A 112,160-nucleotide genomic window follows, 5' to 3' on the forward strand; every position below is an offset into this window, starting at 1 on the left:
GTTCAGTTCATTTACATTTAGGGTGCTTATTGAAATATGAGGTCCTCTTACAGCCATTTTGTCTTTTGCTTTCTGGTAGCTCGGTGTTTCCATTGCTTCCTTGTCCATGTGTTTCTGTTTCCTTTATTTTGGTTGGCTCTTGAGGGTTGTGCCTCTGGTTCTTCTTTTTTTATGTTATATACTTCAGTTCTGAATCTTTGGTGTGTGGTTAGACTTATGAATATGAAAAGGATAGTTATATGTATATACAGTCATCCATCTTTTTCTGCACGTGCCTTATCTCCATTCCCCTTTGTGAATGTGGATCTTTGAATACTCCCCTTTTCAGTCATCATTATCTCCGTTTGTCCCTATGTATGCTGAACATTCATTACTATCTTGCTATAGCAATTCTCTTCTTATTATTTAAGCTTATAATGCCCTGTTTTTAGTAATGGTTGCACTCCTCTGCTTCTATTTGCCTGATAGTCACTTTACTCCTAATTATGTTTTGTTGTTGTTGTTGTTGTTTTGGTCATTTTATTTTAGGTGAGCTGACCCCTGTCAGTATTTTCTATAGTGCAGGCCTCGTAGTGGAGAATTCCCTCCATTTTTGTATGTCTGGAAAGGTCTTAATTTCTTCTTCTTCATATCTAAAGGAGAGCTTAACTGGATACATTATTCTAGGCTGGTAGTTCCTTTCACTTACTAGTTTAAATATTTAATTCCATTCCTTTCTGGCTTGTAATGTGTGCACTGAGAAGTCCAAGGATAACCTAATGGGTTTACCTTTATGAGTTACCATTTTCTTCTCCCTGGCTACCCTGAGAATTCTGTCTTTGTCGTTGATTTTGATAACTTTAATGCAAAGTGTCTTGGTGAAGACCTTTTTGGGTTGAGATAATTGGATGTTCTGTTGACTTCTTGAATTTCAAGCTCTCGCTCATTCCTCAGATCTGAAAAATTCTCATCCACTATTTGTTTGAAAATGCTTTCTAGTCCCTGCTCCTTTTCCTCGCCTTTGGTAATGCCCATTATTCTAATGTTTCCTCTCCTGGTGGTATCAGCTAGATTTGTATTTTTCTTTCATCATTTTTCATTCTTCAGTTTCTTTCTTCTTCCTTCTGATTTATTTCTGGATATCTGTCTTCAATACCACTGATCCTTCCCTCCATTTGGTCGACCATATTTCCCAAGCTTGCTATTTCATTCTTCTTCTCTTTTAGTGTGTTCTTCATCTCCAGAAGTTCTATTTGGTTCCTTTTGAGGGTTTCAATCTCCTTGCTCTGCTCAACTAGGTGTTTTTTCAGTTCCTGAAATTGTTGATTTGAGTTGTTTTGGATCTCATTGAGTTTTTTCAGAAGTACCATCCTGAATTCTCTGTCATTTAAGTCGTATATTTCTATGTCTGTAACTTATTTTCTGGAGATTTTTCTCTTTCTTTCTGAGATGCCTTGTCACCTTAGTTGTTCATGGTGTTTAATGAACCATTTCTTTGCCTGGGCATTAGTGGACGTATATTCTGCTGTTTTTCCAGAAAGATTTATGATATAAAGGTCTCTCTTTAGCTGGCTGCAAAGAAGGCACTTTTCTTCTGGTTTGCAGTGGGTGGCGTCTAAGCCTCTTGGATCCTTGCTTTATGAAAAGATTTAATAATGCCTTTTTAATTTTCTTGAAGATATTTAATAACATTTGCTACTCTCAGTTAGTTTCACTCCCTCTCTCTGTTAGCAGCAGTTTCAGTAGCGTTTGCTCAGATTCCCCTTGGGCTCTGTGGTGATCGGTCTAGAGGTTTAGGTGTAGGGACCCTCTGGTTTGGGAGTTGGGAGCTGAGGCTTGGCCTGGTTTTGTGACTGTGGCCGGTAAAAATCAACTTTTGTTTTTCTGCTGTCCTGCTTATCTGATTTCTGCTCTGAATACTGAGTCCTGCCGCCGGCTACTAGAACTCACAACTCTCCCAGGCAGGGCTATTCAGGGAACTTGCTGCACTTCCTCCCTTCCCACTCCTCCTACAAGTAGCTCCCGCAACTGTGAGAGGCAGCTTCTTTACTTCTCCTAGTCCACTGCCGGACACCCAGGGTTCTGACCTGTGGTAGCTCTTATGTGCAGATCCCACGATCAGACGTGCTGGTGTACAGTTTGGGTGTTTTTTGTTGAATTTAGATGTTCAGCTTATTGTTGTTTCAAGGGGAGAGATCTGGAGTCATCTCTCACTCTGTCATGTTTCTCCACTGATCCCTCACTTAAGTTTTTAAGGCAACAGAAATCATTTATTCCCACTAGTAATGTTATGGGTCAGAGAGGCAATCTTTGAAAACCCTGAGCACTCTTGCAAGGGAAGAAAACAAAATTCTACTCCTAAAATATTATTCTTTTTTTAATTATAAAAGAGCTTATTTGCTCAGTCAACAAATATTGAGCACCTACTATGTGCCTGGCATAGTGTAAGTGCTAAGGATTCATCAGTAAGCAAAATAGACAAAAATCTCTTGCCTCATGGAGCTTAATTCATACATTAAATTATAACACACAAACACCCATGCATCTACCACACAACTTAAGGGTAAGCACAGTTATTTACCAGCGATTATGAATACTTTATAAAAAGCCCTAGTGAATTGATTTCTTCCTAATTAGCTTTGGTTTCCATCATCCTTTTTGTTACATTTTTACCTGGTAGTATGTCTTCAAATATCATAATATTGGCTTAGAAACCTGTATTGTAAACTAGGCTGCCATATTTCTGACCAACTGGCTACAAGCTTCTGGGGGTTCTTGCAACTCCTTAAGAATCCATAATTCACTGGAATGACTCACAGAACTCAGGAAAGCACTATACTATATTACAGTTTTATTATAAAGGATACAAATCAGGAACGGCCAAATGAAGAGACACATAGAATAAGATCTGGGAGGAAATCTGAAGCTCCTATGTCCTCAGGACACATCACTATCCCAACATATCAATGTACGATTACCAATGTAGGAAGCTCACTTAAGCTTCAGGTGTCTAGAGTTTTACTGGGGCTTCATTATATAGGTAGGATTGATTGAATGCAAGGACTTAGAGGCTCTCTCCAAAGACAAAGACCAGTCAGATTTTATTACATAAAAAAAATCCTGCAATCGGAAGCTGCCCTACAAAATGGTTCCCCAAGCTGCACAAACACAAGCGAAGGATGCCATGCCTTCATGTCACCTCTTAAATACTTCTTACAATTTAGCTGATCAACATTTCCACCATGAAAATATCATATAATAATTCACTACATTGCTCTACCCCTCAAAATATGCCATTTCACAACTCTTACAGTTTCCAGACCATTATTAACACCAAATCCCCAAAATACTAATAATTAGTAACACCTTACTCATTGGCACCCAGAAAGCCACAAATTACAAATGGAGAGGTATAAAATATCTTCAGATGTACCAATGACAATTGAGTTGAGGCAGCACTAGAGATGAAACATTTATGGTAATAAAAGCTAACATTTATATCACTTACTATGGACCAGAAACTATTCTAATGCATTTCATGCTTTATTGAATCCTCCTTATAGTTCTTCAACATAGTTTTTTTATTATTCCAGTTTTATAGATTAGGGAACCAAAACTCAAAAGGGTAAAGAATACACAACTAGTAAGTGGCAAAGCTATATGCAAGGCAGGAAGAGAGGTTTCACCAGAAACTAATCCTACCAGCACCTTGATCTTAGTCTTCCAGCCTCTAGAACTGTGAGAAAATAAATGTCTGCTATTTGAGTCACTCAGTCTATGGTATCTTTTTATGATATCCCCATCAGACTAATACAATCTCCTTTAAATTTTTTACTCAAAAGTCACCTGTTTTGGTCACCCTATATACAATTTTAATGACCATATCCCCATTTCTAGCTTTAGCACTATATATCATGAATTATATTTTTGCACTTACCTTTTTCAGTCTGTTTCTTCATCTAAATGTTAACTCCATTGAGGCAGAGATTTTTTTTGGTCAGTTTTATTCACTGTTATATCCCCTAGAATCTGATGCAGTGTCTGAAATACAGTAAATGCTCAATAAATAAATGACATAATGGAAGAAAGTCCAGGAACTGACTGGGTCCTCCTCACAGCTCATCAAACTCCATAGGACAGGAAGGAGGCAAGGCTGGGCCAACAAGTGAAACCTGGTTTGTACTTAGAATGGGGTCATCATAATGACAAATATCAACGTCAACAATAGCCAGAGTCAAAAAGGCAAACTAAGTTTAAATCAAGGAGGCATCTGAAGTCACTAAAAACTTAAAGAGTATGCAGGCAGCCAATAACTAACTGTGCTTGAAAAGCTTTGTGGCTTTTACTCCTACTTGCTTCACCTGCTCAGATGCCTACCTCCAGAAAGCTCTAAAGGTTCCTCACTCCGATTTTGGCACTATTGTCCTTAGCCCAAGAAGGATTGGTGGAGATCTGAGAAATGATATGCAAGTCCACTCTGTGCCTTCTAAAGTTTCCTTTCCTCCTGGAGCTTGAGTCCCAGAAAAGAAAATGGTTGGAAAATTTGTAGCACTGAAAGTCTCTCCAGGCTCCTCTGGGAATCTCTTACTTTGGTCTAGCTTCTGCTGTCTATCTCCTTGCCTGCCACTTGAATATCACCTCTCTCCCTGGTCCCTTTTAATGGTATTATAGTTGTGCTTTCATTCCTGGGTGCTGTTCCTTGAATTACCTTAAGGACTTTACTCAGAAGTCTCTGAGCAACTGAACCTGGAATCTAGGGCTCCTATTTTTATAGGAGTGGTTTAGAGCAAAAGAATAGAGAGAAACTGTAACGCACTTCTCATAGCCACCTACCGCCACTCACAGCTTCTTCTCAACACTAGGGGGTGCTACTCACACAGTCATTTTACCCTATTTGGCGCCACACAAACCCAAATGTTGTGCTCTTCACCCCTAAACTTCTACCAGACACATTCCTTAATGAAATGTTTATTATTAAAGCCTAAATCTATGATTCCCTGTGAAATATGAGTGAACCTTACACCCATTAGTAGAAAAAGACTTACAATTAACTAGGATTTTGACCTTAACCTATATGCAATATTGAGAAGGGAGTCAGAAGGATTTCTGTTATTGTTGTCGTTAACTCCACAGAGTATTTGACAAAGTCCATGCATTTGCTTCGGGACCAGACAAGTAGAGGGAACTCCTTGTTCTGATCCAAAATTAGAAGAGAGAAATTCTTTTCAGAAGAGATTGTTTGTGGCAGTGGAGGCAGGAGGAGGAGGATCAATTATTGGGGTAAGTGGAGGAAAAGAAAGGAAATGTGCCAGAAGCTACTGTGAAGCAGAGCAAGAAAGAATTCGCAGCTTCTCACAACTCATAATTCCGGAGGCCCCAAACTCGGAAATCCTCTAGCTCCACACCTTGTTACCCTCCTCCCAATCATCTTACAGGGATTTTCTCTGACCTAATTGACAGACGCTTAGAAGTAGGGGATGGTGGAGGAGGGAAGAGTCCCCTGTTCTTGGCATCCTTAGTTGGATCCCTGAACACATATTCCAGTAAAAATATTGTTCATCAAATGGCCAAGTCCTGTAGTTCTGTTGCAACTCTACTTCAGAGCATTATGGGTTAAACATAGCTAACTATACGCAAAATATGGTTTTCTATGGAGAATGCATTCTGATTTCCACATAACTCATCTCCACAAATGAACCACTGGAATTCCGTCATTCTGATATAGGGACTACCTGTGCAATTCTCAAATGAGAGGAAGATATATTAATCACCGAACTGTTAGGTTCATAGGACAAGAAAAGATTGTGTGTCCTTTTTGCTTGAGAGCTTTCTTGTATTGCCTTTTGATCATTCTAGAGATGAAGAAATATGGTTTTTGGCTAGGTCTGAAAGAATTCTGAGGCCACTGACCAAAACATCCCTTGATTCCTGTTGAGTCAAAGCAAAGTGTTGTGTCTCACTTGCTTAGAAATGTAAAAGAACAAGTAAAAGTCAGCAGGAAGTTTAATTTTAGCTTCTTTGGGACATTTTGATCTTGAAAACTACTAAAGCATATCTGATAAAAGTGCATTTCTTTACCAGAGCTCAGAGAATTACATTTATCTAAATTCACATCATTAAACAGTATTTTGGCCACTTTAGTAAAATTGTATATGTGGAAGGGGAATGACTTATGCAGTCTTCTCAGTGAAAGTCTAGTTAACTCTGAAAAGATGCCATTACTAAGTGAGCTATAGCTCATTGTTTGTATACAAACTAGACACCAAATCACATTTATCCTTTTTGGGGACCTTTAACAAACAATTCGATCTACTTTTAGTGCATGACAGTATTTCTACACTACAAGTTTTTCCATGAGGGAAAAAAAGTGATTTGAAAATTAGAGATGAAATAGGCTTTTTCATATGATGCTTTGGTAATTAACATTTTTACATACAAGAAATGTCCTGTGAATATTTAAAGAGCATTCATCAGTGATAAAGACCAGTAAACCTTGATATCACGCATTTGGACACATGCTATGTGCTATAAGACTTTACAGCTATTATCTTATGTCATCTTTACTAAAGCCTTTTAGGGAAGCAATTGACTCTTCAGTTTCACAAATGAGGAAATTAAGGCAGAGAGATTATACAATTTTCCCATGTCTTCGCAGCCTGCAAATGGCAGAGTGGACATTTAAATCCAAATGCATCTAACTCAGAGCAAGGCTTTCACCTACCTATTCTGCTGTCTCCCAAATGGCAGAAGTCCTGCCACTGCTATTAAACATTAGTTACTATTGCCAAGGATTGCCCAGGGGCATCTTTATAATGCAAGCATCAAGTGCAAAACACTCCCAAAGTTTTTCTCTTTAGGAAAGAAGTCAATCGCAAGAGGAAGGTGATCTGGAATATTATCAACAGTAACAAAACCTTAAAATTAATCTATACTTTTTGTGCAATAGATGGTCTTTAAGCAAGCACCTTTTAGAAATAGAATATGAATAATGCAATCTGCATTTTTAAAAAAGCATAATGTCTTATAGGGCTATAGGTACCCTGCTTGGGGGAGCGGGCACACAGAGGGTGACAGGCATGCACATGTGCACACAAGTAAACACACACATGCATGCACCCTGGGGATTGGCCCTGCTACCACCTGAGAGAGAGGGAGGCAAAGAGTGTGCTTGTCCCATCTCTAGCCTTGTACAGAGGCTCATTAAATTGGGAGGCCCAAGCCTGATGACCTGAGTTAGCTCACTGCATAATCCTCTCTTGAGGATATAACTAAATTGTGGTGGAAGTCTGGATCACTTCCCTTCATTTCCCCCCCCCCCAAACAGCCCATAAAGCTGGCAGATGAGCAATGCCTATCAGTTCTTGTTGGGGGATCTTCATTGCTCTCCCTCTGGAAATAGCTGTTGGATTTCAGGAGCAGAGCTATCACTCTCCATATTTTCTAAAATGCAGAATGTTAAAAATGCCATCAGTTTGTACTCACCAGCACCCCTCAATTCCCAACCAAAGCTCTGGATATTCATGAATCACTTGACTGACTAGTTTCAGAGAATTCTGCTGAACTGCCTCTAAATTTGTCTAAATGGGTTAATAGGGATGGACTTAGCTGTCTGCAGCCCCAATATCTGTGAAAGTGGGGTCTGTAGCTGCATTCCCACCTTGACTGACTAGGTGGAACCAGCTACCTTTCCTCAGAGCTCTGAATTTTCTTTCTGTGGTGCCATATTCCCCAGGCCCAGGGGCTAAAGAAAAACAGAGCCATTGCCTTGTTGCCAGGGCAATGAAGCAGGTGCCCTGAATCCAGTGGTTCTTAACAAAATGCTCAATTTCTCCTTGCTAGGAGGCAGAGGTTGTTCTAGCTAGGGTAGAAGTTAGATTCTAAGTGGTCAGAACTGGATCAGTGTTTGCCATGTGGCATCAGGATGTTGGACAGGCCAGCTAAATCAGTTTACACTGGAAAGCTGGCAAGACGAAGAGTTAATATGTAACCCAAAGGCTTGAGATTACAGAACCAGGACTTGAGAATCAGGCAAACTGGGGTTCAGTTTATAAGCAGGTAAGGAGCAAAGAAAGGTGTCCATGGACTCTCCTGTAAAGAACCTCAGAACATTTGTAAATGAAACCAAGACACCATGAAATGCAAAAGAGTACACAGGCAGATTTGTTAGCTTCATAGCAAAGTATGCAGCCTTCTACCTCCTGCCCAGTTTTGGGGTGAGTTAGAACGGGTCCTGTCTTCAGTGCTAGGCCCATGGGTATGCCTCAGGGCTGTGATATCACTTTGGTTCAATCTAAATATTTTGATCTACTTTGACCTCTGCTTGATCACACACTAGCTGAAATCTCAAACCCTTTCTTTCAAATGGACTCCTGTACCAAAGCTTTCAGATAAGCCTCAGACAAGGACCCAGTCAGCTTCCAGACCTAAGGTTCTGCAGACCTAAATGCAGTCTGACTGGCAAACAAGCATACCAACAAAACAAAAATCCACACCTTGTCATGGTCCTTAAGGCTCATCTCATCAATTTCATCTTATGACCACAGACATCCATGCTTACCTCCTTCCCGCTTCACCAGTCCTTTTGGTCCTTGACAATGCCAACTCCCATGCCACACCTAGACCCAGGCTCTGCCCTGAGTCTTGCACTTTATGTCCCATCTATCCTTCATCCATACCCATCCCTATACAGTAAGGTCCGCAAGCCAAGGGACATACGTACCAAGACCCAGTACTTCCCACCTTTCTAGTTCATACCTGGGACCATAAAAGACTGTCCAAACAGCCTCAAACCTGATCCTAGAGCCTACAAGGACTTCCTCCCAGGTCTGTCCTCCTGAGGAGACCATTCCACTGATTAGGTACATCTCTACACTGTATTACAGGGCATATCATAGAATACAGTGACTTGGAAAATAATTATTAAACAAAGATATAAGATTATTCAACATCTTTGGTTAAGAATACTGTGAGAAAAAAAAGGGATGGGGCGGGGCAGGGATTGAATTAAAAGCAATGCCTTTAGATGTGCCCTGAGGGTCAACTCGTTAAGGCTTTGTTAAACCAGAAAGCCAGGGAATCTCAGAGCTCAAGTTTCCCCTCAAGACATGATTAGTTCTTGCTTTTTTTGATAAAAATTCAGGAACCTATTCCTTCCTAGTCTTCCAATATACTCAGTGCCTTCGAGGTTAGAGGATTAAGCCCAGCATTTCATAAGTTCATTTCTGAACTAACGCTACAATATGACCTTGACCACTGATGGTCAAGACTGTCTCCTTAAAATATTTTCCGAATCGAAATGTCAATTATATTTGGATTCTGGTGCAGAGATAAGAATATTTAGTATCTGTAAACTGTAAAAGTTGCTCATGGACATTGGCTTACTGGTCCAAACTAAATGATAAATGTACATAAAACTGACCAGATGATATATGGCTATTCAGAAGGTCTATAGCTGCAAGCAATATTAATTTTATTAAGTAATAGTAAGTTAATTTATAGTCTAAGATAGCTAGCCAGTTATTACAGAGATAAAGAGAACTTAGATTTCTGTTGTGCAAGTATTTTTAAATGTAATCTGTGTTTAACTTTTAAAAACAATATTTGACTTTTGCTTCATCTTCTCCATTAATGTTCATAGAAATAGTAGAGAGTAGCCGTCTTTCAAAACTTAATCTGCTTACCTACATATTTATGTTTCCCTTTCTAAATTTGACCACCTAGTGTTGGGTATAGAGAGTGTGGAAGGCCATTTTCTTAACTTAGATTTCTTAGAAAACAACATGAAGCAAAACTTCGAGCTAATTCTTCACTGGAGAATCAGTCCCAGGGAGGCAAGAGTGAGGGAAAAAGGCAAATGAGGCAAGGGAAGAAAAAAAGGCAATATAATTTTGCATATTTACTGAGCTGGCCACACCTCTAGAAAAGGTTTAATGAGTTATTTGATAATGTGGGAAATCTCCAGAAAGGCATTTTGGAATTACTGCATCTTAGAATCTTTGAAGGGCAAGCAAGTTCTTTCAGCTTTTTCCATCTCTCTTTTTCTGTTGGGAAAAGTTTGCCCCATAGGGCATTAAATCTGTACTGTTCCTGCCACGTAAAGGCAAATTTAGATATCCCCTACTGATGGGTAATGGAAGAAAAGCATGCATTAAACTGATACTTGCATGGCAAATGCCAAATATGTGCTTCTTTAAAGATCACCATATCTACCCACCAGCTATGACTGGGACTGGTACCAGACTGGAAGTATAATGGCCCACCATCATCCATCTGGTTTTGAGAAAACAGAGAAGTAATTAAAGGGGAGTATGATGGAGACCTCCTCACACATCCTTCAAGTTCCATAGTGGCGCTAATTGCTGCAATCCCTTCTGGGGCGAGCACACTGTTTCTAATTTACATTTTTGATAGTAGGAGGCGGTGTGGTGTCGGTTTCTGGTATTTCCATTTGGCCTTTCTTAAAATAATGGCTCTTAATCCACACAGTGCAGGGAGCCCATGTTATAGTTCTGGTATATATTCCAGTTGATACCTAATCTATTTATATATTCAAGGAACAAGGAAATAACTACAGGGCAGGCCTGCTGACTTGTTGGTCCTAGTATGACTTGGACTTGAGCTAATACCCATTTATCATCTGTCTACTGTAACTCCCATCCTAACTAGAAGACCAGGATGGTATTTTGGGTCCCTTAATATCAGTGCCAGTGCCAGCTCAGGCCTCATATCTAACAGATTTGAAAAGCCAGGGATAGCCCTTTTCCCTAACACTGTTACTCTGGTAGATGACCAGGAGAGGATAAGAAAACATATTTATTATATATATCATGGTGGCATTTCCAGGTTTTTCCTCAAAGGGACCTGGTCTCCCCTTTGGTCAATGAACTCTGGGTCTATATACCAATTTAGTTCTAGACAATGGATGATTTATTCATTGTAGCACTGATATCAGCTTTCCAATTCTCAATTTTCTATTATACAAATCAAACAATACCCTGGTCAATTCTTCATCTATCTCGCCCCTAAAATCATCATAGATGCATTTAGGCCAAGGCACTCCAATTGCTACCCTGATTTTGATGTTCATTGTATCTGTCATCCTGGAATCCCATCATCCACATTGATATTATTAATCAACCTAACTTGCATTCTGCATCTTTAGGCATGACCTGTAGAGAGCAGGTCACCAAACTTCCTAAAGAAACCAGAATACCTAGCACTAGTATATTTTTTATTGCCTCAAAGATAGAAGTGAGCCCTGGGTCCTTCCAGGGAACATAATCAGTGATTGGTTCTCAGGTTGTATGTAGTAAATTCATTCTAACATTCCAGCTTCCCTAATCCCGATGTCTTCTTTGTTCAACATAATGCCACAATGATTGCTAACTTCACTTCACATATTCCAGGCCATTGTTGTGAACAACTTCCAAGGAGCCTACCTGACAGTGTGTTTAGACCAGCTCTAGGTCCTAGAACATTGAATCCTGAGTCATAGGAGAATATACCCATACCAGCGAATTTTTCCCCAGCCAGCCTTCTATTCCTCTGCTCTGATATCCTCAAAATCCACTCCTACACATATTCTCTTGTTACCTGCTGGTATATAATAGCCAGATTCTATAATTTGTGTAAAGGTAGTCTATTTCTTCCCTAAGCAAGGATTGTTCCTTTCATCTCAGGCTAGGCTGAAATATTATCTTGGTCACTGGCTTGGAGACAATGAGGTATGATGGAGGTAGCTTTTGAGGAGAACAAGTATCATCTTGTTAGACATCTGCTTCAATGAAGCCATCACACAATTTCTAGGAAAAGGGCAGCTGATTTCCTTTGGCAGAGGAAGCAAATGGATTCCACTGGCCCAGAAACATTCCAGGGAATTTTTCAGTTCAACATTCTTAGGTTTATCCACTCAAATATCCTTATTGCAGGTCTTTGTGCCCTCTTTCTCATCTGGGTCCTAATTTTAACTCAGTATATTCCTGAAAGCTACAAATTTAATTCCCTTTACATCCTTACTGTCCTTATAATTAAAATCTAGATTTAATTTTTAAGCCATTCTATCCTCAGACCAGACTGCCATTGATGCCTCTGGTTTTCACAGGATCCCTTAAGTTAGCAATTAGCTGCCCTGGGTCTTTTTTTTTTTTTTTTTCTTTAAACAAGACTTCCACTACCACCAAAAGCAACAAGTCTTACAGTTACCATTTTATGCATAATGATCTCACGATGTCTTGCCTTCTGCCTTACCCTTCCACCTAACCACAGGCAAGACTTCATTAACTGTGATTCCACTGTCAGGGGTTATTAGCATTCCACTTACCACTAGCAATGGGGTCTCTATTGCCTATAGTCAAATAGGCAAGCCAACTCCCAAATTCCATTCTGAGAGTTTGAGTCCTAGGGCTAATTCTGGAATCCACTTTCATAATCTCAGTTCCCTAAAAAAAAAGAAGAAGAAGAAGCCTGAGGCAAAGCTTTTGTGCTCATGTTTTATTGGAGGGTACAATTCCAGGGAAGCAAGAGTGAGGAAAAAAAGAGAAATCTGTCAAGGAAGGAGACAAGGCAAATGAATACTAAGCTGACCATAGCTTCATAAGGCACACAATGAGTTAATTGTTCAGTGTCATGGGACCTCTCTAGAATGGCTATATAGAGATAATATGTCTTGAAACCACTTCTTAGAAGAAGGGTGGACAATTTACCTGCTGATTCCTTTTTGTTTCCTGTCTCTTTAGTCAAGTTTGCCCCACATGGCATTAATGCCCCTACACTTCCACATTCCCTCTGGACATTTCATTGGTTCCAGATGAAGCAGATCATGCCCTAATGAGACCATGACAAATAGCTGAGAACCCTGGGACCTGTGGGGTTGAATGAATCTGAGAAAGCACATAAGCTAGGTCTGATATAGTCATAGCACAAACAGAGTGAGGGGTAGAGGGGAATTTTGCAATTAGAGTCATTCAAACTTAATATAAAAATTCTTAAAGAAAACTTTAACACTAGTTAAAGTTTTAGCCAGATACTAGTTAAAGGCAGTAAAGACAGATTTACCAAGTAATTACAGCAGCAGTGACGAGTCCAGTGGAAACCAAGCTCAACTTTGATCCATGTAGAGGTGACTGGATATCTTAAAAGGAGAATGAGAGATAAAAAGAAAGAATAAGTAGGAGCTCGACAGAGTTTGAGAAATGAAAAATTATAAAAATCAGATAGGGAGATTGGTCAATGTGATTAGGTCATCTGAGTTTGCTAACTGGTATTTATCAAAGGTAGGCTCCTGCCCTCCCAGAGACTTGGAGACAGATGTTGACTGAAACAGACAGTAAATTCTTTTGGCAGACTTGAGACTTCCAAGGGAGGAACTTAGGGGTACTTAATCATCCCAGGTATATAGCCTTGAGCTGTTAGAAACCAAGCTAGAGTTTGTTCAAGCCTCTTAGTGTGTGTGTGTGTGTGTGTGTGTGTGTGTGTGTGTGTGTGTGGTAGGGCAGGAGGTTGGTTAATGAAATTGTTTGTGCTGAGAGTCTACTGTCTTTACAGGCCAAGGTTGAGGCCTAGTCAAAAAGAGGGCTCGGAGGGGTCTGAGTTTGGTTAAGAAAAGAATCAGCGTGAATACATCCATAAACAGATGACTATAACGTCTGATACATATTATACTATCTGATATCAGCCAATTCTCTAGTCTAGAACATCCCATACTGTTGATATAAAAATGATGCCTTTTACTGTAATCTTTTTGTCTTTTATTTCAACCATTTTTTCATTTTTGAGGGGATGATGATAATGTTAAATGAGAAGATGTATATAAGAAAGCATTCAATAAATATTAGTTTCCTTATCTGTTAAATTTCACTAAGAGATCCTCTGAAACTAACTCTTTGTTCTCAAGGGTGACTCCCTCACCAAATATGCCCTTCAGTGGAGCCCTGGACTTCCATACTGGTGCTCATGTATATTTAGTCCCACATTTATCTGAGGAGGCTGACTCACAGATAGAAGCCTCAGGCTCCTTAAAATAAGACCCCTGGTTCAGCCTCCTGGAGCCACAGATAGTCTCTTCAGATTTCAACTTTGCCCTGACCTCTCGGCATTCTCTTCTTGGCATCCATTGGCTCTCCAGGCTAACTCGGCGTCCTAGCAGCCTAGGTTGGCAAGAAAAGTTCAGAAACATTTGCCCCAGTAAAAAAAAAAAAAAAAAATCATCTTCCTTTGCAGCTGGATACCATCTCCTTAACACTGACAAAACAGCAAGAAAACCCAGTAAATAGCCCCTCACCCCCAACTCTTCTCTACAAGACACTGAGTAGCTAAACTGAGATTTAGCCAAGATTAATTAAGCCCCTAAACTTCTTAAGACATTGCTAAATTAACTCTGGTTTTCTATCGTACAGAAGAAATGGTTATTTTGCTGCTGCCGCTGCCACTACCACTGCCGTTCTTTTAAGGGATAATGAACATCACCTCCTACTTATTATAAATTCAGGTGTTAGTATCACTGCCTTATTAGAAACATAATTTTTGGAGAACAAATTCTTTCATTTACCTGACTAGTTTATTTAAATTCAGCTTAATGGCAAAGTGACTTATGCAAAAACAAAAACAAAAAAACTAAGCAGAAAGTTGCCCCTTTGAAATTGTTTAATATATAGTGAAGAATCTGAGTTACCTCCAAATCCTAATTCAACTCCGAAAAACCTACCTGGAGTGCTTTAAAGTATTTACTCCCTGCTGCTAAGATGTGTTTGGACTTTAAAAACATCTAGCTTCAAGTTTTTAAAAAGAAATATAAGTATTAGATTATCAAAATTTCTAACATAGAAAAGCTAGACCAACAGAATTCTTCTCCTAACAGTCATTTCTCTAGAAATAATAGTTTGGCTCAAACTATTATTAGAAGGGTTATGTGTTATCTTAACCAAATTTTTTTAGAAGACTGTGGACAAATGAGAATCATAGAATCTCATCTTCGAATTAAATATTTTGACTGATCCCTGCCTAAGAAATGCTTGGCTGATGTTTTATAGATTCTTGGGACATGCCCCAAATCAGAATCTATTAGAATGATGTGCTAAGAATCTGCATTTTTAACAAGCTCTGCAAGTTATCCTTATGGCCACTGAAGTTTGAGAACTAGGGTGAAAGGAAATGATACATTGCTGCTCATACACTGCTGCTAAGATGGCAAGTCAACAGTACTTTATTGGAAGGGAGTTTAACAGAAACTTTCTCAACCAAGCCTGGATTAAGTAAGTTATTAGGTAGACTGACACTATTCCTTCTATAAAACACACTGCTGGCCAGGATCCATTGACTCCTTGACCCCAGTAGGCTAGTCTTTGACCGTTCTTGCCATTTTGAATTATCTGCTTACCCAGAGTCTGTGTATTAAAAAAAAAAAAAAAAAAATTATGTCAATTGTATTTATTTTGTAATTATGTTATTTAATCAATATTATGTAAAAGAAAAGAAGAAGAGTTGTTTCAGGGAAAACTGATTTGAATGCTTTGAATAGATTCTAAAAGCACATCACACACATACAAATATTGTCAAATTATATGCAAAAGATTGAAAGAGGAGTATAAGTTTTTTCATTTTTTGCTCGACCTTAAAAAAAGAGAAACTAAAAATCCTAAACAATTCATTATAGATGTCATTTATACAAGAAAGAGTATATAGAACTTTAATCAAAAGTTCCATTGTCAATAACAACAAATTCCTTTGTGTCCTAAAAAATGTTTTTAATTTCACCTAAATTAGTGAATGAATATGCATTTATATTTTTAAGTTAAAATGTTTAAGATATATATCTTTGTATATGTTTTACACGTACATACATATATTTTATGATTTCCCTCTTTAACCAGTTATTTAATTGATAAGCCACTTACCAGCTTTTATTTATTTAGTTAAAAGACAAAAGGATTCCTGTGTATCAAAATATGCATATTTTTAAATCCAGGTATTGTACATCCAGGAACTTATTCTAAGAAAATAATCATTTACATGCATAAAGATAGATAGGTATATAAATAGGTAGATATATAGATATACATGTGTGTGTGTGTTTATGTTGGCATTGATTATTGCTTCTAGCAGAACTAGAAGCTTCTCAAATGTCCATCAATGAGAGTTTGTTAACTATGTTGTCCATTCAATTGAATATTATGCTGAACCATCAAAAATATCAAAAATAGACCTGTATATAGTGTCAAGGGAATATTGTTCAGGTTATTCTGTTCAGTGTTAAGTAAAAGTTATATATATAGAATAATGTCTAGAAGTATTTACATTTAAAAATTCACAGTAGTTTCTCTAGAAGATGGTAGAAATTCAAGTTATTTTTTCCTATCCTGGTTATCTCTATTTTCTACAATAAATATATACTGCGTAGGTATTAAAAATAATAAAATAAAATAAGTTTTAGGCTCATAAAGACAATAATTTTTGTTCTTTTAAAATTGACCAATCCTGATTTTTGACTAAAAACACGTTTACCTATGTAGAACTCAGTGTGAATTACCACATTATTCTCTACATTTTCTCCTACAAAGCAAGGTATCAGAATCTTTTGAGGCAATGTCTTGATGCAATGGGGTTTCTGTGGATAATGCAATAGATTTTTATCATTGCTTTGTAGGTTTTTATTTTTCCCCTCTTTATTTATTTCTGCCCTCTGCTTCCATCCTTGACCAACAAATGTTGCCCTCTCCCCTTAAGAATTGGATCTCTGAAGGTGGGGCATCTCCTCCCATGGGCTACTGGTGCACTCTTTCTGCGTGCAAAGCAGACGTGCTAACCACTACACTATGGAGCCACCTACTTTGTAGGTTTTTGAAGTGCATTTATTTACCACTGTCAGAGGTAGGAAAAAGGGGAAGGAAGACTTTCTCTTTTGATTTTCATAAGCCATTCTAGAAACTATTAAAGTGAGACATACAAGTATCTAAACATTTCTCTCAGAAAACATCATTGAGCAGCAACAATGAAAATATCTTACCTAAATTTTCAAGGAAAATTAACATATTAACAGTGGATAAAAACTGCGCTTATAGTTGCTAGAGAAAAGGAACAGGTTGTAAATTTTTCTGACTTTAATTGTGAAAAGTCAATTAAAAAAGTCTTTTATATCTATAACTTTATGTGATTCTAAGTCCTAATGAAGGTTTGGGACTTTTAATATAGGGAGAATTTCTCTGAGAATAAGCACATTGAAACTTGCCAGCACTCAAGAGACACTCCAGACTTGCAGACAAACCAACTAAGCAACCACTGTCTTCTCTTGCATCCACACACCATGTTTATTTAAAAAGTAGGAGAGCCAAATTAGAACAACAATCATCTTCCAAAATGATTTATCTCAGTACACTCTTCCCTCTCTTACTAAAATGAAGAGCTATTCTTAAGACAAAACATATATATAGCTTCTCTTTCTTTGAGTTATATATACAAAGCTCTTTCTTTTCTCACTTCATATTTTTTGAATTTGTTAATTTAAATTATTGGTTTGTGGTTTTTTTTGGTAAGGAAAACATTTCATCTTAACCATCTAGCTTGAGAAAGCAAAATTCTTTACTTTGGTTATTTTAGGATTAATATGATCTATTAAAAGGAAAAAGCTCTGACTATTTTTTTACTTTACAAATTTTTAAATTTTAATTTGCAAAGTAAAAAAGATAAGATCACTGTTTTCTTTCTCACAGTGTCATTTTTCTGTGCAGTTCTTTTTGTTGTTATTTACTTGCCAGTGATCTTACTAACATTTTAGATAATTGATATTTTTATGATTAATACTCAATATGTAGTTATAATTTAGCTCTTAGCAATCTAAGATTCTACATGGCTGAAGTAAATTTTAAATTTCTAAATTATTTCTGGGTGATTTTCTAATACTAATTTATCCTTTACTTGAGAGATTTTGTTGTTCATAATTAGTAATAAGTTGTAATCTTAAAAGGAAAGTGGATACTGAGACAACTTCAAGTGCATGAAATGTAGCAATATCCCATTGCCTGAATTGTATTCCCCTCTTCCAAAAATTCATATGTTGAAGGCTGTGAAAATTAATAAAAGAAACCTCAACCAACACTGGAGTTAGGATGGCCAGCAGGTGGAGTTCTCAGGCCCTACCACTCATCATGAGTTGTCCCCCCAAAATAAAGAGGTGCCTTGCCTCTCCAACAGGAAGTATTTTCTACTCTACTACCCCAAATAATAGAAAAGAAGGTTTTCTCCTCCCCTGGAAAAATAACCCAGTAAGTGAAATGCCACTACACTTCAAATTTCCAGTTTCCTCCAATGGACGCTTTGTTTAACACAGCTCCTCCCAACTTCCCCTTTCCTCTATAAAATAATGTTCCTTTCATTTGTTCTCCAGACTTGCCTATGATTTTGCCATAGCTTGCATGTCCCAAGTTAAAGTTTTCTGCTATTCTAAAATAAGCTCATTTTTGCTGGAAAAATAATTTCAATTTTTAAGGTCAAAAAGTCCTAACCTCCTCCAATATGACTGTATTTAAAGGCAAGGCCTTTAAAGAGGTAATTAAGGTTAAATAGTCATAAGGGTGATACCCTAATCCAATATGACTGATATCCTTATAAGAAGAGGGAAAGGAACCAGAGATGCACACACAGAGAAAAGAATCATATGAGGACGCAGCAAGATGGCAGACATCTGCAAGTCAAAAAGAGAAGCTTCAGGAGAAACCAAACCTCCCAATGTTTTGGTCTTGGACTTCCAGGCTCCAAATCGTGAGAAAATAAATTTCTTTTTTTAAGCCACACCTTTTGTGGTATTTTCTTATAGCAATCCTAGAAAACTAAAGCAACATATAAAGCATTTAAATCACCAAGTATTTTTAAGCCATAGAAACAGGTCTGCTAAGAGAAAAGGATAAAAAAAAATCACTTCAGGAATCTTGCCAATAATTTACTAGAAAATTATAAACTGGTTCTACATACAGTAGCAAATAGAATGACCATGTGGGTCTAGATGCTTTAATGACTAAACCATGGTTGAATTGACTACTCCAAAACTGGGCCACATTCAGAGTTACCATCTTAATCACTATATATGAATTGGGACGGAGGCCAGAAAAGATATATGAAAATCATACTTCCTCTATCCACTGCACTACCTCTTGTATTGGCTTGATCGGACTTTCTGCTTCAAAAAAGACATCTAGGGGCACTATTCTATTTCTACTTATATTCCCAGACTATGAGACATACAAAAATCTTCTAGCAACATTTTCAGAGTTGCTTCGCTGAAGTTATTAAATACAAAATCTGACAAGGGCATGCCCCTGCCTCAATTACATTCACTTTCTTTGAGTTTCTTTTGACCTTTTTGACAATTACAATTCATTTAGCATATTTGCTGACTTTAGCATAGTTGCTGAAGATATGCACCAATTTTAACCACATTCATTTCTAATCCATGATTTTTGCCTACTGATCCATGAATAATTCAGAATAATTGAAATGCTTAAGGAATATATTTGAGTATAATCACACTTTTTAAAATTTGTACCTTGCTTCAACTTGTCCCCATAATCTCATGATATCAGGAAGCTAAATTAAAATGCGTTTTGGCTCTTTATTTTGGCTTTTTAAAATTATACACATGGGGTATTTCAACAAATGAAAAACATCTAATAGGTTTCATTTTTTCCTATCTTCTCATTCACATGTCATTCTAATTTCTTTATTAAAGATCCTAAACCACACCGTGAACCAAATGTCTGCTCACTCTCCTCCACCTTTCCCACCCCTGCTTCACTTCAGGAGTTTGGTGTCCGATCCCTCCTGCATTTGTCCGTACTATAGCAGCTTTTCTGTTGTCACATAGCTCCTAACTACCACTACCACAGTGGAGTTCGATTTGCTTCACTTCTGATGGCCTTGCGAACTCTAAGATCACCATCCTTCCTCTCTACATCCTGTGATTCCAGTTATATTAGCCTCAGGGAAAGGTAAGGTGGTAATGCTGGGCTTCCATTTACTACCTTGTCTCTTAATTCCCTACCCATTGCACCCACAAAACAAATAACATGATAAGGCTACAGAATAGGTACTATGTTTTTCTGAAGAACTGGAGGAAATATAGAGTGAATACAATGTAGGAAAAAATGTAGAACTAGATGCTAAAGGTTCAAAGGAACAGAAATAAGGGCCCCCTTGAGTGAGCACCACAGTTTCTTGACTTGCTTCTACCACTCTCCTTCAAAGTTCACTTTGCCCCAGAGAGTCCCTCCTCTTCCCTTCACAGAAAGATTCCAAACCTACTCTAGAAATATCCTACTTCCAAACACAGTCTGAGGCCCTGTGCCCCACCTAGAGCAATTCACCTGAAGCTAAACATTTCCCCAAATCTACATTTATATGTACAATAATAGCATTTGAGATCTTCAGCAAAATTTTGTGACTCAAAACAATATACCCTTTCATGAATCCTTTGCTTTTTAGAGGAGAGATAGGCCTCCTTGCTCTTCCTATCAGAATCTAAAGTAAACAAACAAAAAAAGGATCTAATATAAAACACAAATATGCACATATACACTTATGTGCACAATACATGTAGAGATCATATGCACACACATGCATATATTCACACATATGTGCGTGCATGTACACACACTAGCATGCCTTTTCAAAAAAACAAACCTCTCATCAATATCCTTAATGGCAGAACCTACAGAAGCCTTTAAACTTAGCTTTTCTTTACATGGACCAGATCAAATTCTTATACTGGGCTTTGTCTCTAATTAACTTCTGAAAGACTAGGAGGAAGAGCAGAAAGCTTATTAATTTCTCTATATGGGTCAACCCTGAGGCCAGGGGTAGAATTCATGTTTTCATTTAACCACCAATAGATTCAAAAAGTCTACTTTTTCTAAGAAGGACATATGTATAATTATGTGAGTGTAAATATATATAAACACTTAATATACACACAGTAAAGTGAACACATTATAGACATATAGTTCACTAATTTTTTACATATATAAACCTTTGTGTGGCCACTATCTAGATCATAATATAGAATATTACTATCAGCCAAAAGCTCTTTTTTCTGCTCTCCCCGCCATTTTCTGCAGTCACCAACATCAGTTTCTCTGTTTCCCAAAGTTATGACTTCTAACAACATAGATTAAAATTGCATCTTCTTGAACTTTATATAAATGGAATCATACAGTATGTGCTTTTTGTGTCTGGCTTCATTTACTTAACATAATTATTTTGGATTCATTCATATTGTGGCATATATTCAATCATTCTTTTTTTATCACTGTGTAGTATTCTACTGTATGAATATACTACAATTTGTTCATCCATTCTTCTATTTATAGACATTTAGGTGGCTTCCAATTTGGAGCTATTATAACTATAGTCTTGTATATACTTTGTTGTACATATGCACTAATTTCTATTGCATATATACCTATAGGTGGAATTGCTCCTAGGGTAGTAGGTATGTAGAAACCGGCCAGGTTTCCAATTTGAATCAATTTGCACTCCCACCAGCAGTGTATAAAAGTCCCAGTTGCTCTATTTCTTGTGAACATTCAATACTTTCAAGTCTTTTTTATCCATTCTACTAGGACTTGTGACAAGTTTTAAGAAACTAGATATTCTTAAAAGTGATTTTTATTAATATGGATTTAAAACAAACAAAACAATAATTTCTAATGTCTTTCAGATGGCATCATGATATATATTCTGAAGGGTCACTCAAGAAACTATATAATTTTGCCTTAGCTATGATTAGATAAAGTGATACTGGGTCACATGTTTGCAGCAGATAAAAGTTTACCAGCATCAACTGGTAATGTGACAAAAAGATTCAGCCTGAACTAGCAAATAGATGAATCACAGTTACAGAAATAATATGTAGTAGACTGGGAGATTAAAAGATTATGCAAATTACAGTAATAAGATGACTAATGCCATGAAAGGTTACCAATGTGTAATCTATTACAACTAGGGTTAGTAGGAAGTGGTGTTGTAGATTAATTACAAAAAATGCCCATAATTATTTCTCTCTCTACCCTTTGCAATGGGTCTTTGCGGCTACTCCTGTTAGGAAATGAAGTCAATTTTACCTCTCCTTGATTTTGGGCTGGGCTTGTGACTTGCTTTAGTCAATAAAATCTGGTTAATCGACACTGTGCTGATTCCAAGCTTAGGCCTCAAAATGCCTTGTCAACTCCACTAGCTCTCCTATAACCCTGCATATCCACCATGGGAGCAAGGCCAGACTAGACCCATATGGTGCAATGACAGATCATTTCAGGTGAGACCATTGTAGACTATTCAGTCATCATCTGAGAGCTAAAGAAACTACTCAGCTGAGAATAGCTCAGATTGTTAACATAAAGAATAAGTTAAATAAATGGCTATTGTCTTAAGCCTCTAAGATTTTAGGTGGCTTGTTATGCAACAAAAACTAATAATGCAAGAAGTTTATCACAATTGATGGAGAAGGAATTCTTAATTATCATTATGAAAAACACACATAAATTGCTTATGAGTCCTGCCAATAGTTGTGACCGATAATGGTGGTCTGCATTCACCAATGAGTATATTAAGTAATTATATGTAATATCTCACTGATTCTTACCACAAATCTATTAGGTATCTAATAGATTACAACTGAGAAAATGGAGGCTCGCCTTACACAATTGACCCCAAAGTGGCTCTAAAACTGAAGCTCTCAACCACTGCACCACTAGCTAAGATCTAGTGATTTACTCTAATCCAATACAAACAGAACTCGTTTTATTGCACTTTGCGTTAATTGCACTTCACAGATGTTCTGTTTTTTGCAAATTAAAGACCCTCTACCAGCAAAAAGATTATGACTCGCTTTATTGCGGTGGTCTGGAACTGAACTCATAATATCTCTGAGGTATACACCTGTATACCTCATTCCTGCTCATCTCAATTTACAGATAAGAATTTGATCGCCAAGAAAAGCTGCAGTTTGCTCAAAGTGATTTCTTCTAATTCCCATTCTAATGTAGTATTTGGCTAAAATTCTTTATAGTCTATAAATTACATTAATGCTCTTGATAAAAAAAAAATCTTTGTGGTAGTTTGTAAAAGAAAATATGTAGGTTAAATATCCTAGAAAAATTCCCTTTCAACAACCTAGAGGGAAAACAAAATTTCCTCACTGTATTGAAATCTTATAAAATGCAATTTTAATAGTACAGTTTTGGAGGAAGTATATTAGATATATTTGGTTTATTTGCATTGCATAAATATCATTTCAGGTACCAGAGAGAAAAATGAGACTATTATGTCGTTTTAAATATTTTTTGTGATTGTACTGTGATTTTTTTTTTTTTTTTGGTTTTACCAAGTTATGTTTTAGGTTTTCAATTTTGGGTCTTGGAGTAGGCAGAGAGAAAGCAAACAGTAAATCTTTTTGAGATTTTAAGATTTCATAAGAGGATAGAAAGATGTTTAAAGTGCCTTAAACACATCATGATTTTCTTGATGAACTAATAAAATGCCAAAATAATTTAAATATGTAAATTAGCCAAGCTGAAGTTAGCACTTTATAATTTATCTCTATCTTGCGCTGACTGAACCCTATAGGAAAGAAATCCCTCAAAAACTCATAAACCTAAAACTATAAGATGCTTTGTAAAATGACAAATTATTTATTGTCTCAAATCACCAACAGAATCATTTGAAAACCAGAATAAATTCTATTGACTGAATACACTCTGTAACAAAAACAGAGGAAAGTAGCCGTTATTAAGTGCTTATACAATGAGACTTTCTCTCATTTGGTTCTTGTGGTACTATGAGAGGTATTATACCCATTTCAGATACAGAAATCAAGGCTCAGAGAAATTAAATAAGTTACCCAATGCCATAATGCTGATAATAAGCAGATCCTAGATTTAAATTTAGGTCTAGCTGACTCAGGAGCACACGTTCTTTCATCATGCTACACACTTTCATTAAATCTAAACTAAACAAACTAATTACCAAATGAATATAAATTATACAGGATTTGTTGCTCATGCAAATCAGCAAAATAATGTTAATATGTGTTTTTAACTGGAAAACTGGGGGAAAATATTTTTTTATAGAAAGTATTTCAATGTCAATAAACTTTCACCTTCATAGGCAATAATCTTAATAGCAAACTAAATATTATATTAATGAGATTGGAAGATTAAATAATAAAAACCTCATTTAAATTGGAGTTGGGAGCACCTGTAAGGGGAGCTCTCATGCCCTACTATTCACTGTCAATTACTCCAAATAGGAAGAGACGTATTTTTCACCTCCAACAGGAAAGTGTTTTTCTACTACTCCAGCACAGAATGAAATTCTTGCCCAGCAACTTCTTTCAACCAATGAAAGACTGTTACAATTCAGTCAATGAAAAGCCACTATATATTAAGCTCCCACTTTCCTCCAATGAGCAATTTGTTTATAACAGCCACTCTAAACACCCCCTCTCCTCTATAAAAGGATGTTCCTCTCCTTCATTCTTTGGACTTGTGTGTGGTTTGCCATTTGACTACATTCCCCAAATTGAAATCCTTTGTTGTTCCAGAATAAACTCATTTTGTTGGAAAATATCGAGCTATTTGTTGAAAGTCAACAGATTGAAACTCTATTTTTTCCCTCTAAGCTAGTCTAGAAAAAAGATCTGTCTTTAATTATCACAATTTTCTTATCCTTCTTTTACAAACAGTAATAGTTTTGAGTGTGTTCAACCTCTTAGAACCTGGGAATTTAGATTATTTTAAAAATGTATTGCAAAGTCTTTTATGCAAAAATTATAGTTATCTGTATAAAAGAAAAGGTGATTTATCTGCCTCCCTGAAAGAGGAGGTAGAAGAGCATGAAGACATGTTCTAAGGTAAGGTGAGATAAAATAATTAACGGAGGACTATCTCCACTTTTAGAGAACTACAGGTTATACAAATTTGTTTCTTGTTCCAAGTAGATACCTGAATATATTGATTCCTCCTGCCCCCCTTCCATTTTTCAATAACAACTTATTAAGTACATCTAGGCACCAAGCTCCGAGTTTTGTGTTGAAAACAAAGATAAATAGAATGAGTCCTTGTCTATTTAGGCAATCAAAAATGTAATGGGGATTTTAAAAATGTAATGGAGAAGACAGTCATGAAACAAATAATTACAGCTCTAAGTTAAATATTAGAGTAGAGTTATGGACTAAGTATGGGAATACAGGGAATATATTTTCTTTACCTGAGAGGTATCAGGAAAAGCCCACACCAAGACACATCATAATTAAACTGAGTGGGCTTTTGCGAATGTTTTGATGAAAAGAATAAGGTAGAAGTGATACTTTGTGACTTTCGACTAGGCCATAGAAAGTGATACAGCTTACACTTGTTCACTGGAATTCTCACCTTTGAAGTTTCCAACTACCCTGTATGCATCCTAACTGCTCTCAGTTAGCCATGTTGTGAGAAAGCCCAAACTAGCCCATAGAGAGAAACCATGTAGAGAAGTCCTGAGATACCTTGGGAAGAGATGCCTATCTAGTTTCCAATTGCCTAATCCCCATTCTTCCAGTTTCAACTACATCTACTGCAATGGAATGACACATTCTGAGCTAGACTCAGGCTTTCCAACTGAGTCATTTTAAAATTCCTGTCCCACAGAAACTGCGGGAGATAGAAAAATGATGGCTGTTATTTTAAACCTCTAAAAATTGTTTTGCAGAGCAAGTTGTAACTGGAAGTTAAAGCCTAAGTTGACCCCATCATCAAGAAGTTAAATTCTAACTGCCTTCGTGAGGAAACATGAACTGAATTGATCCAAAGACCCTCAGAAAGGTTGAGCAATAGAAAAGACCAATCTCAGAAGGCAAGAGAAGGCATAGAACTGAGAACAGGGATAAACTGCAAGTCTTTAGTGATAATCCCAGGTTCCCAGTCTTACAAGCCATCAGATATTCCAAAGAACCTGGGGCACTCACTGCAGGAACGACAAGGATTATTCTCTGGACCAAGAGAATGGGGAAGCCTCCATAAAAACAAAAGAGGGACAGCCGAAAAGTAAAGAACACTGGCTAGAGAGGAAAAGACTCCTGGGATTTAAGCTCTTACACTGTTACTCATTGATTACATGTCCTTGTCCAATCATTTCCTCATTTAAAGAGGTTAGACCAGAATGAGCTCTATAGTACATTTTCACAGCAAAATCTGTGATTCAATTAAAAAGAAAGCACACCCTTCAACATGTGGCTAGTTGAAGTAGTGAGCCACGATTTAATTGCTTTTGGTCCATGAAAATTCTAGTTTGCTTCTTAAAGCATGTTATTTTATTCATTTTAATTTTTTTAATTTTTATTTTTATTTATTATTTTTAAATTAAGTTTATTGAGGGTAACATTGGTTAATACAATTCTATAATTTTCAGGTATATAGTATAAATTTGACATCTATATATTCTACTGTGTGATTACCGCCCAAAGTCCAATTTCCTTCAGCTACCATATATTTGATCCCCTTTACCCACTTCACCCTCCCCCTATTCCCCATATTTGACCCCTTTTATCCTGTCTACCTCTCCCCTCCTCCCCCACCCCCTACCCTCTGGCAACCACTAGTCCATTGTCCATGTCCTTGAGTCTCTGTTTGTCCTGTTCATTTGTTGCTTTTAGGTTTATACCCCACATATAAGTGATATCATGTGATTTTCTACTTTTTCAGTCTGGCTTATTTCTCTTAGCACGATTATCTCAAGGTTCATCTAGGTTGTCGCAAATGGCAGTATTTCAGCTCTCCTATGGCTGAGTAATTTTCCATTGTATATACGTACCACAGCTGCTTTAGCCAATCATCTATCGTAGGACACTTCAGTTGCTTCCATGTCCTGGCCACTGAGAATTATAGTTATTTTAAAAATAGCATTAGACAACATTGGGTCAAGATAGTGGGCTAGGTGAAAGCAGGGTTCACCTCCTTCCATTACTGCATTAAAATTGCAACCAAATTATAAAACAAACAATTTAGAGAACCACCTGAAATCTAGCTGATCATAACACATACATCTAAGGATATAGAGAAAATGCCGCATCAAGACTGGCAGGAGAGCAGAAGAAGCAAAGCTGTCTGGTATTGCACCCTAGCACGGCAGTTGAGCACAGAGAAAGAGCATAGCTGCAGAGGCCTTCCTCAAGGAACAAGGGGCCCTAGCCCCACACAGGGGCTCCCCAATTCAGGGTTCTAGGCCCTGCGAGAGAAGTTCTCACAAAATCTGCCTGTAAAAATCAGTGAGGATTCTGGCCATCTGGGTAAGATGAAAGGAATCTGAAAACCCAGACACCCCCCTTAAAGGGCTCACACACAGACTCACTTGCTTGCAAACACTCACCCTGGCTCTAGCAGAAGGCAAGAATTTCGGGACATGCAAGAGACATATGGAGAAAGACTAAGTTGTGTGGCACTGAAGAAAAAGCTGGAGGAACAGCCACCATTGCTCCTGTGTCAGGCCTCCCTCCAGGGCAGTCTACAGATGTGCGCCATCTTGCCCATATTGAACCCTCCCTCTGCATGGACGACTCTGAAGTTGCATTGGCCCACTCCACCCCACATCTCCTTGGGATCCCAACTCACCCAACCTACAAATTGCCTGATGCCAGCCCTTTGATAGGCAGCCACCTGGTCCATTCTTTGCATCTTCTTGGGTCATGCATTTGTGGGTCCATTACCAAGCAGCTACCTGGCAACCACCTAGCAACTGCCCTGCACCTTCCCTGGGTTGCATATTTGTAGACAGGCAGCAGCCTACAGCTCGTGCCACCCAGGCACAGCCCACACATTAAGGGGGATACTTTTAGTGGTAGGCCACTGGTGCCAGACCAAACTGCAACATCTCTTTGGCAGATCTCTAGGGTCTGCTGGCCCAAGTCGGATAGTGGCTGGCCTCGCTGTGATCAGTGACTTTTGCAGGAGTCTGCAGGCTCAGCATTGGTAGCAATCTGCATTTTCCTGATGGAATTGGCTTGCTTCGCCCTGTGTTTCCCTGAGACCCTGCACCACCCAACCCACAAATTGCCTATTGCCAGGCAGCTAGCCTCACCCTGTGCTTTCTCTGGGCTGTGAATTTGACAGCAAACAACAGCGCTCAGCTCGCATGGCCCACATGCAGCCTATGCATCACAGGAGAGACTTTTGGTGGTGAGCCACAAGCCACGCCCTAACCTACAGTATTTCATGAACATATCTCCAGTGTCTGCAGGCCTAAGGCAAGCAGTGGCTGGCTTCACTGCGATCTGATGCTTTCTAAGGAAGCTGCAGATTCAGCACTGGAACAAAACCTGATTCTGCATTGGCCAGGTGAAATCTGTATGCTTTATCCCAGTGACTCCCTGGGTCCCTACCCCACCCAACTCACATACCAACAAAAGCCTCTTTAAGCTGTGGAGACTCATGAGAAGTTGATAGACAGTCTTAGCCCTTGAAGCACACTAGTCCTTTTGCTGAGCCACCACAGGCCCAGTGCTGGGGGTGACTGACCATGGCCCTCAGTGTGGTCTCTCTCACTTGCCTCTGGATGAAGCATAGGTAGCAAGCATTCACAGATTGCTTTGTATCTCCTACCAGGTAGCCATGAACAATCAAAGGCTGTGGCTGACTTTGACCTACACAGGAGCCCCTTCTAAGGGGCCCCAGAACACCTAGAGGCTGGCATCAAATCACAATAGAGTGCCACCTGAATAACTTCATATGCGGCACACCCAAAGGGCAGTCTCAACAGGTACACAAGCCTGCTGGGGAGAATCCCAATTCATGAGGTCACCCCCTACACAGCAGCTCAGATCCTGTGGGTGTGGCCAATCCCCACAGCCAGTCAACCCTACAGTCAATCTCATCCACTGATGTCCTAACAGCAATCGAGGCTTAGCTACAACAGAACACACAAAACCTACACAAGGAACACACCCAGAGTCCCCAGTATAGGTGACCAGGGAGACTGTGCCAGTGGGCCACACAGGACACATACTACATAAGGCTAGGCTGGGAGATGTAAAAAACCTTCCTAATACATGGAAACAAATACAGAGAGTCAATTAAAAGGAGAAAACAAAGAAATATGCCACAAATGAAACAACAGGAGAAAACTCCAGGAAAAAAAAAAAAAAAAACTAAACAAAATGTAGGCAAGCAACCTACCAGAGATAGAGTTCAAACACTGGTTACAAGGATGCTCAATGAACTTAGGGGGAAATTAGATGGTCTCAGTGAGAACTTCAACAGGGAGACAATAAGCATAAAAAAGGAACATCAAACCATAAATAAAGAACCAGACAGAAATGTAGAATACAATAACTGAAATGAATAATACACTAGAAGGAATAAACAGTAGAAAAGATGAAACAGAGGATTGAATCGGAAGTTTGAAAACACCCAATTGGAACAGCAAAAAGGAAAAACAATTAAAAAAATGAAGAAAGTTTAAAAGACCTCTGGGATAACATCTAACATACCAACATCTGCATCATAGGGATACCAGAAGGAGAAGAGAGAGAGCAAGGAACTGAAAACCAATTTGAAGAAATAATGATAGAACAATTCCCTAAGCTGGCAAAGGAAATAGTTATATAAATCTTTGCACTTTCCAGAAAGCACAAAGAGCCTCAGACAAGAAAAAACCCAAACAGACCAACACCACAGCACATCACAATTAAACGCCAAAGGTTAAAGACAGAGAGAATCTTAAAAGCAGCAAAAGAAAAGCAGCTAGTTACTTATCAGGGTACTCTCATAAGAACATCAGTTGATTTTTCAACAGGAAATTTACATGCCACAAGGGATTGGCACGAAATATTAAAAGTGATGAAAAACAAGAACCTCAACCAAGACTACTCTACCCAGCAAGACTATCAATGGAAAGTGAGATAAAGAACTTCCCAGACCAGAAAAAAGCTTAAGGAATTCCCAACTGACGAGCTAGTATTATAAGAAATATTAAAGAAAATTCTGTAAAACGAAGGGGTGAAAATGTAAAAATGAATAATAAAATGGCAATAATTATGTCCCTATCAATAATCACTTTAAATGTAAATGGATTAAATGCTGTAATCAAAAGATATAGAATCGCTGAATGAATAAGAAAATAAGACCCATGCATATGCTGTCTACAACGACCCACTTCAGATAAAAAGACACTCTCAGACTGATAGAAAAAGATATTTTACACAAATGGAAGTGGGGAAAAAAAAAATAGCCAAGGTAGCAATACTTATATCAGACGAACTAGACTATAAAACAAAGGCTATAATAAGAGACAAATTACACAATGATAAAGAAATCAGTACAACAAGAGGACATAACCCTAGAAAGCATATACACACCTTACACAGGAGTACCTACATATATAAAGCAATTATTGAATAACAAAAAGGAGAGATCAACAGTAATACACTCATAGTAGGAGACTTTAACACTCCAATAACACTAATGGACAGATCTTCTAGACAGAATATCAACAAAGAAATAGCAGCCTTAAATGATACAGTGGATCAGATGGATTTAACAGATATTTTCAGAGTGTTTCACTCCAAAGCGGCAGAATATACATTCTTCTCAAGTACGCATAGAACATTTTCCAGGATAGACCACATGTTAGGCCACAAAACAAGTCTCAATAAATTTAGAAAGATTAAAATCATATCAAGTGTCTCCTCTACCCACAATGGTATGACACTAGAAATCAACTACAAGAAAAAAAAATGGAAAATACACAAACACATGGCATCTAAACAACATGCTGCTAAACAATGAAAGGGTTAACAATGACATCAATAAATAAATCAAAAGATACCTAGGGACAAATGAAAATGAAAACACGATTTAAAAAATCTATAGAACACAGCCAAAGCAGTCCTAAGAAGGAAATTCATAGTGATACAGGCCTATATCAAGAAACAAGAAAAATCTCAAATAAATATTTTAACCCTACACTTAAAAGAACTACAAAAAGAAGAGCAAACAAAACCCAAAGTGAGTAGAAGGAAGTAAATAATAAAAATTAAAGTAGGAATAAACAAAATAGAGTCTAGAAAAACAATACAAAAGATTAATGAAACCAAGAGCTGCTTCTTTGAAAAGATAAATAAAATTGATAAACCTTTAACCAGATTCATCCAAAAAAAAAGAGAACCCAAATAAATAAAATCAGAAATGAAAGAGACGTGACTACAAACTGCACAGAAATACAAAGGATTCTAAGAAAATACTATGAGCAATTATATGCCGACAAATTGGACAGTCTGGAAGAAATGCATACATTCCTAGAAACATACAATCTCCTAAGACTAAGTCAAGAAGAAACAAAATCTGAACCAACTGATGACCACCAATGAAATAGAATCAGTAATCAAAAAACTTACAAAAAACAAAAGTTCTGAACCAGATGGCTTCAAAGAATTAACATTTATTCTTCTCAAACTATTACAAAAAATTCAAGAGGAGAGAATCTTCCTTAATTCTTTTTATGAGGCCATCATTACCCTGATTCCCAAACCAAAGACATTACAAAAAAGAAAAGAAAAGAAAACTATAGGTTGATATCTATATGAACACTGATGCAAAAATCCTCAACAAAACATTAGCAAACCAAATTTAGCAATACATTAAAAATATCATATATCGCAATCAAGTTTGGATTTATTCCTATGGTGTGTAAGGTTGGTTTAGTTTCTGCAAATCAACTAATGTGATACACCACATTAACAAATTGAAAGATAAAAATTATATGATCATATCAATAGATGCAGAAAAGGTGTTCAACAAAATCCAAGATCCATTTGTGATAAAAATTCTTAGCAAAGTGGTCATAAATGACAGACCTATAGCTAATAGCATACTCAATGAGGAAAGGCTAAAAGCATTTTCCTTAAGATAAGAATAAGACAAGAATGCCCACTTTCACCACTGCTATTCAACACAGTATTGGAAATCCTAGCTATAGCAATCAGTCAAGAAAGAAATAAAGACATCCAAAATGAAAAGAAAGAAAGAAAACTCTCGTTATTTGCCAATGACATACTATATTTAAAGAACCCTAAACATTCCACCCAAAAACTATTAGAACTGAACAATGAATTCAGTAAAGCAGCAGTATACAAAATTAAAATTCAGAAGTCAGTGGCATTTTTATACACCAATGATGAGCTATCAGAAAGAGAAATTAAGAAAACAATACCATTTATGATTGCATCAAAAACAATAAAATACCTGGGAATCAAATTAACCAAGGAGGTAAAAGACCTATTCTCAGATAATTATAAGTCATTGAAAAAAGAAATTGAAGAAGATACGAATAAATGGAAGTATATACTGTGCTTGTGGATAGGAAGAATCACCATTGTGAAAATGGCCATTCTATCCAAAACAATCTATAGATACAGTACAATCCCTATCAAATATCAATGGAATTTTTCAGAGAACTAGAACAAATAATCCAAAAATTATATGGAGCCATAAAAGATTCCAAATAGCCATGGCAATCTTGAGAAAGAAGAACAAAGTTGAAGGTATCACACTACCTGATATCAAACTATAGTGCAAGACTATAGTAATCAAAACAACACGGTACTGGCATAAAAACAGACACACAGATCAATAGAACAGAATAGAGAGCCCAGAAATAAATCCACACCTATATGATCATTTAATATATGACAAAGGTAGCAAGAATATAGAATGGGGTAAAGACAGTCTGTCAAATGGTATTCGGAAAACTGGACATAGATACGTGCAAAAAAATTGAAACTGAGCCACCTTCTTATACAATATACAAGAATAAACTCAAAATGGATTAAAGACTTAAATGTAAGACTCAAAATCATAAAGCTTTTAGACGAAAACATAGGCAGTAAAATCTCTGATATTGCTATTAGTAATTTTTTTCTGATATATCTCTTTGGACAAGGAAAACAAAAGAAAAATTAAACAAATAGGACTACATCAAATTAAAAAGTTTTTGCACAGCAAAGGAAACCATCAACGAAATGAAAAGACAACCTACTGAATGGGAGAAGATATTTGCCTATGAAACATCTAACAAGGAGTTACTATCCAAAATTTATAAAGAACTCATACAGCTCAACAAAAATACAAACAATACAATTTAAAAATCACCAGAACACCTGAATCAGTATTTCTCCAAAAAAGGAAATACTGATGACCAGTAGACAAATAAAAAGATGCTCAAGGTCACTAATCATCAGAAAAATGCAAATTAAAACCACAATAAGATACTATCTCTCAGACTGGCTATCATCAATAAATCAAAAAACAAGTGTTGGTGAGGATGTGGAGAAAAGGGAACCCTCGTACACTGTTGGTGGGATTACGAATTGGTGCAGCCACTATGGAAAACAGTTTGGAGGCTCCTTAAAAAATTAAGAATGGAACGTCCTTTTGACCTAGCAATTACACTTCTGGGCATTTATCCAAAAAAACCCAAAATACTAGTTCATAAAGAGCTATGCACCCCTATGTTCTGGCAGCACTATCCACAATAGCTAAAATATGGAAGCAACCTAAGTGCTCATCAATAGATGACTGGATAAATTATGTTACATATATACAATGTAATATTATTCAGTCATAAAAAATGAAATCTTACCATTTGCAATGACATGAATGGACCTACAGGGTATTATGCTGAGTGGAATAAGTCAGAGAAGAATAAATACCATATGATTTCATTTATATGCAGAATCTAAGGAACAAAAGAAACAAAAAAACTAAACCGAAACAGATTCACAGATACAGAAAACAAACTGGTGATTGACAGAGGGGAGAGAGTTTGGAGGACTGGGTGAATAAGGTGAAGGGATGAAGTACAAATTAGTAGTTACAAAGCAGTCAGTGGGGTCGTAGAGTACAGTATAGAGAATATAGTCAATATTATTTTAATGGCTGTATGTAGTGCCAGATGGGAGCTAGAGTGACTGGGGGGATCAGTTCATAAATTATATAAATGTCTAACCATTGTACTATATACTGAAAGTAATATAAAATAACAACATAAAATAAAATAAAAAATTTTTAAATAGCATTAAAGATTACAACAGAAAACCTCCAGTTAAGGTACTTTTAACATTCCTCCTCCCCCCACAGGGGACCAATTAAAAGGGTGTGGGCCAAGGTACAGGGAACTGAAGGAATATGCATGAATCTAGGACTATAACGCTATTAGAATCCCTAGACTCAAAGCAAGAGGAGGCAAAAGGTTTCCAGAACAAAGAAGAATGAGTCATTTAGAGCTGGCCACTTGAAGAGGAGTAGTGACTTCCCAGGAAGGCAACAAACAGCCCAAGGTAACTTTTCAGGGAGAACAAATATACTGGGGTGTAAATATACTGACCTCATTCTCTTCCCTTCTTGTCTGTGCTTCCTCCTCACAGGCCAGCCTCAGTTGGAAGCCTAAGAGCACTGATCCCAGCGATGTACTACTCCCTGCCCTTGGGCTCCAGCACAGAGAGCAAGGAAAGGGTGGCTCTGGAGGAGCAAAAGGAAGACAATCAATGCAGGTGTATGGATGGAAGGTGGTAATCACAGCTTCAGAGAGCAGATTGAAATTCACGTTTTAAAATATATATAAAAGTTCTTGACTTTGGGACATTAGTTAAGAAAATGAGATATTCTTGGTGTGATAAGATTTTGGAATAATTAGCTCTACAATCAATCTTGTTCTGGTTTGCCTCTTGACTTAAATAAATATTGAATCATGGCTGATGGCATAAACTTTAGTATTTACTCTTCATTCATGTAAATAATTTATTTTTTCTTTCTCTGTTCACATTCAAGTTGTTTCAGCTGCACATCTGGTAATAAGGCATGGTATATGTCAAAACTGTCTTGATATTGTGGTTTTTGTCAAAGAACTTCTATCTTGCTTTTATAACTGCGAAGTTTCCTAAGCAGACAATAGCACTGCAGAGAAAGAGAGAAACCTTAGTTATAATATGTGTTGTGTGGAGAAACATAGTAGGGTGTATTTTGTTACATATAGAATCACTATTTGCAATTACTTATATCCTAAACAACTTACTACACATATGAGCTTATGTTTCCAGATGTAATTAATTTGATCTACACAGACAAATAGGTCTTTTCTTCTGAGTCTCATATCTCTAAACTCCAGCCCGCCAATCCTTTGGGATCTATATTGACTAGATTAACACAGATCCTATACTGTCCCAGTGGATAACTAATTTTGTCAGTAGTCTACCCCATCAAGGGTTCTTCATGAAAAACCACCACACTGAGAAGGATAAATAGCTTCATGACAGTGCGTACAGATCTTGACTAGTTCCTCTTTGAGAACTTTTCTACTTCCCATTTATTTATTTTTATATTTCTAGCTGTCAGATATCTCCATCTAGGTACATTTTGGATGCATTTCAAATGCAATATAGGTCAAATGGAAATCACTGCATTTTCCTCTTTTAGTTTAGTTAAGAGCATCACCATCTACCCAAGCCATTCATTTAAGTATCCCAAACGAGAAATTTGGGAATTATTCTCAGTATTCCATTTTCCTCATCTCTCATATCTACACATTCTACAAGTCTGATAGGCTTGATTTTATATAATACTCTGGAATCTACCATGTTTTCCACTTACCTCCTGCCACAAATTTCACCCAAACTGATACAATTGTCTCTTCACTAAGCTTCCAGACATCTCCTCTGGTTTTCCTTGTCCCTTAGTTTTCCCCTAAGGCAGCGGCCCCCAATCTTTTTGGCACCAGGGACCAGTGCTGCTATGAGAATCCAATGCCTGATAATGAGATGGAGCAAAGGCCGTGATGCTAGCGCTGGGAGGCAGCTGCAAACACAGCTGAAGCTTTACTTGCTAGCCCGCCCCTCACCTCATGCTGTGTGGCCCAGTTCCTAACAGGCCACAGACCAGTACAAGTCTGAAGCCTGGGGGTTGGGGACTTCTTCCCTAAAGCATCTTTTCATACTCCTTCTGCTATATATTTAAGCACATCTGTGGACTCAAAAACCTGGGGCCCAAAAAATCTACTGCTCTGAATGCTAATCTTCACACTCTGCCCTTCTCTATTTAGTCAACCTTTCACTGATATGCAATCTCTTCTGACCTGTATAAACTGCATGCCTTCTATCTTTGCTTAAGCACTCTCTCCTCTTTGGGCATTCTCTGCTTATCTAAATCCTCTCCATAGTAATAGTACAAAAATAATTTGTGTACTACCAAGGGATAGGCTATTCATTATGTTTTAAGCATCATTTTACATTGAGGAAATTGAAGCAAATAATTTGTTCAAGATGACAGTTTAATAGCAAAACTGGGATTACAGTTCAGATCTATCTGAATCCATGAACTGAACGTTTAAATGCTGCTCCCATTACAATATATCCGGGAACTCAGATCATTCTAGTCCCCCTTCTCTCATCTCTAACTTCTGTTTTAACAACAGCTGACTGTGTAGTACTAAATTATTCTTTAATATTTTTATTTTTCTACATCTTATCTGAATTTGATTGTTCAGATGAACTAGCAGGCTCATTTCCTTAATTTCCTTTCTCAGAAATTCATTGTGAATAGAGGATTAAAAGAAATTCTTAATATGCCTTCACAAGGACATAGCATATTCTTAGAATAGCAAATAGCTATTCCTTATTGGGACCAGTTATAAGTGTGCTTTCCATATCACTGTCATTGCATTTACACATGTAATGAATACTTAATATTTGCTTTACTTAAATCAGGAACAGACAAGGCGAACTATATATTTAGCGGATACAAGTGAATGTAAAATTTTCGGCAAGGGCAAAGGCCTGAAATATGTATACGTATTCCATTTTTCCTGTCCCTTCTGTGTTGGGCCATCTTTCATTACAGACTTCTCTGTACTTGTAATTACTTTAATTGGTTGCTCTACCTTTATGGTGATAATTAGCACCAGTCTCAACATTTGAGTCATGGATTCTGACAAATAAAAAGTCCAAGTTTTATGTATATATATGTACATAAATGCTTTCTTATGAAGACATATTTTCTTCTTAAAGAAGCTCACTGTTAGGTAATAGTCTTATGTCTAAGAATTTATTCCTAGTAGGATATTTGGAGTTCTTTTTCGGAGGCGTATAGTTTTGCATCTTTTAAAAATGTTTTCCGTGACTCCGCAATCCCGTAGGCCAAAGGTACACTAAGTTGGAAGGTCCACAAAAGCAAACGTCCGGTTCTGACCAGCGGCCTCCGGGTGGCGGCACCCACACCACTATGGCCAGATGTCCGAGTGTGAGCGTGGCGGAACGGAGAGGGCGATCCCAGCAGGACCCGCGGCCTGTGGGGCCGAGGCCGCCAGCCCAGCCCAGCCCAGCCCAGCGGCGGGAAACCCCAGGAAGTGGGTTTCCGCGCGAAGGTAGCGGTCAGACTCGGCGGGAAACGAGTTCGCGAAGCACGAGGGTCCCCGGAGCCTATCCAGAGCGGACACCCCCACCAAGGCCGCGTGATGGACAGTGTCCCGGTGAGCGCGGTAGAGCGGGCTCATTTCCTTATGTGCTTTCTCAGAAACTTAGGCCGTGCTCGCCCTCTCTTCCCACTTCATGATCATACAAGTGAACGTCAGTTTCTTATTTTTGGTGTTTATGAGACCACAGAACCGTATCCGCTAGGCCTGAGGAGTCGTTCCCCCGCAAGGTCCCGAAACCAGAACCAAAACGGCAACCTGTGGGCAGCCTCATAACCGCTCAAAACCCGAAGGCTAGAGGGACTTATCCAGAACCCAGGTGCAGGCAGAGGAGCAAGTAACGGCTCTGGACAGCACCGCCCCTCCGTCCCGCCCTCCCCGCACCCGCCCATTTTAGTTCCCTCTAGTTCTATAGCCACTTCCCGGGCCGCTTCCTCTTTAAGGCGGGGCCCGGCGTGGATCTCGCGAGATCCGGGTTCGCGCCGTGACCTCCATGTGGGAGCTAGAGCTCTATAAGTAAACACTCCGCGCGGCGCAGACAAGGCTTCTTCCTATTTGTGAGGCGGGGGTTGCGGCAGCGGCGGCGCCTCCGACTAGTTCCGGTTTCCTTTCCTGCACAGCTCTGCTGGGCGGGTGCGCGGTCTAGGAGTCGCGGCCGCCTGTCGGGCCTGGCGTCTGGTCAGTCTTCCTCGCTTGTGCGCGCGCTCCCCCGCCGGCAGCGGAGAGTCGGAGCCGCTGAGGAAGCGGCGCTGGCCGGGTGGGGTGCGGCCCCCTAAACGCAGGGGGAGACAAAGCAGAGCCGGACCCCTCTCCCGGCGCCAAGATGTGGATCCAGGTTCGCACTATCGACGGCTCCCAGACGCGCACCATTGAGGACGTGTCTCGCAAAGCCACAATTGAGGAGCTGCGTGAGCGGGTGTGGGCGCTGTTCGACGTGCGGCCCGAGTGCCAGCGCCTCTTCTATCGGGGCAAGCAGGTGAGACGCGCCCACTGCACCCCTCGGGAACCCCGGGCGAAGGCAGCGGGGCGCCTCTTCGGACGCGTGGGCTGGGCAGGCTGGAGGGCTTAGTGCGCGGCGCGCGCAGATTGCCCCTGGTTCCACTTCGGGTGGGCACCCCCTGAGCCTCAGGAGTGCCAGCTTGGACCGGACGAGGGGGCGCAGAGGGGTTCCCGTCAGTCCCGAGTACAGGTGCGCCCGGCGGGGTCAGAGGTGGGGGCGCCTAGAGCACAGCGACTTCGCCGCCCTTGCTCAGCGGGGCAGCAGCCCCTGGAACGGCCCGCCGGAGCGCTCGGGTTCTCTCGATTCCCGCGCTCGACCGGGTCAGGAGCTCCTGGAGGGCGGGGAGGGCAGCGGGCTGTGGCGGCCATGCCACAGTGCGGGTGGGGAGGGCTCGTGGCTCTGGCTCCCGGCAGAGCGTACCCGGATAACGGCTCTCATCGGTTCCGTGGCTCTTCCGCGCTCCCAGCTCCCAGATAGAGGGGAAAACTTATGTATTGCTCGCTCTGGGCGCAAGAACCCTAGTTCTGCTTCCTCATGTGGAAGAGATTTATAAACACTGAAGATTCTCAGGGTTTCCAGAACTTATGACTCCTCTCTTCTCCTCCCCTGGAATTGGGATCTGTCTTGGAGATTAGAGACCTGGGCTAAAGGAGTTATTGATGTAACCCGGGACCAGTTTTAAAACTGCCCAGTATTGGCTAGAGAGGGTTATTATAGGCTACAGGGGAAAGGAATGTAAAAGACTGCTTTGCTTTTCTTCTCACCTTCTAAATGTCCCCTCACCCAAGTTTTTACACAGTAACTGGAGTATAGCCAGGGGTACATATTTGAGAGTGAAAGTGATTTTGGCGGTGTCTTTGAGCGTCTGTGGTAGTTGTATGGTATGGCCCTCGTCTGGCCCATTAAAGATTTGACCCAGACTCATCCTATTTTTCTTTTTGTCTTTTTACAAAAGTTAATCCACCAAAAAGTTGGCCTTTTCCAGTTGATGGACCACAGTTTGGCTCCCATCATGTTGTTTGAAATAAATGTAGCTTTCTTTGATTTGGTAGTGATCGTTTTCCTACAGCCACAAAGGATTTGAAAGGAATATTTTTCGGTCCTTAATACACTTACCCTTCTAAAACTTCCCAGAAAGTTCAAAGTAACAAGATTAAACTCAGAGAGTGAGCCAGGGGGATATTTTGTCTTTAAATAAATGTAATAGCATCTTTGACATGTGCTTGCAGCCAGTTTATATTGATTCTTTAGTGTTTGACTTGTAATAAAAACAGGTGTTCAATTTTGTTGTAGACTTTGCTTTTGAAATAATTGTGTGTATTAAACACTATGTAGATTTATATTGCTGTGCCATTAGTGGCTGATACCTTTTTATAAATTTGTCAAAGGTAAGAAGCATGTGTCTTCTGAATTTTATTTTCTAGCTAGGAACAATAGTACATGAATTCCTGGGACACTTTGGTGACTTCAGCACCAGTGATAGAAATAACACCCTTAAAGCCTAATTATCAATTATACCAAAAGAAAATATGCACCTGGATGTCTTGAGGAAAAGGTAGAGATGGGTTAAATTCAGGGCAACAAAGTAGACTTCCAGTAAACCAGGCAGCTGGTTCCAGGTTCAGGGCAAAACATTTGAGGATAACAACTTTTTGTACTTCTTCCCTCAGCACAGTTGATTACTTACTACTAAGATTTCTTCAGCTCAGTGATAAACCAATAAGGATGAGGAATGGACCTTTGGTGCTCCATTGAGTTGGAGATGGAAGGAAGATACTGCTTCCGCTCGGTTTACTTATTTATGAGCTTACAAGTAGCCATGGCAGTGATTATCTCCATTCTCTTTTCCTCTTTGGAGTCTACAGCCCGTGGACAGGGTAGTGTTTCTACAGCAGACAACTACTGGATTGGTGTCACAGGGTTGCCCCTACACTGTAAAATGCCTTTATTGTTATTAGAAAAAGGCACCCCTTTCTCAAAATGATTTACCGCTACATAGTAAAAAATATAAAAACAAATTTACAGTGTCTTATAATGTAAATGGTTCAATGGTTCCCTCTCACCATTCCTTTTTATTAGATGTGCTACTTTTAATTTTCCATGTATATATTAGAATCACTTGTTGATATTTATTACAGATGCTCAGCTCACCCCAGAATTGCAAGTAGTTAACAAGACCCCATGGGAGATTCTGATGAACACCAGAGTTTGAAAATAAAAGTTGAAGAGTAGTCATTCTCCTACTAGTTTCTTGCTATTCAAAGTATGGTCCATGGATCAGTAAGACCAGCTTCATTAGCATCACCTGGGAGCCTCACACCAGACCTACTGAAGTAGAATCTATTTTAACAAGGTCCCCAGGTGATCTGTATGCAAATTAAATTTGAGAAGTAGTGTAATTGACTCCACTTTTGAGGGTCAAAATAGGGAGCAGTATTTCAGGACTGTAAATTCTAGTTAGAGTAGAGTAACCTCATTTGGATATTCTTCCCGGGGTTTGAGTGTGACACACCCTGGGGATTGAGTTTTTCATATCTTTTGAGAATCCAGAGCTTTTCCTATTTTGAAAGGAGTCTCTACCCTGCTTTCTTTCTTTCCCTTGTACCACTTAGGGATAGACTTAGAATAGATGGTAGATGTGGGGCATGAAACAGCTGAAGAAAAACCAAGTAGTTGCCTTTTCCCCCCGGGGGCCCTCGTTTTCACACAAAGTAAAAGTGTTTGCCTATTTGGAGAGAGAAACACTAAGCTATCAAGGCATTCTTACATTATATACACGATGTGAAAGATAAATGAATGCTACTAACTTAATGCCCTCCACTTGCATGCTAATCACTAGCCTCTTGGGAATAACTTCCCCATTGCCTTTTCAGCCACTGCCTCTTGGTGTTTCCTTTTTAGTTTTCCTTTTCATCACTATTACCATTCTTCCTGTTAACTGGAATTTCTTCCTTCAGTGCAATACAAATTCAAGAATGCAGTCTGGCAAAACAAAATTGTAGGACCGTCTGCCTCTCTAATTTTATAAATCCTGCAGCCCCCATCTTTTAGAATGGCAGTTCTCAAACTTCTGCTATGAGACATTGATGGCTATAGTTACATGTCTGAAACTTTATTTAATTTCTAAGTGACCCAACCCCTTTCTCCCCACTCAGCATAATTTAAGTAACAAGCGACTTTCAGTCTGCACTTTTATTAAATTTGGGTAAACTTCAGTGCTTTTCAAGTACAGATCATTCCAACATTCTTCACTTAACTGTGTAGAACTTGCTGTGCAATGGATGATAACTGTTTTAGGAAAACTGGATACCTGTGAATTAGGGAAGGGATTGGATAATCTGTTAAAGTGGCTCTCATATGAAGCATGAATAATTGGAGGCAAGGTAGTTACATGTTAAGGTGCGCCTAACTTCTATTGTAGGTATTCATGCCTTAATACGCTTAGTATTTCACTGACTTTCAGACATTGCTTTTCCTTTCAAACCAAGTACCCCTTGAAGCAGCTTGTGTTTACTCTTACTGATCGCTTGGTAGAAGCTAGACAAAGGGGTTGAGTATAAGAATGCCCCCAAGGTCCCTCTGACTCTTGCACCACAAATTTCAATGGAAAGTGTTTATGTAAACACTTTGGATTTCCAATTATTTCACTACCTTAACTGTCTTCATTTTGGGAAATGCCTACCAGTTAATTGGCATGGTCTGTGTTGTAAAGTATTTTCTATATTAAATAGTTCTATTTTTTATAATTACCATAATATGCAGCAGTTGTATGTTTAATCAAGTTGTGTTTTTTCAGCTGTTCCACAATTAGTGTGTTCTTTCTTGGTGCACGTGGGGTACTCTTGGACAGTGTCAAAATGAAGGTGTGAATGTAGTTTTTTGTTCCTTTTTTTTCTCCAGGAGTTAAGGATTAGAGGGAGTTCTTGGGTTTTTTTTTTTTTTTTTTTTTTTTTTTTTTTTTTTTAATAAGGTAAGCAGTGTTAACATTGCCATCCCTATAAGGGCTTATCTTTTTACTGACTTTTGGGAGACTCCTTTGGCTTATTTGGAATAAGCATATTAACCAACATGTGAAATAGTGTCTCATTTAATTCCCCCGCTGAAAAATTTGTGAATTTCTTGATCCCTTGTTCTGTTTAACAATTGTGAACACCTGTAGTGTGCAGGATTGTGCTAGATGTGTTCTTGGGCCACTTAAATTAAAATTACTTACTTCGTTCAATAGTATATCATTCAGGGACAGACTTTCCTTCCTTTTGGTTGACTTCTCAAACATGGTTGTATTGTGATAGAGTTGTAGATGGTGACAGGTATTACATACAAAGAGGAGGAAATGAGCAGTGATTAAATTGGTAAAGCTTCTGAGGAAATGATAGTTATGATCTTGAAGGAGTTTAGTTATTGTATCATTGTGAAATGGCCAACTGAATTTCATAAAGAAACAAAATGGAGACTTAGTTTCCTAGGGCTTCTGTAACAAAGTACCAAAACCTAGGTGGCTTAAAACAAATTTATTGCCTTAGGGTTCTGGAGGTTATAGATCTGAAATCAAGGTATCAGCAGAGGGCTATGTTCTGTCTGACAGCTCTAGGCAAGAATCCTTTCTTGCTTCCTTTCACTTCCAGTGTTTGCTAGCGGTCTTTGGTATCCATTGGCTTATAAATGCATCCCTCCAGTCCTGTGTCTGTCTCCTCCCTGTATACATTTACATCTTCCCTCTGCATGTCTGTGTCTGTTCAAATTTCAAATTTTTATGAGATATCAGTCACAGTGGGTTAGGGCCCACCCATATAACCTAGTTTTAACTTGATTACCTTTGTGAAGATCCTGTTTCCAAATGTCACATTCTGAGATACCTATATTAGGATATGAGGGTAGGGAATAGGGGAATGGACACAAACTAATGCATTATAGCGACCTTGCCAAAATATGGGTGTGTTACAAGATAATTTATTTATTCACTATTCATCCCGGAAGACTTCATGATACAATTTGATAACCTTTACAAATAGACAGAGTTAGAGAACAGGCAAGTGGAATAACATGAGCTAGAATTGTAATTATTCCTACATGAATTGTTTTTTCTTGCTTGATTATTTTTTAATTGCTGACAGAAAGAGAATGGTTAACTTAATGTCTTTATGAACACAAGGTCATAAAACAATTCATTTTCAGAATTCACCTTTCTTGCAGTTGATTCAGGCACTGTTCATTCAGGCACTGTTCATTGAAATAAAACTTGGTAAGAAATCTGGAGTCACACAGCAATGATTTTTTTTTTTTTTCCCATTTCAGTGGCTATCAGTGTACCTTGTAGTTGATATGGAATGATTCTTAATTTATTGAGATCCTGAGATGATGTTAACATCAGAAGCCATAAAGTAGTAGGAATGGTTTCAAGATCACTAAATTGAAATGCTGCAAATTTTATTTTAGTAATTTTGGTGGGGCCTTTGGGTAGCTAAAGATGTAAAAAGATCATTTTGAGAGAAACATTTTAATCTTTTCTATTTTTTTCTAGTTGGAAAATGGATATACTTTATTTGACTATGATGTTGGACTGAATGATATAATTCAGCTACTAGTTCGCCCAGACCCTGATCTTCCTAGCACATCTAAACAGACTGATGTACAGGCCAAACCCTGTTCTAATAATCCACCTAAAGTGAAGAAAACCCCAAGGGTGGGATCTTCTAGTCAGCCATCTACATCTACTCGTGATTTTCTTATTGATCCTGGCATCGGACTATATAAGGTATGTTGTCTTTAGAATTCTTGTTGTGAGTATACAGATAGATGTCTGTTGTTCTCAGGTTGTTGTGGATAAGTATATTGATTGCCATTTGAAAGTAAAAATTGAGCTTTATTCTTTAAACTGTACATACACATTTTACATATACAGTCTAAATAATAAAACAAATGCCTGTGTAATTCCATCGAGGTTAAGAAGTAGAATGATGCTAAATCCTTTTTAAAGCCTCCTATGTGCCTCTATCAGAACATGTCTCCCTCTTTCCCTAGGAGGTAAAACTACTTGTTCTGACTTTTATGATCATTTCCTTGTTTTTCTTTTAGGGTTACTAATGGATGTATCTCTAAACAATATGTTTTGTTTTGCCTGTATTTGGATTTATGTAATGGAATTCTGCTTTTTCTCACCTTTGAGAGATTCTCGTGCATAGAACTGTATTTTTCATTTTCATTATTCCATTTTATTAACATGCCACTATATATATAGATGTATATATATATATATCTGATCTATGGTTATTAGATATTTAGGCTTTTCCCATTTTCAGCTCTTTTAAACAGTTCTGCTTTGAACCTTCTATGTGTAACTTGGTGCATGCATTCAAGAATTTTTCTAGGAATTTTTACCTAGAAATAGAAGTGCTGGTTGTTCACTCACAGGATACTGCCAAACTGTTTTGTTTTATTGATCTGTTCATCTATCCCTGTGCTCATACTGTTCCAAGTACTATAGCACTGTTTTGATATCTCCTTTTCCTCCATCTCCTCTGTTTAATTTCTCTGGAAAGATGCAAACATCCATAAATATGGAAAGAATCAAGAACTGACAAAGAGCTAATTTCAAAAGTCCCTGCCTAGGTGGCTACACCGATGAATTGCTTTAAATTTGTAAAGAATAGGTAAATATGGTGTTACCTAAATTGACTCACAACATAAAAAAAAGGAAAGCCTTTCATTGCTTTGTAAATTTAGCGTAACACTGATACCAAAACATGACAGAAAGCACACTAGTATCGATATATATATATTCATGTAAAACCTAAGTTATATTTAGCAAATAAAATTATAACTTTAAAAAGAACATAATACTCTAATCAAGTATGGTTCATCAGGAAGCAGGATAGTTTATTAGGAAGTGTTTTAATATAATTCCCATTAACAATGGGAGCCAGTTAATGCAGCTGTTAATTTAACAGCTTTCTAGAAGTGCTAGCTAATACAAATAGGCAGGAAAACAAAATGTAAACATTGGAGAAGGCAAAGTTATGGATACCTGGAAAAGCTGAGAAAATAAACATTAGAGCTTTATGAGCAATCAGTAAGGTGGCTATTTAAATTCCAGTAGCTTTCCTTGCTACAGTCATTTAGTACAAGAAAAAAAATTGCAGTGACAACAAAGTTTGGAATAAACTTACATGATATGGGCAAGTTTTATATAAATTAAAACAGCACTTTATGTAGTTCTCACAATTCAGGTGGAATTGTTAATATTGAAAACCCACTTGCCGTTTGTCTACATCACCCATTGATTTCATCCCTCTTTCAGTTATTAACACTTTCTGAGTTGCTATTTTCTTGCAGTTTCCTTTTTAAAGAAACATGTTGTTTTCAAACAGTTTTAGATTTATAGCATAATTGGGAAGATACTACAGTTTTTGAGTATTTTACACCCAATTTGTCCTGTTATTAATCTTATATCGGTATGGTACATTTGTTATAATTATAAACCATATCTCCTTAGTTTTTACCTAAAGTCCTTTTTCTGTTCCAGAATTCTATTTAGGATACTACATTACATTTACATTAGTGTTGTACTAAATAGTTGTCACATCTCCTTGGCTCCTCTTGGCTGTGACAGTTTCTCACACTTTTTTGATGACTTTGACACTTTTGAGGCATACTGGTCAGGTATTTTGTAAAATGTCCTATTAGGATTCATCTGTTTTCCTCATTATTAGACTTATATATTTTGGGGGAGAGACTACAGAGATAAAGTTGTTTTTGTCATATATAGGGACATGTGCTGTCAACATTCTGTTTACCAATTATAACTTAGATTTAACTTAGTGATAAGAAGTAATTTATCACTGTTGATGTGAACCTTATTCACCTGGCTGAGGTGTTTATCAGGTTTCTTCATTGTGAAGTTACTCCCCAGCCCCTGCACCCTTTTCCATACTGTATTCAAGATGAAGTCACTATTTGCACCCCACACTTAAGGAGTAGGGAGTTAATTACTTCTTCCTTGAAGGCAGATTATTTACAAAAATTATTAAGAATTGTTCTACATGAGAGACTTGGCTCTTTTCCTTCACTTATTTATCGAGTCATTTATTTACATCAATATGGATGTTTTTTCCCTTGCGTCCCTTTAACATACCCCTATTTTGTTGTTTTGTTGTTGTTGATTTTGTTAAAGCACTATCTGGCACTAGGAGCTCCAGGCTCATATCGTATATTTCCTGCTCCAGTCCTGAAATCAATCGTTTCTCTAATTGGAGAATGGTATTTGCAACCAAGCCTAACTCTAGATATTCTCCTTGCTACTAGGGTATCATTACTTTTAGGGCTCTCAGTTGACAGCTCAAGGAAACGTATAAATCCTCCTGTATGTTCATATGTTCTTAAATATGTAACCACCTATAATTTAAATTAATCTTAAATTATTTTTAACTTTTTGGTTAAGGGCAAATAGTTTAGAAGCTGCTACTTTTGACTTGATTTGTTTTGAGCAGTGAAGGTATTAATTTGTTTTCACAGGAGGGCCAGCTGTCTGAGATTAATCACGGTTAATCAGTTCTAGTCAATTTAAATTCTGTTTAGTGTAGGTCTCAATACCTTGCCATCGTTCCTCCCCCCATCTGATTCAGAAGAGCATCACAAGAAACTACTTCCGCTCTGCATCTTTGCTTTTTATTTTCGGTCTTAGTGCTTTGGCTATCTTCTTCTAGTTCATTACTTTTGTTGTTTTAACATCTCTTATATTTCATATTAATGAGTAGCACTAGATGTTAAGGACTTTAGCTTTGTCATCAGATTTAGTTTCAAATTCCAATTTAGCCAATTCTGAGCTATACAAATTTGGCAAGTAAATTTTACATCGTCTCTCTTCATTTAGAAACACTTGAAACTTGGTACTTAAATTCTCAAGTCTACTGTTCTTTGTAAAGTAATATGTTTAGTCAAACTAGCCTTTCTTGTTAGTTGAAGAGTCTAACACAGATTTATTTCCTTTTTTTTTTTTTTTTGATGAAGCTCAGAAATTGTCATAGGCATTTGAAATGTTGACTAGTGACCTTTTTTACATATAGAACTGCTTATTTCTGGATGATTTAGTTGTTCAATGAATATTTGAATATCTAGCAGATATTTCTTTTAGGTTTAGAAATAGAGATAAGCAAGTCATATTTCGTCCCCTGTTTTCGTGGAATTTTATTAGGCATTGACTTTTTGGCTGACTTGAAAACTCTTAGAAGCTGCTACATTTTAATTTATTTTGAATTTGCTTTCTATTTTGCCTGGTTTCTTTAGAGGAAGTCTCTAAATTAAATAGCATATCATAATTTGATTAAGTTCCTGGAAAACTTAAAAATTGGGAGGCCTTTTTTTTTTTTTTTGCCTTTATCTTGAATTCTTGCATGTCACCTTTGCTTTGTAAAGATATTCCTTTTATAGGCATAGAGCTTTCTATAATCAAAAATTTCTTTATGGATAAGCAAACAAATTTGGGGGCCTTTCCTTTTGCATAAAATTTTCTTTGGACTTCATGATAAACAGGTACAAAAAGTGAACTTTCAAATTAGCTTACTCAAAACTGATGTAGGCAAACATTTAAACTTAATACATTAAAATGAAATTTTAATCTGAAGTTATCCAATATCATTCTTCTTTTGCCCTATATGATAACTTTAAGCAACATTTGCTTAATTGCAGAGGAACTTTTCCTTTACCATAAGGAATTAAATATCACTATCACATTTGGAGAGCCTGTGGAAGATTGTGCAGACTCTGGGTCCATCTATTCCTATCGTACAACACAAATTGAATTACACTGACTCTAGGAAGTGATTTATTTTCTGTAACAAGGTGGACTTTTGAGACCTAAATTTATTTAATTCTGGTTTGGGGGTATGGAGCTTTATATGGCTCACATTAGATCCTACTTTGAAAAGACTATCATCTTGGCCTAAATAGTATCTTTTAGAATGATAATAGTAAGCTTTTAGGGTCTAGCTCTGTGTGTGACACTGTTAAACTTCTTACATGTTTTTTATGCTCAGTGTAGGAAATGAAAGAGGAAGCTTAATAATTACTAAGTAGAAAATCATGAATATCTTAATATTTCCTGTCTTGTCTACAATGCAACTCTGCTTCTTGATGTTTAAGCTTTTTGATTATGGAACTTAATAGACAATACAAAAAAGTAGAGCTTATTGAAATATGAAGTCAGTGTCTGTAAACACTATCTAAGTTAAATAGAATAGCACTACCTCCAGGAACTTCCCTCCAGGTGCACTCTTAATTGTAATTCCCTTCTCGCTAGTTGTGACTACTGTTGAAGCTTCTATGGCAATCGTTTCTTTGCTTTTTGTTAATTTTATCCATTTAACAACCTCTTAAGAACTTTTAACCTGTGTGTGCATCTGAATTTTCCTCTTTCTGAACTTCATGTAAATGGAACCATATTGCATTTTGATTTGTGACTCTGAAGAAACATGGTATAATGAGAGAATCATGTTCCAAGTTGGAAAAACCTTTATCAGCTTAGCTCCCACTTTTAGCTGTGTTATCTCCTGGGGCCAAGTGTATTTCACTTCTGAACCTCATTATAAAATAAGAATGACTTTGTATTGTAATTATTAAAGGAGCTAATGTATTTAACAGTAAACTGTTAATATGTCTACTATGCAGAATATGGTAATGAGGCTATACTCTTGAGTTTTAATGGGTCTTAGCATTAAACATGTCAATACTTAGTTGAAGGAGACCGTTTTGTACTGTGACATGCTTGCTGGGTTGGCACATCAGATGGATTTTATAACCTAATCTCTAATACACTGCAGGGTATGTATTTCATAAAGAAGCTGTGGCTGGGACAAGTTAAGTAATTTGTTCAAGGTTATACCTAGTAGGTGATAGACAAGGACAAACCTGTTTATCTGCAGAGCTGGTGCGTTTTCCACAGAACATAAAAAGTATACCCAGTGTATGATACATCCTCAAATATTTGTGCTGGGCATTTTATTTTTTAATGATTTCTTGTGTTCCATACTTTAGGATTATGTATGTACGTATGTATGTGTGTGTATGTCTGTATGTCTGTATGTCAAATAATTGGACTTGAAAAACTCATCTTTAAATGTGGCTATTTTTTTTAACAGGACTTTTCAGCTCAAATAGCCTCCCCCATTAATTGTATTTTTCTCTTTTATGATATTTTGACATTTGGGGGTGGAGGAGGATTTGCTGTCTGAGGATAGTCTCCCTCTTTCAGGGATAGCTAGGAAGAGACCATAAATAACTTGTCAGTGAGCTCGCCTTTCATATACAAACCAACCAATCTGGAGACTGCAACCCTAGCCATCTAACTCAACACACCAATCAATATTCTGTGCTCTAACCACCCAGGCTAGGTACCAGACAACTAGAAACCACACCTATATCCCCAGAGCCTGCCAGTGTTATTCGGATTAGCCAGTAGTAAACTGTTTCTCCACATTGCCTTGGCATTTACATGGAAAGTGCATTAGTCCCTAGGCTTTGCTTTCCCCTCGTTCCTTCTGACTTTTGACCAAACTTTGTGCTTCTCCTCGTGGCCCTGCATGGAGTGCCCCCTTCTCTTGGGAAATGTAATTATTCTAGTGGCCTTAGCCTCTCCATGTTGAGTCACCTCCATAAATTAAAGCCTGAATGCAATTGAGACATTCCACCACCCCCACACAAATACACATATTCTATTGTCCTCTTTTGTTTTCCTGCTTTTTTATTGCTCATTTATGTCTAATTACACTTCAGTTCCTTTTTTTTTTTTTATAAGCTTTACTTTTTAGAACAGTTCTATGTTCACAGCAAAATTGAGGGGAAGGTACGGAGATTTTCCATATATCCTCTACCTACATACATGCATAGCCTTTCTCATTATCAACATCCCTACCAGAGTGGTACATCTGTTGTACCTACGTTGACACAACATCATCCAAAATCTGTAGTTTACTTTAGGGTTCATTCTTGGTGTACATTCTGTGGCTTTGGACATACTTTTCAGTTAATTTCAACTGGGTTACTATGGCAGTATCCTATTTTCATGTTAATCATACAAGTTTATTCTTCTGAACCATCTTCTGAACCTAGGCTTTACAAATGAGCTGTATGTAACCTCTTGCATGCAGTTTGACCCATTTAAATTTGGCCTAACTTAGTATGTCTGTGTAATGTGCAGGAACTTTACTTTTGAATTTAAAAGCGTTTTTTCACACAGTTTATATGCTTTATTATGAGTGCTTAATTATACTTAATAGAATTTATACTTCTTGTTTCCAGTTATAAGGGTTACTCAAATAATGCCTTTACGAGCTAATAAGTTCTCTTATGTTTGTTTAAGCAATGGCAATATTTTTAGATTGACTTAGGTTTCTGTTAACTCTAATTGTATTGCCAAATAGTTATGCAGACACTAGATCTACATGCTAGTTTCTTATATCTGATATGAAAATTATTTCATTTGTATCTCTTACCATTCCATAGTAAGGTTTATATTACTGAATGTAGTTTTGGTGATACCATTTTAGTATCAACTTTATGTTCCATTCTCTTCTAGAATAATTATGTAGTGCTATATGAAACCTTTTAATGTTTTGATTTACTGTGAAGGAATAGTAGCCTCAGTTTATTCTGCAACTATGATACGCTTAACATTTTTATTTTTTGTTTTAACTAGTGCTGCCTATAAGAAAATCAAAGGCTTTAAACTTGTCATTGACTATTATTAGAAGAAAAAAGTCCACTTAATGCATGAGTTTATTTATGCAACATATACCATGTTCTCTCTCTGATTATTTATGTCTAGCCTGGTTCACCCTCGGGTCTTTTCCATTTCACCTTAACTCTTCATTCTTATGTTACACTGAACCTTGTCTTTCAAGATATTTCATTGCTACCACATTCCTTATATACAGCTCCTTTAGTAGACTATTATACTTTTTCTGGTAGTGATAATTTTTGGTTTTGTGTGTATTACTTTTCTATATTATTAGCTTGGTGGTTTGAAACCTTATATGTTTAATACTTTTTTTTCTAAGTTTGTCTCTTAACCTTTGAAGTTTCTAGTTACCTATCTTGTCACTAAGCTTCATGATATAATGGCAAGAACATAAGCTTCAAGGTCAAGATATCTTCAAACCCTAGCTTTACATTTCATTAGCTTTCACTTGGAGCAGGTTAACTTGTCAGCCTTTGTTTCCTTATCTTGTAAAATAGGAATTATTATTGAGGTTGTTACAGTTAGACAAGCCTAAGTAAAGGAACCTTGCATAGTATTGGCATATGGGTATTTAACTTCTATTATATTCTGCCTCCTAACCCCTGCTCTATCTGTCAGAATTCTTTTGGATACCTTAAGTGATTTCTTACACCTTCAGGAAGAGCTGACTTGATTAGGTGATGATCTAGTATTAGTGATGGTGTTTTTTTTTTTTCTTTTAGGGACTTTAAAAAAAAAAAAGTTGAAAAGACATCTTTTGGTTATTGCTCCTGAAAGGGCCTTGACCTTTAGACTGATTTCCTCAGAATATTTTAGGGGAGGATTTTTTTTTTTTTTTTTTTTTTGGTAATCCTGCTTCCATATTGTAACTCTTGTGTTGTACTCTGTTTTCCTTTTGTCACATTGCACAATTTAATTCTGGATCATCCTCTAGACTTGACTACATCTGTTTTTCATCTTATAGTTCTGTTCTTTTTGTTTTACCTTTGTTCTTTGAAGTACTAAATAATGCATTTGTTAGTGAGTTACTGACTGGTGGTAGAACTTAGCCCATTTTGTATAGATACATTCACTTCCCCTTATACATGTGCATAATTCCTTCATTTTGGTTTTGTTTTCTGTTTAATACTTAACAATAATCTTTAGGAATCCGAAGAAATTAATGGAACAAATTAATAATACAGTCATAACATTTTAAAGTCTAGCTTTTTGTTACTGACATTCTTACTGAATTTCTTGCCAGAACATTTTTGGGTACATAAGAATTGTACTTTTGAAAGCTTAATGTAGACATGGGAGGAGTAAAAGAAAAACACCTTTTCACTGAAGGAAATTTGGAGGAAAGTTAATTTTCTTAATAGTAAATAACAGATTTGAGCCAAAACAGAATGGTTTTAATCTAATCTTTGAAATAACTTTAAGCATAAGTAGCTGTAAATGTTGTTAACCATGATAACTATAATAATTTGAGTTATGTTAAGGTTTTTGAAGCCATAGATGAAATTAAGCTTCATTAACTCATTTTAAACTTTTTTTAGGTAAATGAATTGGTGGATGCCAGAGATGTCGGCCTTGGTGCTTGGTTTGAAGCACGTGTACATAGTGTTACTAGAGCTTCTGATGGACATTCACGTGGCAAAACTCCACTGAAGAATGGCAGTTCTTGTAAAAGGACTAATGGGAATGTAAATCATAATTCCAAAGAGAACACAAATAAATTGGACAATGTACCCTCTACGTCTAATTCAGACTCTGTTGCTGCTGATGAAGACGTTATTTATCATATCGAGTATGATGAGTAAGTGCTCATGCTATTGAGGACTTCATTCATGTTTTTGTTTATAGAAGCAAAGCCTTCCATTTCAAGATTATTTTCAAATAATAGTCTTTCTGAAGAAACCATTTAGGGGTCTGTTCAGTCTGTTGCCATTTATTTGTTTGTTTTGTTTGTTTAATGGTTTTAATATAATAAGGGCTTTTTAACACTTAGTCATATCTGGCTTATAAGTGGTTTATTGTTTTCAGTATCTTAATACCTGGCTTAATTTAATATGTAAGGATTTCTCTCTCTTCCTCTATTCAGTTTTTTGATATTTATTTTAATTTTTTAGAAAATATGTAATAACATTTAGATTAATAGCTGTTAGCATGAGGTTGAAATATTTTTTAAACAGCTTGAGTTAATTCATATTCAGTGTATCCATTTAAAGGGTACAGTTCACTGTTTTTAGTGCATTCACAGGATTGTGCGTTATCACAACTACCATTAGAACATTTTTATCTCCCTCACCCTACAAAACCCATACCAAGCAGTAACTCCCCAGTCTCCCTCCCCCAATGAAATGTTTTTAAATGTTTATATGAAAACAGTATTAAGAACTTGCCTTGATTCTAGTACTGGCTTATTTTCTTTACCCATTTTCAAAATCCTATTTAAAAGTTAAAATCGGGACAGATTTAGTATTTATTCAACACACTAAGTGAACTTAAGTCATCCTGTCAAATGATGCCTTAATATGAATGGAAAATATACTACCAAGTGCTTAATGAGTATGAATTTGAGATCCTAAAATGGTTGTGATTTTTTTCCTACTACAAAATGGTATAAAAGACTTTATCAACTCAGATTTTTCAGGATACCTGGAAAAGGAGTCAAAAGTAGATGCCCTTTAATTTTTACTTTTCTAATACTTCTTAAATGGTTGTGACTAACTTGCCAACATAGCTTATTTCAAATGAGCCATCATCATTCTGCTTTTTACCATAGTAGATGGTAATGGAACCAACAACTAGAATGAATATTAAGATCTGGGACTGGCCAAGACTGGCAATATTGGTAAATAGAGGCTGAGATAATTGGTGGTATTGTTAGCAGTCAGTCTCTGGATTTCTTAACATCATGGCAAAGAGGCAAGATACTGTAGTAGTGGGGGACTTCAACGGTCTGTGTATCTACTGTCAACAAGTAGAGTTCTTGATTTGCTTTGAGTTTTATTTCTTGGAGAACCAAATAGTTAGGAAAATGACCTGTGACCTGATTCTTTACTGGGCAGTAAAGGAGTTATCGTTTGGTAAAAAATATTGGATGGAATGGCATAGCATGGAGATGGGGTAAAACACTTTAAACAAACACTAAATGGAGGTTTATTAAATTTTTGCAGTTTTTAGGGGCTCTTAGTTTTGGAATAAGACCTGCCGAAGGATAAGCCCGAGTTTGGTATAATTAAAACACACAAATCACAGTACCTTAGTGTTTATTTGGCTACTTTTTTGATGAAAGAGAAATTTATCTTGATTAGAATGAATGTTGGTAAAACCAACATGAATGAGAGGACTAAAATGATCTGTCTTAAATAATTTTACATGATGAAATTAAATATTTCACTAATGGCTACTTAAAGATGATAACTGAACTTTCTTTGAGAAATGAAAAAAAAACAGAAGCTTGGTGGTGGGTAATTGTCATTCATACCTTTAAAAAGAGAAAAGGACTATGTAAAATTAACTATAAGATAAATAAGATAAGCTTCTCAATAAGAGTCCCAAATAATGAGAGTGGTATAAGCACTTAGAATTATGGCGACCCAATATGGGTGTGATAACAAATCCTGTTAAAATTTTATTTTTTGTGGTTATTGGAAAAGTAAGTTAAAAAAAAACAAACTTTTAAAGTACATGTTGTATTCTGTAAGTTGTTAGACAGAGTCTTACTTCCTTGGATGGAAGGTGCATTGAGGAGAGCATAAGGAGTTCATGGCTTATGCAGTAGGAATGGATTTTTATTGAGTAGTAAGCTCCAAGGGAGTCAGTGAAATTGGCTATCAAATAGTTACATTGTAAGGATGTTTTATTAGAAGATATCTAGAACAAGTCCAGTGATGCTGCTGTTGTACTAGGCTGGTTATTCCCTATGTGGAATATTGTTTTTCATCTCCTGTGTTTAAGAACAACACCAACCTGATCTGGTGCATCTTCAGAATAGAACCCAGAATGTAAAAATGTAAAACCCTCATGAAGAGTAGCTGAAGGAACTAAATACTTAGCTTGAAAAGACTTAGATTGTGATAACTTCCATATTTTAAAAGCTCCGTCTAAAAGAAAGTTCTATACAACATAGAAGGTAAGATTCTGGTTAACCTAAATTCCTACCAGTCATATCACTTAAGATAGAGAATAATCTGCCCTGAGAAGTAGGCAGGAAACAAGCATTGACCATCTTCCAGCACAGATTGGGAGAATTAGTAGAAATGTTACATTGTAAAGAGAATTTATAAGGTTAGAATGATGGGATTATGCCTTCCGATTTCAGTATAACTTTTACTTCCAAGACAGTATTTCTCAGATAACTTTTTGCACTTTAAATTACTGAATGGACTTTAAGTACTTAAAGGCTATCATCCCAATCCATTCATAATACTGATTAAGTATTATTATTACTCTCAATGAACTAATTTAATTTTCTCCTACCTAGAGTAAGTTGAAAGTAATCTCTGAAAATAAATTGAATATTAATCTGCCTCATTAATAATCATATCTCCAAACCTCTGAGTGCCACAGTGCAATTTGAGCAAGCTGTCATTTGGCCAAGGCAGGGAGGTATTGTACATGGAACCAGGGAACTTGCCTCAGGAATTCTTTTGGGCTATGTAGTGTTCGTCAATTTTAAATGGCACTGTTTAAAGTTATTTTTAAAGTGACTGACAGATCTAACATGTTACCAGACCAGATGAATTCTCAGTCTTTGAAATGAACCTCATTAAAACAATTGCCTAGAACAAGATAAATAGGTACATATACTCTTGCATCCTCAATCCCCAGTCTAACCAGAGCAGAGTTAAAAACAATTTTAACTCAGAGAAATGATAGGTGTTACACATATATATTACTTACTAGATAGAGGGGTTTCAAAAACAACCCTCAAAAGGCCAAATAAAATCTGGTAGTGGGCATTGTTCTGAAATATAAAGGAAATCATTTATTTCTTAATCTTTCTCCATTTTTCCTCAGAATTATAGATATAAACATTGTAAGTTCATAAAACACTTTATATTAAGAGATTGGTTCAAAATGTTTTTTGAGTTTTATTATAACTGTCCCATTTCTGTAGATTCTGTGATGAACACAGACTAAATTGTTAAGGTCTTGTGAAGATTTTGTCAATCATAAGGCCTAGATTAGGCTTGTCAGCTTTGATTCACATCTTACTGTAAATAGTGTAAATCAAATGTGGAATTAACATCAAAGTGCATCGTATGGAGTAGATATTTGTGGGTTTTATTCCTGATTGTTATCCTGTACCACTGATCTGTTGTCACCTTTGTCTTAGCAAGGGCCTTATATTTTTAGAACGTAGTTAATCTAGTAAGTACTTGGGGAGAAAGAATTGGCAGTAGAAATATTTAGACTTTAGAAATTTAGATTCCAAATGATTCTTAAGCCCTCCTTAAGGTTTTTAAAAGCACCTTTATAGTGGACATACACAGCTTGGCTGTGAGGAGATCTACCTTTTTTCCTGCCATTATTATAGGAGAGACCATACTTGATTGAAACCTCTATTTTTAGTAGTATTTTGGACATAAAAGGGAAAGTATTTAGAAATGAGCAAATGTCAAGGTAATACAGACAATTATAAATCATGCAGTGGTTGAGTGGTCAATTAAAGGGAGAGAACATCGAATTTTATAGTAAGCTTGTACTGTATACTTCCATAGCTTTCTAAAATTGTATTGGTTCCCATCAGTTATTCTCTCTATAGTTATTTAGTTTAAAACTTTTGAGAGTCCTAACATCTGAATTCACAAAACTATGACTCTAGTCTTGTAAGAGTAGAGACCCTGAAGCCATTGTGATGAGAAATGATGTTGACTAAAAGGAAGAAGTAGACTTAGGAAAGGACAATTATTTCCTTAGCATTTCTAATAGTTTAATATGTCTATGGCATAGCTTACAGCAATTTAGATTACGTTAAATCTTGTGTGCCAGACTCTGAGCTAACTTTTTATGTGCATGTTCATGGAATCTTTAGCATCAATATAATGTTAGTTACATTAGCTCCCATATGAAGAGACCAAAGCTTAATTATCTAAGTTGCAAAAGTTCACATCTATTAAATGATATTATTCCAGAGCTCCACAGTTAACCAATATGCAGTATTGCCACTCAGCCTAAACATGGTACATGTAATTGGTAGTAGCCTACACTTCTGTTACGGTCAAATGTTGGCCATTCTGTATGACCTCTAAAGACTTGCTCTAGACGTTTTTTTGGGATTTAAAGCAGTCAGCACACTTACAGCTTCTTCTGTTTGGTTAAACCCTAGTTATGTAAGCAACTTACTCATACTTATCACCTGGCTGCTTTATTAGCAGATAAAGGCTTTTGTACTAAGAAACATCTGTTCTTAGTGGACTTGGTTTAGATTCCTTTTAATTAGCTAGCCTAGTGGTTCTCAACCCTGGCTACACATTAGTTGTCTAGGAAGCTTTAGAAAAATAATATTGCCAAGGACCTACTCTTAGAACTTATAGTGTAGTTGATCTGAGGGACCTCCAGGCATTGGTGTTTTCAAAAGTTCCCCTGTGTTTCTAATGCGCAGCTATGATTGAGAACCACTGTCTTAGACCATTGGTTCTCAAGTATAATCCTTGGTCAGCAGCATCAGCACCACTTGCTAGAAATGCAGGTTCTTGGGCTCACTTTCTAATCAATCTCTGAGGGTGGCCCAGGAATCTATTTTAATAAGTCCTCTGGGTGATTGTGATGCCCATTGATGTCTGAGAACCACTCATTGATAGATTGCCTTTGGTCTAGTCTTATCAGTTGTTATCAGGCACCAGCTACTAAAGAGCAATATTGGGGAGAGGGGTTGATAAATATATTTTATTAAAGGCTAAAGTTATGTAATACCTGATGAGTCTGAGTATTTATCCTTATTGCAGTACATCTCTAGGTGGTTTATGGGTTGTTGATTTTTCCATTTTGTATCCATATAGACAAAATTATTAGAATTAGGTCTCTTTCTAAAAGAAATTATATTTTATTCAAGCTAAATGATCTGTATGTGACATTAAATAAGGGACCATTTTCCACTATGCAGTTTTTATCTGTACTCACTTTGCATACAAAGCAATGTCCATAATGTGTTTATGGTGAATTTATTATGATGTGTTGGTAAATGCTTGAGTGGGGGAAAGTACTCTGTAATGGTTGAATATTTGTTCTGAGATCTAGTCCTGGCTTTTCTGATACGTTAGGCTCTTAAATAAACCAGTCTTTCTAATCTGAGCTTTCTGAATTGGGTATAGTGTTAAACAAGATCTCAAAATTTCCCCTGATACCTTCTTGGTTCTAAAGATTCAACATGTACCTTTAATCTTACAGGCCAGTTGAAAAGGTGAATTTGGGAATATCGTTCTTGTTAGTGATTTGTGTTCTTTAATTGCTTTATTAAATTTAGTGGCCTAATTTAGAGATCTTGATTTATAAAATTTAGCTGATTTCTGTAAGAGAAAATTAAGCTTTAAAACACCTAGTCTGACCAAGGACGTATATATTTAAAGAAGGAAAATACATAAGAAAGTTATTTTATTTCTCTGTCGTATCTTAGTAATGAATGTTGCTAAGCAAAGTAGAAATTTTTAAATATTAGGAAATTATTGCTAAGAGTTTTCATAATGACACGAAAATTACTATATGATCTTCCATGCTCTATAGTGTTCACATTAAAATAGAATTGTCAGTCTATCTCAGCAACAAAGATTTTTTTTGTTGTGACTTTTTAGTAAATAATTCCAAAGTACCCTATTAAAAATATAGTAGGTTAATCCAGTAATTCTCTTGTTAAAATAACACTGTATGCCAGGTACTGTATAAATATCTTACCTGAATAATCTCGTGTAATCCTCATTTAAAAACTTAATGAAGTAGATACTTTTTATGTGTAAAGTTTGAATAACAAATTTATAGACGTTAAGTAACTTGCCCAGTGTTGGACAGCTAATGAGTAAATGGTAGACATGGATTGAAAAAAGGCATACTTGCAGCCACTCTACCAGACTCTCTCATTTTGAGAGAAGCATATTTATAAAATATTATAAAATGTTTATATAGACTATATAGGTTGCTTACATAATTTAGAAATTTTCTGTCATTATCTAGTTATGATACTTTCACAGAACACATAACTTAAACCAAAGGTTCTGTACCTGCCCATAAATGCCTGAATGTTTTTTATTTCTGTGGCAAGAATCCATAGCTCATTAGTGTTGAAAAAATTTCAAACCAAATAGATTAAACTTGCTTTTAGCACAGTGTCAAGGCTTTAGCATGATACTGAAATCAAATGCAGATGTCATAACAGCACTTAGGATTTGGAGGGTAACTCATGCGAGGCTATAACTAAAAGCTCATCTAGCAAATGTCTTAAGATAATGTTATTGCTTCTAGCATTCTTTAAGATTTTTCGAGATATTCTCAGCCCGCGATACATGCTTTTGAGTAGTTTTAATTATGGCTACTGCCAATAGAAATCAGGGAGCCAAATCAAGTAGTACATTCAGATAAAAATAGTTTTTCTATCAAGTAAAAAAAACTGATTTTCTTGAATGTATTGATATAGTGATCTATTTTTAAAAGAGCCCCCAAAAATGTTTTGAGCAATGTCAAAATGTAATAATTTCTAGGTTTTAATGAGAGAAAAGGAGTAGATTTTTCTTTAATGAAGCTAAAGTGTCATGCTGATCTTGCATAAAGGGACGCACAATAAGATGTTTAATTCCAGAACATTGATGCAATGACCAGTTTTCCCCATTGCTTCTTGATTGTTACTAACATACTTATTTTAAACCAAAACTTAGAATATTTCCTCTAACTTTCTATAACTTGCAGCGTTCTGAATGGATGATAATTAAAAGGACCAAGAAAGTTAGGTCTGTGACCTTACCATTGCCCTTCTATTGTATAATAAGTGCTTAGAAAAATGACTTTAACAGATAACAGTTGATTTCACCTTTTCAGAATCATACATTATTTCTTTACATTAGCCTTTCTCAAAAAGGTGGTCAGCAACACTGCAGATTCTCCCAGGTAAGGTGTTTAAAATGCAAATTCCTGAGGAACACCAAACCCCACCCCCACTCTCTGCATGAGAGGACCTGAGATGGGGCCCAGGAATCTGCTTTTCAAATAGGTACCCCAGCAGTGGCTTGTTAAGTATATAGAGTACTGGTTCTCTTACAGGCTGTATAGTTCTAGCATTAGAATCAGAATTTGGTTTGAATTCAAATCTTTGGCTTATTGGTAAGATTTTTGTTTAGTTTGAACTCTTTCAGCTTTAATTTTGTCATCTGTAAATATTTACCTGACTTACATTCGTTTTTCTTAGTAACCTTGAAAAATACCCAGTAGTAATAGAATCAACTTACAGGTTTTCATTTATTTCATTAATAAAGCCAGGTTGTTTTGGTAAGTACTCTAAAATAATATAGATTTATCTTTGGCATAGATATTTTTTAACCTAATTATGTTTTCACTATTTTCAAAATAGTTATCCACCATCGTTAATGTGTTCCAGAAGAGAGATTTATTTCCATGTAATATGTAAAGTGCTACTGTAAGCAGTTTTAAGTAAGTTATTTTTGTCTGTGAGTGAGTTTACATTTAAGGTGTGAAACTTAGTAATGTTATCCATTAGAATAAGAAATGCTTTTTTTTTTTTTCTTTTTTGCATGTGGTATGACATTAAAGATTTGCTAAACCTAGAACATGCCTCCAGAGAATGGTGTCCTTATTTAAGTATAGTAGCAGCAGGAAGCCATGTTTTGAAGGAAGATTTCAGTTATACTACTTTGTTTAATACAGTTTGAGTCTTCTAAAATTCTTAGTTAGCTTATAAGCCACCCAATGAAATGTAGTTTTACTATTTTAAACTTATTTTTTAAATAGTGCTTAATCAATTTTCCTGAAATTTAATTCCCTAGACTTTACCCAGTGATCATTTTGTTTTGTCAATTGAAAACAAAATTGGTTTTTGCCAAGATGTCACACAGTTAAGGGTAATCAAAAGCATGTCCTCTGAAGGACAGCTCTAAAAGATATCCATAGAGTATTTGCAGCAATCAAAGTGTTACTGGGGAAATTTAAGATTAGGGATATTTAACGCTTATCTGATAATATAGACTTTATAACACCAAAGTAGTTCTAAATTCTCGGGGATTCAAAGTAGCTAACTAGAATAATTTATCTTATACCTGTATTAGAATAATACCTTAACTTCAGGTTCAGAGAACAAGAGGTCACATAATACAAGAGAAAAAATGACCCTATTCTTATCCTTCCATAGGTATAAAATTGGCCCTCAGCATAGTGTATGTAAAATTGGTCTTGATACATTCCTACCTCTCTGTGCTTCAGGTCTTTGGGGATATCTTGAGCCCTTATTTTAGAAGTTGCTGAAGCTTCCAGCACCTCCCAAAATGTTTCATAGAGTCTCCTGCACAGTTTTCCTCAGTGCAAATGCTTGAAGAAGTCAGCTGCTTAGACCAGTTTGCACTGGTTCTCCTCAGCCATACATTAAACCTCATGAGACGGAGAATAGTGTGTTGGGAATTGCCTATATTTAAAAAGACTTGAGTACTGTTATAATTAGCAGTTGAGCTTGCTACAGGTTTTTCATTTTTAAGAACACCAAAAACAATCTTTAAAAAGCCTTTTTTAATTATCTCTGCATAGAATTCTATGTTCCCATAGATCTAGAACTATCTAGATCTAGGCTTCTCAAGGAAGGAGAAGAGACAGCAAAATGAGTGGAATCTTTTTGCAATATAGTGGTCATAGTTTATTATATTTTGTTAAGAGCTTTAGTTATATAAGAGCAGACTTTTCTATTGAGTTGCTTTGCTTGTTTCCAAACATTGGTAGGCCCGGTGTATTCCAGACATACTAAAGTTTTAAACACACTTGTTTTTCAATGAAAATTTGCTGTTTTACAGTGTAAGTACTATGATAGAAATATGCACACCTAGCTTTTAGAGTACCCAGAGCTGAGTACAAGATAGAAGAGATACTTCTGTATTCCTGAAGGAGAACAGGATGCCAAAGATAAAGTAGGAAATAAGAGGTTTTGTTACCTGAGGGTAGATTAGTACGGCTGGAGTATAGGATGTGTATGGTGAGTAGTAAGAAATAAAACTAAAGGTGAATAAAGATTTCCAGTTAAACATGGCAGATTAAGATGCGTATTTGTTTCCACTCCTTCTTAAACCCTCCTAGAAGACAGTAAAAGAATAAATGCGTAAACCCCCAAGGACAAAAAAATGGGATAAAAATAAAAGACACAGAAGAGAAAACAACAAAATTTTGGAAGGTAAGAAACTAATGGGTAAATGACATCTAAGCAGGCCAGAGAAAGCTGAAACCTAAGGATGTGAAGCCAACAACAAGCAAGTGAATTGGCATTGAAGAATCTTTGGGAGGTTCAGGCCTTGGACTCACCAGGTACCGTGGAGGTAGGCATATGGAATAAAACAGAATAAGAGGATTGGTTAATTTATATGAAAGCGTTTTAATCACTCCCACTCCACTCAAGGTTTAAACCAAGAAAGGAAGACATGATATTCAGGAAGTAGGATTCAACATAAGAAGTAATGAAAGGAGATCCTAACATGACAGCCATGGGACAGGAGTAGACCTACAGAGCAAGCTGTCCAGGTTAGGATAGGACAGAAGCCTCTAAAGGGGACATTTGATGTCCAGAAGATCAGTAGAGTACCTGAAATGTCTGAATGTAGAGTAGTTTTACAACTGGCAGAATGGAGATAAATTAATAATAGGTACATAGAAAACTAGGAACTAAAAAGAACAGTTAAGCACTCAGTGAAAAATAAAGCTGCAGAAAGGACATGTAATTAAAGCACACTTTATTATTTAGCTGTGAACACTAGTCAACATGTAAAAAAAATTATAAAATGATTTTTTATAAATAACTTAGTTTGTATAATATGCTTTAGATTAAGAAAGCTTGTTAATCATTGTAAGAGTTTGGATCTAGAGCCAGATGATCATAGTTTGAATCATGTCTTTGCTTACTCCTCTCTAAACAAATTATTTCACTTCTCTGCCTCATCTGTAAAATGGGAATAGAATACCACCTGCCTGTCCTAAGAGGAGTAGTTAACATATGTGAACACTTGGAGCAGTGCCTTATATTAGCAATTACGAGGAAGAGGTAAATAGAGATAAATGAACTGTATATGAGGGGTAGAACAGTTTAAAAAGCAAAGTATAAGTGTGTTACTTAAAAATATGGAGGTAAATAAAAGAAATAGCTAAGAATTGAAAATGATTGCATCTGGGGAACAAGAGTCAGGAGTGTAGTATGGGCTAGGGCAGAGGCTATTTGTCCTCATTGTAAGCCATGAGTATTAACTTTAAATTTTATACATGTGGGAAAAACTTCAAAAAGTAGAGCCTTTTGTTTAGATTTTAACAAATCACAAAGCATTTTATTTTTATTGTAGAAATCTTTCAACTTGCAAAGTCTGAGAGAACAGTGTGATAAACCCATCACCTAGTTTCAAACATTGTGAACTCCTGGCTAATCTTGTTTATTGCAGCATCTCCAAGTACCACTGGACTATTTTGAAGCAAGTCCCAAACCTGATAGCATTTCAACCAGAAATGGCTTTATATCTGGCCTTAGGAGCTATAGTGAGTGCACTGCTCAGAATTCTCTTCAAGCTGACCGGCTACAAAGAATGAATGCAGTTAGCTGAGCCAGAGCACTTTTGAGATCTCCATATTGTTCAAGCCAAGGCCACATGTTTTTCCTGGTATCCTACAGCCAGTGACTAAGTGTGGCAGCAGTTCTAGGGCCTGGCAATTTCTGCCCAATGTGAGACCCTGTGGTCACTCTCTGCATCAAAACTCACCATTGGATTGGCCGAGTCTTTGTCAGACTTGTACGACACTCATGTTTTCTCTGCCCAACCCTTCCTTTCCTCTCCTTTTGAAGTGACAGACCAGCATAATGATCTAAGGGCTTTTGCTACCTAGTTCTGTTTTTTTTCCCTATCTTTCTTTCTTTCATAGGCTCATTTTCATCTTGACATCTACTCAGAGCATTCAACTGATGAAATAGCTAAAAAGATTCTTTTTAAAGTGTATAGAAAAGAGCTAACATATTAGACCTGACACTGCTATTTTTTTAAAGGCCATTTTGTGTGGTTGACCATTGGCTGGTGTTTGGGAACTTGGCTTTCAAGAGGATGTTCATCATTCCCTGATAAAAATGGTTCACTGTGCCTAAACTGTTTGTGTAAACAATATGGTTTATGCTGAACACCTGCTTCTGGGAGTCTGGAATTCTGTTATGCGCTGAGCAGTGAGTGCTTATGTGACCAGCCCCCAATAAAAAATCTTGGGTATTATTTCACACGTTATTATAATTTGTTGCTGGAGAAATTAAGTATGTTTTATGTGACTCCTCTGGGAGGATTCTTTGAATTTTTACCTGATTTTCTCTGGACTTCATCCCATGTACCTTTTTTCATTGCTGATTTTGCTTTATATCCTGTCACCATAGTAAGTCGTAGCTATTGGAACAACTATATGCTGTCCTGTGAGAATGAGCCCTATGAGTTCTCCCAACAAATCACTGAACCTGGAGATGGGCTGGGGACCTTAGCACATTAAAAAGAAACTCACATGAAATTTATCAATGATTCTTTATATCAAATAACCAGTCAATGTTCAGACTTCCTCAATTCTCTTTTTAATACTTAGTTTGTTCAAATAAGAATCAAAAACAAGATCTACCCGTTATATTTAATTATTAGGTTAAGTCTCAACCGACAAATTCCCCCTACTTTTTTTTTTTTTTTTTTTTTTTGCTTGCTGTTTGAGGTTTGATTGGATTCAGAGTATACTATTTGACAAGACGAGTTGAGAAATGGTTTACCTATTGTATGGCATTGGGAGGTGCATAATAACATGCTTCTCTTTTGTGGTAAGATTTTGGGTATTGTTAGCCTGATTCATCCGTTGTGAAATTTGCTACCAGCTTTTAATGGTTTTAGCAGCTATTAATCTTTACCTAGATCCCTTGTTTCATTGAGTGTTGCAAAAATGGTGATATCTCCCTCAATCTTTCCTTTGAACTTTTTCAGTGTTTGGAATGAGTAAATTCCCTAGCATCCTCCAGAAGTTAGCTAGTGAGATTTTTGCTTTTAAGTATAATGAACTAATGGATTGTAACACTTGTTTTAATCTACCTCAGTTCCATTTAGTGCCCAAATTGTCCCAACTCTGGCCCGTGAAAGCACCTTCAGGTTGAACCTGACAGCATAGTTTTTTAGGGCTTCTTTGTATTCAGGTACAACAGGATGTCCTAAGCTGTTTTTCTAGTTCCTGCCCAGGCCTGGATTCAGCCATTTCTTCAAGGAACCCTAGTTCTTTTTAGAGATGTGTGTAGAGCATATAGTCTGGGCTGCTCATTGATACTTGTTTGATCACGTCGCTAGGTCTTCTCATTGGACAGAGCTAGGAAATACTTAAATATATCACAGGTTTATATTGACATTTTCATTTTGGAGTTAAAGGGTTATAATCTAATCTCTTTAACCTTTTTTTTTTTTTACCTTGAAAATCATGGTTCTTATTAACAACACCATTGATTTTCTTTATCCTCCTCATAGTAGTTTCAGATGAGCAGTACTAACATTGCAAACAATAAGATTACTGAAAAGTTTTTTTGTTTTTATTTTTGCTTTGTCCTTAGGAAATAACTCCATCAAGGATGTACAGTTAATTTAGTGTATTTTCAGGTCACTTGTAATAGTTCTCTATGTAGTCAAGCCACCAATTGTGTACTTTTGTTTCATTTTGCTTTTGATTTTTAGGGATTTCTTACATTTTGTTAGTTATAATCACATTTTGTTTTGTAATCATTAAACATTACATGGTTCTATTGGTCAATCTCCAAAACAAGGTATATTCAGAAAAATAGTGTGTCCATCCAGGTTCCTCCTACCCTGTTTCTTAATACTAACTTTATTTTGGATTATCCTTCTGTTTCAAAACATAAGTGTGTATTATATATAATCACATATATCTATATATGTACATATGCAAGTGTGTGAATATATTTGTACTTCCACACATACTCATTAGGTAAAAAGTAGTATGCTGAAACACTTGCGTCTTGCTTTTTTTGAGTTAATACATCTCTCCATATATATCACTCCATAGCAGATATCATATTCCTTTTTATAGGAGCATAATACTTCATTGTATAATTGTACCATATGTTTTAAGTGGTTTTCTACTATGGACGTTTGATTATTTCTAGTCCTATTACAGAAAGTGTAGCTATTAATAGCCTTGTATATGTGTCTTTCCATGGGGAATTTTATTTGTTTGGGATGGGATACCTAGCAGTGAAATTCCTGAATTAAAAGATAAATATATAGGCAATGTTGCTGACTATTCCCAAATTCCTCTCTATAAGGGGAGGCAGTACCACTTTATAGTCCCATCAATATTATATGAGAATACCTGTTTTCCCATAGTCTATGAACATATTGTTATCAAACTTCACAAAATATTTTAAGTAGATCTGTGCTTTAGAATCTTCGGCAAAAGTATACTGTGGACTGTAAGGTGTAATCCCTAAAGAACAACAGATGTGTTGGGCCTTAACAGTAGAATTGGAGAAATTTAGGTCTTCAGTAAGGAGGTGTAGTTACATTAAAGAAGTGTTAAAGTATAGCATAAGGAGGACTTAGTAACTGGATAAAGAAATTATGAGGAGTTGGGGATAACACCTAAACTTTTTGGAGTATGAAAAGTTTCCTCTAGAGAATACTGAGCATCAGTAGATTATGGGTTGGGGGAATTCCATCATGAACACCTTGAATTTCAGGTGCTTTTGTGATATCTGTGTTAGAAATATAGTTGGATATATGAATCTGAAGAGAAAATTTTGGGTTAAAGTGGAGCTTTTAAGTCATCACTCTGTGGTTTTAAGATATGTGTAGATGAGTCTACGGCCATGCCACCCTGAGCATGCCCAATCTCGTCTGATCTCAGACAATAAGCAGGGTCAGGCCTGGTTAGTACTTGGATGGGAGACCACCTTGGAATACCAGGTGCTGTAGGTGTAAAAAATATATATTTAAATTAAAAAAATAAATTCAAAAAATATTAAGATATGTGTAGATGAAGATACCCAGGAAAAGAATGATAGTAATATTTGAGTACTTGGCATGTTCTTGACCTTGCTTAGGAGTTTGTTCTCCTTCCATGTTTTTTTTACATAGCAATTGATTTAACATCTCTTTGGCTAGAATTAGAAAAACATGCTTCATTTTCATGACTTATCTTTTACAGACTTACTATTTATATAGAGAGTGTATTTACATATACTTTACAATATGATTCTGTCCTGAAATCATACAAATTTAGTTCCAGAGCAAACATAGCTTAAATTCCTGTGCTCTTACGTATGGAAAGATTTATTTTGCCTTATCTTCAATAAACAGGACTTTATATATAATTTTAATACTTAGTTTAAGTTCTCTACTTTGTTCACAATATTTCCATTCTTGGTATCTAATTTTGACAAATTTAGGTAAATAAATGGAGTTTTTTGCTATTGAAATATGCATTTTTACTGTATTAAATATACAGAAATGCATGATAATGTCAAAATATAATTTTCACATTACAGCTGAGGAAAGAATCTCATGTAAAAGAATAGTTTTCTATCCTGCATGACCTTAAGAATATGAATCAGGACACATTTACAACTTTAGAATTAGGAGAGCCCTAAAATATCTATATTAACTTCTTCATTTGATAGATCAGGAAAATATTAGTTGTTTTTCTGACCAAACCAGTGTAAAACAATTTGAGTGTAAAAACACCAAGTGTTGGGCTAGAGACCTCAAAATTTAGGTTTGACCATTAAAAATGAAATTGAAATATGAGAAGAGTAGAACCATAGATGTGACTTGGTACTTGTTGATTTCTTTAGTGTTATTTCTCTGATAATGACAAAATACTAACAACTGACATTATCTTACCCCATTATATACTGTTTTAAGCACTTTATGAGTCTTCTCATTTTTATCTCAAAACAAACATATAGGATACAGTTAGTTAGCATTAGTTACATTTTACACATGAGAGATAGTCACAGAGAGATTTAGTAACTTTCCCAAGGATACACAGCGGCAAGAAGCTAAAATGAGAATTTAAACCCAGGCAGGCTGAAAATAGAATATATTTTGAGTGAAGACACTAGGATGATGATAGATTTAAAACCTTGTATATAAGTTGAAGTTCATTTAAAATGTTTTTGTTCAGGAGAGAAAATTCAGAGTGGCAGGGACATTTAGACTGTCAAGTATTAAGTCTTTTGTTGGAGAGAGTGTGTCTTGATAATCTCCATGAAACCTAGACATAGAATGAGTTCCAAAGCTTATCTTTGATTCAATATTAAGTATCTTCTCTTTTCTATGTAAAAGCTATGTGAAGACAGAATGACTTTTTTTTTTTTTTTTTTGGTATTAAAACTGCCCCCTCACTTCTTTTTGTCAGAGCAAATGTTCCGTGGTTATTGGAAGGCTTGTGGTACAAGGGAATGAAGGCACTGAGAGGGTAAAATGGGCCCCTTGCTGCTTCTGATATTTTTTTTCCAAGCTAACTAAAATTGAAGTGACTTGATTAAATTGGGTAATTAAAGATCCCACCTAGGGTTAATATCCTTTCTAAATGAATTAAATATACTGTGAGAGTCCTAGGCTTGCATAATACTTGTTTGATTCAGAAGAACCAAGGCTAGCTGCTAGAGCTGCTTCCAACTTCAGGCTTATTTACATTTTGAGCAGACCACTCAGTTGGTTAAGGATTAATGATCTCTTCCTTTAGTTTCTACCTTATTAATGCTGTCACACTAGGGTATGATATTTAATTATTGTGTTTCGATAGCACAGTTGGTTATCAAACTTGAGCGTGCTTTAGAATTTCTGAGTGGATTTGTGAAAATAGATTCCTGGACCTCATTCCCAGGTTTTCTGACTCAGTAGATCCAAAGTTGAGTCTAAGAGTTTGTATTTCTAACATGTTCCCAGATGATTCGGATGCTACTGGTCTAAGAACCACTGCTATAGTTTGTTAGCCTGCCCCAATAGATTGAGCTTTCCAAAAGCACAAACCAAATATTCATTTATTTGTCCTTCTATTACCAAGCAATACATTAAGATCACAGGTCTTAATTTTATAGAAACCATTGTGGACTGTTATATATTTCTGTCTGTGGTCTGTTGATACCAGAAATTACACCTAAATTTGAGTAATTTTCTAAAGCTTTAAGTTCAGGTCCGGTTTAAGTTTACATTAAACTTACCTTTAGAAACAAAAAATTAAGATTCTGCTAGAATTCTTTCACTGGTTCTATTTTCTGATGCATATATTCTGGATGTTTTTTTGCCATTACTAGGGAGCTGGCTACATATAAGAACTAGGATTTTGACTTCTTCCTTGAAAAATGGAAGCTATTAAAATGTACTGGATTCATGTTTTTATTGTGCATAAGGCAAATGGCAGAACTTGAACTGGTTCCAAATTCAGGAAGAGCTTAGAATCTATTCCTATTAAAGTGATTCTTAATATCGTAATAACTGGATGGTGCTGTGTGGATACCAGACTTATTGAAGGATCACTTCATAAATTATATAGATGTCTAACCACTATGCTGTATACCTGAAACTAATATAAAATGCTATTGAATTTCAACTAATTGAAAAATAAAAATAATTTTTAAAAAGTAATTCTTAAACTTGGGTTAAGAAAATGAGGTAGAAGAACTGTGTATTTCTTTTTTTTTTTTTTTTAACCCATCTCTACTCCTCCCACCCAAGCTAGAAAGAATGTCTAAGATTTTAGCAAGAATTATTTATTCTGGCAGTTAAAATCATGAATAAATGAGTGCCATTAAGAATAATATGATTAAGTTTTTTCATATGTCACATATAATTTTAGTCTTTGGCTATGATCATAAGCAGTGTTCTGTGATTCTTCTCTCTCTCCTCAGATATCCAGAAAGTGGTACTGTAGAAATAAATGTGAAGGATCTTCGACCACGAGCTAGAACCACTCTGAAATGGAATGAACTAAATATCGGTGATGTGGTAATGGTTAATTACAATGTAGAAAGTCCTAGTAATAGAGGATTTTGGTTTGATGCAGAAATTACTGCATTGAAGACAATCTCAAGGACCAAAAAAGAACTTCGCGTGAATATTTTCTTGGGGTAAGATTCTCTTCATGGATGCCATTTAATTACTGAATTAATCAAGGAATATAATTTTTAGGTATTATGCACATGTTCCTTAGTTTTTAAAAAAAGGACTCTGAAAGATAGATATTTACATACCGAAGGATACTTTTTAAAATAAATTCTGGGGAATTTTTTATTAAGAATGGCCCTTAAATCTCCGTAGCTACTTTAATGTTAGAGATATTTATTTGAAAGCATCTTGGAAATAACTGAGTGTTTCGTCAGAGAAATCCTTGCTCACCTTACAGGATTCTTATAGATTAAACTAATATACAAGAACATTTCAGTAGCCGTGGTTGCTATCAGTCTCTATGTTGATATCATAGCTGTGAGTGTCTACCTAACCAGTTATGTGCTGGACTCGCAAGACTATCTGAAATTTTCCTTCACAGTAATTGTCTTTAACTGGTTTTATAAAATAATTTGGAATATTTTTCTATCTTATGGTAGAATTTGTGTCCTTTTCTTGAATGTTTGGTAGCACTTCTCAGTAAAGTCCTCAGGGGCTGAGTTTTCTTGTAGGGAGGCTTTTTAAGATTTATTAAATTGCTGTAATAATCATAGAACTATTGAGATTTTTATTTCTTCTTGAAATAGTATTTAATTTTCTAGGAACTTGTTTATTTAAAATTTAATTTATTGTCATAGTTATTGTCATAGTTTCGTAGCCTCATCTTTTAATGTGTAGTCTTTGTTGTGATGAAAAGATGGAGAATTTCAGCTGAGAATTGGAATATATAGAACATGGAGATTCTCAGACTGAAAAATACAGTATCTGAAACTAAGACCTCATTAGATTGGCATAATAGCAGGCAGGTAAGGTATAGCAGTAGATGGGATTAGTGAACTAAAAGGCAAGTCAATAAAAAATATTCAAACTGAAACATGGAAAAAGTAGTGGAAACCAACACAGAATAGTCATAGACATATAGAACTAGGTAAAAAGGTATGTATTACATTTATTTATAGTTCTCCAAAAAGGAGAGAATAGGATGAAAACTATTTGAAAATATAGTAGCTAGAATTTTCTGAAATTGATAAAAGATACCTGCCCAGATTGAAGAAATTTAGTTAACCCTAAGCAGGCTAAATGTAAAGGAAAGACATAGTGGCCTATCACATTAAGACTGTTGAAAACTAAAGATAAAAACAAAGGGAAGATGACTGAAGAATGAGTTTTCATCAGAAATAATGTAAACTAGAAGACAATGGAATGGCATCTGAAAACACTGATAAAAACTTTGTTAACTTAGAAATACATTTCTAATGACAGACAATATCTTATAAAAATGAAGCCAAAATAAAGATTATTAAACCAAACTTGAGAGAATTCAATACCAACAGATGTGTACTAAAAGAAATACTTAAAGGGAGCTCTTTAAGCATAGGGAAGGAGATCTCAGATGGTAACATGGGAATAGAGGAAGGGTAACTTTATGAATAAGTACAAATAACCTATTCAAAACAGTAATAGGTTTAAAATATTTGTAGAATAAAATGAATGACAACCATACAGGGATCAGATTAGAAAATGAAGTTTTGAGATTCTGGCATAATCAGTGAAGTAGTAAAAGTAAAACTTAAAATAGTTTAATTTGTCAGGTTTGCATGATGCAATCTCTAAGAACCATTAAAAATATTAACAAATGAATACGGTATTATAGAATAATAAATATTAGAATAATCCAAAAGAAGGCAATTAAGAAAACTCAAAGAAACAAAAGTAGATAAAATAGAAAACATAGTAAAATGGTAGAAACTCAACTATAACAGCCATTTTATTAACTATATGTGAACTAAATATTAGAATGAAAGAAGATTAACAGAGTAGATTAAAACAAAAACAAAACCCATATGCTGCTTACAAGAAAGACTCCTTAAATATGAAATCACAGAAGTTGGAAATACAAGAATGGATGGATTCTAGGTAGATGATAACAATATAGGTTTTTAATCAACTTAGATGTCCATATAAAAACATCTAGAGCAAATATCTGATCTAAAAACTTATGGGCAACATCTATAACTGTTTACAGTGTTGTGGTATTCCCTGCAAACACCAAAATAGCTGGTGGGATAAACAACTACAAGACCTGTGTGTCATCAGTGGCTGTGCAAGAGGAAGGAGACGGTAACTACAGAATGCATGATGGACTAAATAACTCCAAAATAATAAATTGGCTCAGCAAGCCATTCTGAGAATAGCAGCTATAGTGGCCACCTTTCAAAATGACTCCCAGTAATTCTTGATTCCTGGCACTCACACCTTACATAGTTCCCTCTCATATTTTATATTAGGTTGCTCTGTGTGGTCAATAGAATATGGCAGAAGTGATTATATACCACTTTGAGAAAAACATTAAAGCTTCCATTTTGGGCTCTCTCAGTTCACTTCCTCTGGGGGAAGCCAGCTGCTGTGTTGTAAGAATTCAGACAGCCTCCCCAATTGACCCTTTAGATGAGACTGCAACCCTGGTCAATAGCTTGGCTGAAACCTCATGAAAGATCTTGAGCCAGGACTACCCAGCTAAGCTGCTTCCAAATTCCTGATCCACAGAAACTGTAAGGTAATTTTTGTGTTATGCTGGTACTTTTAGGGTGATTATTGTGCAACAATAAGTAAAGCAGCTGAAGCTAGAAATGGTAGGCACCCCAGTTTGGATGAGTATACACAGTTTTCAGTGTGGTCTATAGGGATTAGAGCCCTGTGGACTCTCAAAATTAGTCAGCTAAAGCTTCATTCCAGGACAAGCCCCATATTGTGAATGTGATCAAAATTGAGTAGGATAGAGATAATAAAAAGAGAAAAAGGGTCCTGTTAAAAATAGGGGAGGGAAATAGAGCCAGGAAATTTCAGAAAGTAAGCTTCCATAGAGTCTTTTTTTGTTTTAATAATTTTTGAGGCATAATTTACACATGTGTTATATAAGTATTATGTATTAAGTGAATATTGAGAAGTGAATCTACATGTGTCACCACTGTAATCCAGATATAGAACATTTTCATCACCCCCCAAAATTCCTATGGGCTCCATTAAAGTTACCACCATCACTCTCAGCCTTGGCCCCTAGATAACTACTGATTTGATTTTTTGTCCATCTAGATTAGTAGCCATAGTGTTGAATGCTCCAAAAATCAACAAAAATAGTGAGTTCTGTGAAACTCTATGTCTGTGAACTAGAAAGCTAAGTGAAATTATAGCCCCTAAAGTTTAAAGAAAATGAGTTTTATAAAAACAAGAAAAGCACTCATGTCAAATTCCATATAAAATTAGAAGAAAAAGAAAAAAATCAGGAACTAAGATAACACCCTTACAAGGAAAGCATCCCGGAAAAACACGCATGAGTCAAGAAAAGTTGAGCCAAGGATTTTAAGTCTAGCCAAACTGGCCTTCAGTGCAAAGGCTGGAGACAATTCTCATTAATTTGTCAAAACTAGGGGAGGCAATGGTCTGAACTCTCCCCGGGGAATCTTCTAGAGAACTAGCTTCAGACCATCAACATGACTGAAGAGAATTTGACAAAGAGTGATTATAAACATTAAAAATATTGCTACCTTTAGAACTAGGACTAAAGGAGATATATAAAGGAAAAAGAATAACATGTAATGGATATGCAATCAGAAATAAATATGACTAAGATGTGGGGAAATAGAGAAATTTTAAAGCATTTTTAGTAATTATGACAACTGATGAGAATGTATATAATATGGGATAAAGCAAAGTGTAGCATTCTAATTTAGGTATTACTGGTGTCTGAGAACTAGGATTTTCTTTTTCTTTTTTTTTTATTAAGTTTATTGGGGTAACATTGGTTAATACAATTCTATAATTTTCAGGTGTACATTATCATTTGACATCTATATATTCTATTGTGTGATTACCACCTAAAGTCCAGTTTCTTTCAGCTACCATATATTTGATCCCCTTTACCACTTCACCATCCCCCTAATGCCCTATATTTGACCCCCTTTATCCCATCTACCTCTCCCTTTCTCCCCCACCTCCTACCCTCTGGTAACCACTAGTTCATTGTCCATGTCCCTGAGTCTCTGTTTGTTGCTTTTAGGTTTATACCCCACATATAAGTGATATCATGTGATTTTCAACTTTTTCTCTCTGGCTTATTTCATTTAGCATGATTATCTTGAGGTCCATCCAGGTTGTCACAAATGGCACTGTTTCATCTCTTCTTATGGCTGAGTAATATTCCATTGTGTATATATGTACCACAGCTTCTTTAGCCAATCTATCCTAGGACACTTCAGTTGCTTCCAGGTCCTGGCCACTGTGAATAATGCTGCTATGAACATCAGTGTGCATATATCTTCTTGGATATGGGTTTTCAAGTCTTTGGGGTAAATACCCAATAGAGGGATTGCTGGATCATATGGTAGATCAATTCTTAGTTTGTTCAGGAACCTCCATACTGTTTTCCATAGTGGCTGTACCAATTTGCAGTCCCACCAGCAGTGTATGAGGGTTCCTTTTTCTCTGCATTCTCTCCATCATTTGTTATTAACTCGTTCTGTTGATTATAGCTATTTTAACAGGTGTGACATGGTATCTTATTGTGGTTTTGATTTGCATTTCCTTAATAGCTAGCGATGTTGAGCATCTTTTCACATTTTTGTAGGCCATGTGTATGTCTTTTAGGAAGAAGAGTCTGTTCAGGTCCTCTTTCCATTTTTTTATTGGATCATTTGTTTTATTGTTATTGAGTTGTATGAGTTCTTTGTATATTTTGGATATTAGGCCCTTATCAGAAGCATTGCTTGCAAATATGTTTTCCCATTGAGATGGTTGTCTCTTTACCTTGATGATTTCTTTTTCTGAGCAGAAGCTTTTTAGTTTGATATAGTCTCATTTATTTATTTTAGCTTTCACTTCCCTTGCTTTTGAGGTCAGATTCATAAAATCCTCTTTAAGTCCAAGGTCCTTTAATTTCATTCCTATGTTTTCTTCTATGCATTTAATGTTTCAGATCTTATATTCAGGTCCTTAATCCATTTTGAGTTAATTTTGGCTTATGGTGATAGACAGCAGTCTAATTTCATTCTTTTGCAGATGGCTTTCCAACGTTCCCAACACCATTTATTAAAGAGACTTTCCTTTCTCCACCGTATGTTTTTGGCTTTTTTGTCGAAAATTATTTGCCCATTTAAATGTGGGTTTACTTCTGGACTCTCGATTCTGTTTCACTGGTCGGTATGTCTGTTTTCCTGCCAATACCATGCTGTTTGGTTACTGTCACTTTGTAGTGTAAGTTGAAATCAGGCAGAGTGATGCCTCCAGCCTCGTTCTTTTTTCTCAGGATGGCTGTGGCAATTCGGGGTCTTTTGTGCTTCCATACAAATCTGATGATTTTTTGTTCCATTTCTTTAAAAAAAAATGCCGATGAGATTTTGATGGGGATTACATTAAATCTGTATAATGCTTCCAGTAATATGATCATTTTAATTATGTTGATTCTTCCAATCCAAGAACACGGAATATCTTTTCATTTCTTTGTATCTTATTTGATTTCTTTTAATAGGGTCTTGTAGATTTCATTATATAGGTCCTTCACATGTTTCATTAAATGTATTCCTAGGTATTTTTTTGTTGTTGCAATTACAAAAGGAATTACTTTTTCCACTTCTTTTTCTGACACTTCATTATTAGAGTAAAGGAATGCTATGGGTTCTTGAATGTCGATTCTGTATCCAGAGACTACTGTGTTTGCTTATTGTTTCTAGTAATGTTCTTGTGGAGTCTTTAGAGTTTTCTATATAGAGAATCATGTCTTTAGTCCTGAATGTTTCAATTTTGTAGCTCTGTCCACTGAAAAAGCCTAGAACTAGTGATCAATTCAGGTGCAGTTTTTCTAGTGCCTGAATTGTGGTCTTGAAATGCCATGTACACCTAAAAGAAACAGTCTGGGGGCAGAAAATGTATAAGATGAATTTGAACATCTTATACATAACAAAGAAGCCCACAAAGACTGCTAAATTCTTGTCAGAAAAATTAGGGAGTCAACTGGAAGATTCCATTGGCTTACAATGCGACAGTTTGAACATGGATAAGGAAAATAACTACAGCAGATTGAAACACCTCAAAGATAGGAATTTTTAGTAATATAGAAACTGATTGGTCACCTATGTAGGATGTTAGAGGAACTGTTTCTTTGAAAAACTGCTAAAGAAAGGATATACATTTGTTGTATGAGCTATACTACTGAGTCAACAAATAATCCACGAGGTCAAGGTTCTCTTTATGGAATTATCCCAGCAAATAAATCAGAAGGGAATGATAGAACTGGAATATCAACATTTTCTAATCCTCAATGAATTAGTCTAGTCATTGTGCAACTGTGAATGCTGTCGTCATAGAAAAAGACAACTAAGTAACTAGATGCTTCCTGATGGAAATATACCTATAAATAGTTTTACCAAAAAGTGAACCTGAATTTGATTAAGCATTTGTAGCAAGGTTTGACAAAAAAATTTCTTTTTGTAGAGGGCCAGATAGTAAATAGCTTAACCTTTGGTGGCCAGATGGTCTCTGTCAAAATTACTCAATTCTGCCATTGTAGCAGGAAACCAGATATAGAGAATATATAAATGAGTAGGGATAGTTATATTCCAGTAAAACTTTATTTACAAAAACAGGTAGCGGACCAAGGTTTTTTTGTTTTTTTATACCTCTACTCCATATCCAACTGTCAATTTACTGGATATACAAACAACAGAAAAAATATTTTAAATACACGTTGGGAATGCAAATATCAAAATCAAGACTGTGGGAAACTTGTAGGACAAATGATGGGGATTCTTCAACAAATTGCAAGAAAGAAAGATTGCATGGGAATTGTAGAGTTTGTAAAAACAGGCAAAAATATATGCTTAGGGAAGCAGACAAATGTTAAGACAAGAAAATTAAGATAAATGTAACTCTTTAGAGGGAGCATGTCAAGGACTAAAGTAGTTGACAGTTCTGTCTTGTGACATGGATGGTGATCGCAAGGATGTGCACCTTATGTTTGGTTAAACTATATATTTGTGAAGTTTTCTGCATTTGTGTATATTTGACAACAGTTTTAAAAGAAAAGTTGAAAGAATAGAAAAAGTCATCAAGCAAATGCTAACCCCTCCCCCCCAAAATTATTGATACAGAATGCATTAGTAGAAACACAGAGACATTTTATAAGATGAAAGAATCCTAAATCTGTATGTATCCAATAACATAGCTTCAAAATATAAAGCAAAAGTTGACACATCAAAAGGAGAAATGTACATATCCAGTCATAGCAGAAGACTTTGAGGAAACATGTGCAAACAGGTATAAATTGTATCTATGAAAAATATGGCTTTGTATTGGAAAGACTTCTTTTTAATTAGGTCATCTTTTTACTTGGAAACTTCATTTATTGGAAATATGTTTATACCTTTTATTTTAATTGAGAGTGTTATTTCTAGTTTTTAAATTTACAAGTGGCTGTCTTCTTACCAGATAACCTAAGTGATGTCTCTAATTTTTTCCCCTAATATTGCACTTAAGTTATACTTAATTTTGAATGATAACTAATTACTATTGGACTGTTTTTTCTATTGGAAACAATAACACAGAGCAATTGGAATAACTATAACCCCAACTTGTAAACAAAGCTCAGTGAGTTTCCAAATTGACTTTTAATTATTTTATTTAATTATTTTAATTTGCATATGGTTTAGATTTTACTGACAGAAATTAACCTTTCTTCATTTCTTAAACAGGGGTTCTGAAGGAAAATTAAATGACTGCCAGATAACATTTGTAAATGAAATCTTCAAGATCGAGAAACCTGGAGCCCATCCTCTTTCATTGGCAGATGGAAAGTTTTTAAGTATGAATCTTTTTTTATGGGCTAGATTGCATATGTTATATATGATTGTCATTTTAATTGGCCAGGGAATAACTTTTACGAAAGTATAAAACTGTAGATCATACAAATTTATTTTTAAGATGGCAGTTTTGATCTAAGATGTATTTTGGTCTAATGGATTTTCCTCAAATGATAAAATTTTTTCAAAGGAATATTTTCTCATTTTGGCATTTCATTGCCATTTTCTCACTCTTTTCTCTATTATAGGTTCTGTCCAAATAAGAATCCCATTTCAGTAATTTTGTAGCCGTCCAAGATTAATTTTTAATAATGAGATTTATTTTTATACCAGTAAAACCTGAGAATAAGTGCTGATTTATCCTTGAATTTCTAGGGGATAATAAATAAGGTTTATGTAATCATTAGAATGCAGCCCTACCTTTTCATTGTATATATTTTAGGTGCTTAATATCATATAAATAATTGGTAACAGAGGTAGGACTTGGTTCTAGGTTTTTTTAAATTCATGATTCAATAGCTGTCTTTCCAACTAGATTACAGTGTCTCATACTCTCTTAATTCTGATTGTTTTTTTGTGGTGAGCAATTTATTGCCTTAATGCCACATGTCAATGTCTAGGATACTATGGAAATGAAATGTACAAGACAAAAGTGGTCCTGCCTAACTTCTTTTTACCACAGTTGTGCAAGATTATAAGACAAGAACTTTAACAGGTCAATAAATAGACTTCCATGTTACTATTCTCATTTTTTGAGGCTGCAATGCTAATATATCTAGATTTGAATAAGACTCTTAAGACAAACTCTGTATGACTATTTGTATAGTTATATCTTAGGAATGAAGGTAACTTGATGAGTAAACCTATTTAGTATGACTTAGTTGTTCTCAGTAAAACATGATAGAAAACCAAGATTGACTAGGTTTTTCTTGCGTCTCTTTTTTCTCCCACTCGGTATAACTGCATTTATTTTTGTTCTCTGTCTAATGATAATCAGATTATAACTACAACTTTGAACTTGTATATAAAGAAACCATTTCAGAGCCACAGCCAGACTTCCATTGATTGGATGACTCTCCAAACCAGAAATCTAAACATGCCTTTGGCATTTTAGGTCTGCTATATTTTCATTGCTTATATGTCGTCACAGCTACCTAGTGAAAGTGAAATAAAATCGTATTCTTCATTAGCAAGAAGAGGCAGTGATCTGTCAGAAAGTACTAAAATCAATAGCCTTTTCCTTCCTTCTTCTCTCATTTACGAGGTACTTTTTTCCATTTCCCTTATTACTAGATCAGCTTTGATATGATAAATTTCCTCACAAACGTATTGTGTACATTTGTTAGAAATTCAGAACTATATAAATTTAAATAATATAGAACTCCCAGGAGGTAATCACTTTTAACAGTGTATGTCATTCTAGACTTCTTCCTCTAGCTCTATAATTTATCTTCGTATATTTAAACAATTCTGTCTTAAAAAGTTATTCTGTAATTTTCTTTTTGAATATAATATACCTGTCTACCTGTGTGTTTTTCATAAAATCTATCCAACTCTTGTTCTTTTGATTGACATTTAAGTTTAACTTTTGGTATTATGAATATTACTGTATGACTTTTTCGTGTACGTAAGTATATTTTAAAATTTCAAGAGAATGCTTTCTCAAAAGGTGTTTGGATTTAGATGAGGAGGGGCAATAAATGGTACCTCTTACTTGCCAGAGTTCTGAAGCAATTGACAAATCGGATAAAAATCAACTTAGTCATAAATGCCACTTCTGTTACTAATAAAGAGAATATTGGGGGCATAGCCCATAACTAAAATGGGCTTGCTAACTTCGAGCAGCCCTCTCCTGCCTATTCAGCCCATCCAAGGAAATTTTTGGATCTGCAGAACAGATGGTACTTAACAGTTTTATTTATTAAGTAGTTAGGTCCAAACAACTTTGTTCAATAGAGTATGATTTTTCCCTTGAACTATTGAGATATCTTCTGGTGCCCCAGTGAGTTCAGTGCGTTGTCCCTGGGCATCTTGGTGCACATTTGGGGAACTGTGAGTCTAATCAGTACAGATTTTTAAGGCAAAAGTACATGATCCTCATGGTTGAGTGTAATTAGATTTATTGCTGGTACATATCTGGGCCTCATCCCTGAAAATTTGATTCATAAGCCTAGAATGAGGTTCTGACATTTATTCTGTAAGTCCTATACTTGATTATTCCTTACAGTTCCCTTCTCTGAATTAAAAAGGGTATATGCTATTTTCCTGTTTGTTTTTTTTTATAAGATTCGTAGATATAAAAATGATTTTAAGATTGGGCTTACTATAATTTTGTCCTTAATAGGGAAAAATGACCCTGAATGTGACTTTTGTGGCGGAGACCCAGATAAAAAATGCCATTCTTGCTCCTGTCATATATGTGGTGGAAAACAGGACCCCAACATGCAGCTTCTGTGTGATGAATGTAACATGGCCTATCATATTTACTGCCTGAATCCACCTTTGGATAAGGTCCCTGAAGAGGAATACTGGTATGATTACGAGGGTTTGTTGTTGTTGTTGTTACTATGTTAAGAACTGAATGTGAAATAGGCATTTGAAACACCAAGAATAAATTTCTAAAGACACATAATATATATTAAAGTACTTAACATTTATAGTCAATAGTTACTTGGTATTGATACCTTTATTCGATTATTACAACAGCTTCTGTCTAGTCTCTAGCTCCATATTTAATTTTTCTCATCTCCTCTCTAATACAGAGACTATGTTCTTTTAAAAATCCAAGTCTGATTGTGTTGTTCTTTGCTTAAGATGATTTATGTTGTTACAGAGCCTCTTACCTTTTTCTTCTTCCATTTCACCAAATATTCTGTGCTTTAGCTAGATTATGTTAAATATATTTCAGCTTTTTAAATCATGTTCTTTCTCTTCTCTGGGCTTTTACATTTGACACACTTTCTTCTTAGAAACATTTTTCTTTATGCTCAATTTCAGAATGATATGCATTCTTCAGGTTTTCACTTAAATATGGCCTCATCTCGGAAGCCTTTGTGGATGGTTCCCTCTAACCACCAATTATTTTAGATATACCTATTATGTTCTATAATAGCAATTAAGAGTTTTTAAGTGCTTAATATATGCTAGACATTAACACAGTGCTTTATATGGATTATTGTGTGTAATCTTATGAGGTCAATAAATAGAACCAGGCACCAAGGTCACATATACTTGACAGAATCTATATTTCTTCTATTGAGTAGTGTTACCTACAAAAAGAAATGATTAGAAAGGAGACTAGGAATAATGTGCCCCAAGTTATAATGAACTTTTTAATGCCATGCTAAGTTTTTTCTTTTTAAACTATGGGCCACTTTGCTAGCATGGAGGGTTTTTAAGTTGGAAGGATGGCATACTCAGAAATACTAACATCAAAATGGGGTAGCTGTTATTATTGTAAAGAATAGATTGTTCTCCATCTCCTCCCCCACGCCTTCCACCCCTCAGCCTTTGGGAAAATTTTTATTTTATTACAACAGAGGCTGTATGGTTAGTGGAAGAAAGGAAGGGATATATTTTCTTTCACTCCCTACCACTACCTCACATGGTCACACTCTGAATTTTACCATCACTATTAACTATATTTCCTCTGAAGTCTCATTTTTCTTTTGTTTCTATGGGCAATATATTCCTGCTTCTCTAAAATGTTTTACCTGCTCTCACAGTTCTGTATCCTGTCGCCTTTTTAGAAACTTCAAACCTGGAGTGAATTTCTTTCCTGAATTGCTATTACTGGGTCATTCTCTTTAGTATCCTAGAATCTCTTAAGTTTTCAACACACACTCCTTGATCCCATTTTCCCCAGCAGCTGCCTATCCTATTTCTGTGCTCCCGTCATTGCAAAGCTTCTCAAGAACTATTTCCGCAGGTAATTTCCACTTCTCTCCCCCCATTCATACCTCAGCACTCAGCACTCCAGTCTTTCCTTTCCACTACTCCACTGTATCTACTTATGTCACATTCACAGATACATTCCATATTGCCAAACCCATGGTGACTTCTCAGTCCTCTCCTTCTTATACTGCTCAGCTGCTAGCTCTTTTTATAGACTGTATACCATGTGATCTAATTTCCTCCTATTTCACTGGCCTTTCCTTCTTAGTAGCTTGTTGGTTTTTTCTCACCTACCAGATTTCAGTCTTTCCCAAAGCACTACTCATTTGTTTTCTGTCTTCATGCTTGCTCCCTAGATGACCCCATCCAATCATGAGACTTAAAATACCAAGCTAATGGTTCTGAATTTATACCTTCAGATTTAATCTATCCTGAGCTTTCTAATCCTATATCCAACTGCTTACTTGCCTGGAATCACAAAATTAATGAATCCAAATGGTGATCTTGATTCTACCAACACACTGCCTAAAATCCTGCTCCTCCAATCTTCAATCTATAATACCTTCATCTTTGAGTCTCTATCACCCCTCTTATATACTATACATCCAATATTATATGAGCATATCTTGTCATTCTTCATAATCTTTCTCTCATCTCACCCCCCAGTCCAAACCACCATCTCTTCCCCAAACTGCTATAATAAATGCCTAACTAGTCTGGTTTTCACATTGCCCACCAGCTTCCTTTTTCCCATAGCAACAAAATGCTCTTACCAAGTTCTGAATCAGCTTACTCGTCGAAAACCCCCTAATATCTTCCTATTGCACTTATAATAAAATCTAAGCCCTTGCCATCTATGAGCTGGCCTCTGTCTACTCTTTAACCTCATCACTTATCACTATCAATTTTATTTACTAAATTTCAACTTTACCCATGTTCTTTATATGTAGAGAGAACTTTATATTCTTCAAAACATACCATTCCTTCCTTTCCTCAGGACCTTTCCACTTCACGTCTCTGCCTGGAATGCCTTCTCTTGCTTCTTCATACGACAGACTCCTCTTATTTCAGCTGGAATACCACCTGAGGAGCTTTAACTATCTAAAGACACATAGCATTTCTAATTATTCTTGACTACTGTGTACAAACATTTTGATCACAAACATTTATCCCCTGCACCAAAATAGTGCCTGACATAAAGGAGGTTCTGAACAAACCTGCTGAAGGAATGAATCCCAGAGGTGATTTAGGATCATATAATCAGAAGACCATCTTAGATTACTCCATAGAATATCTCTACATTTATGTCAGTGTCCTTCACTTCGTCTGGAACTCCTTAACCTTAAATATTTTCTGTGTCTATAAATCATGTTGTCAGGATATTTACCCTCTGAACTTATTTTTCCCTTAGAGATCATGCCTGCTTTAACCCTAAGATCTTTGATAAAATTACAGTTATAAAGGGTAGCACATCAAATAAAATAGCCTTAAATTAACTTTTAGAAGCTTTCCTAATTTTCTAATTAGTAGGGATTTCACTTGATAGTATTTATCGCTTTTTCATACATAATTTTACATTGAATTTGTGTATCTTACCACCTACCTAATTTTCTCAGAATCAGGGCCTGAATTATTTACATTTTTTTTCCCTATATCACTAAACAAGATATCCCATAATTAGGCAGTTAAAATTAACTAAATGGGTATGGATGTCTTCTTTGCTCTATAGGCTACATGGAGTAGGTAACTATGAACTGGGAACTGATAACATCAAGTGAATAATTTCCATTCTCAGGATTGGTGATGAAATCAGAATGCACAGTGCCATTTAAATGGGACTGGCTTTTGAACTGAATTTGAGAATTTATGATATAAAAATCTTTTAAGTTCTTTAAAAGAACGACAAGTTTTTTTTTAACTAGCCTAACCATGTAAATATTTTGAAGTTTAATATTTAAATGCCCTCTGAAGCTCTATAACACACACTAATTGTAACATCTTAAAACTCATTCTAATGAAGAAAGATCTTTGTTATTGGCTTTAATATGGTATTATCAAAATCTTTTTTTTTTTTTAAAGGTACTGTCCTTCCTGTAAAACTGATTCCAGTGAAGTTGTTAAGGCTGGTGAAAGACTCAAGATGAGTAAAAAGAAAGCAAAGATGCCATCAGCTAGTACTGAAAGCCGGAGGGACTGGGGAAGGGTAAAGAAGAAAGTCTCCTTTTCTTCTGAATTATAATGTTTAGAACTGTAATGCATGTTATAATGCTTCGATAACAACAGTAGTAAGGCTATAAATTATACTTTATTAGAAATATTAACAAATAACTATTTAATGATACAAATTAATTTGTTATAATTGTTAGTTTAATCATAAATTGTTATATATTGTTAATCACATAAATAGGTTTCTATTTTATTCACCTCTTACAGTACTTAAGGGCTTTACGATTTAATATAATTGGTGTCTCAGACAGCTTGTTCTGTGACTTGTAGGGAATGGCCTGTGTTGGTCGAACTAGAGAATGTACTATTGTTCCTTCTAATCATTATGGACCTATTCCTGGAATTCCTGTTGGATCGACTTGGAGATTTAGAGTTCAGGTATGTTTTAAATTAGCTCATTTGAAAAGGTAAAATTGGGTATACTTCAAATTGTAGCAAATATCAGTGTCTTGATTATAAATGGACTACCCTAGGTAGTATCACATGGCATTTAGTTGTTAGAATGAAAGATCTTCTATAGGACGGATATATTCTTCCCCAGAGCTTAATAGACAGAGAAACATGCATCGTGGAATTGGGCATCAGCTATGCCTTGTCATCACTTTGTTTTACTCTTCTGTTACAGTTATGGTAGTTAACATTATTAAGCTTTCTAAAGAATTTTTCTTAAGAATGTTTGAAGTACTAGGGTTTTTTTTTCTTTAAGTGCTCAGTTCTCATTTAATGTCCTTGAACTCCAAGAAAGTTCACTTTAGGTGTTTTCTTTGACGTTTACTCTCCTGAATGAGTAAGATACTAGTCAGAGGAACTGCCAGATAATCCAAGGATAAAATTACTTCTCTCTTTTCTTCTTGAAGAAGGATCTGTTGTATTTATTTCTGCTTTCTTCTTTAGAAAGGCAAATTTAACATTATGGAAAACAATGTGGAAAAAATCTTAGAGCAATTTCCAATTAGAAACTCTTAGGATTTTGAACTTTAAATAAGAGTAGAGTAGCCCTGGTGCTTAGACCATTTAACATTTTAAAAGTAAAATAGTGTAATATATATCCATAGCTTGAAAAAATAAATATTATAAAAACCTGCCCTTTTTGGTTTCCACTTTCAGTGACAACCACTTTAACATTTTAATTATTTCTTCTGGATTTATCTCCTTATTTCTAAGTAACATGTATGCTGCTTTTTTCTTCATACGTTACTTTTATTAACTTCCTCCTGTGGAAGATGAACATGTAGTTTAACATACTCTGTCTCCCATCTTTGCAAAGGTTGTGAATTTTAACTAAATCAGTGTTCAAGGTTTATATTATGACTTTGGATTTATAAATACAGTAAAAATACTAACATGCAATAAATATAAATGCAATAAAAAATACATTGTATATTTTTAATTATCTTGTTTTTTTTGTTTGCTTCATTTTTTTGTATACCTGTCACTAAAAGCCCCATTAATACAGTCTAAGACTATTTTGAGGTTGTTGGCCTTAGCAACTAGAAGAATGCCGTTTAGGAAGTAGGGAAGGTTCAGAATGGATTTATTTTTATCAGGGTTGGTGAAGTAAGAAATCAAGTGGTTCTGTCTTCTGAAGGACCTGGTATTTCCAAGGTCTAAATCTTGATTCTGTTGCTCCTATCAGCTTCTCCTGGTCTTCTGTTGTGCCTCTTAGCCAACTATATCGGCTTGGCTCCGCTAAGAACAATTAATTGCATGCTAAACTCATGAATTACAATGCTTCTCTTGGAGAGTTGGAAGTACACTTATTTCAGTGAGCCAGAATTGAAGGTATATGGGAAAAATAGTAGGCTGTTGAAGTAGTAAAATAGCATGAGTAAACCAAGAAAGTGGATAGCATGTTTGGATAACACTGAGTAGTTTTCATTCAAACATAGAGGCTCCATGAGGGAGAAGCTGGATATATAGTAGATAGGAGCCAGACTGAGAGAGGATAATGTGTAATACTTAACTTGGTCTTGATATACTATAAGACCATTTAATATATTGTAAGCAGTTAAGAGTTAAAACCAAATTTGTTCTTAAAAGGATCATTCTGTTTGTGGTGGGTAGAATGAGTTTGAAAGAACAAAACAGTGCAGTAAAAAGGGGTCTATTTTAAGCATTAATGACTCAAACTAAGATTATAGCAGTGGAAGGAGAAAAAGATGGATTTGAGAGTTCTGGGAGATCAAATCAGTAGTATTTGTGACCAAACAGGTTTGAATAATAAAAGAAGAATGAGGCTAACGTGAATCTTGTCTTTCTGACATGGCTATGATCGGCCGGAGATGAGAATGAGGGTGAGATTAAGCCAAAGCGAAGTATAAAACAGGCTTTATTAGGGTCTGCGGGCAAGGTTCACTGGTCCCGAGGAAAGGGGCCAGAGAAGTCGCACGTGTCGAGGGTATAGGCGCGGTTTTTAAAGGTTTTGGCCCAGGATGTCGGTGGGGTTACAGGGCGGGGACTTCTCTGTTTGGCTGATCCCACAGCCCGGGAAGCCTCTGCTGTAACTTTGGTCATGAGCCGCGGGCCATCTTAGGTATTGAGCCACCTTCCTGCTGGTGTAATGGCGCCCATGAGCAACCAAACATTCCTGACTCCTTAAGATAGGAAATGGGACGTTGGTGTCGACTGGCTGCTTCCTGCTGAGGAGGGGCAGCATAGGAAAGGTATCTTAAGGAGCTGGGGTGTCCGCGTCACCCAATTGGGGAACGGGCTGGTAGGAGCCAAGCGGCAGGAGCAGCATTTGGTGGACAGTGACTCTGGATATCTCATGAAACCGCGTCTTTAGGAACTCTAAAACATAGAGCTAAGAAGAGAAGGATGCAGATTATCAGCAGAGGGCCCAGAAAGGAGGCGAGGAGGGAGAACATAGAAGAGCGCCGCCACGAAGTAGTGTCATTAGCAAATTTTTGTTGGTGAAGTTCTACACTCAGTTTGTGCAGGGCGACTACCTGGGTTTCAACTGTACCTGATTCGTTGACATAGTAGCAGCACTCTTCTTTAAGAAATAGGCAGGTGCCCCCTTTTTCAGCCATGAGAAGGTCTAGGGCTTCTGCAGAGACATCTATAGCGAGCTGGAGGCGGTTGGTGAGGTCCCGGGTTTGGGTTATGGAGTTAATAAGGGCCTCGGCACTGAGGCCCGTGGCAACGAGTAAAGCTGTTAGGGACATTCCGGCAATAACGGGTAAGAAGATGGCGCGCTTCCGTCAGGAGGGTGTGATAGAGGTTAGGAGGCATTCCTTATGGGAAGGAGAGCAGACAAGAAGATCATCGACATATTGAAGTACAGTGGAAGGTGAAAGGTCACAGGTGACTAAATCAGAGGCTAGGGCTTGGCCAGAAAGATGTGGGCTGTCGCGAAAGCCCTGGGGGAGGACGGTCCAGGTGAGCTGTTGTGTTCGGTGTGTGTCAGGGTCTTCCCAAGTAAAGGCAAAGAGGAACATAGAGTCGGGGTGTAAGGGAATGGGGTAAAGAAGGCGTCTTTAAGGTTGAAGACAAAAATGAGAGGTGTCAGGGGGAATGTGAGAGAGTAAGGTATACGGATTGGGAACGACTGGAGAAAGAGGGACGACTGCAGAGTTAATGATAAGGAGGTCTTGGTCCAGGTGGTACTGGCCGGAGGTTTTTTTAACAGGGAGGATTGGGGTATTACAGGGGGAATTTGTAAGGACAAGGAGGTTCTGTGCCAGCAGGCAAGTGACGATAGGTTTTAATCCCTGGAGGTGTTGCTTAGAGATTGGGAACTGGGGACGGTTGGGAAAGGAGGTAGGGTCTTTTAGTTGGATACGGACAGGTTCATGGTGAGTGGCAATGGTAGGGGTGTCTGTATTCCATACAGACGGGTTTACATCAGGAAGGAGGTTAGCGACAGGGAGTGCAGGGTCGGGAGATAAAGTTGGGTGGAGAACCATTAGGAAGGAGGGTGCCGCGTGGTTGAAAGAGATGGTGGCATGGAGTTTAAATAAGATGTCGCGGCCTAGCAGAGGCACGGGGCAGGAGGGTATGACTAAGAACGAGTGGGTGAAAGGGGTCCCTTCATAGGAGCAAGAAAGGGGTTGGGTTTGGCTGGGGTTAAAGGGAGTTCCGTCTACCCCAACAACAGTGATCTGGGAAGGAAGAGTAAGGCCCGAATGAGAGGGAAGGACCGAATAGGTAGCCCCCGTATCCACCAGAAAGGTGATGGACTTACCCGCTACCTGGAGCATGACCCTGGGCTCCGCGAGGGTGACCGGAGTGCCAGAACCCGGGCCTCTTCAGTCTTCGGCCATGCCTAGGAGCTTGAAAACCGGATGTTGTCCTTCATGCGCCGCTCCACGTGGAGGCGCCGAGAGCCAAGGAAGGCCTGAGCAGTCAGACTTCCAGTGGCCCGGCTGCTTGCACTGAGGGCAAGGCTCTGTCGGTGGTCGAGGATTGGGGCATTGGGCGAGCCCAGTGGCCGTCTTTGCCACACTTGAAGCAGGCACCGGGCAGTGAAGTCTTTGGGTGGGCCCCGTTGGCCGCGGATGTCTGTGGTCCCCCCAATGCGGGCCGCAGGGCTGCAACCAAAGCTTGAGTTTGGAGGCTTACCTTTTGTTGGAGGCGCGCTTGTCGGGCGGCCTCGGGCGTTGTATACCTTAAATGCCATTTTTACCAGATCCTAAATCAGGATTTCGGGACCATCTTCAGCTTTTTTGAGTTTCTTTTTAATATCAGGGGCAAACTGGGAGATGAAATGAGAGGCTAGAATGGTAGCCCCGCTGCACGAGTTCGGATCTAGATGGGTATATTGAGTCAGAGCCTCCTGGAGGCGGTTAAGGAAGAGAGCAGGATGGTCTTCTCTGGGGATAGCATTTTCCCCAATAGGGACCGTATTATCAACTAGATGGTCGTAGTCTGCCTGTTGGATGGCCGTGGCCCTAACGCGCTCGCGCTCTTCCAGGGTTAGGGTAGAGGACGTAATGACATGAATATCGTGCCAAGTCAGGTCGTAAGCTTGAGCAAGGTTTTGGAACTCCTTTATATAGTTAGATGGGTTGGCCGAGAAGAAACCGAGCCGTTTTTCGATTTGGCAGAGATCATGGAGAGAGAAAGGAACATGAACCCTGACTACTCCATCTCCTCCGGCCACCTCCCAGAGAGGGAAGAGGTGGCCAGTAGAGGAGTCAGGTTCAGGGGAATGAGATCGAGTATGAGCGGCGACGGGAGAGTGAGAAGGCATGGGTGGCTGGGGCAGGGGTGGGGTTGAAGAATCGGGCCGGCAAGAGCTGAGGGCTCGGGAAGGCGGTAGGGAGGAGAAGAGCTGAGGAGTTCAGGGAGGTCGTGTTCCGGGGAGGGATCAATAGGCGGCTTGGGAGATGGGGGAGAAGAGGAGGCAGTTGCCGGGTGTGGGACTTGGGAAACAGGGGGAGCGGTTGGGGGAGCGGGCCAGGAGGATTTGGAGGGTGGAACAGGGGGAGCAAAGGTCTGGACGGGAGCGCAGATCCCAAAAAGCCTGTACATACGGAACTTCGGAATCTTTTGAGTTCAATTTACAGAAATTTTCTAGGTCATTAAGGACTTGATAGTCAAATGTGCCTGTGGGAGGCCAGTGGGAGCTATTGGGCAGGTTATACTGTGGCCAGGTCGCTCGGGACAGAAATAGCAGTTTTTTCTTTTTTTAAGGTCTGAATGTAACCCAGGCGGACAAAGTTGGCCAGGACGCACCCTAGGGGTATCTTAGGGTCTGGTTTAGACTCAGCATTGCCCATGGTCAGTCTCTCCTTTTGTCAGAATTAATGGATCTAGCCTCGCCCTTGGAGTCAGGGGCTGGGAGGAGCGTCCTCGTCCCAACCCGAGACCCGGGTCAGAGTGGCGAAAGCCACAGGGCCAAGCCGGGCAGTCTCAGACGTCTCTGAGAATGACCGGTGCCGGAGGCCCTAACAGAAGGGCCAGCGGTGGGGGAGCGCTAGGCGCGGCCGCGGCGAGGGCTAGGCCCCCCGAGGAGGAAGGGGAGGCAGAGGGAAGACAGGGGAGAGAACTTACTTACGATCAGCCGGAGTCCAGAGAGAATGAGTCGGAGACTGGTCCGGGGGTAGGGTAGCCGCCACTCCGAGAGGCGGCTAAAAACCCCTCCCGGGTTTCGGAACCAAATGATCGGCGGGAGGAGACGAGAATGAGGGTGAGATTGAGCCACAGTGAAATATAAAACAGGCTTTATAAGGGTCTGTGGCCGAGGTTCACTGGTCCCGTGGAAAGGGGCCAGAGAAATCTCACGTGTCTGGGATATAGGCGCGTTTTTAAAGGTTTTGGCCCAGGATGTCGGTGGGGTTACAGGGCGGGGACTTTTCCGGTTGGCTGATCTCAGGATGTCGGTGGGGTTACAGGGCGGGGACTTCTCTGTTTGGCTGATCCCGCAGCCCGGGAAGCCTCTGCTGTAACTTTGGTCATGAGCCGTGGGCCATCTTAGGTATTGAGCCACCTTCCCGCTGGCGTAATGGCGCCCATGAGCAACCGAACAGGCTAGGGAACAGTACCATAATCAAAGATGAAAAATAAGGGAAGAGAGCCAGAGCACTGGTAGTAAAGTCTTTTTTACTCAAGTTGAGCTGGAATTACCAATAAACATAAAGTGATGACTATTTAATAGTTATTTTAAAACTCAGAATTCTAGGCCCGAGCAGTTTTAAACATCACCTGCTTAGTACCTAAGGGATATGTAGTTGGGGAGAAGTAATGTCAGTGAGCAAAAGATAGAACTCTGAGTGACTTGCAGTTCTTAGTTGGAGGGTTTTGGGGTCCAATGATGTATGTGGAAGCATTTTGTAAATGTAGCTTAACTAACTGTTCAAAGGTATTTTGAGACTATTTATTTTATAGGTGAGTGAAGCCGGTGTTCACAGACCCCATGTTGGTGGAATTCATGGTCGAAGTAATGATGGGGCTTATTCTCTTGTCCTGGCTGGTGGATTTGCAGATGAAGTAGTAAGTCATGATACGACCTTGTTCTTTAGAACCTGTCTTGATCATTTGGTAAAATACAGAAGTTTTGTCTTTCAAAAAGATAGGTATATCAAATCCTATCTTTTTAGCATAATTTTTATGTTGAAATGATCAGTTATATACAAGGCAAAGTAATTGGCAATCTTTATATGTATTTTGATTTATATATACATGTGATAACTGATTATTGCAATAAAAATACATTATAGAGCACTTTTTTAAAAATTAAACTTATTTGGGGATAAGTGTTGATTGGCATGTAGCATTAGAAATACTATAGTGATTTTTGTTCCCTTTACCAGTTTTCCCTCAATGGTCACATTTTACAAAACTAGTACAGTTCACAGCCAGGGTACTGACATTGATATATTTAGGACACTTAACATTTATTTCCCTTATCACAAGGATCCCTCAAGTTGCCCTTTTATAGCCACATCTACTACTATACCTGCTTCCCCAACCCCTCCTTAACCCCTGACATCCACTAATCTGTTCTCTGTTTCTAAAATTTTATCATTTCAAAATCTTTATAAGTGGAATCATATAATATGTAACCTTTGGGACTGACAATTTTTGGCTCAGCGTAATTCTCAAATTATGGCTTTTATCAAGTTTGTTCCTTTTTATTGCTGAGTAAGTAGTCCATGATATAGATGTACTGCAGTTTGTTTAACTATTCACCCATGGAAGAACACCTAGTTATTTCCAATTTTTGTCTATTATGAATAAAAGCTGCAGTAAATGTTCTGTACAGGTTTTTATAAACGAAAGTCTTCATTTCTCTGGTATAAATGCTCAGAAATGTAATTACTGAGTTGTATGATAGTTGACATGCATAATTTTGAAGCTATATCTTTAAATATTTTTCAGAAATACAAAGAATATTATATAGCTTGTTACAGTCAGCACTTAGAATTTTTTTAAGGCTCCGTAAGAAAACCAACTAAAAGTGGAATCTCTTTAACATATGTTTTTAGCAACCAGCCAGTTGTATTTGATCTGGGCTTTGACATTTGTGTGTGAGACCTTGGCCAAATTATATAACTCCACTAAACCTCAGTTTTACCATGTATAAAATAGGAAAAAATAGTATCATAATTTTATATCAGAAAGTTATTGATATTAAATGAGGTAATCCCTGGGCACATGGATTGACAGTTCTGTGGTCTGAATCAGAAGCTTATCTTAAAGGCATGAAGCATATAAACTTGTAATCGTAAAGCTAAAAATGAGTACCAAGTTGAAGTGGGATGGATGTTATTCCTTTTTTACATCTCTTGCATATAGTTACTAGTCAAACATTAAACATTTGTGGAGAAAAGTGCCGATGAGCTTTAATTACGTGTCTCAAGCAGTTAATTCTATTAACTACTATAAAAAATTATTTTAGGATTAAAACACATAGGTTTAGATTGCCAACTAAGATGTATCTGGAGATGTTATATTTTGTAAGCATTTTCAATCTTTTGATCTTTCGTTGTAGGCAGGTTAAATCTACAGAAATAGGTGGAGGAAACCTGAATAAGCATTTCTCATTCAAAAAAAATTTTTGTTTTGAAACTTTTAATTTGGTATAATATCCACGGAGCCAGTGATCTTTGTTCTGTGTGGATGAATGGATGTGAAACTATTGAAACTTGCTGATAAAATGGTTAACATTTTTGTCTAGTAACTTGAGAATTAATCTAATGCTAATTTAGTGTTTTGTGTTTGGTGGCCTCACTTGAGAAATGAGGACCCACAAAGATGATCTGCCTCTTAACAGTTGTCCTGAGAAGTAGTTTGCTCAGTGATCAGGAGCAGACTCTGGAGCCAGGCTGTTTGGGCTTGTGTCCTGATGCCATTTCTTATAGCTGTGTGACCTTAGGCAAGCTGCCAAACCCTTCTGCCTCATCTATAAAATAGGGCTTACATTACTTAAAATAACCTACCTAAGGTTGATATGAGGGTTAAATCAATTAATTATATGTAAAATGCTTAGCCTAACCTTCACACAAACTCTTAGTGCGTGTGTTAGGTATTAACAATAGTAGTGCTAGTAGCCTGTTTTGTGGGCATGTAAGAGAGAGTATGAGAGAGAAACTAGCAAAAATTGAGGCTATATTCTAGATAACTTTGAATTAAGGAATCAGTAAAGGTGTCTGGGAAAAGTTTAATGATTTTAATTGTGCTTTAGGATATTTATCTGATAGTCTGGGGGAGGGGTGTGAGAAGATTGCGGTGAAAGCCTTTTGCCTGATAAGAGTGATGGCAGGTATGGGAGGACCCAGCTTATTGTGTTAGGCAGCTGCTTTACAGTTTAGGGGAAGAGTAGAAATCGGAAAATTGTGGGAAATTGAGTCAGTCTGGGGCAGCTGATGGCTACTTTATGTAAGCTTATCCCAGGCAGCAGTCTTGTTTAAGCTACTGCCTCATAGAGGTACAGCTTAGTAGAGCATGGACTAGAAAATGTAATAAATTAGGTTGATCATTTTCCATAGAAAAAAAATAGTCTGAAATAATATTCACTGAGTTCTGACAGTCTGGCAGTTTTGCCCCCAATGGAAATTAAAGTTTTTGTTGGTACAAAGATTAAAGCATAGATGATTTAATAACATAGATTTTGAACTATTATTACTTGATTATTTGCTGCTGGAAGAATAATCAGAATTGTTTTTGTTCTTCTCTGTTAAATGCTGCTTAGTGCAACCTAAGCTTGTATGCTCTCCTAGGTCCCACTACTTTTTCCTTTATAGCACCACCACAGTTATAACTTTAAAAGTTGACAGAGTTATGAATATGAACATTGTGAAGTCAATTCAGATACTATTTGGAAGACTGTTTCTGATTAATTTAAGGGGTGTTCTAGACTGCTCTAGATGTACTTATTAAAATTTCTTTAAGTGGAGTACAAACTAAAGATGGAATTCCTTAATGCCTTATTTATTAAAATTTAGACATCAATATTGGATCAACAGAAAGGTTTTTGGACAAATTTTTAAAACCATGAGACTTTAGTTATGACTTTTAAGCCAAAGGAAAAACAAGCAAAATAACTGACCTTTATTACAAGGCAAGAATTTAGTAGACAAAACTTTATTATCCTAAGTGCAGTCTGAACTAATTAAAATAATCTTACATTAAAGAACCATTATTTAGATAGTGTTAGTAGGATTAATTTGTATAGTGCTAGTTACTTTTATCAATTCATTTTGAGGTAGAGATAATACCAGTATAAATTTATAGCTATTACAGAAATATTTGTGGAGCTAGTTTGTGTACCGTCTACTTCTTTTGGCATGTGCTGCTTTTTTTTTTTTTTTTCACATTTAGTAGACACTTTATACATCTTAATAAAAGGTAATTATTTTACCTGAATGTGATTTGAGTGAACCCATAGAGTATGAGATATGGGGAACTTACCATACTGTCAGGATTTGAAATTTAGCAACAAACTTGAATACGGTGTAGGTCGCTATTGGGAAATCAGTTATGGAATATTTATTAAAATGGTACTTGATAAAAAAAAAAACTAGAAGGTGGTATTGAAAAGTTTATTTTAATAACACTGAATTAAATGAAACAATATTTCCAACCCATGTAACATTCTATAGATTATTTGGTTATATATGTAGTATGAGAATAGTCACATTTGGGGGTATTGGAAGTTATATAACTTTAAAATGAAATCTTTAGATCAAGTGATATAACTTGAAGGTATACTACATGCAAGACTGCATTGAATTTTGGTAGATACTGTGAGATACCATGTCAGTTTATAATATCCTAATCAAATGTTCTGACTCCGAAATAAGAATTGATGAAATTTTACTTGGGTTTGTGTATCTAATGATGAAAATCTTCTCCTATAGGACCGAGGTGATGAATTCACATACACTGGGAGTGGTGGTAAAAACCTTGCTGGTAATAAAAGAATTGGCGCACCATCGGCCGATCAAACATTAACAAACATGAACAGGTACTCTTTATTGTTAGAGTTTGTAAAGACTATTTATAATTTGGGCTTTGTGTAAATGTTCTAATATAGCACTATAATTTATAACTTAGGCTGTAGAAGAGGATCTTAAATTGAACATAAAAGATCTAAAATTAAAATTCCATTACTTGATTATATAATTATTTGTAAGAAATCCTAACTTATTTCTTCAAATTATTAGTTTTCAAATGACAATACATAATTCTCAGTCTTAATACATGCGCTTTGCATTTGAAAACATCCTGAAAGCTTTAAAAGAAGGAAGCCCACATAAGCGAAGTTGAGGACAAGGTGGCTTATCCACTACCCCGTGGGTCAAAGTTGTGTTCTGCTCAACACAGATTTATCTTTCTAAGTGATACACTTCTTTTTAGTTGATACTCACTAATGTGAAATAGGGTTATGTTTGGGAGCCATATTTATGCACATAAGTGAAACATCAGATAACTTAGTCAGAACTACACTCAAGGTGCTTTCAGAATTTAAAATAATAAAATATCTTTAAATACTATGAAAGAGAATATTTATTTACGAAAGTGACCTTTTCTAACTAAATGCTTATAAGGTGTTATGAAAGACCACCTTGTGTTGATCTTTATTCTAAAGAAGTATTAATGACATTCCAGCTTCCATGGGAAAAGAAAATTTAATAACTTCAAAATGTTTTATAAATGCATGCTAATATCAGTAATAATAAATTAATCCAAACCATCAGATAGCAATGACCACATTATAACTTGTTATACTGATAATTTTGTGATCATTTCATAAAGTTGAAATTTTTTTGTATTCTATTAATGAGGGTGTTTTGTGGGTTATTGAGTAAAAGTATTTTTCACTTTCTCGAATCTAAATCACTCGGTTTTAAGTAGTGTGCCCTTAATTTCTGATTACCGTGTGAAGTAAAGAATATACCAATATGGGTTAAAGACTTTGTTGCATACCAGGTTATATAGAATCTGTTTTTATGTCTTCTATATTATTTCAGACAGTAGGATTATTTTACTGAACCAGCAGAGGAGACAGGTCAGATTTGCTGGTGAAAACATTCCTGAGGCAGGAGTCCAGTCCCTAGCTAGTCTTTTCCTATCAAGATAGCAGTTCTTTAGGAAGAATGATCTTAAAAGGAGTTACAAATCTTTTGATGTGCTTTTGTCACTGAAAATGTATCTGGAATTTGCAAAAGGCTTTTCGAAGTCAAATCCGAAAATTATATTTTTCTCTTTAATAATAGATTATTTTGCTTGAATGAAACTTCTTTCATAACTACCTGCACTTGTAATGTACATGGTAAATTCTTTTCAAGCTTTTGAAGAATCTAATAAGTATACCCTGTTTACCATATGTTAACAATCTCATTAGAAAATAATTGACAAGTAGTAAAAATGTTTGTATTAAAAATAAGGTAATGAAAATGAAATACTAACTCAAAAACAATTAAGGGTTGACATATCCTAGACTTTGACATCCATTCAGTTAATTTATACATTAAGCTGTGAGTACAATTAATTGTAAAGACCTCTTAGGCAAAGGTGCTTATTTGTTTTATAAACATGAAAACTGTGGTGAAAGGCCCTTAACTCTTACCTGCAGTATACTCTTTCTTGACTAGCATACGGTCCAATTCATTTTTGTTTCTCTGCTAAGAGGTAGTTTGACACCTGCTTCTTGCTTTAAGAAGTTCGTTCCTATTTCTTCTCAGCTCTTCCACTTTATGAAGCTGAAGAGGGTAGCAGGGTAATCTGGCTGTCCTTTATCAGGGCAGTTAGAGACAACCTGTTGAGATGTGGATAGAGTAATGGAAGAGCCTTGTTGTTGTGGCTAGTTTCATCCTCTGGGACTCTTTTCACATACTTGAACAGCCTGAATATTTACATGAAGCTAGAAGTGAATTAATACCAGTTAGTGGTGGCAGTCATTATTACGGAAGGTACCTATGAGCACCAAAGCATTATCTTCATTAACATGAAGATAATATTTATCCTTATCCTAGCTCTTTAAGAAGATGGAGTATGTATATCTCAATAGATATGCCATAAATAAGATGCAATACTAGCCCTAGAGTCGATTTTCTTCTACCTTTCAGAATTTTAGTGCATCTCCCTTTGAGATAAAGATAACTTGGTAAGCTTTAACCTTTGACTGCATTTATAAATTTTTTTTAAAGAAACATTTTCTTAAATTCACTTATTTTAACCATATAACTGTGATGAAGATATTTTAGTAGATTAGTCATTTAGTCTTAAGGTCTATTTTTTTTTTTATTTGAGCCTGTATAAAAAGAACTATATACCCTGAACAAGATTTTGTATCATATGATTTCACCAGATTGTGTGTGTGTGTGTGTGTGTGTGTGTGTGTGTGTGTTTGACCAAACATGTTCTCAGTGATTTCTTTTCACCTAAGTTAGGAAGTAGGTTTCTTAGAAGAAAAATACTACTTTTAAATAGATTCTAGTTTGGTTTTTCTTTTTTTGGCAGGACTAAGTTCTCCCAAGAAAGGTCTTCTAACATCTAATAACCTTACTGATTAATTACTACTAAGTGAGTACACATACTAAGGAAGCGTCAGCTAAATCAGGTGCTGCTTCCAGCTCAGTTTTCTTCCTGTTCATATGTCGTCAGTAAAATGTAGTGGTCTCAAACAGCCAAAAGTCTTTATTGTCATGATTTAGCACAGACATTTGAATGCTTCAGTTTTATTTAAACTTATCTTTTTACTGGAGGTCTTTAAAGAATATTCTCATATGAGCTTGTTCTTAATATCTTCTAAACTTTGAGGAATCTCTGTTGTCTGGAATATGGAAAGTGGACCTAGAAAGGTCATTTGTACCTAGCTGACAAATTTATTTTTCTGGATTTCTTTCTACATTATTCCAGCAATTTACCTCAGTCCCTTATCAAAATTAACGATTAAAACAATCACTTGCTTTAGTTTCCCAACTTTCTCCCTTCCCTCAACAAACGTTATTTAAAGAAAATTCCATGTATTTCTAGTTGTTTTCTATTATACGTGGCACAGATGTTATTACTTTCAGAAGAACCCTACAGGCTATCTGAGAACCAATCCCCTGGCTTGGGGGTGACATCAGAAAACTGATTTGTCTTCTCTGCTGGTGGGGGAAAGCATAATCCTATTATCTGGAATAATATGGAAAGAATCATAGAATCTTAACCATCAGGTAAGGCATAATTCACCTTTTAATTGAGCTAATGATGCGATTATATACTTGAAGAAAGATTACTTGGTATAAAGACTTTGTTTTATTTTTTTAGGGCATTGGCCCTAAACTGTGATGCTCCATTGGATGATAAAATTGGAGCAGAGTCTCGGAATTGGAGAGCTGGTAAGCCAGTCAGAGTGATACGCAGTTTTAAAGGGAGGAAGATCAGCAAATATGCTCCTGAAGAAGGCAACAGATATGATGGCATTTATAAGGTGCTCTATCTGGCATGACCTCTTGTTAGTCATTCTTCCTGGGCTTTCAGGACAGGGTTACCACAGAGAACTACTCTCCTGTGGGTGGGTTGGAGGAAACATTGGACTGTCTTAGTTGGTAGTCTGCTTTTTCTGGAAATACAACAGCTGCACAAAGTGAACTCTTCGGCACTTTTAAGACTAGTTTTAAGTTTCTAAAGGCAGAGTTATATTTTGGGTTAAGCTTTTAATGAGTATATTCAGTATGATAAAACCATTTAAATAACTTTGCCATTGTGGACTTTGACATATTTCTTTCAGAATGATTTTAATTATAATAGATTTTCAAAACAGAGCACATTTTAATTATTAAAATAGGTTGTATTCTTTGTTTAAAAAAACAGGCATTTACTACCACTTTTTATATACCGTTGTGCAAAAAAATCTGTTAATGAGCATAATTTTGATAGTATTTCAAATTTATAGCAATCTATGGGAACTATCTTAATAGGAAATAAGGTCAAAATAATATTTTAGTGAATATTCTTAATTCATTTACTATCACAGCAAAGCCAGTACCCTCTGATGCACTTAGTTTGGGCAAGTTTAAACCACTAATATGATGACATTTTGAATAAGTTTAAACTTTGAATCTCAAACTAGTACTGAAATATTATGATTTAGGTGGTGAAATACTGGCCAGAGATTTCATCAAGCCATGGATTCTTGGTTTGGCGCTATCTTTTAAGAAGAGACGATGTTGAACCTGCTCCTTGGACCTCAGAGGGAATAGAACGGTCAAGGAGATTATGCCTACGTTTACAGGTTAGATTACATTTGTCTAGGCTACTTACATATTCATAAAAATATATACCTGTACTGTACTATCAACATGTCTTAACACTAGATGTAACCCACAGCAATTGATCAATGGACTGTAAGGGGTGAGGAATGAGATCATGCAAGTATACAGAAAGAAAAGAAGTAAAAAGGTAGTATCCTAGGTGTCAAACAGCCCTAAGACCAGGAATCATGCTTGGGAAAAGTTGGGCTGGTCATTGAAAGTAAAATATTTCCAAGTGAATTTGGAAATGACTTAAAGTATGAGAGAAAAGTATGCATAAAATTTAGGTATAGGAAGCCTCAAGAAGGGAAGTTTATCCTAGAGGGCATAGGGGGTGTGTCTCTGGTAGGGGAAGGGGGGAGGTGACTTGTAAGAGTGGTCTGCTTCCTACCCTTCTCACTTTTCCTCACCCCTTTTCTCTCTTCCCCCTCAAAGCTGCTTCCCTGTCCTGTCACCACCTTTAGTGCTGTGCCTTTTTTTTCCCTTTGCCCATGCTTAGCTGTTACCCCATATAAGACTTTGTTGGTTTTGTGTGCATAGTGGATGGTATGGCTACATTCCCCCTCCACTTCCTGTACACCCTAGACTTTGTCCCTGACACTGACTTCAGAGCATGGTTTGAGTTTATCCTCCATCATTTCCCATCATTGTGCTTCCTGTAAAGACTACCAGCTTTGTCATTTTCCCTGGCTCTGCCCACACTGCATGTGTAGGGGCTGAACTATGGGCAAGTGTCTGACCACCCAGCCAGGTGAGTGTGTGTCTTTTAGTGCAAATCTGTTCCTGTTTTTGTTTTCTCTTTAAACTCATAAAATTGATTTTTTAAATGAGCCCCATGAGCTGCCAAAATAACTGCCAAATACAGTTGATCATTGAAAAATACAGGGGATTAGAGGCATTGACCCCAGCACAGTCGAACATCCACGTGTAACTTTTGACTCTGCAAAAACTTAATAACCTGTTGACTGGAAGCCTTACTGATAACAGAAACCATCAGTTGACACATATTTTATATGTTATATGTGTTGTATACTGTAGTCTTACAGTAAACTAGAGAAAAGAAAATATTAAGAAAATCTTAAGTAAATACATTTGTAGAATTTTACTGTATTGATACTGTAAGCTTACGTCATCTGTTTACAAGATGAATCGTCTTTCAGTACCTACATCAATATTGTCTTATACGATAAAACACTGTAGATGTTACATGTAGTTCTAACATTAGACATTAAAAATGAATAGACAATGTGAAAAAAATTCATATTTATAGGTATAACAATTCATAGATTGATAAAAAATGAAACTTTATGGTAACCTAGTGTAGTTGATGTGATTGTTTCACAGTAATAAGGAAATCAATGAAAATTTTTCCAATATACTTATTGAAAAAAAGTTTACCTGCAAGTGGAACCAAGTTGTTCAAACCCATGTTCTTCAAGGATCAACTATAATACTTTTTATAACTGCTATTTGAAAACTTATTGTTAAACCCATCTTCAGAAGTTTTTTCAGATCCACTGTTCATCAGAGAATGTTCTAGATATGTTAGATACGAAACTGAGCAGAAGCATTTAAGCCCATCTACTGTGATGAGCGAATGTCTCCTTGATGAGTCCTGAAACATATTCAGCTTTAAACATGAGTGTTATCACAAGCATGTCAAAAAAAAAAAAAAAAATCTAGTAAAACCGCAAGGATAATAGGTAGAATTTATTCCTTAAAGTCTAACCTTTAAAAAAAGAATTCAGTAATTCAATGGCTTTAGGTCTCCTAAAAGCTTCCTCACCCCACCCCTACCTCAATTTTGAGATATAAGAAATTTGATCCTTAACGTTTTGGTGGGTTTTTTGTGGAGTTTTGTTTTTTTTTTTCTTTTTTTTTTTTTTTAGATTGGCTCCACAGTTTAGTGTAATCCCATTTATATGAGTACCATCTTTTGTACTCTGATTGTTCTTCATTTACCTTCATATCTAGATTCCACTTTCCTTTCTACCTCAAAATTTTCAAGCCACCTAGTTACAACTCCTGAAAACTTTCCTGTTTTAGATCTGAAACTTAAGATCATTATATTATAAAATAGAATATCTTAATCAAAATTATATAGTTTTATACTGAATTTGGGATTTTAATAGTCTTCTGTCTTTTGAAGTTTGTTCTTTAAATGTCTTTTTCCTTTATATATTGTTTTTTCAGTTGAGGGAAAATATAGACTACTCCTCCCTCCCTTTTTAAAATTTCTCACCAGGATCAAGAACTCCCCTTCTCTGTGAATTTTAAGTCTACATTTACTTTTTTCCCCCCATCAGTATCCAGTAGGTTACCCTTCAGATAAGGAAGGGAAGAAGACTAAAGGACAGACAAAGAAGCAGGCCAGTGGAGCCTCAAAAAGGCCGACTCCAGATGATGGTAGGTAATGATTATAAAAAATCAATTCTAATAATCTAGTTTCTAAAGAGAGAAATATTAAGAGAATAAATTAAGAAACTCATAAGAAATTAAAAGCAAGTGAAGGGTTTTTTTTTTGTTTTTGACGAGTGGGTGCTTTTTTATATTTTAATAGTGTCAGAACCAAAACAGCAAATATAGTATCCCAAACTCCAGGGGAAGTTAAGTGCTGGTTTATGCAAATACCTTCATGCTAAACATTACTGGTGCTAGTTAACTTTTATTTCATAGTTCTACTTAGAACCACTTGTAAATCTGCTGATATATTTTTAAATAACTCTAGATGATTGTCCAAGTGCCTCCAAAGTGTTCAAAGCATCAGATTCAGCAGAAGCTGTTGAGGCTTTCCAGCTAACCCCTCAACAACAACATCTAATTAGAGAAGATCATCAAAACCAGAAGCTATGGGACGAAGTGCTTGCATCTCTTGTGGAAGGACCAGTATGTAAAGAATTTTTTTCATTAGGATTGCATGCCTTTTCATTTTTTAAGTTATTTTTTAATTATAGTCAATAAGTCTAGTAACCATCTGTCATCATATATAGTTATCATGAGATTTTTAAAATACCCCAATAAACAATTAAAAAAATAAAAATATTTTAAAAATAATAATGTTTTGATAACAAATGATAAAAAGTAGTTTTCCTATGAAGTATCATTTTCACAAGTCAGTCAAAACTTGATCCTTTTTATCCAGTCTCATCTAATGCCACTAGCTTTCAAAAACAATCTGAAGCAGTACATAAATGCCCGTAAATTTATTTTAGATTTCTTAGATGTTGGTTTTTGACCTCTCTGTGCCCGAACTTAATAATTTATGTTGAAGTACTGTTCATGGGAAGAATTTTCAGTTGTGGCACACACTCAACTTAATCTAAAACTTATCAGGAAAGTTTTTATACTTCAGAGTTACCTGATGGCGTAAATCTTAAGCAATTCAGCACAATTTTCAATGCCTAAGTGGTCAACCTAGGGATAAACCAGCAAATTTATTTAAATACTTTATATGTTTTCAGTTTTTTCCCATTTTTTTGGTAATCATAAAATTTCAAAGTAAAAAGGAATTACAAGGTTAACTAATACATGGATTTTGTATTAGCTGCGTTTTGCAAACAAAGCTTTCTTTTCAGATCCCCAACTAGAGGTTTCAAATATGAATTGTCAAATTGTCCCTTGCTTTTATTGTCTTGAATTTTGCTTACAAATTCAAATCTCTTATGTTGTATAAGATAATAACCCCCTTCTCATGTGTAATAGTTACTTTTCTGTTTCCTTCCTAAGTGTTGTAATGTGCAGCTATTGTTGGTGAGCTCTAGTATCCTGTCTTGAAGTTCCATCTGGTCATCTTTTAGTAATTTCTTCTTGCCAATGTTCCTTTTATTTCCCTTCGCATTAGCCAGAACTTGTTTGCTTGAAATAGGGTTAATGAAATGTGTGTGTGTGTGTGTGTGTGTGTGTGTGTGTGTGTGTGTTGTGTATGTGTGCACGTGCGCTTTTATCTACATTTAAAGGAAATTTTCATAGAGTTTCTGTATTGCTCTTTGAGAAATATTATATTAAGAAAGAATATTCCTGATACAATTTTTAAACTTTTAGAAATAGGTAAGGTTTATTAAATACCCTTTGGATTTATATTGGAGTCATAATTTCCTTTGCCTAAAAATGTGATATGTTGAGTTCTCCTTGATAGAAGGAGACTTACATGTTTGGAAGGCAGAAGTGAAGTAATTTAGATCTGTAAGAAGTGTTAGCTAAGAGACCCAGGCATAAAGAGAGTCTGACTCTGGTAGGTCAGGCTCATTTTCACTTAGAGCAAGTAAGATACAGCAAGCAGTTGTTGATCACAATCTAATTATTCTCTGGTTGGAGAGGATACAGCTGATTAGTGATGACTTGAGGGAGTTCTAGCTGTGGGTGGGCAGGGGACAAAGCAGATATCAGTGAAGGAAAAAGTCCCCTGAGTGCACAGTGAAGTTCATTTACACACCTGTTGTCTGTACTGGACAAGTGTATTTGGGCTTCATGTGAATCTTTTATTATGTATATCCTGTTTATCAATTTTAAAAAATTATCAAAATAGTTGAATCCTGTGAGACTTGGCAAGGATGTACAAATCAAGTATGCCTGACTTTTCAACCCCTTCTTTCAATGTAATTTTTATATGAAATTAAGTCACCAGTTGACAGTTCTTAAACCAAAAAAAGACCGAAAAATAATCCTGCCCTCTGGTGGCAGGATCTTAAATGCCTAGGTCAGATGTTGTGATTACTCTGGATGTTTATGTACTGTTAGTGTCCTAGGTAGGTTTCATGACCATTTTCTTCAGATAAGCCAGGAACACATTTATTAAACCAGAAAAATCAGCTGTTAGCCAATGGTGACTTTTAAATAAATGTACATATAATATATGTGTTTATATCCAGACACCTTCCCAAGGTCCCATGTGATCTGTCATTCCTACCTCCCTCTACAGACTCCTTTGACTACTCTCTCAGGCCCATACTGCTTTGCTACAATGATCTTTGTTATTTAACATTCAACTCATTCCTGCTGCTAGGCCTTTATACATATACTATTTCTCCGACTGGAATTCTCTTACTCTTTCATATCCTGTAAGTTTCTGCAATAGTATTACACTACTCAGAGAGGCCTTCCCTAACTACCCTTTCTAAAATAGCCACTCTTTATTCTGTTTTTTTAATTTGCTTTGTTTTCTCAGTTATTACTCTCTGAAATTGAATCTTTTTTTAGTCTGCTTACCTAAAGGAATATATAGTTCCTTAGAGCAGAGACTTTGCCTTTTTATCAATAATCACTGCATAGATGAGTGCCTAGCATACTGTAGCAACTCAAAATACCTATAAGATGTATACTCGTATTATAGGCACCATGGAGGTACTGGGGAAATACCAGTCATTAACAAGGAATTTTTCAAGTACTAAATTTATAGCTTTTTTCCCATCTCCCTCCTAATTGGTATATTCTTTTGATGTGTTGCATAATACTTTGTTGATAACTCACTTGACTCTCGTAATCCATGTTTATAAATTAGTATCAAGACATAACTTTGAAATGAGATCTTTGATTTTTCTTTAATTGAGGTATAATTAACATTACTACATTGTATTAGTTTTAGGTGTACAACATAATTTTATATTTGTGTATATTGCAAAATGATCACAATAAGCTTACATTTGTCATCATACATAGTTAACAAAACTTTTTTTCTTGTAATGAGAACTTTTAAGATATATTCTCAGTAACTGTCAAAAAAGTATAGTCGTCATGCTGCACAGTACATCCCCGTGACTTACTTATTTTATAACTGGAAGTTTGTACCTTTTAAGCCCTTGCACACATTTTATGCCCCAATTCTGACCCCCAACAACCACCAGTCTGTTCTCTGTATCTATGAGGTTGGGGGTTTTTTTTGTTTGGTTTTATTTTTTTAAGTTTCCATAGAAATGAAATCATACTGTGTTTATCTTACACTTCGGTAATCTTTGGTTTTTTATTTTTACTTGACATTCTTGTAAATTCTACTTTTTCTATTAATATAAAGAAAAAAATAAAATACACTTCCCCACTATCAAAATAACTGAATGGTGGATTATCTTTGTGACTATTCAAAAATCTACTTATCTTTTTACTTTAAAAGAACAAAAATCTTGGGTAAAATGGAATCAGTAATGCATTTGAAGAGCATAGGGTACCCATTTGATTATGTTTACTTTAGACAGCTCTGTCTCTTATAATTTAGTCCCAATTTGAGTAAACATTAGAATCAAGAAAATATGGGATTTTTAGATTGCAACAAAATATCACAGAAGATAATCTTAGGAAACTAAATATGTTGATTTGTTGGGGTCTTAGATACTACAGAGTATTATTGCCCAGTGGTTTTTTTTATTTTTTAAGGTTAAAAAATATTCAAATTTTATAGCAAAATATTGAATAAATAAAGCTTGTACATGTACTGGAACACCATGCAGCTTTTTAAAAAATGTATGTAATAACCTTGAGATAAATTGTCCATGATTTTTTAACTGAAAAATTATACACTAGATGTGAGTTTTAGGGGAGCATTTTCTATTTAATGCCATATATTTTGTCTTTGCAACCTTTTCAAACCAATCCTAATATTTAAAACTGATGTGTATATCTTATGGAATGGTTTGGTTTTTTTTTTTCAGTTTCAATTACATGTTTGCTAGTCCTTACGATCACTACTGATTTTTTTAAAATAAAATGATTTACATGGGACAAAGACATTTTTTTAAATCACTTTGAATTTTACTAATGTTTCATGAAATGCTAATTTTTTTTTTTTTTTTTTTCCTCCCTTTGGTACCATCTAGAATTTCCTGAAAAAATTGGAGCAATCTTTTATGTGTGTCTGCTGCCAGGAGCTAGTTTACCAGCCTGTGACAACAGATTGCCTCCACAATGTCTGTAAAGTAAGTAGAATTCCTTTCTCATTTTCTCTTATTAAGCCAGAAGGCACACTAACCTCCAAACCTGTTTTTAGCATGTGAAGAATTTTTTCATAAAACAGGATAGTTATGGAACCTTGCCAGTTCAGAAGCATTTAATTACATCTTGGTGGTAGATGCATGCTTTAATTCGATAGTAATAGTAATTCAAATATATATAGTTGAGATCTTCAATCATGTTTGACATTGTTGAGGGGTTAAAATGGAAAAGAGAAAGTAAGGTGTCATTTTCATTGCTGTTTTCTCTTATAGTTTTTGTATGTTTCACATAGTACAGTGCAAACTGAAATAATTCCATGCACTTAATGGAATTTAAAAAAGATTCTATCTATCTTGCAACATGCCCAGAGGAGTTTGATATGTGTTATCAGTGTAGTGTGAAAGGAAAATTTGATTTTTAGTTAAACCAAGGTTGGAATCTTGTTCTACTGCTTGGTGGTTGTGTACCCTGAGCTAACTTCTAAACTTTAGTTTCTTTCTCTTGTAAAATGGAAACAAACCTTCCACCTCTGTGTTTGTGCCTGAGTTTGAATTCGTTAACTCTGTAATATATTTTGTACTTATTTATATATTTTCGGATGACACAGTATATGAAGTCTCACAGTATATGCTAGAGGCAGAACTAAAGCCACGTCTGTAAACGGGTTTTCATAGTGCAGATTCAGGGCATTATGGTTTTTCATCTTTTATGTTTTTCTTGTTGCCAAACAGTAAGTTTCTAGTCCGTATTTAAAAGCGTAAGTTGTTGAGTACTTTTCTACATGCTTTACCCTCAGATGAAATTGGGTGTGTTTTTTGGATTTGTCTTCTTGTGTTTTACCTTAGGATTGCTTACAGCGCTCCTTTAAGGCTCAAGTTTTCTCCTGCCCTGCTTGCCGGCATGATCTTGGCCAGAATTACATCATGATTCCCAATGAGATTCTGCAGACTCTACTTGACCTTTTCTTCCCTGGCTACAGCAAAGGACGATGAGATGATCTGTCTACATCTACTGTGTTGCTCCTGGTGATTTTTTTGGACAATAAAGAATCTAAAATGGTTGGGTGGGTGGGGGTGGAAGCAATGGTGGACCATATTTCTCATGTTCTGAAGCAGCTAATCCTCTTTCCTACATAGCCATCATCTTGTGTGTGTAGTAAGAGGCCCATTTCTCAACTGTCTTTTAAATATCAAAAGGTAGTTCCTGTCAGTAACAACTAGTTGTAATGAGTAAAAGTCAAAGCCTCAGCTCTAGTTGATATCCAAGTTATGATTTATTTTGCAACTACCTCAGGACAGAAAAGATTTATGGGGATTTTTTAAATCATTGAATAATTAGTTAAATGAAATTTTAGCTACACACTGCCTCCCAAATATTAGTTGTGCCTGGTTCATGTAATTTGATTTTACAGAAAAGGAAATGACACTTGAGATTGTTGGAATGAACGCAGCTTCTGTAGTGTGCATAATATATTTTTAATGTCTTCTTCCATTATAATGTGTGTTTTGCAAGGACAGGTTCATTTTTTAGCCCATTTTGTGAGCTCCATTGTGTTTTTTTCTGGTGTTTTATGCAAGTTGACTACTAATGACTAATGAGAACAATATGAATGCATCGTTGCTGCATTAGTGTAATGTGGTGTGGTTTTGCACTTAAAAAGAGGTGTTCAGAAGCTCTAATTGTAAATGTTTATGAAAAGCCTCTTCTGTACTAGTCAAACTGCTTTTAGTGAGTCTCACCAGTGGTTTTACATCTGCAGAGCAATGAGGACTGGGCTGACTTTTGAGAGGACTGAAATTGCTTCATATTGTGATCTTAAATTTTATATTCACTATACTCCCTAAAGTATACCTTAATAAATATTTTATGACCAGCAAAATAACTCATCTTGTTTCATGTTTTACATTTGTCTGTCTTGTAGTATGTATTTTTAAGAATCAGTCACTTCCAGAGTGTTTCATGGTACATTTTTATTGAAACAGACATTTTGTGCAATTGTTTATTCTTGATTTTTGGTAATGAGAACTAGTATGAAATTTTAAGTACTAAGGACAGATTTCACCCTGGGTTTGATTCTTTGTTTGTTTGTTTGTTTGTTTAATTTTACTGAATGGGAAAATTTTTTCAATATAAGAACTTCAGTCTTATGTTTAATTTTAGCATAATTAGTGTTACTTCTTATTTCACAGACACAAGAATATTCTAAAACATAGTTCTGGTCTCTGAAACTATTGTTATATTTTCATTGGAGAAAAATTTTAATTTGATTGAGTTAATTTTCCTACCCCTGAATTCAGAGGCATATATGTAGCTAGTATTTATTGAATATTTGCTTTACACTAGTCACTTGTATGTTTTCATGTGTATTCATTGAATCTGATTGACAATCCTAAGAGGCAGGTGCTATTATCCCTTCTTATGGTTGAATATCAAAGGCACAGAAAGGTTAAGAAACTTGCCAAAATCATACACCTAGGAAATAGCAGAACTGTACTATGAATTTAGGCACTCTTGAGTCTAGAACCAGCAATCTTTACTTCTGCTTTATATAGGCTCTCACATTTGAATATAAGCCAAACTAGTTTCAGTGTTTTTTCTACATTAAATTGAAAACCAGGTTCTGGGCAACACGGCATAGTGATTGGAGCTATTGTCATGTAGAATTAGTTATAAACATTGGAATCATTTTTATTTTGAAGAATCAAATTTAAATAGGACCTTCTTAGATTGAAAATGAATCATTAAATTGCATTACCTTGTGTTATAGTTCCTTCCTGCATTGGCCATCTCTCTGCATGAATATCTCTCAGTTTCATCTACTTAAACTAGTTTAGTCCTACCACTTTTTATTAATAAAATAAGTGATCCCCACAGTTAGGCTATGTGTTGTTTTAGCTTTGGTATAACATGACAGACTAGGAAAGAATGCTGATTACAGCTTAACATGTTCAGTCAAGTCAGTGTCAAGTATGGCCCAAAGCTAAGCAATTTTATGTTACTCTTAAACTTTTTTTGGAGACTTTGGTTTATTTTACATAAATATTCCAGTTTTTATCTGAAAGATACAGACTTTTAGAAAACAAATACCCTTGTCACATATGTAAAAAATTTAATGGTAATTATGTCAAATATCTAGTAAATGTTCAAATTTATTTTGTCTCAAATGTTATACATGGATATTTTATTTATTTAAGTTAGTTTGTTTGAATCGGGATCCAAATCTTCCATTGTTATATTACTATCTCTTAAGTATCTTTTAATCTGTATATAGCTTCTCAATCTTTTTTATTTTTTTTCTTTACCTTTTACAATTTGTGTGTCCAAATTGTTTTAGAGTCTTTCTGACAACATAGATATTTCTGAGTGGAATGATTTAACCTGTTTCTCTTTATTTTCTGTAAATTGGTAGTTAGAATTCAAACATGACCAGATTCAGATTTGTTTTTTTTTTTTTTTCTTTCAAGACTTCAGAAGTGATGTGGTCGTCCTTCAAGTGATATGTAATATCTGGTTGTCTCTTAGGCTCAAGTTTCACTGAGCTTTTCACTGGATTCTTTACATTTGGTAGGTTATGGTGATTACTTTTAAGTACTCACCTACTTTCATATAGGTAGGATATTTTTCTTTAATTTTTTTCTAATTAGAGTAGGCAGGACTTCTAGTTTTAGAACTAACTTCTAACTTCTAGGTGCATGCTAATATGTTTGAGGATATTAGGTAATTTTTCGGAAGTTAGCCATCTAAAGCACCCTTAGCTCTCTCACAGCAAATTGTTGTGACAGTTCGGCCAACAAAAAAGGGCCCTGCCTATATAACTTAAAGCCTTAGATTTTGGTGGCTGTGTAGAAGTCTGCTCTAACTTGCCTACTATCTCCTATTTCTTTCTTGGCTTACTAGGGACCAAACTTTCCCTCATTCTTCTTTAGGACACCCTAAAAAATAGAGCTCATGGCTGTCCACTAAATTCGAGGGAATTGAGCTTGGTGGCCCACTTGCCACCATCTCAATTTGGACAGAGCTATTCTTGCTTGTCCACTGTCTGCTGACTAGTCTCCATATCAGAATTTTAAATCCCTAAAGGAATTGAGATTTAATAACCTGGATTAATCAGCTACTACACAGGAAAAAAAAGATTAAATACTAGTCACTGGACATAAGGAATCAAAAACTACCTAGAGAAACCAAGCAGGATGACTAAATGACTACTATTGAAAAAAATGAATGAAAGAATAAGTTTTACCACTATCTCCTCAAGTATGAAATTTCATTGCATTGATGGAAGAACAAGCTGCTATGTGAAGAATAATTTGAAATTAAAATTCTTAGAAGTAAACATGGCTGTGGGGAAAAAAAATGTAACAGACAAAACAGAATGGACACTGCCAAGACTTGAACATACACTGAGTGATCCGTTATATATGGATATGCCACAATATGTTTATCTATTCATCTGCTGATGGATATTTGGGTTGTTTCCAGGATTTTGCTATTATAAATAAAGCTGCTACCTTTGTGTGTAAGTCTTTGGGAAATAGTTTGATAATTTCTTACAAAATCACATATGTGCTTACCATACACATAAATTTCATTAATAATTAAGTAAAATGAAGTATTTCCAAAGTAAATGTTATTTTATATTCTCGCCAGTAGTGTATGAGAGTTCTGGTTATCACACATTGTTACTAAGGCTTCATTTTCTTTTCATTGTAACCATTCTAGAGGGTGTGTGTGTAGTTTCTGCAGAAAACAGGAGTGGGGTGATAGTCGTTTGTACTGTTCACCAGCTATTTCTGGCTCTCAAGTTCACACGTTAGGGTTGCACATCATAGCCTCTTAGTGGTTGGCTAGGGCCATGCTCTAGGGCCGCTTATTTGTTTTTAAAATATAAACAATTACAGAGAAACTGTAGCAAACACTTTGCATACAGGCTAGCCAGTGTTGATCATTATTAACATATTAGTTTTTCTTAAGTAAATTAAACAAATGAAGCTGACATGCTTTCATCACCCTACCCATTTCCCTCCCCACCCAAGAAATTAGCATAAATTTCATGTTGTCTTTTCAGTTTTTTTACTTTTGTGTTAATATATATAGGTATTCATAAACAAAATATAGTATTTCAAGTGTTAAAATTTATACAAATGATATATTCTACAACTTTTTTCATTCATCTATATTTTGTTTTTATCATAAAAGGGCAGGGATACTTTTCTTACTTTTTTTTCCTTGTGAAAGAGGATTTTGATCTCTCATCTTCTCCCACCCTCTCCCACCCTTGCACTGGACTAAAAGTTATTCAGTTATTCAATCAGCTTCTGTTATTTTGTGGTCATTCTTAAACTTTTAACATACCTATGCTTTAACATACCTATGCATATTAATATTTATAAAATGGCCAATACCTTAGTTTTCTTCCTGATTATCTCACCTGATTTTTATTTCCCTTCCTAGTATCTTTTCTGACCTATTTTCCATGTTAACATTTACTATTTTAGTTATAACCTCTAAAACCCAAGTTACTTTTTTAAATCTGTGACTTGCTGATTTATTGACAAGTTT

The 112,160-nt window shown here is 36.4% G+C and overlaps 1 protein-coding gene and 1 pseudogene across 1 annotated transcript; both read left to right on the forward strand.

The window, feature by feature from the left end:
- Positions 1-37,949: 37,949 nt before the first annotated feature.
- On the forward strand, positions 37,950-108,483 carry UHRF2 (ubiquitin like with PHD and ring finger domains 2). The gene is made up of 16 exons (XM_036238579.1): positions 37,950-38,422; positions 43,968-44,201; positions 52,715-52,974; positions 70,267-70,485; positions 78,265-78,374; positions 80,717-80,903; positions 84,346-84,469; positions 84,763-84,870; positions 91,324-91,428; positions 95,298-95,404; positions 98,698-98,860; positions 99,524-99,664; positions 101,990-102,089; positions 102,412-102,569; positions 106,487-106,585; positions 107,447-108,483. The coding sequence occupies exons 1-16, from the start codon at positions 38,270-38,272 to the stop codon at positions 107,591-107,593; spliced, it is 2,415 nt and encodes an 804-aa protein (XP_036094472.1). The 5' UTR covers positions 37,950-38,269; the 3' UTR covers positions 107,594-108,483.
- Positions 67,212-67,330, forward strand: LOC118601438 (annotated as a pseudogene).
- Positions 108,484-112,160: the final 3,677 nt, after the last annotated feature.

The sequence above is a fragment of the Rousettus aegyptiacus genome, unplaced genomic scaffold (genome assembly GCF_014176215.1).
Source record: "Rousettus aegyptiacus isolate mRouAeg1 unplaced genomic scaffold, mRouAeg1.p scaffold_m13_p_3, whole genome shotgun sequence".
In the NCBI taxonomy this organism is placed as follows: Eukaryota; Metazoa; Chordata; class Mammalia; order Chiroptera; family Pteropodidae; genus Rousettus; species Rousettus aegyptiacus.

Excerpts from the sequence above, each read along its gene's own strand:
- UHRF2 (XM_036238579.1), top strand. The coding sequence starts at position 38,270 with ATGTGGATCCAGGTTCGCACTATCGACGGCTCCCAGACGCGCACCATT. Across the intron at positions 38,423-43,967 it reads TCTTCTATCGGGGCAAGCAG|TTGGAAAATGGATATACTTT; the intron begins GTGAGACGCGCC and ends ATTTTTTTCTAG. Across the intron at positions 70,486-78,264 it reads CGCGTGAATATTTTCTTGGG|GGGTTCTGAAGGAAAATTAA; the intron begins GTAAGATTCTCT and ends TTTCTTAAACAG.